The sequence below is a fragment of the Tachypleus tridentatus genome, chromosome 10, assembly GCF_004210375.1.
Source record: "Tachypleus tridentatus isolate NWPU-2018 chromosome 10, ASM421037v1, whole genome shotgun sequence".
NCBI classification, from domain to species: domain Eukaryota; kingdom Metazoa; phylum Arthropoda; class Merostomata; order Xiphosura; family Limulidae; genus Tachypleus; species Tachypleus tridentatus.
The window spans coordinates 154,208,667-154,352,845 of NC_134834.1; the positions used below are offsets into that span (position 1 = coordinate 154,208,667).

General features: G+C 32.7%; 1 protein-coding gene across 10 annotated transcripts; it reads left to right on the forward strand.

The window, feature by feature from the left end:
• The first annotated feature begins 13,403 nt into the window (after window positions 1-13,403).
• Window positions 13,404-102,144, forward strand: LOC143230676 (uncharacterized). 10 transcript variants are annotated; one of them, XM_076464632.1, is made up of 23 exons: window positions 13,424-13,511; window positions 13,642-13,715; window positions 18,319-18,443; window positions 29,402-31,498; window positions 32,994-33,169; window positions 36,446-36,581; window positions 40,477-40,538; window positions 41,513-42,344; window positions 52,819-52,915; window positions 58,489-58,630; window positions 61,851-61,938; window positions 71,006-71,067; window positions 80,144-80,223; window positions 81,638-81,767; window positions 84,843-84,915; window positions 85,380-85,453; window positions 86,474-86,533; window positions 94,300-94,420; window positions 97,345-97,437; window positions 98,416-98,467; window positions 100,005-100,154; window positions 100,416-100,503; window positions 101,256-102,144. In XM_076464632.1, exons 4-23 carry the CDS (start codon window positions 29,545-29,547, stop codon window positions 101,316-101,318), a joined length of 4,533 nt encoding a protein of 1,510 aa, XP_076320747.1. In that variant the 5' UTR covers window positions 13,424-13,511; window positions 13,642-13,715; window positions 18,319-18,443; window positions 29,402-29,544; the 3' UTR covers window positions 101,319-102,144. The 10 variants fall into 10 exon arrangements, 8 of the variants coding, with proteins under 8 accessions (XP_076320745.1, XP_076320748.1, XP_076320749.1 ...); XM_076464631.1 differs by lacking the exon at window positions 18,319-18,443; XM_076464630.1 differs by lacking the exon at window positions 18,319-18,443 and having other exon boundaries at window positions 13,404-13,715.
• Window positions 102,145-144,179: the final 42,035 nt, after the last annotated feature.

A 144,179-nucleotide genomic window follows, 5' to 3' on the forward strand; every position in this document is an offset into this window, starting at 1 on the left:
TGAAAACGTCGAAATGATGATCATGAAACCATAGATAGATTTTCTCTGGGCATGAAGAATCTTTACATATTATACAATTAAATTTTTCTGATGAAACCGCATCTGATCATTTAAATGACGTTCAGTGTGTGTGTGTTTTCTTATAGCAAAGCCACATTGGGCTATCTGCTGAGTCCACCGAGGGGAATCGAATCCCTGATTTTAGCGTTGTAAATCCGTAGACTTACCGCTGTACCAGCGAGGGACACATGACGTTCAAATTTACTAATATATTCTATGCCGCATGGTCCTTCTGGAACATTAGCCGAAGAATTGCAGGTTTTTAGCCATGTATATCAGCAGTAGTCGTTGTTAATTTTTAATATAATTGTAATTTAGATATTTTATAAATTACGTTAAGGCTAATATTATTGCTTTAGCACAACAAAGTTTGTCGTTATTGTTATTTATAGCAATAACCGAATTTTTCGTAATTCGGTCAATACTGATATTCGATCACTTGCGTATAGCGCTACCTGTTGGTAATTATAATATTGTAATTTTAATATTAAATGAGACAACTACTAATATACTACTAGTATATTATTTTTACTTTTATTTACTTTTCCTACTGTAGTTAAAATCGTTTGAGGTATGAAAAGTTTTTGTAAACTTATCAGTTTATCAAGATGGTTTGAATAGACACATACTCTTACTTTATCTCTGCTGTTTAGGTGTTTAGTTGTATCGTTCAGCATATTTGTGAATGTTAGGATTGCAAGTGCCCAAAATATTTGTCAGACCGTGTATTTTAGAAAGAAAAGAAGTACTGTAAGTAGTAGAAACTGCGTAATACTTTATAACTCTTCTACTTGCAGACTTTTAAACAATAATAATATAAATTGTGTCTTCCTTGTGAGATTTTAGCAGATACCTATAAAAGACAGATAATGTTACCAAATATAATTTGAAAAGGAAAATAATTTCGGATACGTGAATTTTATATAAGTTTGAAACTTATCTCGCCTTCCATACTAGACGATCTCTTGACATCTCGGGAAGTTTGTGTGTCTGTAAAATAAAGAAATAAGTGATATATATTTGTGGGATAGAAACTCGTGTTTGGTTAATATAAATGAAATGAAATTAACTTACAGTACTCGGAGCTTTAGCCTCTTCAACGGATAGAGGGCGCAGAAGGAAATAGATTCCACCTAATTTTTGAAACGCATTTTTCTCCGAGATTTTCAATGCTAATCGATAGTGGAACCATTTTCTACATAAATATAAGTGTTTTGTGACAGTATTTAGTTAATTTAACAACATACGTTTTATTTAGTTCAAAATATATTAAAAATAGATTTACAACAGTATTAGTTTTAAAATATATTAAAAATCGTACTATAATTAATTGGGTTATTCACGGTTTGTTTGTTTTGAAATTCGCGTAAAGGTACTCGAGGGCTATCTGCGCTAGCCGTCCCTAAGTTAGCAGTGTAAGACTAGAGGGAAGGCAGCTACTCATCACCACCCACCGCCTACTCTTGGGCTACTCTTTTACCAATCAATAGTGGGATTGATCGTCACGTTATAATGCCACCACGGCTGAAAGGACGAGGATGTTTGGTGCGACCGAGATTTAAACCCGCGACCTTCGGATTACGAGTCGAACGTCTTAACCAACTTGGCCATATTTGGATGTTGAATTCAAAGTGACTGTAGACTGACTGATTGAGAGATGTTTGTAAATGGTTAACAGGTTTGGCTGGGTATTGCAAAATAGACGTTTTCAACTTAGAAATGACCTTTATGATCATGCCAATGCTCTGTTTTATGACTGCGTTTAAAAACACTGCATTGGCTATAATAATTATTGTCAAACATACTGAATACAACTTTAATTTTGTTCTAATTCGACAGTATGTCGAGCACGATATGCTATAATTGATGTTTTATCATTAATAATTACGTTTTAGAAAATCTACAGTTTAATTAAACATAAACATTGTATTTAACTGATATGCATTATAAAGTACATATTTACAATGAACCACAATTTCAAGCCCGGCATGGCCAGGTGAGTTAAGGCGTTCAACTCGTAATCAGAGGGTCACGGGCTCGAATCCCCGTTGCACCAAACTTGCTCGCCCTTTCAGCTGTGGGGGCGTTATAATGTGACGAAAATCCCACTATTCGTTGGTTATATAGTAGCCCAAGTGTTGGCGGTGAGTGGTGATGACTAGCTACCTTCCCTCTACTCTTACACTGCTAAATTAGGGAGGGCTAGTGCAGATATCCCTCGTGTAGAGTGATTATTGGTTGTATATTATTTGTGAAACAATGCCCTACACAACATTGTTTTAAAAAGGCTATGAATTGTTTGTTTTGGAATTTCGCACAAAGCTACTCGAGGGCTATCTGTGCTAGCCGTCCCTAATTTAGCAGTGTCAGTCTAGCGGGAAGGCAGCTAGTCATCACCCCTCACCGCCAACTTTGAGCTGCTCTTTTACCAACGAATATTGGGATTGACCATTACATTATAACGTCCCCACGGCTGGGAGGGCGAGCATGTTTGGCGTGACTCGGATGTGAACCCGCGACCCTCAGATTACCAGTCGAACGCCTTAACACGCTTGGCCATGCCGGGCCAAAGAAGCTATAAACAGTTTAAAAATGTATTTCATACTTTCATTAGTTTTGTGTATGATTACCAGTGTTCAATGGCTATATAGAAATGAACGAATAAACTATGTCAATCGTCTTTCATTTTAATACAGTTAATGAATTTTAGTGTAATGAAATCAAGACAATTGTTAAAATCCTACAATAATAATAGCGATTAACTACATGAGAATGTCCACCTTTGTAAAACATGTATAAATTATTTTGTCACAAGCTAGTAAAAGCAAAACTTTTATATTGCATAATACGCGTTTTAATGACAACATAAACTGTTGTTTCAAGTACATGCATTAATTATTGTATGATATTGTTATATCTAGGGCGATTTAAACCTACAGACATGTACTGTGTGCATGACAAATGTATGTAATTGTATTACGTCAAATATTGTTTTTTAATATTTTATTGCTCTACCCATTGTCACAGCAGAATGTCTGCAAATTCACACTGCTAGAAACCGAGTTTCGATACCCATGGTGGACAGAGCACATGTAGTCTGTTGTGTAGGTTTTTACTTAATTCCAAAAACAAAGAGACATTTTATTTTTTTTACTGAAAATCTTTAATTATTTCATTAAGATATCGTTCTTTTAGGACAGAAAATTTAATTACGTTAAGCATCATTTTAAAAACAAATTACTTATGAATGGACTAGTGTTCACTGTCCTATTCAGAACAATTTAGTTATAAAAGATTTAATTAACCAGTTACTAATTGAATTAATGATTAATTGTATTCTTGTTGAGACATGTATTGTGGGTGTCATGCAACCCAAGAAACATGCTCTCTACCTGGTGGTAGAATGATTTAATTATTAATTAACTAATGAATTAGCGTTCACTGTCCTTTTTAGGATTTGTTTATTAATCAGTGTTATTTTAGGGTGATTTAGTTATAAATAACTTAATTAACTAATTATAAATTAGTTACTGCTAAGTGTCCTTTTCAGGATGAATTAATTATAACTGAATTTGTATTAACTGGTTTTAAGAACAATTAAATTATTGACACGATGAAACATGTATTGTATCAGTCATGATCGTCCGTTATGGCGCCTAAAAATACGTTCTCTATTTTGTGATGTCATCATCCATCATGGCCGCATGACCTAGTGATCTAGCAACACGTTTCTAACAACACGCGCCCTGATGACAACTTTTGATATCATGGCTGCCTGTCATGGGCACCTAGCAACGCATTCTTAACAACACACCCAATGATGACATATTGTTGAACTATGGCATAATGGCCGCCTGTGCATTGCAACTATGCCCTCGTAATCTTCGATAACATCTCTTCCCCTGCCATGAGGCAGCTAATCAGGGAGAGATGGCATCTTTAGGGTGCGATGGTGTTTCTTTCTTAATACTCACACTTACATTAGCACTGAAAGTATCTTACTGTCATTCCTATAGACGAATATTTGCTTTTAGCTCCAAGTACAGGCTCTGGATGAATTCCAAATCTCTACTGCCTATGTCAGATTTGGTTAACACATCTATTTTCCTTTGATGATACACCCTAGCAAAAGCTAAAAAAATAAAATGCTGCAACAACCAGAGTCAAACAAAGACGAGTTGTTAAACTGTCAGACAAGTAAAATGGAATTTTTATTACTTACAACAAAAACAATTAATCAACACACACCTGTTTAGAATTAGATACAAATGTTAATATACAATGCAACACAAATCTCAATACTGTTATTTAAAAAAATCACGATTATTTAACACACAATTCGAAACATAAGACAGTTTCTAGTCTCAAAAGTACAATAAAATACCAATAACTTGGATTTAAATCAGTACAAAACCCGATGAGGCTTGAAAACAGTCTAACATCTTTAAATGTTTTGACGTATATTAGTGAGTCATCGTCAGGAAGTTTTTGTTTGTTTGTTTTGGAATTTTGCACAAAGCTACTCGAGGGCTATCTGTGCTAGCCGTCCCTAATTTAGTAGTGTAAGACTAGAAGGAAGGCAGCTAGTCATCACCACCCACCGCCAACTCTTGGGCTACTCTTTTACCAACGAATAGTGGGATTGGCCGTAACATTATAACGCCCCCACGGCTGGGAGGACGAGCATGTTTGGCGCGACTCCCGTCAGGAAGTAAAATATTTTGCAAAATTTAAATATTATTCATATAATTATCAGAAGACCAGTTTGCATATTACAGATTTTCATGCCATCTACTAACAATATTTCCTCCAGGTTCATCATCCTTATTTAATAATTTAAATTTATTTTTTAACTACGTCATTAGATTTACTTATATTCATACTAATTAAATTTCCAGGTTTTGTCCATTGAATTTGTATGCGTAATTTCACTGATGTATTCTTCTAAAGGTGAAATAATAACATTATTCTTTTTAACATTTTTTGAGCTTATTGTAACGGATTTACTAATGTAGATTTATTCTAATATTATGTTCATTTTAGATATATATAAATTTTGTTTGTTTAAAATTAAGCACAAAACTACACAATGGTCCATTTGTGTTCTGCCCACCACGGATATCTAAAACCCGGTTTTTAGCGATTTGAGTCCTCAAATATATCGCTGTGCCACTGGGGGAAAATATACATTTAGAAATGCGTGTAGCTTATACTGTTAAATATGTATTGCGAAATTTTCACCTACTCTATAAATTTGTAGAAGATTATCGAACATACGATGTATGATGTGTATATGTAAAATACCAGTATTTTGTTAACTGAAATTTCGAGAATTTCGCCTTAAAGTTTATAAATCGTAACACGTGGAGAAACACTTTGATGTTGTTGGTTTGCTACAGTTGGTATACTATAAGTCTCGGAAGCTATAATCGTGATTAAGGCTTATTAATCGAGAAAATGCAGATGCTTGACCAGGAACGTTTATAGATTTCGAACATTACAAACTTGTTTTACTTCAGGAAAATAGCTTTGGACGTTAATATTTCAACGAGGCTATTACGTATCTTTGTCTGTGAAAAATGCACATGTGAGCACAGAGAGATAGCTTACCCGTTAAATTAACTGTACTGATATCAACATAGAATTAATTTGTTTGTCGTGAACCGTCGATAAAATATTCAGTTCCAGATCAGTTAGAAGACTGAGTATTGTTTATAAGTTTGTAAAACTTTTGTATGTATATCATTATTTGTAATAACCATTATTATAAATTTTATTGTTTTCTGTATATTAAAATATATTTGTGTTAATAAAGAAAATTGTGTATCAGTCTTGTTGACAAATATAAATTTGATACATATCAACATCAACTAACTTCTAAATTAATATCAAAAGGTCCAGCTATTTGAAATCGTAATAAATCATAATCGTTAATTCTGAATTTTAAATTTATTCCAGTTTGCTCCACGTAAGCTGTTTTGCATTCACGTAATATTATATATATATATATACCAAAGTTTTTTATTAAATCAATTTTATTTTTAACTCTATTATCAGTTTTTATATCGGAAAAGATATTCATTTGTTTTTCAAGTTTTTTTTATTATTTGACAGGATAAGTCTGGTGTAAATGATAGTACCAAACATTCTTTTTAACTTTTTCAACAAATGGTTTTAACTTAATATTGTTATTTCTATTTCTTTGTTTATAACTGCTCTGTCAACAACAGCATGACCAAAGGCTCTTTCTACAGCTATGTATGTAATGAACAATAACACATTGTTAATATCATCCTGTTTACAACATAATTGTAATATCCTATCGACATAAGAGTAAAAACCAAATAGTTTTGAGACTTAGAGTGACAAGATTTTTAACAGTACAGTATTTATTATTATTTCTTGAAAACTGTAAACCAATTTGAAAACAAAAAAAAATTACATTTGTTAGACACTACTTTACTTTATTATACTGAACTGTACCCAGTACTTGACATTAAACGTAAAAGACATATGCATAGATAAAACAATTTACTGTAAAAGTACTATATTTTTATATTGCTAAAACTAGCCGGAAAATCTGAAAAGGGATTGTCGGATCTGGGAGGCTCAACTGCATTCCAGAACTACGTTTATAAACTTTCTACATCTAATATCGTTGTCATGTTAACAAACCTCTAGCAAACAACTTATTTAAGACATTTAAAATACAGCTTATAACACTGCCCTTTCCTAAATGGTAAAATTTCTTGAACAATACTAACACACTAATGATACACTACATTAATTTGTTCATTTAACAAGTATTTTGTTGTTGTTTTTATTCCGAAGCCAATGCTATGCAGATGATATCACCTTTTGTCCCTTATTGTCATTGATTGTTTTGTCACAGCAGGGTTTACTTTCGTAGTTGAATGAGTGATACTAATGGCAGCTTCATCTTTGATGATTTTCAGGAAGTAGGCTCGACAAGTACCATGGGCTCTATAGTAGTATGACTTTTCATTCGTAAGTTCTCCTTTGGAGTTACTCAGTTGGTTGTTCTTTCACCGATATACTTCCAAAGATGTCACGGTAGATTATCAGCTGTCTATGTGAATTGCGCCAAACATGCTTGCCCTTTCAGCCGTGGGGGCGTTATAATGTGATGGTCAATCCCACTATTCGTTGGTAAAAGAGTAGCCCAAGAGTTGGCGGTGGGTGGTGATGACTAGCTGCCTTCCCTCTAGTCTTACACTGCTAAATTAAGGACGGATAGAACAGATAGCCCTCGATTAGCTTTGTGCGAAATTCAAAAAACAAACAAACAATCTATGTGAATTACTTTTAGTACAAAGTATATTCCTTCTCAACATCTGCTTAACTTTGGAGTTTGGTTTTTTCCTTGCAACGGAAACAGCTTATTCATACTATGTCACCATGATGAATTCTGGTTTTATCAGCCTTAATATCATAGGGGATTTTCATTTTATCACAAACAGATTTAAGTCCTTCCCAGGTAAAGTCATGTATGCCACCTTTATTCTTCAGTTTCACAAGAGTTCTTCCCACCATCAATCCCTCAGGGGATGGCGAAGTATTTGGATCCACTTCATCTCATTCACTAGATGTAAGTTTATTGCTATTGAATAGTGGTATGAATATTGTTCTTCATGGTGGTGCAATGAAATGGCAGTGGACAAGGATTTCATGGTCATATATCGTGCAATTATTTGAATTTAGCCCAATTTTGCAACCAAGTCTTCACATAAAGCTAGTTTCCAATATGCACACTTCCCCTTTGTTAATTACTCACACATCATAGTAATGGTTTCTCAAGGAAAAGGTCGTTTGTAACTTTTCTCTTAGCGGAACTTTATGTCAACTTGCTATTTGTAACATTCTCTTTTATTCCTACATCTCTGGAGGCAATTTCTCATCATTAATTACTAAATCAGGTCAAACTAGTTTAACTGTAGAACCAGTTTCAATCAACTTACTGCATACTTTTTCGATCAAAAAGACCTTGGACTCATGAACGGTTTCCAAAAAAAGTAAACTTTTTATATCATTTGAGATACCTAGAGTGTTCACGAGTGAATTTTTACCACATAAATCCAATTAATTCCCTTTTTATTTGTATGTGATAGATCTTTGTTGCTCCTTTGGTATTGTTGGACTTTGTAACCGTAGCTAAATAACAACGGTTTATGTGTTGCAGTCATATTTCCCACAGTTATAAAAGTTTCCTGTATCTAGAGTTCTTTCTGAGAAGCTCTCAATCCCGACAGGTTTTAATCTAAATTTCTTTGAAATATGTCTTTTTATATTACATTCGAATCATTTGTTTTTCTGTAGTCTACTTCCTATATTCTATGCAACTAACTGTCCAATTATTTCTTCCAGTTTCTTAAAACCATTTAGGAACTTGATGTTTCAGTATTACAAGATCAAGTGATTCCATAACTTTAGTAGCTTATTTGCATCTTTTATGGGCTCAAGTTCCATCGCCAACAGTGGGAAATTACTTAAATATGTATATCTACTTTATTTCAGCGTAATTTTCATACCTCGACTGCTATGGAATTTTTAAATTGGCCATGTGTTAACAAACCCATCATTTCACGTGAGGCATCTGGGTGAGAAAATTAGGTAATGGTTCCCAAGTCCTCTGCAATTTTGGCTAAAGCTTTGTCTTTCTTTCTGATTTTAACCTAGAACTATGTTCTTAGTACTTTATTTTCTGGCCCGGCATCGCCAAGCGCGTTAAGGCATGCGGCTCGTAATCTGAGGGTCGCGGGTTCGTATCCGCGTCGCACCAAACATGCTCGCCCTCTCAGCCGTGGGGGCATTTTAATGTGACGGTCAATCCCACTATTCGTTGGTAAAAGAGTAGCCCAAGAGTTGACGGTGGGTGGTTATGACTAGCTGTCTTCCCTCTAGTCTTACACTGCTAAATTAGGGACGGCTAGTACAGATAGCCCTCGAGTAGCTTTGTGCGAAATTCCAAAACAAACAATACTTTATTTTCTAATTTGTCTTTCTTGAATAAGACAGCTACTAGTATTCAACAGTGATTGCAACTCTCATTTGGAATGTTATTTAATGGTGTTAAAACTGCCTCTGATAAATGGGCAGCGAAATAAATAGCTTGTTGTTCATTTAGGAAAACATTTCAAGTTTAGCCCAATCGGACCTTCCCTTTATAGTATGTTGGTTTCGCTATGAGCAGTGGTGCTGAATCAGTCAACTAAAATCTTGAATTGAATGTGGAAGTGACGTAGCTGGAGTATTCTTGGAAAGTAATAAAACTAGAGATATTGGAGGAATAATAGTAATAGGTGTATACGAAATAAATGATCTTATTCCATACTCCGTAGAAGATGGTGTCTTACGTTAGAATTCATGGGCAGATGCAGAAATAGGCTTAATGTTAGAATTCGCTATTTTTTTCTGGTATTTTATTGGTGTCGTAGATATTCTTTTCTATTCCAGTGATCTCTTTTTTTTTGTTCTTCTTCAGGATTTGCCATTACCACTTTTATTATTTAACTGAGGTCTTTCTGTAGTTCTTTAGTCTCCTTGTTGTAATTCTTCTGTACTCAATCTTCATGAATCAAATTTAGTTTTGTTCTCATTTTTTTCTGTAAATGTCTCATCTCTCTTTAACTCTTTTTTTGAAATTGTGTCTCATTCTTTTAATTTGTTATTTCTTTTTTCCCGATCTTCTTATAATCACCTATCTCATCCTTTTAATATTGGTCTCTTTCTTCTTGGTCTTCTTTCTATTTTCGATCTCTCTTTTAAATGTTTTATCATTTCTAATAAAACTTCAATCTCACTTTTGGATATGATTGCCATGCTGAAATTGAGCCAAAGATCTATTTTAATTTCTATTTTTACCAGCTTTGTAATCTATTCTTTCATTGCATGTGTTGTTTTAAATTATTTGGTGAAAATAATGCGATGGTGACAATTGTAACAAATTAGTTTATTTCTTCTTTAACATTTGCAGTAGGCTACTGTCACTTATACTCAGTTATAGACTTAAGTTTGCAAATAATACTTTCACTTTCAAGAGAAAGTTACTCGCAAGTGGTATTAGTTAGTGCCATACAAATAAATTAATGTGTTCAATTTCATGATTAATCGATAAATTACATTGTTTTGAATACTTCACTTATTTCTCAAACATTGAATGAACTGAAACTGAAAAGTGACTCAATACTTTATTTATGTTTGTATTTATAATTTATAGATTTTTGCAGTTTCTCGATCATTAATATTTATGATCATTCTAGACATCCTAGGACAACTTTTATAAATTTTCTAAATATATAGTTATCTTAATGTTATCAGCTCTCTCTAGCAAATTAGGTAAATGTGCAATTTGACTAAATGTTTGACTAGCAAATTGCATACCTTGTTTTGTCCTGTATAAAACTCTACAAGTAAAAGTAAACGTTCAGTTCATAACAGACTTTTTTGAAACTCTTGTAATGCACTTTAAATGCCTTACCTTAAAAGTATTACAGGTAATTTCCAGGAAACTGCATTTCTTTGTCTTTTTTCTGTTGAAAACATACAGAACCTGCACAAAATTGCTAAAAATGAGCAAAAGCTCTGCAAGGGTTTTCAGTAGTGTTCATTCTCCAAGAAAACTGTTGTAAGATAGAGAAAATTGATTGAAAGTGAAGAATTGTAGCAGCCGAGTTTATAAACTTGAGAGATATAGCAAAGCATTTTTAAAGCAGAGAGTTTCACAGTAAAGTTGTGGTCAAAATTTTTACTGTCTGAATTTGGTTCATTTAACGGATGAAATTTATTAATAACTTTGAATTTTACTTTTATTTAAATTATATTATACATTAAGAAGTAAGAACTACCTTAAAACATTTCTAATTATGAAATACTTCTGTAATTTAGGTTTAAGCACTTAGTATAAGCTGGAAATTAAATGATGTGAATCAGGAAAGGGCGGGAACTTAAAAAGCAGCAATATATTTTACTCTGCTTTTTAATAGTATATTATATTACTGTATATTTTGATTATTATTATTAAGCCAAAATGCTGAACATTTAGGTTACTCTTTTTGATTTATAGAATTTTGTTGAGGTGTAAGTTAGTTCAAACTCAGTTATTTACAAACTGCAGTAACGATATAGAGGTTATTCTGTAACGCATTCGTATTTTTCAATATATGGGAAAGTTTAATATGAATTTAGTTTGCCTTTGGACTTCTAAGTTAGAATGCCAAGTTTGGCTTCAATTAATCAACACGTTTAGGAAGAGATGCATCCACAGAATCTCTTACTTCATACTTAATACTTATGACATCCGATATGATTAATATAAGTAACACATATGTGAAAAATGCCTTTTGACTGGTCTGACATAGCCAGGTGGCTAGGGCGCTCGATTTGCAATCTGAGAGTCGCGGGTTTAAATCCGCATTACACCAACCATGCTCAATTTTTCAACTGTGGGACTGTTATAATATGAGGGTTAATCCCGCTATTTGTTGGTAAAAAAATAGCCCAAGAGTTGGCGATAGATGGTGACAACTAGCTGCCTTCTCTTTAGTCTTAACCTGCCAAATTAGTAACAGCTAGCGCAGATAGCTCTTATGTAACTCTGCACGAAATTCAAAAACAAAAAAACAAGCATTTACCCCAAATGCTAAATCGAAATACTGAAAATATAGTTTACAACAGTTGTTTCTATTTTGATTAAAGAATTCATTACCTACAATTAAAACTGTTACCTTCTTTGTGAACTTGTCAATTTTGTAAATAACACGTGACTGTCTGCATTATATTTTATTAAAAACATTTCTTGCCTAGCTAAACATAAATTGAAGGGGGAGTAAGATGCGAACATATAATAATCGTGAAAGCTGACTGGATAAGCTTTTCCATTTAGTCAGCTAAGTATTTAAGTTAATTTTAAAATTGAATGTTATGAATATCATTGTGTACTACATGAGAATACTATACGTTTTATAACCTTTAGTTAGTAGATAAAGTTTTCAAAATTTCAGCATAATTTGGATTATGTTCTTCATATAGAAAGTCACTCAAAAGAACAACTGAGGTTTATTCTCTCCCTCTCTAGTTATTTACAGAAGTGAATGAATCACGAAAGATATTACAACTGTTTCCCATTAGATAGGATAGCTATAGATAGTGGACAGTATTTTTTCTATTGGCAAGTTAGGTTATGGCTTGAGGATATAACACGCCCTTTTTGACAACGAAAGTAGCTTCAGTCATGTGGATATGGAGATGAAAAATATAAGTACACAATACCATGTTTTCTCAGTTGGAGAAATAATTGGTAGGACTGATATATTTTGTTATAGACAGAATTGCCAAAGAGATAGATTTTCACCAGCTTTAGAAATGATATGAAATTGTGTAAGAACTGAGAAATAATTTTATTACAGATTTTCATAAAATATATATTGTTCAGATCTAAATACAGCTAAAACACTTTAATTTTACTTACACTTAGGCTCTAGCTTCTACATTTAGAAATTTGAAATATAGTTCAGAGAACACAAATTAGCTTGTTTATCTCTCTCTCCAGATGAGGATGCAGCATGAAAGTACCTGCTAAAGTGTTAACAGTTGATTATGTTTTGTGAGGATAAAGCTTGATATTGTGTGCATAATTGTGTCCAGTCTCCTTTCTGAAAGTTCAGCGCATTCAAAGTAAGAGAAATTCAGGTACTGATTTGTTATACAGTTTCCGTCAAATCTCGTATTATTTAATGGTTCCTACTCGTGATGCTGTGAGTTAACGCAAGAAAATCTGAGAATACCATAGTTTGAATTTAAATGTCCTATATATAATTCTAGGATTATTTGTACAAGCGATAAATAGCTTCATACTTTTATTTAAGTCCAAAGGTTCACAATGGGGTATTTTATAAGAGAGAGAGAGAAGAAAAAATTAAGTATACATGTGCTCTCTGTGAACTTGACGTAACATCTTGAATAGATTCTTTTGATTAACAGATTGAAACAACAATTTAATAACACGATTTTATAATTATCCATTATTACGAATATGATTAGAATTCTTCTGAATTACTCACTTGATATCAGACTCGCTGAGAAATATTTAAAACGCTTTCTTTTATTTTCCGAATTAACATTGGAATACTAACAATTGAAAATAATTCAAAGTTTCAGATTTATTTATTTTTTATTCTATGGGCAAACTTCTTTTTTAACCTCTGTTTTTATTAGGTAACGCCATGAGTGTTTCTATTTCTTTTCTTTTTTGAATTGTGTTGGTCATTGAAAAATGTACTTTTTTATTGTTGTTCAAAAGCAATATTACCGATAGATGGCACGTCCGAGAAGGGTAGCTATCAAACTTGGTTACAAAGTTTTAAGAGTTCGACAAACTTTTTAAAAGTTATTTAAACTGTTTTTCATGTTTTGAAATTTAACAGTAACGTTTCGTACGTATATTTTAACATTAAACTTACTGTAATTTTGATTTTTTTGCCCTTCTTTTAATTTTAAACAACTGCAAATTATTATTTCACACAATCCAGTTTCTAATTCCAACTAAGTCCTTCTACACTACAGGTACAAGGCGATAATGACAAGTCTCTGAATGCAACTGTTGACTGTTTAACATGGTGTTACTGTTAAAGACCCAGGTAACTAGTAATATAATTTATTAGCAATATCTAAGTTAACTGTTTTTTCAAGTCAGTACACACTGTATTGCGTATTAAGTTTTATGGTATAGCCTGTTTATTAGACTCGGTTATTCACACAATTATTTATTACTATTTTATTAAATTATATGTACAGATATTAGCAACGGTAAGAGTGAAACCTAGAGAAGTAGTTATACGAAATGTAAGATAAGTTGCTTAAATTGTAGTTATATTTTTTAAAGTTGTTGAAAATCAATCTTATTAACTTGTATGGCCTTATTTTATGATAATTTGTAACAGTTGAAAGTCGTACTACTCGCTTCTCCTAGTGCTACAATTTCGAATGAACATGTGAAATATCAATATTACTACTAATAGTACTACAGATTTGAGTTAACGAGTGAAACAGGTATACTAATACTACAGCTTTGACTCAGCAGATGAATTAGTAATAATATGACGGATCTGGCTCAACAGGTGAAGCTTTAGAACTAGCAAATATAATGGATTTGATGCAACAGGTGACGACTACTACTGCAGATTTAATGCAGCAGATGAAAGATTAATACAAATTTGACTTTTGATAACAAGTTGCTAGCATTGTTAAAATAGTATAAGAGTAACATATTGCAATAAATGCAAAGTAATAAAAATAATAGGTTGCTTAATTACTTTACAATCATGCAGTTATTAATGTATATTTTATGATCAGTAAGAATAATTATAAACTTCTCATCAAACCTAGATTAAATGTGTGTATGTGTGTATATATATAAACTGAAAAGTAACTTGTAATTTAATGAAGTTAACTTTGAAAACAAAATAGTAAGCAGAAAAACTTAGTATTGTTAATCTTTATTTAAGAAACCTAAGCATTTGTAGTGAGTAGAATCTGTTGAATCATCAGCTTGTTGTTACTTCTGTGAACAATAGTTTTGCTGTAATTTTAATAATATCCAATGATTTTTGGTCAGTGTAGGAGGCTTATGTTAGTCCTGAATCTATATAATATACTAGTAATATAAAATTATCTTAAAAGTGTAAAAAGTAATTAAAGGCCGTATAACATTAAACATAAGATTTATAACTAATGCTGTTAATGAAAGCACCTAGTTAAATTTTTTTTTTCTTTTTCATACATATTTAAACATTAAGAGAGTGTACAGTCAATAAAGATTTTACAAACTAGATTACAAAATTTTGTTTTTTTTAACTTAAACTAGTTATTGTGTGAAGTACATTTATCAATGAGAAAGCAGTTAACTAATTTTTTGTCTTTGTGTGGACCAATAAGCAGTCATAGCCTTCACGTTATCACACTTAAGAGATTGTGAGAAAATAAGGTTGAAAATGTGTATATTATCACTGCACAGAAATTTTTGGTTTCAATTAATTTTTAAACATTTAACAACAACTCAGAAGGTTAATTTTCATAATGTCAGAAGGAATTATTGTATATTTTCAGTTATTTACAAAATAAGACACTTGTCATTGTTATAAAAAACAATCACCATTATACAAAGTTTAATTAACTAATTCTAAAATTTTCATTTTTCTGGCTTAAAATTTTGACTTAAGGCTTTCAAGGTCTTGAACATGTTTTAAATCTTTGATATTTACATATGGATGCTTCCTGTAAATATTTGAAATATTTATTCTTTTTTATATCTTTATAAGAGTTCTAATCCATAAAATAAAATTTTATATGAACAAATCCACTTGAATAATTAAAATATGATAAATATAATAAGATTCAAATACCAAGCTAATTTTTTTGTGTGTGTGAGTATTTAATAGCATTGCTGCTTAATTTTGTTGATTGAATTAATAAGAGACATAACCAGTGGTGGTTTATTAACATACACAATACACAAAAATCTTAAATCTTTCTGATAGAATAATTTATTTTCTACTGACTTAAATTTTCAGGATTGGTAATTTAATATTAAGTGAAAGTAAATTTTATCAGAAATAATATTTGTTTTATATTTTTCTGGTAGCATATGAGTATTTCTTGAAAATACGAACTGAAACCTGGTTTATGTATTATGTGATGGTATTTTTTCAAGTTTCATGTTCATTGGTTTTTACACTTCCTCATTGTTCAAATGTGTTTTAATGATGGACACCTGTGATTGAATATCAGAAGTTACAGATTTGTTCTTGTAGCTCAAAAAGTATTTTCCACAAGAAATTTAAGAGAGTGGTTATCCAATTCATTGCATTTGTTTTCTATTGTGATGATAGGTTATGTTGACAAGTGTAATTAAATATGATTGGGATTTGGTAATATGAGCATATTTACTTATCACATGACTTTAATCAAAAACATATCTAGACCATTTTTAAGAGTTAAGTATTCTGGTTGAGAATTATAATGGAGTTGAAGTATTTAGGCTCTAACTTCCAAAGAAGTTGGATATCTAAGTTCTGCTTTTTGTAAGAAACATCAGGTATAAAGATTCTAATTTGTAATGGAGTTGGAGTATTGTAATTTTTAAGGAATTTGGATATTCAGATTCTAGTTTGTAAGGGAGTTGCTCTGATCTACTATTTATCCTTCATATTCTGTAACAACAAAGTGATAAGTGAAGAGACTCTTGATATTTATCTCTCAAGTATTTGTGTTACTAATTCCAAACAAATTGCACTCAAATGTGGTATATGACCTATAGAATGCAGGTGGTTTTTCCAACATACTGTTACAATGTGAGAGTATAACAGCATCATGTTAAATGAGTGTTCCATATATTAAACAACTAAGCTGACAGTCACTTTTTCGATATATTTTTCTGGGTGCTAAGATGTATCTACTTTTCTGTAACATTGTTAAAGTTGTGAGGTAAATTTAGCAGAAGCTCAGATTTCTAGCCAAATGTATGTGTGTGTGTATAAACATACACACAAAGATATATAGGTAAATTTATAAACAGCATTGAACGTCTTAGATGGAACTATTGATGCTTTGGCCAGCACCTAGAGACAGGCTTTATGTGGAGTTATTGCTTTAGTAGCCAAACCTCAATAAAGTGATTCAATTAACTTCTTGAAATCACTGTAATTAGCACATTGCTGCTAACACTGTGAAAGTAAATAACAAAATAAAAACAGATATTAGAAGTTATTAAATGTTTTGTAAGTAAAAAAAGGTTATAAGGTATGTGATAAATGTTATTTACATATGGAAATTACTGCTTCAATGTTTGCAAAACTTTTGACACTTGTTTATTAAAAAAGAATACATTATCGTTTACTATGAAATATATTTAAATCTTTCACTTGCTGAATCTGAACCTTAAGGCTGCCAATGTTATTTTTTAAAAAAAAATTAAAGAATTTAATTTTTAATTTAAGTTTTAAGAATAGTTTTGAAGCATTTTTAATAATTAATGTACAAGTAGTTGGCAGAGATGCCAACTATTTCAAATGACTGAGCGTAATGATTGTAGACAGAGCCTGTACAGATATCGTACAACCACTGGATACAGTTTTGAGTCATCCATGTCTGTGGATCCATCTGTGGCTAAACTGTGAACACTGTTAGTAAGTATGCTTGAAATAATTTTGTTATCTTCACAACCCAACATTTGTACAATGGCTGTAGTTTTGGTTCTAGCACAGCCATATGTTTTTGCTATATCAGAGTCTGGGAACATTTTTCTGAATAGATGTCCTGCATGATCAGCTACAGCTAGGAGTAAATTATGACGAATTGCGTGAACATCACTTCTGCATTTATGGATTCATATTCTGAATTCTTACTCATCAATGTCGTTATCTGCATCGTTTTTGTCTTTGCCTCAGCCTTTTGTTGGTGAGATGCTGATTTTGTATGTCTGGAACAATCATTTATCCCGCCATGCGCCACAGAAAAATCGATATGACAAACTGTACAAAACGCATGACTGTCACTGACTTTTGATGCAATGACCGGATATTTTGCATTATACTCTTTCCTAAATGTTTGATTCACAGATTTAGTCCTTTTAGATTTGCCAAAAACAAGACAATCTGGTGAACGTGGCCTCTTTTTTTTTTCCATCTTGTGAACGATCGCATTGGTGTTTCTATGCCGCCTAGAAAACGAGAAATACCCATCTACGCGAGCGCTGATTGGCTGAAAAGCACTGATGACGTAACTATGGATTCCCCCACGTACCCGGTATGGAGAAGCACCGCACTCAAACTATTGGTAGACGTTGGAGATACAAATATTTTATATTATTTCAAGCACAAACATGATCATCGCAAGTAACCATTTGGACTGTCTTTTATTTATTATCAAAATTTATTTATGTCTCACTAGAAATTTTTTTTCACCCCTTTCAAGCCCTGGGGGAACAATTTATCACTTTATTATTATATAGGCCTATATAATATATAATTTGGGAGTTGCAACAAGTCGTAATATTTGTCTGTACGAACGTATAGTCATAATGTATACACCAAAATCGTAATGATTATGGTCAACTCGTAATGGTTGGCATCTCTGGTAGATGGCACTCCCCATTCATTGACAAGTACTATACATTTTACTTCGCATTTTATTAACGAATACAAAAGCATATTCTTTCTTTCTTTGTTTTTTGATATATTATAGTTTCGATAATTTGAGCGTGGTCTAAGTAGTATCATATTGGGGATGTGAATCTTAGAACTTAGGATTTGTATGATGTCATAAAAACACCACTGCACTTCAGGGACATGGGAGCACTATTCGGTCAGGTAAGAATAGCTAAAGAGTTTGCTGTGGATACTGTTGACTGGTTGTTTTCCTTCTAGTAATATCCAACAACATGTTAACAACTACATAATACAAATCAATCTTCTTTCAGACCACAATTCCCTGGTAACACTCTAAACAGTCATTCCAGTCTAATTAACAGAAAATCACCACCATTGAATTCAAAATTAACATTAAAAACTTGAAACCAAATATTCTTAAAAAAAGCTCCAATCTTCTATTACAACATCTTCCAAACATCGTGAATGTCTCACTAACAACAGGTTATTACCCCGACACCTGGGAAAAAGCTATTATCACCACGTTTTCCAAAGAAACAAACAGGAGTGATCCTGACAACTTCCGTCCCATCAGTCTTTTAAGTTGTCTTGGCAAACTAATGGAGAAAATAATATCAAATATCAAATCGCCTTCTTCATTGTTGCGAAATAAATAACATCCTTCCCGAATCTCAAAACGCTTCCAGGAAAAATAGACAAACAATAGATCACCTCACATGACAATCAGTTTACAAAGTATTCGATAACAAGGATCCTTTACGTTATTTTCGTAGTGTCCCAAGGATCCGTCGTCTCGTCACTCCTTTACATTATTTTCGTTAGTGATAACCTTTTCCTAGTGTAACTTACAATTCATAATATACAGACAACATTGCTTTCTTGGGTATTTCTAGAAACCCGCTAATGGCCATGTCTCGCGTTGATGAAACACAAAATATTGTCGTGGGCTGGAGTAACAAGTGGAGAGTGGTTTTAAACCCTATAAAAACGCAAGCAATCATTTTTATAGGAAATTAAAAAAGGCACAGAAAAACTCTATAAAAAGTAAACCTCTCACTCGGCAACACGCCTATTGACATGAGCAAGCACATCACATTCCTTGGCATCACTTTCGACTACAGATTAACATGGAAAAAAAAACATGTTAACAACATATTTATCCATCAAAACCGCATATCACGTTTGCTGACCGTAACTAGCAAACGCTCAAACTGCTCGCCAGAAACCGTAATTCAAATATACAAGGCTTACATCCGTCCATTAATAGAGTATGGATGTCAAGTCACATAAAATATCTAACACACTACAAAAGATCCAAATACAACAAAATAAAATATTAAGAACAGCAAACTGACTACCAGCATGCACACCTGTCAGTTATATACACAAAATCAGTAACCTACCTACCCTCGGAAACAGGCTCACAGAAATATCATACAAACATTACTTAAAAGCAGAACATGGAAAAAAAACTGCGTCATATGTAAATTAGCCAGCGCTCCTACAAAATACATCTCGCCATATAACATATTTCAATAATGACAAACCACTCAACAAAATACATAATGATAAATAAGGTGAGAATATACGTTTATGTTTACATGTATTTCTTTTCAGATCCGGGTACAGACAGGTGAAACATTCGGCGACTGTCCTGTGAGAGTGGGTTTTCTTGGGGCACTCCCGTTCTCCACCCCCCACATCTAAATATCAGGCATTGGATCTTTAGATCCCAGCCAAGGCAATATTCGTGCCCGGCCCCGAATCGTGCCGTTTGAGTTGATGTCTTGTCGGCTTTTCGGACTGCGGGCTCCGGCCTGGTTTACTTCCCTTGTGCTGCCTTTGTCTCGCTCTCCTTTATCACCCGTCATTATTATACTGCCCCACTTCACTCATCACCTTAAACAAGTCAAATAAAATTACAAGAAAACTTCCATGTAAAAGTAAATAATCGTCCATGAGCGGGGACGAAGAGAAACCCCAACGTTCCTGACCACCCCTGTTGGGGAGAGAATTCCACATGACTTTCTTCTCGGCCCGGCATGGCCTAGCGCGTAAGGCGTGCGACTCGTAATCCGAGGGTCGCGGGTTCGCGCCCGCGTCGCGCTAAACATGCTCGCCCTCCCAGCCGTGGGGGCGTTATAATGTTACAGTCAATTCGTTGGTAAAAGAGTAGCCCAAGAGTTGGCGGTGGGTGGTGATGACTAGCTGCCTTCCCTCTAGTCTTACACTGCTAAATTAGGGATGGCTAGCACAGATAGCCCTCGAGTAGCTTTGTGCGAAATTCCAAAACAAACCAACAAACAAAACAGACTTTCTTCTCTCTAAACTAAACCCCTGCCAAGTTCGTTTCGTTTAGTTTCTAGTCGTATCAGTTCAGTATTGGAGACGGCTACATGTAACTAACTTCTATGTAGCTTTGCGCGAAACTTTTAAAACAAATACATAATGACGGAAACTGTAGATATGTAGCTGATAATGACGGAAACTGTAGATATGTAGCTGATAATGACGGAAACTGTAGATATGTAGCTGATAATGACGGAAACTGTAGATATGTAGCTGATAATGACGGAAACTGTAGATATGTAGCTGATAATGACGGAAACTGTAGATATGTAGCTGCATTTTGTTAAATTATTTTATATTCGTATGAAGTATTACCAGTGATCGTTACTTTAAAACATGTTCCTGCTTACGAAACATTAACTGTGACGTTGTTGTTAATTAGAAAGAGAATTGTAAAGTAAGAGTTTCATTTAAACATGAACCCAGTCTACAAGATCACCAGTTTCATTTAGTGTTATACTAAGTTGCATGTGTTTAAAAACATTTGAAACGCAATCATCCAAAAGTCATCCGAAGGTCGTGCTTGGTTATTGCATTAAATCATGCTTATATGATTATATTTTACAGATTGAGCTAATGGTGCAAATTAGTTGAGAATATTGATACGAAATTTACTTTTGGGAGGAAGACATTTTGATTTTCACTAAAAGTGTTGCGACTCGCTATAGCGGTGCCATGCCTCTATAAGTGATTTAAACGCACGAGCATGTTTAATAACATTTGGCTTCTTCTGCAACGACTCGTGTATAATCATCACCTTCGTAACTTTTCAAACCGAGCATTTAATGGAGGATATCCAGTATATCCAAAATAACCATCTGCACCGAGTGGAATGTTTGTGAATTTAGTGTTGAAACTAGTTAGATCTCGTACTTATAAATTAGCTAAATTTTTCGTTCCTATTCTAAATTCACTCACTTCCAATGAGTTTACAGTTAAAGAATAATTTTTCTTTGCACAAGAACTTTGTAAAATTAATAATGCTGGTCAATATTTATTTATTACTTTTGACATTGAATCTTTATTCACAAACATCTACCCTTCTCTGGGGTCACTTCTACAGTGATTTAACTGATTCTTAAAAGGTGGGGCATGAAATGGTTGTACTTTTAATAGTATTTTGTAACGTGTATATTCTCAAGACTGTCCATCATATTATTATTACTTTTCTGTTAAACAACTGAGATCAAACCGTCCTTCCATGATTGATTGTAGGCATAAAATAGTGTATCATTTCACTTGAATTTGACCGTTAATTTAATAATTGCTTTTTGTATAGAAAAGTGTTGGAAGTGAAGTTGCTTAAAGCAAGTAAACTGTAGAAGCTCATGTCGTTAGCATAACTCAGTATTGTTTAGTGAACATTTCCTGAGTACACATGGCTACTGAACTTGTTTTACAACAACAAGTTGCCATCAGTGCCATTACGTCTTATAACTTGTTCTGCAGTAAAATTCAGGTCGTCAGCATTGCAGCGATTTGCTTATAGAATACACTCTTAACATAGATTTCTGTAGTTCTTTTTTTACATTAGAAGTTCTGGTCTTCAGTGTGACAATATATTCCTTGGTTAATATCACAGTAATAGACATCAGTAGAGTTCGTTTTACAGTAGAAGTTTCAGTCAACATGATAACGTTCTGTTTAGAGAACAGCGTCATAAATAGACTTTTACACAGCTCGTATCATAATAATGTTGAAATTATAAACGTGGTGACACTTTTAATAAAGAACGCCATTTTTAGAATAGGCGACTACATAACCCCTTTCACAGTTTTAAAGTTTAGCTCGTCAGCTTAAACTGCTTGTTTAATTATATATATATAAAGACTTTGTTATCGAAGAGAAGTACAAATCGTTGGCTTGACGTAGTTTGTTTTACAATAAAAATTCAGGTCATCAGCATTAATGAACATCATCCTAATAAAATCATCTGTTAGTTCGTCACCATAAAGTCGTCTTATTATGTGAACATCACTTATTACACAGGTGTCGACTTGTCGATAGTAAAATGCCATACTTTATTGACCAGGGCAAGTGTTAGTAGTATGTCATATTTATATAATGGCGTAGAGAATAGAACGGTTTGTCCTGTATGGTTATTCACGGTATAACGTGGGTAAGCGTTACTAGTGGTATATTGTGATAGAGAGGTTAGGTTGCAGTAGGAAATTGGGAATTTTAAAAGCTACAAATAGGGGTGTAAAAAAAAAAGTAAAGAAACAAGGCTGGAGATACTGTACACATTATTTACTCAAGTAAAGAAACAAGGCTGGAGATACTGTACACATTATTAACTCAAGTAAAGAAACAAGGCTGGAGATACTGTACACATTATTTACTCAAGTAAAGAAACAAGGCTGGAGATACTGTACACATTATTTACTCAAGTAAAGAAACAAGGCTGGAGATACTGTACACATTATTTACTCATACTACAAACTTGTATTTCGACTCCATAATGTGACCTAGAATTACACTTGAAGTCAAAATAGGGATTTGTAAATAATGTCTACAGTATGTCGAGTCTTTTCTTCCTTTTTCGACCCTGTTTGCAGGTTTTTAAATTCCCAATTTTTTATTTATTTCGATTAATGGCTTTTGTATGCTCAGTTACGGGCATAGGATTACTTGATATGGTAGCTAACTTTATATATTGTAATGGTGCTAAACATAGCTAGTTGCTAGCTGATTCGATTTATGATGATGTACTGTAGTTGTTGGTGTTTTGATCGCATTAGTTCGAAATCTAAAGTGTTAAGCTACAGCTAGGGATTGCCATAGAAACTTGTGTGAATATATAATGAGCATTTATAGTTTGTGTAATTAAATTCTATATATACAATGCATAGTATATATTCTAGATATACGCCTAGAATAAAACATAACCCCCACTCAGTGCGTATACAATATTACCGGTGGGAAAGCAGCCTTTCCCAACAAAACATGTGCGTCAAGAACATTCTTAAACATCTATTTAAATAAACCTGTGTGTCTTTTAAAGTAATTGGTCTACGAACACGTGTAACAAATTTAATATTGTGTAATTATATTTTTTACTCCTTCAAATAATATGTAATATATAGGTTTGCTCATTAACTCCATCAATTATATAGTGTATAAAGCGTCTAGTGTCTATATGTTAGTCATCTAATGTTTATCTCTTATTGGCTAGTAATTCATGTTTCGCCTTCTACTTAAGAGAGCTTTAAAGGAACATCAGATATTTCTAAGAAAACTGATTTCGAGGGTAAAAATAACATTGTTACACTAAAATTAAGATGTTTTTTAGATCATATAAAATACAGAAGAAACCAATCGACTTTTCAATACCCCTATTATCTTCACAGTATCTTATTTAATATTTTACAAATGGTTTGGGTGCAACATACAAAGCTGTTTTTGTTGCAAGCTGACAAGAGAATAATAATAATTACAGACGAGCCGTTTTGAGGAGAATTTCTTTTTATCGTGACTTTAACATGATGTGTACTTATTTGTACATTTTTATCTGTGTAGGATAAGGCTGTAGCCTTAGGTTTTAGTGTTGTTTGAACTCGGTCTTTACTGTTTAAAGTGCTTTTTGCCCAAACGTTTTGTTGCGGTCATTTGAAGCTCGTTGCTGGTGTTGTTTGGTATCTGGCTGGATTTTCTTTACAAATCGTCACACAATGGTGTAACGTGACATTTTTCAAAAGAACAATTGAATTTGGTTACAAAATAGTGTGATGTGACAGACTATTTATAATATTTCTTTATACTTTTAGCTGAGCGCATGCAAGACTGTGGATCCAAGCTTCTTTGGTTCCGTCCTGTTACTACAAAGAATATAAATAAATCGTGCTGTGAGAGCATTATATAAGTGACAGTCAAATTCGAGTAGTGTATTCCAGAAGCTGGCACTTGGTGGTATTGAGTAGCTGCTTTCCTCCTAGCTTATAAGTTGTGAATTAAAAATGGTATAAACAGTTCTTGAGTAGCTTTGTGCGAAATTAAATAAAAACAACTATATATTCTGTGTAACTGTTGCTGTATTCTGAATAGGTATTTCTATATTTTATAGAAACATTTCCTTACATTCTATATAGATAATTCAATATTATATTTAAATATAATTTAATAGGTAATTTTATAATCCATAGATATATTGTTTATATTATCCTAAAATTCAAGTTGGAAGAGGTAACCTCATTCTAGAATTGGATATGTGCTTTACCTATATAATACACAGTTATGAAATAATTTCTATTGTTTATCTTCGTTGCTACAGTCTTATTAGACGAGGCGTTCAGAATGAGAAAATTAGAATAAATCGAATGCGACTATAAAGTTCATGTAAAATCGCTTAAAGGGATACTAAAAAATTTAGAATAGGTGTTCAACATTTAGCAAATATTGAACGTTTGCTGTGGTTACTAGGTTTAGCTGTTACATTGTAACGGGTTATTAATTTTGCTTTAAATGAAGGAAATACGTTTTATTGATGCTTTTACACAATAGAAGTTAGTTGTAGATGTGATTTCAGTAGGGCCGTAACGAAGGGTAGAATTTGACCTTCAAAGATTCGAACCATCTGTTGTATCAATTTGCATAATATGCTGATGACGTCACTGTAACTACTGGCTTATATTTGATTGAAATACCTTTTATTTCATGTGTAATCCATATGAACGAAATAAAATTCTCATGTGATTTAAGTAGTATATAGAGTAGTAATCATGTTCAAAATTTTGAAGAACTTCATGTAATTTAACACTACAGATCTTTATTTCCTACTCACTATTCCAAGCAGCTTAACGATTAATCTTTTTTAACATAACATCCATAATAAATTGAACATACTAACTATACATATTAAACATATAACAGCTAAACAGAGCTGAGTAACATTAACAGTTCGAATAGAAAGTAAATACGAATCTTCAACTATAATAAAAAGTTACAAGAGAGGTGTTATTATCAGCCACTTTAGTAACATTATTCTGCCTTCAGGAGGAGATAGTGTGTAGAGTTATCGGCGCCCCTTTTTCAACGTTAATCTGTATTTTATCTTTATTCCTATTTTCCATAAGATTTCTTTCACATCATGAGCGTTAGGCATTCAATACATACTATCTAAGAAGCAATGCAGCTGCTAAACGTACTCTTTGTGCCTCATTTAAATGATCTGTTTCAATTCATTGAAGGAGCTGTTTCGGATAACTTGTTTTTAATACAACTTTTGTATAAGTAATGGCCATTATATGAATAAAGAAGCTGGAATTTTGTATATGAATGACATTTAACGTGTGGTTAATATTCAAACATTGTCAAACTGTTTCTGTTAACAATAATAATTAAAATCTCGCATCGCTTGAATAATGCCTAATGGACTTTGAATGCTTAGAATTATCATTCAGTTATTTTCTTAAAGTGTCAGGCTACTTATCGGCTGATTTTGGATTCGAGATGTGATGTTGCTAAGTACGGCTCGTACTTTCATTTCATAGAGTTGTAAAAGTGACCATCAATTCCGATATTTGGTTAAAAGAACCAAAGAAGCCCTTTATGATAGCTCGCTGTTATTCTTTAAGCAATAATCTAAATTAGAGACGGCTATATCTGAATCATAAGGGATTTCTGGCCTGCTAATTTACCCAAAATGGGCATTCAGCTTAAAAATTACATGACCAAGAATTATACAGAATTTTATACAAATGTTATAGGATGTTACGAATCAAATAATTTGTAAAACCAACCTTTAAACCTTCTTACACTGTTAGCAATTAAAAAACGTTACTTTCGTCCTCCATTTTATATTTTTGTTTACTAAAGATAAGACTCTGGGGCACACGAAAACAGTGGTTCGCGCTTAAAAACATTTTCTACTGATACTGTTCCTGTCAAGTTTTATTTAGAAGATAAAAGCACGTGTAAACCTGAAAATGAGTGACATAAGCGAAAATTAACTATTTCTATAAATATATTTAGAATGATAATATACTTAATAAGTACATCTAACTTTGTTCGAAACTTGCAGCATTAGCTGCTTATTGGTATATACGTTGAGTTTTTATTGCTTTGCTCAGTGAAGATTGACTCAATATAAATGTAAAAATATCAAAATTTCATAGGCATAACAGCAATAATAAAAGTAGTAAAGTTGGATAAATACATTAAACTGGTAGAGTATTTTATATATGTAAAAACGGCTCGTTTGGGTTGAGAAATTTTTTTTACGTAGAGCCGTTTTTACATATGTATTTTTCTCTACAAGTGGGTTTTCTCAACATCACTGGTAGAGTATTTTACTATCAAACTGGTATGGGCCTCAGTGACACCACACCACAGAGGATAACGAGAAGCACGCGACAAGACAAATTAAACTGGTGTACTAGTTAAAATTTTGAAATTTAAAGCCAGTGTTCTTGTAATGAAACGGAAGTTATTGTATAGGTTGTTTTTGTCCGCAGCATTACATATTGCACAACCGGAATATTTTTCAAGACATTGTTACCAAGGTCATTACAGGTTCCTGCACCTTTCTCTTTTGGATTTCCGAACCATGAAATGAAAAAAACCAACTAACTTCGAAATAACACACAAAAATAAAACCTTAACATAAACTGTCCTAACATCCCGTCACTAAAACCAACTTTTAGACCACAAATGTGTGTTTTTAAACAAAGACTCTCGCACGCAGTAGTCCCAACCAAGTTTGTTTCGTGGTTTTTGACACATGTTAACAGGAAAGTAATTGATTGAACTTGCCTGTTTTTAATACAGTTGTCTTTTGACATGTTCAGGCACGTGAGGATATCGTGGAGGAGTTTTACTTATCGGAGATGAATCAGGAAATAATTCTCTAACAGACGATGGCGATGTGTTTATGTAGGATATCCAGATTTTTACCCCAAGGCATAATAATATATCATAAACCACAATATTTTACTTTCTTTCTTTTTTCTTTATTATTATTCAATATTGTTCACCCAGAATGGCTGTGAGTATTGTAATAAAGTCTGGGTAGTATTATTAAATACATCATTGCACATTGTGTAGGGTAGTTTTAAGTGTATTTGACTGCCTAGCAAATAACAGCGGCTGTACACATACTGCCAAAGTACAATATTTCATTATTACAAGCAAAGAAATAGCAGGCAACAGGCAAATTACACACGTTAAAATATTTTATCCAAATAGTGTGTAAATGAAGGTAAGTGTATTTATTTGTTTTCGAGAAGTGTTTATAGAAACGAACTTTACAGTAGAATCAAGAGAAACGATTCAGTACTTAAAAGGCTGGTAGTCCCCGCTAGTATAGCAGTATGTCTCCGGTTTCACAACGCTAAAATCAGGGGTTCGATTCCCCTCGGTGGGCTCAGCAGATAGCCCGATGTGGCTTTGTTATAAGAAAATACAAACACTGGACTAGTTTGTTATACTATGTTATATACAGATAAAAATAAAAGTGTATTTAGTTTATTTAGTTCTCGTAAAGGGACACGATGAATTAATTATAAATAATCTCAAAAAATTAAAAGTAATGTTGTGAGTATGTGGCTATGTCTGTTTTTTCGTAATAAGTGGTGAGAGGAAGGATGATTACAGTAACAAATGTGTTCATACTTTATTTATAAACAATTTTTTTTTAACGAAAATGTAAGGGTTTTGTGTTAAATAGCAATAGGAATCTCCTGTATGTTTGTATTTTCACCTAATGCAATACTAAAAATGCAAACACAAAAGCTTGCTTGGATGAGAAAAGAGAAATAGGTGATTTTATGGAATTACTCGTACTTAGTTATTATAGCTAGAAAATTTAATCCTTACAAAGCATTGTTTTAATAACTTGAAATAAATTCGCATTTCAATACTACATTTTAATATTTGAAGCTAAAATAAAAACGTATAAATATATATGTGCAGAGATAAAGAATTTCATATACAACTTCAAAATTTAATCATTTAAGTTTTTCTTTAATTATAAGAAACTACAAACGTATGTAACTATACTAAGACAACCAAATACAGGAATTGAATTATTCGTCTTTAGTATGTCTGATTAACTTAGCTAACGTATATTTAACGTAGATATTTAAAATTGGTTCCACATATTTGGCGGCCTGGCGTGGCCAGGTGGTTAAAGCACTCGACTTGTAATCTGAGGGTCGCCGGTTCGAATCCCCCTCACACCAAACGTGCTCGCCCTCCCAGCCGTGAAGTCGTTATAATGTTACGGTTAATCCCACTATTTGTTGGTAAGAGTAGCCCAAGTGTTGGCGATGGGTGGTGATGACTAGTTGCCTTCCCTCTAGTCTTACACTGCTAAATTAGGGACGGCTAGCGCAGATAACCCTCGAGTAGGTTTGCGCGAAATTAAAAAACAAACAAAAACAAATAAACAAAACAATCCACATATTTGAACATCAAGTGGAGTACTCTGTTGGGTATGATTTCCGTTCTGGATGCAATAGTTAGCATAATTCCCAGACTAAAAAGTTCTAAGTATGCAACAAGGACTTTCATATTTGGGGAGTGGTGTTGAGATCTGGCTTAACTTGTTTGTACCAATGTTGTGTTCTAGATCTGACCTTATTTCAACGTAATGCAACTTTATGTGAAATCAAGATTTTAGATGTGGATGATGGTGTTCCAGTTTTGTCTTGTTGATCAAACTCAGATCTGGAATTTGCACTTGGGTGTTTTTACGTTACTAGTTTTCAGAACCGAAGTAACAGTTAATTGTCTTTCTTTGTGCGGAAGGTAATCACCAATAGTTACTTTAATTGTGTTATATTTTATGTTGTGGTTTCAATGTTTCATTTTAGACTCTGCTGGAATTGTTCATGAAGCTATCCTGGATTTAGCCTGCTAGGGACCAGAGAAGACTCATGTTTATACTACTAGTTGGATCGTAACAGTAATAATCGAGATTACGTACAAAATCTGTGCTCTGTTGTCCGTCAGAGATATGGAATCTTTCGACTCCTCCGACCTCTCTCCTGAGTTCAGTGAGTGGCTGTACTGGCGTGTTAATCCACCAGTTTTAACTGGAGAAATTGAAGCTTTCAGCGAGACAATGAAAAGTAATTATTGCAAACTTACTGGTGATACAGTAAATACCGGTAGCAATGAAGTTTGCTTCAAAGATAACGAGTGTAGTGATGCGTGCGAGTTTCCCGCGATTCGGCCCGCATCTATTTTTGATGACGTCGAAATTCCTGATGACGTAATTCAACACCGTAAATGCTTTAAAAACTTGTCACGGTTGCATTTCGATGAGGAAAAAGATGGAAAACTCGAACAAATTGCCCTTAATTTTTCTCGGGCTGATAAAGTTAAAAGCGGCGGTATTATTTCTGACAAAAGGCAACACGAACAAGGCTGCAAGTGTATGTCATGTATGTCGCCCACATTTGGGAGTGAAACGTTTTTGGCGCACTCACCCATGATCGTCGACTGTGGCCACATTGATTATATTTATCCACCCACGAAGTATATTTCGTCACAGCTTCACAGCTCTGCAGATGTCATTCCATGTTGCTCAGTAGGAGCATGCGCTGACAATAATAATGAAGTTTTCGGAGCTACGAATTGTGATTTGTGTGAGAGTGTTAATGAAGATTACGTAGAATATAAATCAGCAACTTATCCCCATACTTTCTCTTCAAAAAAGTGTCATTGTGAGGCCACGCCCACCGGCAGCTTTCCCGAGCTAACATGTATGAGATGCAGGCGAGCCAACTGTGCGTTCTTTCACAGGTGTAACGTTGATAGGGCGTGTGCAGACGATCAGTACGTATGGACAATGGGAAATCTGAGTAGTCAGCAAGCTGAAAAGAAAGGGAAAGGATCACCAGCTAATCTTCAAGTAGGGCAAGTTGAAGTGAAAGCCAGTCCTTCTAGGTTCAGACGAGGCAAAGATCTTACAGGCAAGAAGTCAGCGGAAAGTAGTGCTGCTGTAATCAAACAAGAAGTTAGTAAAACAAAGAAACTGCCAGATGATGAAGTTAAACCTCAAGTTCATGTGCCTTTTCAGACCAGTGCCACTACAGTTGCACAGTATCTCTCTGCAGAGCCGTGGAAAGCTTCAAAAGCACTGGTCACGGTATCGAATTTTCATACTACTGCAGACACGACTCCTAGCACAGAAAGCTCAATATCAAGCTCCCAGTATGTAGATACGGTGAGTCACCTCACGACACCTGACGAACATGCTACTGAGGACAATACTGTGTCAGAGGTGGAATCCTTGTTAGACGTCCCTATGCCTGAAGATGCTTCTGTTGTGTTAGATACTTTGAACAACGAAACTGACCTTAATGGGGAATCCAAGCTGGAAGCAGTATCTGAGAGTACAACTCCTGTAGCAGTCCAGTCATATCCTGGAACCCCAGATGACCAACTAGAGGTTTACCATGGGTTATCTGAAGCACAGCAGTCTCGTTACCACTCTATGAATAATGTGGAATATATCAAAACATGTATTCCTTATGGATATGGGAGCCTTGGAAGAAGAGAAACAGTTATTTATAGTACACCAAAGGATGGGTATACCAGTAATACTAGATCATCTAAGGAGGTCAGCACTGGATCTCTTACAAGTGCTTTCACTGTTACTCAACACAAGAAGGTTATTCTGCCTCCACATAAATTCAGCACCCCACCTGCAGCAGGTGGTGCTAAACGGGATTTCTCAAACTCTGAGGAGGTCTTAAGGCCAGCCTCACTTTTTACAAATAGTGAAAGTCGGCTGTCGACCAGTCGTCGCTTCTCTTCCCAAGGTGATGTCCCTCCTTTAGATGGAAATGTCTTGAGAAAGGTAGCCTCATTGACTCTAGATAAAACCACCTTAGAGTCTAAAGTGAAGAGGCCAAAGTTTGTTCCAGAAAAGCTAGACTTCAGTCTGTATGAGAAATTTGAAGGTAAGTTACAATAGTGTTTTATGTTTTTGGAAGATTATGGAGAAAGAATTTTGTAAGGATTAAAAAACTGAAGCTGCAGTAGTATCCATATGATAGTTAATTATATGAGATCTATATTAATTTTATACTTGTAGCTTCAATAAGTACTCAAATGTTCTGGTTTTCATATGTACAATGAAAGTTTGGTTTCATGAGTTTACCTTATAACATTTCTATAAACTTGTTAGCATCCATACCTTTTAAACACTGAATCTATATACTTAAATGCATTCAATTAATGTAGATAAAACATGATGTTATCTTGCAAAAACAAACTGTTCAAATCATATCTTGTTAGAACTGCTAAATTTGTCTGGCATTTACAAGGTACAATGTTTTCAAATACCTGACATTGGTGCAAGAGATTTAAATTGTAGAAGTAAGTATAACTTATTCTATGAAAAATAAAAATTTCAATACAGATGTAAAAATATAAACTTGTGATACAACTTTCATCCTTAAATTTGCCATGTTTACCTTTATATAGCTAACTGCTCACATTGATAAGAGATACTTCGTAATAACATTCAAGAGTAACATTAGGTAAGAACTGGCATGTTCTTATTGAATTAGTATTATCATTATTATTTTAGGAACTATGGCTGTATGCTAAATTTTGATAAATTATTATAAATCCTTATTTTTAGTTCTGTGCTTTTATTCTTATGAAATAAATAAGTTATATTCTACAGTACAGTTGAACCTCATTGTGAAGAAACATGGAACTATATTGTGTATATAATTATTGAAGATATCAATACATTTGAACCTCATCAGGGAGAAAAATGGGAGTATGTTGTATACTTATTATAGGTGTCAATAAATTTAAACTTCGTGCAGAAGAAACATGGGAATATGTTCTACATTTAAGGTAGGGGTCAGGACATTTAAACCTCATGTAGGAGAAAGGTGGGTGTGAGTTATATTTATTGTAAGTGTCAAAGTATTTAAACATCATCTGAGAAAAGCATAAAATGCATTATATCCTTACTGTAGATATTAAGGCATGTAAACCACCAGGAAGGAGATCTGTGTTTTTTTGTTAAAACTTAATTATTGTTATATAGTGAGAAACCTTTGATTGTTTATCTTCTCTGTAGTGTGTATTTAGTGAGAATTTTTCATCAGTTTTAAAAGTATTTTTTTCTTTTGTGCTCTTAACATGCAAGAACTTTTAAATATAAAGTGAATGTTATTCAGTTGAAATGTGTATAAAAGTGTTTTTGGTTCATCATATCTCTTGAATATTTATCTTTGTTTTGGTTGATTTATGAATTATCTTCCTGAAAATGTATTATAATTTTATACATTGTTTTTCTAGAAGTGGACAATGATATTTTCAGACAGTCCTCTTAGATGTAGAACATATTTCTGTGATTATAGTTAGGCACTCAAGTGTTGAAATAAAATGGTGATTAGTTAAATTTTATTCATTTTCTTGACTTACTCCATTTAGGTCAAATGCTGATCAACTGGTTTTGTTCTGCTTTTCCTGATGGTCATTACCTTCATAGTAAGCTGAACAAACAAGACCTTAAAATCCTTGGAGCACAGTTTTGTACTCATTTGTTAGCTGCTGGAGTGTTGTGTCAGATTGAAGATGAAAATGTTCCTTTAGAAGTCCTTTTTAGAGTGAGTTGATTATAGATTTACTTTAAGGCAATTGTCAGGTATGTACACACACACACACACGCTCAGAATTCTTTATATTAGGTACCTGTGATTTGTTGGTGATAAATTTCAGCAATAAACAAACATCATAGTCTACCTGTTTTAAAATAATACATTAAAACAAGTCAAACATATAGATACAAGTATTCGTTACACAATTTATTAACCAAGTCGTATCCAGTGCTTTAAATAACTCTCTTTTTGTCAAATTTATCTGGTCATTCCTTAAGTAATGTCCAATTTTAGGTTCAGAAAAAAGAAAAAGAATTTCAAATGCTTTTAATGTTAGTTAATCAGTAATGTGTGTTCCATTATTTTTAATAACTTCCTGTCAACGATTCACAAGCTTCTGAATGCCACTTCTATAAAGTACTTGAAGTTTGGAGGAAAAAAATGTAGAGAGGGTAGTTTTTACATCTTCATGTGTTCTAAGCTCTTTTCCATTGAGATAGTTCTGCAAACTTCGGAATAGATGATAATCAGATGGGGCAAGGTCTGGAGAATAAGGAGGATGTGGAAGTTTTTCTCAGTCTAGCTCTTCATCTTTGCAGATGTGATCCTTGCTGTATGGGGCCGTGCATTATCCTGGTGTAACACAACACTTATGATTAATCAAAGCAGGTCTCTTCTCTTTCAGTGCAACATTCAAGCACTCTAAAAATGACTGTTGACAATAGAAGTCTGATGTAATCATTACATTGAGTAGCAGCAACTCAAATTGGATCACACCAACAATAACCCTTGGGTGGAGGTCCATTTTGGCTGTGCTTTAGCCAGTTTACCTGCACTGAGCCATTGTCTGCGGCTCTTAACATTTTTATAGCATATCCATATTTCATCTCCAGTCACTAACCTGTCCAAAAAAGGTGAGTTACATTCACAAGAGTGCAGAGAAGTGCAAATGTCTATTCTTGCTCTGAGTTTGACTTCTGTCAAGTCAAGGGGACCTATTTTTGAAGTTTTGCCACCTTCTGAAGCTGTTGCAGATAACGGTGAACTGTTGAATTGGTTGAATTAAGCTTCTATGCTAGTTCTTCAAATGTTACAATACAATTTTTATCAAGTTTAGCCAGCAGCAAGTCATCATTATACTCAACAGGACATCTGAATGTGGTGCATCACTTAAGTTGTAATCACCTGATCTGAACTTCTGAAACCACCTTTGAAATGGTTTTTCATTGAGAGACTTCGCACCATAAACACCTTGAATGTTTCATGTAGTTTCTGCTACACTATTACCTTTTTTAAACTCATAAAGCATTACATGCCTAATGTGCTCCTCAGACACATCCATTTTTATAAGGGTTTATTTGATTAATGATCTGAAGAAGTGGAGTAGGGCTAGAATTTTTTATTTGTCTGAACATTTTTATACACATCCTACTACATATTTTAATCATTAAAGCCTTTTACAAAGATAGAAATGATCATGCACTTTCTGTATTAAATTTTTGGATATTACTTGTGGGATGACCTGATACATACAAATTTGTTCAGTTACTTTAGAATGCAATTGACGAGACAAATTATTTTTTTCTACTCTGTTGTTACAATATTGTCTGTGATAATTTCTCTCTTAAAAAAGTACTGTATACTATCCATCTAACTAGCTGACAGTCTATCTTTATCTTGCTTGAATTACATGTTATATGGATATTTATAGACTTGCAGAGGTCAAGAACATTCTACACAATAATATGATGCAATAATACTCAGTTCAAACATCAAGAAAAACTTAGAAGTTTCTAGTAGAATGATCCAATAATAGAACAAGTACCAATTCACAACTGTGGAATTACACAAAGAATGATTTGTACTCAGTTACATAAACAAATGTACAATAAACTATTGCTTCTAAAAATAACCAATTTTAACATTTGTGATATACTTAAAAACATTCATGTATATCTAACAGCAATGTTGTACAAAAAACGTTTTTCATTCCTTTACTGTACATAATCAGAGTATGTGTTGTGATATAACTACAACTGATCTGTCTGTATCATGAATAGTATGTAATAAAACCACAGGGTGAATGGTTTTATTAAGAGATTAATATAAACCAAAGATGAAATATTACAATGTTTTAATATATGTTTCTGTTGATTAAAATAAACCACATTAAAAATGTTTTAAATGCAATTCTTATTATAAGATGTTTCTTTCTTTGTAAAAGCCCAAGGATAATGTTAATATACAGCTCTTACCCCCAAAAACCATTTTATTCATCCATGTAAAAATATAGGTTACATTTTGAAAAATTAATCTCATCATATTTGCAAGATTACGATGTGGCTAAATAAGTAATGAGTACTTGTTGTGGGGTCCACACTTCTTAGCCTTATTCAACTTCATATTGTAATATATCAAAACAAACAACTCTTTTCCAATTACATCCTAAAATAGATATTAATATAAATCATTTGAACACTAGTGGGCATTTATGTGTACATTGTGCAACTCCAGAATTGCATTTTTAGATATTTGGGTTGATTTTTTTATGCTAATTAACTAGTTATTTTATTAACTAATGTCATTTGTATTTGGTTTTAACCCAAGTGCATATGTAACTATTGAACTATTGTTAGTCTAGCTTCTCCAGGTTAAGAAAACTTTACTCTAACCTATCTTTAAACATTCTTAGGTATCTTTGCAGATGGATATTAGCTTATATGTTGATATTTTGTGTACTTTTTGAGATTGAGTATAAACTACTGGTGTAGAGTAGTTTATAATGTTTGATATTTTGTGTACTTGCTGAGTGTGGATGTGAACTACTGGTGTAGAGTAGTTTAGAATGTTTGATATTTTGTGTACTTGCTGAGTGTGGATGTGAACTACTGGTGTAGAGTAGTTTAGAATGTTTGATATTTTGTGTACTTGCTGAGTATGGATGTGAACTACTGGTGTAGAGTAGTTTAGAATGTTTGATATTTTGTGTACTTTCTGAGTGTGGCTATGAACTACTGGTGTAGAGTAGTTTAGAATGTTTGATATTTTGTGTACTTGCTGAGTGTGGATGTGAACTACTGGTGTAGAGTAGTTTAGAATGTTTGATATTTTGTGTACTTTCTGAGTGTGGCTATGAACTACTAGTGTAGAGTAGTTTAGAATGTTTGATATTTTGTGTACTTGCTGAGTGTGGATATGAACTACTGGTGTAGAATAGTTTAGGATGTTTGGTAATTATTCATATTTTTTTTAATATGGTGGATGTTTCCTCTCTCCTGGATGTAGCCTGATTTAATGTATTATTGGACGTACCTTGAGGCCCAGACAGCTAATTCTCCTTCTCCAGGACGGCTCTCGTCCAATTTGTGGCCACCTCTTCCTGCAGAAACTACAGAACAAAGACCAAAGATATCATCCATTGGTAAGATTATATGTTTAACCAGAACTTCTATTATTAAATATAAAAAATTAATTTACACTAGAAAAACTATGTTTATAGGAAAATAAAACAGAAGGAAGTTATAGAAATGTCATATTGCCCAATTTTATTTTTTACTGTGTATGTCTATATGTAATGTGTCAAATTTTTAGTACAATATACAAGTCTGGTGTGCATAGAAAATCAGATTTATTACAAAAGTAGTTGCATTCATGATATGTTTGTGCATTGATAAGTGAGTGCAAGGTGATGTTTATGTGAAGAATGTTACACAGTTTTCATATGGTATTTGCATATGGAATTTACTCTTACTTGCTAGTTATTCAGCAACTTAGGATAAAAGGAATAGTTGATAACTGACATAAGATAGATGATACCAAGCTGGAAGATACTCTGTAAAACTCCTAACATGCACTTTTTGACCACTATTCATGCATATAAGGTTAACAGTATTTTTTTCTCCTTGTAATCATATTCAGACAACTGGTGACTCAGCAAGCTGTTTTGAAGAAGTTACAAATGAGTAAAAATGTAAACTTGGAACCTAAAAGTACTTTGTTTATGTTTGAGTTACTATGAGAAACTATTTTTGCAGATTTATTTTTTGCTTTAGATGTAGGACCATTTGATGCAACACTATTTTTAAGGAACATTTTATATTTAAATCATAATTTGAACATATTCTCTAACATAATAAGTATTCACTTTGTAACTTTCAGTATTGTCAAATTTCTTTAAAGCATGCTAGCTTTTTTTAAAAAAATTTTACTGATATCATATACATTTTAAGTGTTGTATGTTGCATAATTCTAATTATGTTCTAAAAATAAAATGTGTGAATAACGTTTAAAACTGGACAAGAACTTTGAGAAAAATAACATAGTTAAATTTTTTGTAATATTTCTAATAAAGATTTGTTATTTAATTTAGGCTTTGAATAGTTCACCTAAAAGGTGTTTTTTTGAGTATAAAAATGCTATTTATTATATTACAGTTTTCTCTTTTAACTTGCATAATCTCTGGAATCTCCTAAATGAGTATCAAAAGCTTAAGATAAATGCTTAAGGTAAATTATTTCATTATTGTTTTCAATTTTTTTTTTCAAGTAAAGGAACAAAAAGAAGGAAAATATAAAACTTTGAATTATAATGTATATGTTAATAATAATTTCATTAGGATACATTGATAGTAAAGTAGTTTAATTAAATTTGAATGTAAGTCAGTAACATGTGCAGAAAAGAATTTAAAAATGGTGGTGGTGGTGTCATAGTTAAAGGGGAGATATCAACTCAGGTGATACCAGAATACAATTAGTAGATTATACAATATTTTAAGTCTTTTCCAGTCTGTAATTTCTGTCAAATGTATTGAGACCTGAAACCTGGAAACTGTTTTGGACTTTTTTTTATAAATTAGAAGGTTCAAAGTTTATAATTGAATTTAATAATGTCTTAATTGTATTGAAAATTAATATTCAACTCTTGCATTTACCTGCATTACTACCCTCCAGCCCTTTCCCAAAGACTAAATCTCAGTGTTTAAGTTGATACATTCTGAGACTTAACATTTTCCTCACACATACATTAATGGGATGTGATTTTTTGTTTTTAGAAAATAACTTGTGGTTCATACCAATTTTCCATCCTAAAAATAATTAAAACATTTTTGTGTCAGGATCTTGTTTATTACAAAGCTGTGATGTTCATTATGCTCTAGAATCACAAAACTAAAGCTAACTTTACAACTAGAAAACACAAAGATTTAATAGACCCCTCACAAGCCAATTTATTTTTGTTGATAAAACTACTTAATCTGGTTTTTCTTAATTTAAACTGAAATTCTTTGGACATTTTTATCAGCTAAAAAATAAAGCTTTTCCTGCACTATTTTATTGTTCAGTCTGTGAAAAATGATTTGAAGTGGTAAGGTTACCAAAATCTGTCAGTGGATAACAAGCTTAACAGCCAAACTCAAGAAACATGAAAAATGATGTAGAGGTATTCAGGATTTATTTAGAACTACCTTGGTAGATATTATGCAGGAAGCTGAATACAATATCATGCTTGTAGCTACTTTCAAGGTGTTCCTGTTAACTATTGTGATGCTTCAACCTTTCCTACTAAATCATAAGTGGAATTGTTTGTACCTCAGTTGAAAGCTAAACATAAAGAAATGATATCAGAAGCATAAAGATTGGCAATTCTTTAATTTATGACACTGAGAATGTGGCTTTATCTATATATATATTGAATTCACAACTAGTAGGCAGATCCTAGTACTAGTGCTATGAAGATTTGGGAATACTGTATTTCACTTATATATATTTATCAATTAACAAACAAAAACTTGTACTGAAAAAATTTGTCCAAAACCACCTTTGGGAGTTTCAGTATTGAACTTTTAATATTCAACAAACTGTAGTGTACAGACACCCCTTTGCTTTTGAAGGCCGTATTAAATGCTATGATTTTTAACTCCAGAAAATTAAACTAAGTTTTATGATCTAGAATTTCATTGGCTAGAGAACAATAAAGTTTTGGATAAAATGTTTGTTTTCTTATATTGTTAATATTTATTTGATGTTTTTAAGGATGATAATATTTTATACTGCATATTAATTATGTAATATCATTGTCATTCTATTAATATAGTGTTATTGATATTTAAGTATCTTTTACACTCTGTACTGTAGTCTGAAGTTATAATGTATATCTTACATATTATTGATATTTAAATGTTTTTGATACACTATATAAACCCTGCAATTATTGTTTATAATATACGTCTTTGTTATTAAAATCTAAATAATTTTTACATTATACTGTACTCTGCAGTTATTGTGTATTATATGTTATTTATTTTTAAATACTTGTGTTATGCCTTCATAGAAGAGATAAATGAAGGTAAGTTTTTCAGTTTAATATGACAAAACATGGTTTGGAGCAAAATTGATTTACACAGTGATCAGAAACAAGTTAACTTTCAAATTATTGGTTTGTTTTTTGTTTTATATATATATATACAGTGTTTGCTAATGGTGAATTGTACATATTGCTTTATATTCAGTAACTTTTTACCTGTTACAAGAATCGGTGCAATAACAGATCAAAAATAGTGAAATCATTTATTTCTGTGTAAAATAATCTCAGACCTCTAATAATTAGATGAATTAATTATATTTATGGCATTTTTGTTTACACTGTTTTTGTGATTCATATATTATTAGGAATCTTGTAACAGTCAATACATGAAACCACAAGCAACTTGATGAATAAATAGATTAGATAGGAAAGTATGTTTAAAAAAGTCAAAGTTATGCTAATGCTTCTCTGTTATATTTCTTGTATATCTAAATAACTTTCACAGTGCTTTTTTGCAGTTTTAAACAATACAACAACACAAATTTGTCACATAGCAATGTCACATAAAAATAACTTGTTCTCATATCTGTTTCTGTGTTCAGTATTGCATTGTGTATTCTGTTTAAATTATAATGTGTGTAAATAAATTATAGTTTCTACCTCTGTGTTCGGTATTATCATTGTTTCTAGTCTGCTTTAAGTTTGTAATTCATAACATGGATGAACTAGTGATAAAAGAAAATAATTTTACCTTGGTATTTATTGAGTAAGCTTTAAAATCTCCTCTTCCAGCTGAGGAATTGAAAGCTTGCTTAATGAATAGTGAATGTGGAAATAAAATTCTGAGTGTGTTTTTAGATTCATTGCATATAAATATAAGTACTATTAAGAAAAAAGTGAAAACTTCTATTAAAGTGACAACTAAAACAAGTAAGGATCAGCTCATAAATGTATATTTTTTATTGTTTGCATTAAAGAAAAATGTAAATTAAAGTATGGTAGTAATCTTTTTGCAGATTTTCAACATATAAGCATGGGTTTAAAGTCAGGAAATAAAGATGAATTGCCAAAGTTACAGGTAAGGTTTTAAGAAAATTATATTATTATTCAACTGATGAAAGAACGTAATGTATTAAGTGGAAATTTAAAGTGATTCCAGAAAAAGAAACAATTTTTACATTTCTTTACTAGGGTAGGTGGTGCCTTGCAAATAATTTCAAGAAGTATAGCACTTTTGTACTCTTTGTAGAGTGCATCACAAAGTCTTGTTTAAGAAATAAGAACTACTTAGTGTTCTTTGTGTTGTATGCTAGCAATTTATATGTACTTCAGATATTTAGTGCTCTTCAACCATTACTTCTAAAAGTTCCAATATATATCAATATACCTAAAGTTATTAAGTGTGTGCTTTAACCATATAACACATTAAAACTATCCTTATAGTTTCTAAACATCTGACTTTTAACCTTGTGCCAATTATTATTAAAAACTAGTTCTGTTATTTCCAGAAATGTGGCTCTAGCCATATAACAAATATTATTAAAGCTGTTTCTTTAATTTCTGAACATATGGCTTCTAACTGTGAATCAAATATTATTAAAACTAATCTTATAGTTTTTAAACATATTTCATTCTCACCATCTACCAAATATTTTAAAATTGATCTTGTAGTTTTCAAACATGTCATATAACCATGTACCAATTATATTTCAGAAATTGGTTATGTGGTTTCTAAACATGTCATCTAACTATCTATTAAATGTTATGATAATTGACCTTGTATATTCTAAAGATATGTACCAAATTATATTAAAACTGATCATGTAATTTTCAAATGTGTGGCCTCTTAACTGTGTATAAGTACATTTACATAAGCCTCGTACTGAATACAAATAATAGTATGTGCATGATAGCTTTTTTCAGTTTTATGGTGCTGTAATATTACACTTTCATTAGTAATGAATAATACATACCCTCTTACTTTCTGGTTGTCAAAATTATATTTGTAAACTCTTACTGTTATGCTTGATAAAATTGGTTATTTGTTATCAGAAAGAAGAAAATTGTGGATTGCAAGAAAACATAGTTATTGACTATGAGTTCAAAATGGCAAAACTTCAACAAGAAGTGGAGAAATATCAGACTCTTGTTGGCATTCAAGAGCTGACCTGCCAAGCAAGAGATCTCAATGGAGAAGGATTAACTTTTACATCTTCATTAGTTCAGACTGATATGCCATCACTGAATACTTTTTCCACTCAGACAGAAAAGCAGACACGTATTCTTGAATCAGTATCAATACAGACAAATGCTGAAAAATCAGAATTAGTTACAACTGAAACACAAACTGAAAGATTAATGGAAGATATTTCTGTTGAAGTTCAGACAGACTTTGAGCCAATTTCTGTTGGAATTTCCTTACCTACAATTGTTGCTACTACTATCTCATCTTCCAGTAAAATCACTAGTTCTTCACCTGAAATTTCTTCACCACCACCAGTCTCTGGAATCCCTCCTCCTCCTCCACCACCACCACCAGTCTCTGGAATCCCTCCTCCACCACCACCACCACCAGTCTCTGGAATCCCTCCTCCTCCACCACCACCACCACCAGTCTCTGGAATCCCTCCTCCTCCACCACCACCACCACCAGTCTCTGGAATCCCTCCTCCACCACCACCACCACCAGTCTCTGGAATCCCTCTTCCTCCTCCACCACCACCATCAGTCTCTGGAATCCCTCCTCCACCACCACTATGCTTTGGAGTTCAACCAAGACTTCCAGGAATGGGTTCTAGTGTACCCCCACCTCTTTTGCCAGGATCAAGCCCAGCACCATTTCCAGCACCACCCACAGGAGGTTGGTATGGAGCATATTGTGTAGGTAAGTTAAGTCTTAGGGTTTCATCTGAGTAGATAGAGAACTGTATTTTCCCCATAGACTGGGAAACTACAAATGTATCTAGTCCTGTCTGGGACATTGTCTTCTCCAAAATATTTAGGAAACAAGAAGTTTCAGGTGTTTGTCGAGCATATTAAGCTGTTAGATTAAATTATTGAGTTTCACCTTTGCTGTCACTTCAACAGATCAAAAGTTTGAACTTGCTTATGGTTTTCATTCCCAGATCCTGTTTCAGAAATGCTAGTCATCTCTCTACAGAACTAACAGCTATTACATTACATCACTTTTAAAAATGTGTTGTGAGTTTGCCAAGTCTTGAATAAAATACTCACCTTTACAAGTATCAATACATACTATGCCAGTATATGATGTAGTTAGAATTAGACTGTTGTTTGCATCAGAAGGAAAGCAAAACATCCCTCATGTGCAATAAATCCCATGAGAGCATCACATCCTAACAAATTCTTTTTTTTTTCTCAATACTAAGATGCTTTTTCTTGGAAGTAGAATTCTTGCATTGCATTTTGCACTTTAACTTTGAATTTAAATACTGTTTGACTTATTTTTTCTTTCTTAAACTCAAGTATAACATATTATTTCCTATAAACTATGTGATATAAAAATCAAACATAAAAACAACAGGTGAACAGTTATGCAGATCATCTAAATTAGAAATTTACATATCCACGTTTCTGACACCTTCTGAGGTCCTGATGCTCCTTAACAAGAGCCATTTATTATTGTAATGGTAACTGTAGGTACTCTGACATTCAGTGATATTACTGTCATTGTGCATCAGGTAGTTGGTTTTATTCTACATTATTCATCTCAGAATCAGAATTTTGAACCACCTGCTTTTCTTGCTGGAGCTGAGCCTGTCCCATCTTTATTTGATTCTGATCAACTGTTTTAACCACCTGCTTTTTACTTCTGATTCCTCTTTTCTTGACAATGATCAAGCAATCCCACCTTTATATTTTGCTGTATTTGGTTACACATGTATGTGATGTTCTTCCTTTGTTCCCTTTTCTTTGGGCTAACATTTTTGAAAATATTTTCTCTTCTTCTTTCCTCAGTTATTTGTGTTCATGCTGATTCCTTTTATCTTACCTTTTTATTGACCTTCAGATCCAGCATAATCTTAAGATGCTTTTTCCATGGCTTAAGGTCAAGAACTTTATTTTTTCCTTAAATCTTGCTTATTTGAGTCTCTTCTTCCAGCTTAGCATTTTGTCTTTCTTATTTCATATTTCTTTCTTCTCTAAAGTTTGCTTGTCTTCATCTTTTGCTTGCTCAACTTCTTTGCAAAATGTCCACACTTCACTAACTTTCAGAAGCTCCACATCACAACTCTTTCAACTTTACTGCTTTACTGGAGAAACTTAAACCTACTTGTTCTCCAATGTGACTTTGATTTATTATTCCATTTTATCTCAGTTGACTTGATGATGTGTTTCTAAGATTACTTAGTTGAGATGTCTTACTTTTTGGAGTTAACCTCCTTTAGTCTTATCTCAGTGACTTCCATACCTGAAGTGGTTTTTGAAAGAGTTCCTTATACTTTGGAATCTTGACCTGAGATAGCTCTTCAGGAATACTCTGGTTATTTGATTTTTTGCATTTGTTTATTTCATCAGGTTTATTTTCAAGCATAACATATCTTGCTCGTTGTCTTCTTGCTACCATTCAATATCCCCCAATCTCTGAGGATTGGTCATCACTGATCTTGGCTCCAGTCCAATGGAAGCTTGACTTTTCTACATTATACACTTGCAAACTCCCTTCCATCTTTTGGAAGCTATATTTGCTTTCACAGGGTCTTTTCCAGACCTTCCAGTCTCAACCTCCTTTTTCACCTTTGCCTATTTTTTTGTCCCCTCGTCTCAGCTCCTTAGCATTTATGGTGCTTGGAGGATTCTATATCCTCTCTACATACTATCAAAGCTGTGGAACAGGTCCTCAACACTACTCTGAGGTTCTGCTGTTTTTGTAATTTTCAAGAAGACAATAGATTGGTGACCTGCCATAGATCTATTACATTTAAAGCAATTATTGGTCACTCTTTGTTCGAGATGGAGGTGTAATTTTTTCAGGATTTAGATGAGAAAGACTGTCTTGGATGCTTTTATCTGTCCATTACTTCCTTTGGATCATGTAAAACACAAATATTTCAGTTTAAAGCTCTTCCCTTTGGGTTGACTACAGCCCCATATGTTTTCAATTATTCTTGAGGGTTTTTGTAAGGAGGGATATATTCCTTAGGCTTACAGGTCATTACTCTATGGATTCACATCAGTCTATTCAATGAGTAATCACTATTGCAACCTCCCCTTTCCTTCTAGAGTAGCACTGTTTGGTTCTGTTGGTCAAGTCCTTCAAATCAGTATTGACTCCCACTCAGTATCTATCTCATGTGAGAATCTTTCTCAGTTTTGAGTGCAAGGTGGGATTAACCTTCTTCTCTACCACTTTAGAATGTGTAACATCTGGCTACCAAGCTCTTTTGTCTCATTTCCTTTCCTTTTAAAATGTTCTGCCCATTTGGGGGACTCTTTCTTTTCTCAAGTCCCTTGTTCCTTTTGGTTGCACCCATATTCATCCCTTTCACTGAATCCTGGATGATCAATGGAGATTCATTGAATTCTGTTATGTCTCTTCTTTCTTCTCTTCAGCTTTTACTGATGTTGTGGCTCATTTAATCCAATGTGATATGGGCATCCATCTTTTCTAAACTTGCATCTGTTCAATGATGGTTCTTTGTCTGGATCGGGTGGGAGTCTGGACACATGTACCATTTTTTGAATATTCATTTTCAAAGTATAATTCTCTACAAACCTGCATCTCTAAGATGTTGATACTCTTACCTCATCAGTCTGTTCATCTTGTCATGATCCATTCAGACAACTCAATTGTTGTTTCTTACGCCAATGACACTCTTTCCATCAGGACCTCTGTTTCCTTGTTCTAGACATTCTCTTTTGGTTTTATAACCATCACATTTGGTTGTCAGTCTATTATGACCTAGGATCTTTGAACATGGTGATGGAACATTTTTTACATTCTCGTCTTTCAGTAGATTTTTTTCTTATCTTAGTAGCCTTCTCATCCAAACCTTTGTGACTCCCTTTATCACCAAGGTACTACTTTTTTGGTTTCTAGCCCCATTCTCTGTAGCTTTGGTAGTGGGTAATATGAATCAAGATTGACATAATCTCTCTGTATATCTATTCTCTCCTCTTCCAATTCTTAAAGTTCAATCTCTTATTTGAAACATCCTTTGCATAGTTTCTTTCATTGTTCTTCTTTGGTCTGTTAAATTGTTTTTTATTCACTCTTTTGCTTCATGAAATCTCAGGAACTTCTTTCATATTGCAAGTCCTTTTTATTTCAGCTTCAGGCATACGTGTTTCACCATGTCTTCATTTTTACCTATGGCTTTTGTTCAGTCTCTTGCAAAGTGGTTCAGAAGTTTCTCGCAGAGTGACTGATTTTCTTGCTTCATCTTGTTGGTTGTCCACTCTGCACTTTTATCAATGCAAATGATATGTTTACCATTGATGGTCCCATTGATGTGGATTTCTGTATGTGGTGAGGGGACCTCCCAGAGAAGGTTCTGTTCTTTTAGCTTACATTTTCTGGGATCTAAACATCCACCCACGTGTTTGTTGTGCATGGCGACCCATGAAAGGGGAAGGAGAGGATCCTGGTGGTTGAGGGCTCCAATGCTAACACACCACTTTGGCTTTGAATTCTTGTACTTGGGTGGCCTTGGGGTGGCCCCCTTAGGGTCAGTCTGCTGATCCACTTGGGCTAGGGTCAACCAAGTACCAGTGTTGGATGTTCTCGACAGGTGTTGTACACATTGTATCTGATGCTGTTGTTTGGGTATAGTGCTTACGAAACCCCGGTGTTGCTGCAGTGGCCTTGTTTGACACTAATTTGTCCCTTCGTAGGGCTCCATGGTTGGTGGGGTCAGTGGGCACTGAAATATAGTTTCTTTATTATGGATACCCCTCTTTCTAAGAAAATAAATAAAAATGAAAGAATTGAAAAAAAAAACAGAATACTGGAAAACGACCATGCATGGATGACTCTGTTGTACAGTCTATTACAGCCAGATTCTACACCTCGATTTCTGATTCTCCATTCCTTATCTGAGAAATCCTTTTAGCAGCTGTCTCCATTTTTCATTCAGAGGGGATTAGTGGGACTTGCTGACTCCCCAAAGTCAGTAAAGTCACTTGATACAACCTTAGAGGCTGTAGCCATCCATGTTTACTTGGGTCGTACCATCACTGTTTGTTCTCTCTACCTGCCTTCTGAAGAGATCTATAATCAGTCAGGCCGTGATGCCCTCACTGATCAGTTACCATCTCTCTTGTTACCACTGGGGGAGTTGCTTTGTCCCATAAAATGCCAAAACCACTCACCCACCCAATTATACTTGTTTTCATGCACTTAGTAAGTCTTTTACTACTATAGATCTTTCTTTCTGTTCCCCCTACACTTTTCACTTACTGTTCTTACTTTCGACAGTAATCCATGTGGTAGTGATCATTTTCCTATCATTTGGAGAGACACTAGCCCTGGTTGATGCCATCCAACCAGCATGCCTTGATGGAAATTGAATCAGGCCAATTGGCCTTCTTTCACCGCTCTCTCAGAACTTGATCCTGCCATCGTGTATAAGCCATTGATAGATGACTGTATTGTCCAGGCAGATGCTCAGTGTATTCCTAAAGCCTCGACATGCTTCCCACAGTATCCTCTTTCTTGGTGGAATTCTGTCTTCCCATTACAAGCAAAGCAGATTTTTAAACTGCATTGTACTTCAGCAGGCCTGTGCACATGCTAGGCAGGGCAGACAGCAAAGCCAGAAGGAATCTTTGATTAAACACTCCTCTAGTATCTCTTCTACCACCAGTTCCAAAGTCAGATGGGACAAGATTCAAAAGGTTAGTGGCCAGTATATTTCTGCTCCCCCCCCCCCCAATCTTGTTCTGTAATGGCCATGACGTTGCTGATGTTCAGAGCATTGCCAATACTTTTGGCAAAAGCTTTTTTTATGTATTTAGCACTTCTGCTTAATCCCCATCTCTTTAGCCATCAAAATATGGGCAGAACGATTGCTTCTTTCCTTTTGAGCTGATTGTCTCTGTGATTATAATCGTCCCTTTACACCGTTGGAACTCAAACTGGCAGTACATTGGTTAGACCTGATGATGTACTCTACGAAATGCTGTGCCATCTATCTCCTGCTTCTCTTGCTATTCTTTTGATTGTTTTTAACTGGATCTGGCAGGAGAATGTTTTTCCCGACGCCTGGCACTAGGCTATTCTCCTACCTTTCTCTAAGCCTGGGAAGGATACCAAGATTCCTTCAAACTACAGTCCAGTTGCTTTGATGAGCTGTCTTTATAAGACCTTAGAGAGGATGGTTAATGCTCATCTTGTTTGGTTCCTCAAATCAAACAACCTTCTCTCGCCCACCCAGTGTAGGTTTTGACGACAGCACTCCACCATGGACCACCTGATTTGACTTGAAATGTTAATCAGAGAAGCCTTTCTCAAACGATAGCATTGTGTATCAATATTCTTTGACATTGAGAAGGCTTATGATACAGCATAGAAGTATGGCATTTTGCAAGACCTCCATTTACATGGGTTACATGGCCATTTGTCCATTTTTATTACACATTTTTTAATGGACAGGAGATTCCAAGTTCTTGTGGGTTTGATACTTTCCCATTCTTTTCTACAGGAACTTGGAGTCCCTCAAGGCTGTGTTTTGAATGTCACACTTTTCAGTGTAAAGATTAATGCCATTACTGAACAACTCACTCTTACTGTTGCAAACCTGCTCTATGTCAACGACTTTCACATCTCATGCCAGTTGTTGAACATGAGATGTATTGAGTGGCTGCTACGGACTGCCCTCAATTGTTTACTAAAATGGACCACAGCAAACTGTTTTAATTTCTTTCTCTCTAAAACCATTTGCATGCACTTTTGCCCACAATGGGGTATTCACCCAGATCCTGAACTTGTATCGGTGAAGTTGTGCTACCCATGGTCCTTGAAACAAAGTTCTTGGGGCTTATTTTTGACTATAAGCTGATCTTTATACCACACATGAAGCATCTATGGGTCAAATGTACGAGAGTACCAAACATCTTCCATGTCCTCTCTTCCACTACTTGTGGAGAAGATCAATGTTTTATGCTAAAGATATATCATGCTTTTATTTGATTGAAATTAGGATATGGATCACTGTTCTATGGCTCTGCCAGGATCTCGGCTTTAGAGATGCTGGACCCCATTCATCATCAGGGACTTCAGCTCTGCATTGCGACTCTCTGCAGTTCAAAGCTTATACATAGAGTCTCGTGAATCACAAATTTATTTGTGAGACTGTTTAATGGAGGTTAAGACTTATAGATGGTGTATCCCCACTGCAATGTGGGTCCTACTTCCTTAGTCACCTCTAAAACCTAGGGCGCATTCTATATCCCACAGTATAGCCTGCAACCTGGGTTCTTTTCAATTGATGCAGCATTTTTTTAATCTTTGTTTCAGCTTGTTTTTGGTTGTAGCAAACTAACATCAGTCAGGGGTTTAGATTTGCTGTTTTTAATGCAGTCCTTCCTTTTGATTTTGTTTTATTTTACTTAACTCTTAGTGTTAGTATTCTTTTATATTTTATAGAGACAAACTCACCAAGTGGCTTGTGTTGTGTGACAGAGGATACTTCACTTTCCATGAGGGTTTTCTACAAGACTGGTTCAACATTGGGGTTTTACTGAGAATGGATGTGTTGCTCTCTTGTTGGCAGAGAACTGTAATCTGATGTTGATTGAATTGCAGAATGGTGCAGTATGTTAATATATATTTGTAAGAGTGGGAGTTTTGTTCATTACCTTTCAAGCCGCACTTCAGGGTTAAAAAAAATTTACAACATCAGATGTGATTTTGTCTTTATACCTCGCTAGTTCCTGCTAACCATATTTGTGCCAACAGGCTATATTCTAATAGTGTGGAACTATATGCAGGTTATATTATTCCTATTAGTCTAAGCACTTCACTAGTATTGTTGCCTATGCAATTTCCTCTTTCTTGTTTTCTTTCCCAGCACCCTCTTTGTGTCAGTGTAATGTCATTGGTAGGAAACTGAGTGGTTGCATTCCTTGATTGTAAGCTGGGTTGTGATGTTTACCTAGAAGATCACCTTATGACATGAAACATTCATGATGATTATGTCATCTGTATTGGTCTTGCATTCTGGATGGGATGCATGTCTTGGATAGTTCCTCTCTTCATCTACTTATCCTGGTAAGTATTTCATACAAGTGCATCTCTTGCAGTGTAAGGCCCGACTTATTACCCTTGTTGCACTTCACATTTTATTCTCTCCCAGCCTCCTTAGAGGCTGAGATATACTGGCTGAGCATTCTTTACATTCCACCTACCTGTGTGATACTTTAGTATCATGCAGGAGGTTCTTTTGACACTACCTTTTGCTCTAGCACTTTAATTGGGTGAATAAATGCATGAAATGGATTCAGTCTACCACCAATTGATGCTCCACTAGATAGATACCCTTTCTTTTACTAGTAGGTAATACATACCCGAAGTTTTCCTTTTTGGATACTATATTTTTTGGAAAGGAGCTAGCCTTTTTAATTTCTTTATCTATACCAGCTTCTCGTCTCATATTCATAAGATATCTAGCTGTAACTTTTATAGGGAGATGAGTAGCATTTCTTAAGTTAATATTTTTCTTATCTAAAAATGTATTTCAGATTGATACTCACCTTTCACCCTGTTTTTCCTCTTCAGGTGTATTTTTTTTTGTCTTTGTTAAGGTAAGAGTGCTCATTGGGTATACTGAGTTTGTGATGCCCTCCTGTTGGCAGAGGACTGTAGTCTGATGTTGAGTGAATCAGAAAGTGCAATATGCTGAAATATATATATGTAAGAGTGGGTGTTTTGTTCAAGGTTTTGGTGCATGCATACTCGTTTTTTTGCATTGATGTGAGGTTATTAGCTATTAGCTCTGTGGAGAAGTGAATATTTATTTGAAATGCACTTTTAAGTAAGAAAAATGTTAAATTTACCCTTAAACATCAAACTTTAGTGTAATAAACTTGAAGCTACTGTAAGAAACTACACTGTTGTAGTGAAATTTCTATTTGACCATCAGTATCTTACAACCATTATGTATGAATTGTATACCACAACCTTGTATTTTGTTCTCTGTAGAATGAGTCTAGCTTGTAGTATATCTCACTCAGAAAATTATCTAGATATATGCCAAACAATGTCTTGAATGGGACATGTTAACTATTTTAAGCAGGCTTATTGTTCTAGGCATCACATTTGTGTTTTCAATATTTGTGCAAGATGCCAGAGTGATATTTTCATATCATTTAGGTTCTATTTTAGGATTTGGATTTTTAAGAAACATAAATACCAGCTTTTATGAGATGATGAATATTTGCAGATGAAACCCTAAGACAAAATGCTTTGAATATACCACTATGAATTGTGAAACATGATTCAAATTGACTACTTACTGGAATTCATTTATCATGATGATTTAATTTACTCTGAAGGTTCGGCATGGCCAGGTGGTTAAGGCACTCAACTCGTAATTCGAGGGTTGCAGGTCCAAATCCCTGTCACACCAAAACATGCTCACCTTTTCTGCCATGGGGGCATTATAATGTTACAGTTAGTCCAACTATTTGTTGGTAAAAGAGTAGTCCAAGGCTTGGAGGTGGGTGGTGATGACTAGCTGCCTTCCCTCTGGTCTTACACTGCTAAATTAGGGACGGCTAGTGCAGATATCCCTTGTGTAGCTTTGTGCAAAATTCAAAAACAAACAAACAATAGTCTGATGAATAAATAATTTTATAATTTCAGAATGCATTGATTGTTATTTAGTGTAAATTATCAATATATGACAAAAAGACATCATACTGTCTCTAAGCTTCTTATGGCTATTGTTTTTTAAGAATGATCTGAGATGCTACTAGGGATAGAAACTTGTAATACATGGTATTCAGGAATGCATTTGCCGTACCTTAAATATTACATCAGCTAAACCATGAGAAGGCATAATGCCTATGTACAAGAATACAGCAACAGGTGAGAAGTGTCTAAAGAAATATGCAACAAATTTGTCAAATTGTCTTGTATATAAATTATGAACTGACTTTATTTCCTAGTTAATAATTCAGGAAACAAAACACTTGATGTTAAGTTTGGAAGTTCATATGTCACTATTTAAATGAAGTGAGTGTACACAGTTTGTGATGTACTGTTAAATTTAACAACATAATACAAGTTAGACATTAGTCTGTGATCTACATGTTGTTTCATTATGTAATACAAAGTAGAAACCATTCTATTAGGTACCCAGCATGACTCTGAAGATGGGGAGCTGGGGAATTTTGTGCTGGACTCTCAGTTTAAAAAAATCTTAGTATGAATTATTCTTCAGTACATGTTATGACTGTAGATGATTAACCAGGAACAGAAATGCATTAAATGATTATGTATTTATCTAAATGTTTATGTATATAAAATTCATTCATTATGAGGAGAGTGTGAAATACAATTACTCATTACTGGCACAAAGTATTAAAATAGGATCACATATTAATAACAAAAAGTATCAAGTAAAATAATTCTTTTAAAACATAGATTATCAATTACAGTCCTGCAATATTAGCAAAGAGTATCAAATATAATAATAAAATACTGACAGAGAGTATTAAATGTGGATACTCATAACTATCTGAGAGAAGTATGGATGTTCATTCTTAGCAGAAAATCAAATATAGATATTCAGTATTAACAGAAAGTATTAAATAGAATCACTCATTTCTGGCACATAGTATAAAATATGGACATTCATTACTGATGGAGTATCAAATATGGACACTCATTACTGATAGAGAGTTATCAAAATTTTGTTTTTTTGGATAATTGAAATAATCAAAATAATAATAATAACTGGAAACCCTAATTCCAATTGATTGATTAATTGTGACCCTAATGGATTAAACTAGACAAACTGAGATTAAGAGAAAACAGTAATAAAAATCATAAAGGCAGTATTTCAATTACCAGATAGTTGGAGCAATTGAAAACAGTAAGAACTTGAAACAGTTTTGATTAATTTGTTATTTTTGTGACATTAGTAGAATGTAGGTGATCAAGTTAATCATCCAGCCCTAAATGTAAAAACCTATTACTAGCAGAGAGTATTAAAATATGATTGCTCATGCTTTTCATAGAGTACCAGGTTACAATCATACACAAGAGATAATTTTACAGTCTTCATTATATGTCATGTTTTATTTCCAGATCAGTTAATCATAGAGTTACCTGAACTTATATTTTATTATTTCCTGTTGACTTACTTTATGTCTTTTTATTTTGCTCCTAACAGGTAGGAAGCCACCAGTGACTCCTGCTGCTCCAATGAAGCCCCTATACTGGACTAGAATTCAGGTTTCCATCCAAGATCCAGAACTTGCTGATTCAAGGTTTGTGAAACGATATTTTTATTGAGATAAGAAATTATTGGTAAATGCCAAATATATTGCTTATATTTGATGTTAAAATTTGACTCATCAGAGACAAATTACAAAATACTAACTGAAATATTGTTGTTTCTCTGCTACTAATGCTGCAGACAATATTTAAACTTTCAGTAATGTTTGTAGTCAATACATTTTAGATGTAATTTTTTGGAATGTGGTATTACAGAAAAATTCCACATGATTTACAGTTTTTTTAAAAGTTATATATTTATTGAAATATTTGTACCTTCAGAGTGTAAGTATACATTAGACCCAAGAATATTTCAGGTATAGACACACTAATGCCAAATTTGCGGTAATCAGATTTACTTTTAAAACAAATCTAAACAATTTACTGCAAAATAACAATGCAAATAAGCTTGCATTATTATTTTTCTTTCTTTGCTTTCTGTATTAGTTGTGACTGTCTATGCAAGTTAAACAGGAAGTGCATTATCACCTGGGTTACAAATGGACTACATTCACTTCCATGATAATCAGTGAGGTAGACTTTATCACCAGCACTTGTAAATCTAGTTGTTTGTTTAGAACTAAAATATGTTGGCTCCAGATTGATGAAAATACCTTAATTGAGTCACTGGACACATTTGAAAATATACACAATATTCTCCATTGTGCATGTTTAATAACTGGAGTTGAAATTTTCAACAGTTCAAACAATTCAACATATAAATTTTTAGATTAATTTGAGGGGAACATAAAAATAAAACATTTAATTCAAAGAGAGATGGATACAGTTATTCAAGGGAATTTTTTTATTAGTTTCAGTTTTATGTGGAAAAAGTAACATTCATGAATGCAAATTGATTATTATGGCTTTTCTTAACTCTTTCACTCTGGCCAGGATGTATATTTCTCACTGCACTAGGAAATATACGTTCAAGTTGCAATGAATGGGTTAAGATTTATATAAGGTGATTGTGTGTGGGGTTATCCTGATAAGTTATTCATTTAAATTGGTATTGTGTTAAGGCTTCTAGAAATCTCATTCAGAGAAACAAAATTTAAAGAAAGTATGCTTGAGCATTCCCTTCATAATGTAATGAATATATTGAAACAAGTATCATAAAGGACTACCGTATTTTCTGGTTAATAAGCCGAATCGCCGAATAAGCCGAGGCCAATTTTCAGCTCTGAAAATGAGGGTTTTTGCTTATTACTGCCCAATAAGCCGAAGCCATTTTTAAGAAGTGACAAGTTTCTTCAAAATGATTTCTTAGTCTCGTTTCAGCGTCAGCATGCATGTTGTGTGTGATCATTGGCGTTCTGTAGTAAAGCAGAACATGTCGTATTGAGACAGAGATGGAATCAATATGTCATTCGTTATTGGCTCCACTCACTGTAATTAGGTAACCAATGAGATTCCAGAAACAACGTTTCACTGTAGTCTTAACGTGCTTTGCTGATGGGACAAAATTACCGCCTATGGTAATTTTCAAAAGAAAAACATTTCCTAAGAAGAAGAAATTTCCAAAAGGAGTGATCGGCCAATAAGCCGACCCCCAAAAATCAGGTCCAAAATTTAGGGTCAGAAATTTGGCTTATTAGGCAGAAAATACGGTATTAATTATGTTGTGAAATAGTAAGCCTGTTTTAGGAATTTATTGCAAGCTACAGAAAATTTGAAATTGGGTTCTGTTCCTCCCTCTAAAAAAACAACAAAAAACAAAACACCTTTATCATTCATGCTGTCCATTGAATTCTGTCAAAGGGCTGCCACTTCCTGTATCAGCATTAAAGGCTGAATTCACCCCTGTATTTTTATGGCATGAGGTTGGGAGAGTTAACTATTGTAAGTTTTTCAGCTTCAAGGATAAACTGTAGTTTAGTTTGTAAATGTTATATATTTTGTTAGTGTAATAAGATGCTTATTTCATCTCACCACATGCCCTCTAGTCTGCAGACTTACAATGCTATAATCTGGATTTCGATGCCTGTGGTGAGCAGAGCACAAATAGCTCATTGTGTAACTTTGTGCTTAATTACAAACTAACAAACACCTCAGTATGACATAGAATTTAACTTCTTTTTTTTTAATTGCTTTTGCATTAGAAAAATTTTGGTGATTTAATGCTGTGAAAGTGTGGCTTCATATATATGTTTTCTAGTTTCTAAGAAAGACACCTCAATCTCTGTTAGAATACTCCAGCATAACATTAAAAGCTGCACAGTAGTCAGTCATTACTATGGAGTAAGGTGGTTCTGAATTTTATAGTTTTGATTATAACACTCTCATCATCCTGCATTTTATTCCAATATACAAAGAAATCACTCAAAATTTTATCCATATTGCATAACATTTGGGGGTTGTTTAAAGTAGTTGAAATTTTATCTTGTAGCTTACATTTCATTTGAAAACTCTGAATGTTTTAAACTTTGGGAGGTTCTAGATTATTCTGAAATGTTCTGGTATATTAAGTTTTCTCTTATATTCTAGAATATTGTAGCATGTCCTGGAATATTCCAGAGTATTCCACATTGTTCCAAATGTTCAAGAACATTTAATATATATATATATATATATGATCTGTGCTGTCACTTTTTGTATCTGGAATATTCTGTATTGCATCACAGTAGTTTCCAGAATTTCTACAAGAAAACTTCATTCCAAGTAATCTAGAGATGATTATCAAGAGCTTTTTGAATAGCCATAACCTTTTTTGGTGGCTTCTTTCATCATGGAGTGTGATTTGTAGCATCTGAAGCACTGCATCATGCATGATAACTAGTCAAAGCATTATATGTCCTCAAGGTCTGGATATTTATGAGGCAGTTTAAGCTCACTTTGCTGTGAGGAAAGAGGACTTCGTGACATCTGCTTCTTGCAATGATCTTAACTTCCCACAATACTTTAAGTATAAGAAGGTAAATTCTGCTGTCTTAAAATTTGCATGGCAAATATTTGGTGAATTCATGCTGTTCATGAACTCATTGGTTTGGCATTCTTTGCTTCAGTTGTATTCACAGAAACAAAATGAGCAATGGTAAAGGCAGTAAATGAGAAAGAAGGCACAGATGAACTTCTAAAGTACATTGAGATGATTATCAGGAAATCTGAGGGCATGTTTTTTGAAGATTTCATCACAAAAACACAATACACTTTAGGGAGGCACTACAAACAGAACACTTGAATATAGTAAATGACAATGTTGAAAGGGGTGTGGTTCTTATTGAGGACTATAATGCCATCTTAACAATAAAAAATGAAAAAAACATTTCCTCCTTCAAGTTATGCAAATTATAGAAATTATTTTCTCAACAATAAGAAGGAAACAGTAACAATGTTAGTGACTAACTACACCAAATTCACATTGTTCTATAATTATACTGTTGTACATGCAGTTAAGTAATGATATAGTTTAATGTGTATTGTTAGATACACCTAGTCAGAGATGATTTTAAGGCATGCCACAACATTACATGACCCATCTGGATGATAAAATGAGCTGTCTCATACAAACAATAACCCAGACCAAGAGCCTGAATAGTACACACAAAGTAGGTGGGGTCCAGTGCTTCAGAGGATTTCCTTGCCTTTAGATCTACTGTCATAGTTAGTCTATATTACATTCTTTCAGTGTTCAGTGTTCCAATCTTAATTCATGACACCACAGATTTAGCAGTTATTTTCAGTCACAAGTGATTTATAGATTGCCACTCTACTTTGAATGCACATATTTTTCAGCTCCTTGCACATGGTTTTCATAAACACATCTGTAGCTATCAATGTTGAAGTCTGCATTGATCTTTTCTATATATGATTGCCTGTTTCTTCTCATAAAATGCAAAATGTATCATCTGTTCTATTACTTCAGCATCTTCCTGCAACCTGATTTACACTTTCTGATGATGATTTATATATTCACCAACTACTGTCTGTAAATGCTTGAGACTGCAAGAATTCACTCATTAGCCAGGTCTGCTGTTGTCCCAGTGACGCACTGAGGAAAATGCACCCATACTTCATATTGTTTATGAAGTTGTATCTTTACCATACCATATCCTTACAATGAAATACCTTGTCTGTTACTGCTTTAAATTTCTCAGGAATCAAGAACCATACCATCTGCTGGCCAATTCACACCATTTTGAACAGGATGGGTCATTTCTGTAGAACATACCATTCTCTACTGTTATGAGGGGAATACACATATGATTGTTTACCAGACTTCAAGCTATTTTATTGTTCATATTAAGACTTAAGACCTTTGATCAACTTGCTAAAAGATTGATATATAGCATAAGATCTTTGTCTTATATCATAACTTTGGACCTGTGATAAAATTTAGTAACACTAATAACCTATAAAGAGTTGTAAGAATTTGTAAGCAAGGTAAAGAAGAATGGATTAATGTGGAACCATAGTATATCTGTTATATCTAGTGCCAACGAGGTCTTTCACTTGATATCAGGACTCTTAAGGGTAGCTTGGAAATGACAGATGTAGTAATGGTCTAGATGATAATTATATACTCAGTTACTTGAACAAAAACTGTTTTGATGTGAACTAGTTTTAAGTTGGTGAACTGGTATCTTTTATCATTTATACTTAAAACAATAGTCATTTGATATTATGGCTCTGAACATGTGATAACACTGTCATGAGGTTGTTTTAGGACACTGCACATAAATTTGAACTGTTGTAAGGCTGCATTAAATCATGTAATATTGTGTGTAGCAATTAGCAAAAAATCAAAATGGATAACCTATCAGAAGACTAAATTAGTGACACAATTTTTTGACACATTTTTGCATTTCTTTCAGTCTCACATTGTTTTCTGGCAAGAAAACTAGTAAACAGTTGGTCAGAAAGCATAATCTTTCTTGTAAAAAATATTACATTGGTTAAACTGAAAGAACTTTTTAAAAAACATCCCATATGAGAGATTCTGACAATCAAATTGATTGGAACTCATCGAGAATTTTATACAAAATGAATAACTAAATAAAAATAATAACTGTCAAATGTTGCATAATTTTAACACCTCCTAAGGTCACTTCAAGTTAAACAGCATTCTGTCTGCATGTGCCTTTAACAGAATTTAAGTTTTAGAGTCGTATAGTTTGTTGATCGGCTTTTGTACCAGAAGGCGACATGAGACTGAAGAGGATTCACAAATGTATCAAAACTAGTTTCTTTAATTTCTAATTTTCCAGTAGTTTGTTCCTTTTATTGGGTTTTCCATCAGGTTTAATAATTGAAAAGATTTGCTTACAATAAGTAAACTAATTTCATTTGTTCCTCAGAATTATGTCTTTCATATAAGTAAAATTTCCATAGATTGGTAATTTGATCTATAACTTCAAATGTTGATATTTATTGAGTCTCTTTAATATTACTGGAAAAATTTTCTTTAATCAACATAATTGCTCTCTTGCTCTTTACACATTGTACTAGGATTTTTATGTAATCTCCATATTTGTATTAACTCTTTCTACATTATAGTTTTGTGTATTCTAGCTTGGACAAGAACATTGTTTGGAATTGTAAAATATTTATGGCTTTTTTTTTTAAGGAACCAGAAATCTTGTTTTTGGGAAATTTTGGAAGAGATTGGTCTTGAGAACTGGGATGAGTTTACAGCCCTTTTTTCTCGACAAGTTAGGGAAAAGAAAACTTCAACAAAAACTAAAAATTTAAAAACCAAGTCCAAGCAGGTTAGTTATGTATTTTCAAAGAATTATTGATATTTGAAATATGATGCTAAAGTAAGATTGCAGCTCATGACATTGTACATACTGCACTAATATTAGGACATTGTACATATTGCTCTAATATTAGGAGAATTATTTGAATACAGTGATGTTACTACACTGTAGTGTTATGTAATTACTGAATTATTGTAATACTATTAGTTATATAAATTAATATACACAATTTTTATGTGCATATTAATTTAATTATCAAAATGTTAAGTTCATAAAGATGTAAGGAAAACCAAAGCCTTTAAGGGTCAGAATTGACTAAGTGTTTGTGGTGTATTTTAACTGAGTGAAGTCACTTTAACCCTATCCCTACAATGTATTTTTTACTGTCATGACACAAAGTATTAGCATCTTACATTCAAAATTTATTGAACTACTTTCTTTTATGACATTTCAATTATAGTAGTATAAACTCTATGCTAATAGTGCATATTTTAATATTATACGAGTTTTAAGCCCTTAGTTCTACAAGGCAATATTTTTCCTAGTGTGACACACGTCACATTTTCTCTTAACATGTCATCATCCTTATTTTATCCACTATTCATTGAAAAAAGTATAAAACCAAATGTAAATTACCCTTTGTAAATTCATTATTGTTCAGATAAACCATCTTTATTATAGTCTTCAACTTTGTTTGGTTATGGAGCTATCGAATATAAAATCATATCCCTCCTGCCACACCCATCTGTCACATTCTTTTCATAATTTGTTTATAGTTCACTCTTACGTTTGGTTATAGATAATATATATAATTAATAGAAACTCAAGGTTTTTTATCTATCAAATGGCATGTTGTATAATATTATGTTCCAAATGGTTAAATGTCAGTTTCTCTCAGTCTACGAACATTGTTCCCATTAGAAAGTTAACGACTAACTTGGATGAATTTGTATTAACTATTACCTACTTTGCAGGTTACTATTCTATATTGTTTTGAGCATTATTCAATTAAATACAAATTAGTAATTGCAATACTATGAGTGGTATAAATGATTAGGGTTAACTCTCTTTGTTAATCGAGAGCAAGAAAAAAGATTTGATAAGTATTTTATTTCTTGTTTTTCACGTTTATCCTTTCTGTATAAAAGCAACTAAAATGTAAAAATAGATATTTTTAGATTAGTTAATAGTAACATTAATAATAATATAAAAAATGTTTCATGAGACATTCACACAAGGTGCATGTACTAGTTGTGGCAGTTTGTGAGTAATGTAATTTGCTAGTTTAATGTGAGCTGCACATACCCCAAGTGATTTACAACTTACAAGCTTGCAAACACTAGTTAAGTCATAGTTCAAAGGGCAATAAAACAATACAATTTAATTATAAATAGTTGTATTTTGTTACAAACTTGCAGATAATTAGGTTAAATGCATGTGGTTTTATGTTACAGTATGAATTTATAATAGAATAAAAGGATAGTTTAGATTTGTTTTGATTTTTTTGGTGGTTCCAAGGACAGTCAGGTTTACCATTTCTGTTTTGAGATAGGTTATGGAAAACGTAAATTATCAAATTTTACTGAAAAAGAGGTGTGAAGTGTATTTAAGAGGTCTTAGAGATTACACAGAAGAAGTTTAAGGTTTTTGAGATCAGGAAAAGTATTTAATTTTAACATGAAAATTACTTTGTAGATGGATTATTCAAAATAAATACTCAATATTTTTATAGACAAATTTTTATATTAATAGAAATACTTCACTAAAAATTTGAATTTTTGTATGTTAAAGACTTGTAATATTAAGTGAAATATTGCCAAATTTTGTAAAGATGTAAACATTATATTGAAAGTTAGAAGAATTAAATCAAAAAGACTAAGCAAATATAAAGAGGCTATGTGGTCAGTCATATAGACCTGGTCAAAGAGTTAACTGGATCTAGTGACAAAGTATATTGTCACTGAATGAAAGTGACATAACATGACCTAATGATAGTGGTATAATTTGATTGAGGGAAATCACCTTAACTTGGCCTAGCTGTGATGATGCATCTTGACAGAGTAAATTCACCTTAACTAGTTGTGATGGTTTGATGTACACTAACTGAGTGAATTTAATTAACTTGTCATCTTGGTGTTGTCAGTTTTGCTGAGCAAGGTCATCTTTCTATATTTACTTGAACAAACATTTCAAAGGTGAAGCAGATTTTGACTCTACTTGTTTTCATGTGTGTACTTTGTGATGTTTCAGTTACAGCAGTGATAACCTAACTAGTAAGATAAGTATTTAAATTCTGTAGTGCATACTAATGTATAAAGGACATATTAATACTAGAAATAAATGACCTTATAATACTAAAATGTTATATATTTCTAATGACAGTAAGATAAGGCAGCTGTTCAAGTTGCATGTGTTCTGCTGTTATTGTCAAGACTTCTGCCTAATTTGTAAAGTTACCTTGTTTTCTGAAGTTCGTGTGGTGTTTATGTAAGTGATATCATTCTAATCGTAATAGGATTCTTTTGCTCTGAAGTTGTTTTTTTATGAAACTTATTTCCTTCAAATCTATGCATTCAATTGATTTTTCTAACATGAACAGTTAACTGCCATATTTTTATGAAACTGATCACTTTTCAATCTGCAGAGTTAACTGAAACACTGAAGGTGTGATTTTTTCATGAATCGGTTACCTTTCTTGCTTAAACAGTTCGCTGGTATACTTTGGACGCTGTTTTCATGTAATAGCTATCTCTCTAACTTTAAATAACTTACTGATGTTTTTATAGTATAGTTTGAGTAACAGATTTCTTTATAGTTTAAAATATTAATTGAAAATATAAAATATCTAATTTTTATTCAGTAGAAAAATGGATTTCGTGACAGTATATGTATTTTATTTCAAATTAAACATGAAATTAGAAAAAACATTATTTGTTTTATTTTAACTTCCATATTTTATAAACTGATATACAGTTATATTTATGTTGAAGTCGTCCTCCTCTCTTGATATTGTTTAAAAACATTATTTTTTACATTTTTAAGGCCCTTAGTTTTGATAATGTTTAGAAAAACCTTTTCTTTTTGTATTTTGAAGTTCCTATCTCTTCATATTATTTAGAAAACACATTTTTTGTATTTTGAAGCTCACCTGTTTTAATATTATTTGTAAAAATGCATTACGTTTTTGTATTTTGAAGTCCATCAGTCTTGATTTTATTTTGCATTACAGGTAGCAAAATTATTAGATCAGAAGAGATCTCAGAATGTTGGAATACTAATTTCCAGTCTTCACTTGGAAATTTCTGATGTAGAAAATGGTATGTCAGGAACATAGTTTTTTTCATATCATCAGTTTTCTTATAAAGTAACATTAAAGATTTAACACATATTAGCTACACAGTTGAAAACTGCTATTTTGGAAATAAATTTGCCATCACACAGTTACTTCAGAATATTCATTTAGATAAGTATGACCATGTAATTTGAGGTTTATGCAGGTTATTGAGATAAATTTGGTTACTATAATAATGTTGTGTTGAGATGGATATTAGTATCATGATTTTGTGTATTAACAGTCTGTAGGAATGTGTTAAGAAAATATGGTATACATTTAGAAAAACTTGCTTTGTTACATTTTGATGAAATATTAATTCTGTGATTGACAGTGGGATTAAATACAAGGACCATGAGTGGAAATCTATAGCTGATTGAATCCCTTGAGGTGGATTCCTGTACTTGGTGAGGGGACCTCACAGAGGACCTAAACTGAAAGTACAGAATTCACCCATGTTTTGCAAATGCTTGGCAACCTGAGAAGGGGAGGAGATGATATTAGTGGTTGAGGAGTCCAATCCTAACACACCACTTTGGCTTTGAATTCCTGTCGAAGAACAGCCTTGGGGCGGCCTCTTTATGTTCATTCGGCTGGTCAACTTGGGCTGGGGTCAACCAAGTACCATTGTTTGTATATAGTGCTCATGAAATCCTGTTGTTGCTGGAATGTCCTTGTTTGGCATTGTAGTGCGGCCCTTTCTACAGCTCTGGTGGGTGGGAACAGTAGGCATTGAAATCTTCCTAATATATTATGGATACCCTCATTAATGAAAAATAGAATTTAAGAAAAAAAACAATAATCAGTAAACAGTTATAAATGGATTAAAAAATCCCCATCTGTACCTAGATTTCTCATTTTGCATTCATTATACGAGAAATCCTAAGGGCAGGTGTCTCAGTTTTTTTTCGAAAGGGATTAGAGGGGTTTACTGTCAGAAAAAAAGTTGTTCTCTGGAGACATTTTGGTGAAAAACATCCTTACCACAACACACTAAACTCCTTCTGAATTCAAAGCATATTTGGAATATACCCGTCATGGTTACACCCCATATTACCCTAATTCCTCAAGCAGAGTTATTGTGGAGAGGGACTTGAAGAATATTCCTGATTTGGATATCCTCACTGGTTTCTCCAGCCAAGGCATTTATGTGGTGCACCAAATGTCCACTTGCAAAGATGGAAATATGTTGCCTACTAATGTTTTGATTGTGATGCTTCCATTGCCATGCTCACCTGCCACAGTCAATGTAGGTTAAAAGAGTTGACAAATCTACATCTACTCTCTTCTTTGTCCCCACCACTTCTTCTGGTGGCTCCCTGGGTCCAATTACTTTGGCTTCAGGTTCAGGCATTTCCATGAGTCCCAGATATATAACAATTTTTTGTTTATGCTCTCAGTTGCTGGAATCTTCATCCACAGACAGAGACCTACCTAATCAACCCATGCAGGATGCATGAAGGTTGATAGACCTCCTTCTATTAAACAAAAAAACATGGTTGAAAACAGGAGGGCTCTCCACCCAGTTCTCCTTCACATGAATAAAAATGGCCACTATGATACAGAGGAACTGTTGGGATTTTCATTTGAATGAGATGACATTAAGGATTTGATTGATTCTTATCATCCTGTGTGTGTGTCTGTGTACAGGAAACATTTCTAAAACCTGCCAATGCTGTCACCTTTTGGCAGTTTTTTTTGTACAGAAATGATAGGTTGTGTGATGGAGGGATGGCACTGCTGGTCAATCAGCATGTGCCTGCCCTGTCTTTGCCACTTGATACACCCTTGCAGGTCCTAGCTATCTATGTTTCCTTAGGCCATACCATCATTATTTGTTCTCTCTATCTTTCTCCTGGATAGACCTATAATCATTCAGACCTTGATGCCCTTATTGAACAGTTACTGTCTCTCTTTTCAATCCTTGGGGATTTTGATGGACATAATCCCCTATAGAATGATGCTGAGATTGATGGGAGGAGTTGTTTCATAGAGTTATTCTTGTAGATCACAACCTTTCTCTCTTCAGTACTGGTTCTTTTACTTATTTTCATGCACTTAGTCAGTCTTTTTCTGCTGTTGATCTTTCTCTGCTCCCCTTCACTTTTCTCTCACCTTTCTTGGAGGGTTGACAGTGACCCATGGGGCAGTGGTCATTTTGAGAGAGACCGCCACCTGACCTGTGTGTTTCGATGAAAGCTGTACTAGGCATACTCACCCTCTTTTGCTGCTCTCTTGGCACTTAATCCTGTTATTGAGAGACAACAATATGGTAGCAGTAACTGACTATATTGTCCAAGCAGCTACTCAATGTGTTTCTAAACCCTTGACATGTTTTTCATGGTATTTTTATCCATGGTGGAATCCTGCATGCCAACATAGCACAGAAGGATCAAAAACTGGGTCTGGGATACCTTTTGTAGATATCCCACACTTTTAACCTGCAACACTTTTCAGTGGGCCTGTGCACATGCTTGATAGGTAAGAGGTCAAAGCCAGAAGGAATCTTGCATTAAATATACAACTAGCATCTCTTTTACCGTCATTTCCAAAGCCATATGAGACAAGATTTGGAATGTCAGTCGGCAGTATACTTCCACCCCCTTCGATCTTGCTCTATGATGGTCAGGGAGTTGCTGATACTCTTGGTGAAAGCTCTTCTTATACATTTAGCACTTCTGCTTCATCTCTCACCTTTTAAGCCATCAAGACTTAAGCAAAGTGATCACCTCTTTCATCTTGGTTTGATCAGTTCTATGACCTTTACACTGGTGGAACTCAAGCTTGCTCTTCATTGGTCTATGAGTACATCAGTCAGACGTGATGATACTCACTATGAGATGATGTGCTATCTCTCTCCTGTCTTTCTTGTTATTCTTCTGATTCTTTTTAGCTAGATATAGCAGGAGAATGCTTTTCCTGATGCTTGGTGCCAAGCTATTGTCCTCCTTTTTCTAATCCCAGGAAGGACCCCAAGATTCCTTCAAACTATCATCCAATTGTTTTGATGAGCCATCTTTGTTAGATCTTAGAGAGGATCATTAATACTTGTTTTGTTTGGTTCCTCAAATAAAAAAAAATCTCCTCTCACCCACCCAGTGTGGGTTTCGATGACAGAGCTCCACTGTGGACCACCTTCACATTAAATCTTACCCTATTCTAATCAATATTGAAAACTGACTGGCCCAATTCTCTTTATCATGTACTTCTATTCAGTTTCTCTGGATACTAGGTCATGTCAGTATTCACTGAAATGAGCTTTCTGACACCTCAGCTAAGTCTGTCTGCTCTGTTGCTATCACTTCCATGCCTGTTATATGCTGTATTCAAGGTTTGTCTCTGTGCCACTTGTGAGTTATGTGATAACAACCTTTACCAGATGAAACCTTCTGTTGGGCTTTGGCTGTCTTGTATTCATAAGGATCAGAAGGAGGAAGTTGTCACAACTAACTATGCATTGGACACAGTTTTTTAACTCGTCATTTCTTTTATCTGGGACTGATTTTTTAAACTTTGTTCTGTGTGACACCTAAGTTACAGTAGTTCAGATTTTACTGTAATGCTCATGCTGTCCCTAGGACCACGAGCGATGGCATCATTTTAGACATGTTTTTACCATGGGTTTTCCCTTGATGTTGGATAGTGTCATTCATGATGGTGACACTGTCCACCTTATGCACGTTTTTAGTTTTTTAAAGGGCCTTTGACCTTTTCAATTCTATTTACATTTTTATCTGACATTGGACCACTGTTTTTGTTTTAACTTAATTTCCTTTTACACTTTGTAATATTTTACTGTTGTTTTTTTTTTACTGGTTGTTTGCAGATAGCCTAGTTGCTTTGCACCATAAAATGCTAAACAACAACAACAGCTGATTGGATACTAATACCATAAGTGATATGACAATCCTTTCATTTACTGGATACAAAAACCATGATTTGTGTGCTAGCTCTTTAATCCTTTTACAATGGGTCAGGGTTCAAAAGCCATGCCATTGCATTTGTTGATTTGCATTCAAAATTTTATTTAACTACAATTTTATGAATTTAGGTCAATAAGTTTGATTGAAATTTTAGATTATAATTCAAACTTTAATATTTAATATTATATATGAGTTAATTTCTTAAATTAAAAGTAAATATTAAAAGAACACACCTAAGTATAGATTTTAGTGGATTATTTGTTATATTAATTACAGCACTGTTTAAAATTAGATGTTTGTGATGTAAAAATACTAAGTGTAGTTTTATACAAATTAGGAACTCTTATCTTTTTATTTTCCTGAGATATGACATATGTACTAAATCATACACAGTGGCCCTATTCAACTCATTCCATTTTTTGAAAAGGTCCATTATATACTCCAGTATATAGCATTTGAATAACCAATCAACAGCTTAGAATGTCCCAACTGTTTTTTTCCCATCATTTTAATCTTTAAAAATACTACAATACTCTTTCAATCCAAGATTTCATTGAGGTAAGTGTTATCTTTAGTCTTCTCAAAGATTCATATTTTTTAAATCTAGATAAATTTTAGTTTCTAAGTTTCATAAATTATAGTGGAATTCTATGGTATCAGTGTAGTTTATGGTTTTTAGTTATTCAACTGTATATATAAATAAAACATAAAAAATTTGTTTGATATTCTCCATGTGTGAAATTTTAAAAGGCTTAGCAACCTATGTCCAGCAGCAAACTAGTACAAAGGTCATAGCAAGATGAGATATTTGATTTACTTTTCTATATTTTAAGAAAAATAAGTTCAATTGAGTTCTAAATAGTAATAATCTACACGCACAGTGTGAGAAATGAAATGTGATTGTATATTACAAAATACTAGTCCACTAAAACATAGCCAAGAGAGGGAAGACTGATGGTCAGTTTTGTAACACTGGATATGTGAACTGAGTGCATATGCACCGTGTCAATGCAAGCTTTGTAATGTTAGGTAGGTGGTAGGCATGACTGGAAGCTCAGTATAATAGAAAGTAATAAATATATATGTTTATATATAGTGCTGTGAGATTTAAGCTACATAGACTAATCATTTGTATTTTTGTATTATAATTCTAGCATAAAAAAGCATAATATTTACTTCCCAGTTTTTTATGGTAGATACAAGGTTGATTAAGACCCCACATATTTAGAGTAAAAATAACAAAAAATATAAATTTTCCTGAAAATTCACATTTGAAATGTATTTAGGAAGTTTTCGAGTTTACAAAAATAATATTTGAGATTTTTGGGACAAAAATAGGTTTTTTTTTAATCATAATATGAAATAACTCTGCACTCAGACTAGTAAGGAAACAGGCTATATTGTCACAAACAAATCTTTAACAAAAATATTTCATTAAAAATCTGACTTTTTTGTTTACAAAATATTTGTAATCTTTACTAAAAGTCTTCCAAATTTTGTAAAAGTATATATGCTGTATCAAAAGTTATAATGCAAACACTCAACATGTGTTTCAACACTTTATTTTGAATGGTCCATGTGCAAAATGATTTTCAAGTTAAGATTAAAAATTTTTTTTTCATTTCAAAAATCTGTTATTTTATTTGTATAATCTTTAAAACCTTCGAAATACATCTGAAATGTTATATTTTATCTGTTATTTTCTCTTCCTTAACTATATACAAGGATTTGACCAACCTCATAACTAAAAAAGAATAAAAATCTAAGTTAACCTTTTTTTTTCTTTCTAGAATGGATTCATATTATAATGTTAAACTACATGTGTTTATCTTAAGTAGCTTTAAACTCATAATAATATGTCTACTTATAATTTAATTTTATTGAGCTTTGAACTGTGCCTAACTAATGTTCACGCATTATGTATAAGTTGTAAATCACTTGGGAAAAGTGCAGCTTATGCTATGCCATCGAATTATGTTACCCATGAGCTGCTTGCATGTGTGCCTCATGAAACATTTTTATTATATTACTCATTTTACTTAACTCTAACATTATGGGTTGGGTGGGATCCACTAAGCTTGTACCCACAAATGTATCCATGAGAGTAATTATACTATGATTTCTTGTAATGTATGCATATCATTACAAAATTTTGCTAATTATTAGAAAATATTAAAAAGATTTTGTATGCAAAATATCAGAGTTGTTTTACAATGTTTAATCATGCTTTTGTTGTTTTTTTTACAATGGTAACACATACAAAGTAATTTTGATTTTAAAAGTAAAGATACTTTTGTTGAAGAAAATTTACGAATTTTACGTGCAAAATTTTCATAATTGTCAAATTAAAAAAAAAAACTTCATATTTTACCTGTTATTTTTAGTACTGTATCTGTGTATAGGTTAGGTCAATTTGACTGGCCTTGTAACCATCTTAAAAATTTGAAAAGTAAATATTTTTGTATCTGTTCTAGAATGACCATGAATTAACTCAAAAACAGAAGTGTTTACTCTAAGTAACTTAAATGTCATAACATTATATATATATATATATATATTTGTTGTTATACTAATCTTTCATCTGTGCTTTGCTTTAGTAGACTAGTATTTTGTACAGTAACATTTTAGTTATAATACATTGTATATGTATATACATTATTACTAATTAGAAATAAGTTCTTAAACCTAATTTTTGTAAAGCATTGAATAGTTATAAAGAAGTACGGCAAACAGTTATTTCTTCTAGTTATGAACATGCACTTGTTTGCTGCTTGCCATAGGTTGCTAAGCCTTATCAAATTTTGCATGTGGAGGATGTGAAAGGAAATAATTTTGTTTTAGGTATTATGGATACATTTTAATACTAACAAAAAAATTTTAATTCCTGTATAAATACCATAGAATTCCACTATAATTTATCAAGCTTAGTAACTTAGCTTTATTTGGGTCTAAATTTAGGAACTGTAAAATTTTGAGGTGACTGAAGTCCTACCTTATCACTTAAAATCTGAAAATAAAAGGGTTTTTTCTATGTAAATACTTTGCAAAGGCTCAGAGAACCATGTAGGGTACATTCTGAACTTTCGATTAGTTATTCACATGGCATAGGCAGAAATAGGTAAAAACATTTCAAAAAATGAAAAAAGGTTGGGTGGAGCCACTATGTTTGATTCAGTAAATGTAGAAATATCTCAGTAATTAGAAAAAATAGGAGGTTCTTAATTTATATTCTAGCTTGTAATTGTCAGTAATTTGAGTTCCTAATTTGTTAGAAACTGTAGATTTTGTATTTGGACATCATAAGCATCTAATGTGAATCAACATTGCATTCAACATATCACATGATGCACACAAATAAATTTTTTAGGTTTTTTTTATTATTTACTTCTGAATTAAGAAATTAACTAATGGATCATATTAAACTTATTGACTGTAGATTTTGTATTTGGACATAATAAGCATCTAATATGAATCAATGCTGCATTCATCATATCACATGACACACACAAATAATTTTTTAGGCTTTTTTTAGTATTTACTTTGAATTAAGAAATTAACTAATGGATCATACTAAACTTATTGACTGTACAATCATAAATCTGTAATTTAATAACATTTTGAATGTGAGCCAACAAACATGAAATGACATGGCTTTTGACCTATGACATGGCAATAAGTTTAATCTTACATTAAGGTAAATGTTTATACTTTATTTTCCATTTTTTTCTACCATATCACTAACTTTAGCTATTATCAACATACAATGCACTGAAATATTTAAAATTAAGAAATGGAAATATGTGCTTAAATTTTATCTCTTTGTTAAATAAGTTTAAAATATCTTATTTGGGTCATTTTTTTTTCTTTACCTTTTCACAAATGTTATACTTTTCCTTTCTGACCCCTTTATCTCTTATTATTTATGTCTACAGCTTTCCACTGATCCCTACATGAGATATAATGTTATGATCAGTAGAGAGTCCACTTTTCTCTTGCCTCTTTTTAAGATGCATGACCAGGAAAGGGATGACGAGAAAAATTTAAATAATTATTAATCCTTTCAAATATAAATTTTAAAACATGAGTAGTACATAATAAACTAAATTATAAAAGTAAAACCAAAATGCAATTTAAGTGTCTATTAAACTAATGTGTATAAGATAAAAAAATAGCCAACTTCTAAGGACAGGGGTTTCAACAACAGATGTAGAGCAGAATTTGTTTGTTATTTGAAAAATAATTTATTACTTGCTTTCTAGCCAGGAGAGACTAATTGAGAAATCTGCTCCTTCTCTTGATTATAAGCATCTCATTTAAGGCTACAAAAGAATGTTGCTTTAGTAGCAGGTTACTATAGAATGTGATCTAAGAGAGTAGAAGCTATTCTAGACTGTTGAAGAGGTACTGTGAGTAAGCTGTAAAGAAAAGTAGCAATCAAATTTAAAATATTTCAACTGTATGTATATCACACAAAACTGAAGACGTAATTGTTTTTCAAAGATTTCTTTTGAAATAAAGTAGTAATAACTTAGATGATATAAAACTTTGAATTATAACATGTGATAATGCTAATTTCATTGAAATTTGGTAATTGAATAGTAAATTGGTTTAATTAAATTCTGAACATAAGTTTTCACACTTTGTAACATGCATAGAAAGGTATTTAAAAAGGGTACGAGATGTTAAAAGTATAACTGATCAGACACAAAAGCGTATTCACCTTATAGATGATCGGATACAAACACTTTAGCTTACTGCAAAGGTGATGAATGGAGTATTAACATTTTAGACATTTGAATACCATGATCTGGAGTTGTGTGGTAACCTTTTGCTAGATGGATACAAATATCATGGGTGTGATAACCCTTTATGTGGGTGAATATAAAGACAATAATTTTGTAATTGGGTGGAAATCTTGTAGACAACAAGTACAAACATCATTATTGTGTGATTATTCTTGTGGGCAGAAAATATAAAAACCGTGAATGTGTGGTAACCATTTGGACAAAAAATAAAGAACATTATTGTGTAGTAACCTTGTGGACAAAGCAATATAAAAAAAGACGTTATGATTTTTGGTTTTAAGTGTAAGCAGTTGACATAATAAAATAGGAATGTCTTATGTTACAGCTGTCTATAACTTTGATACCTCAGTTGTGGATGTAGACACGCTGCAAGCAGTTTATGAAGTGGTACGTATGACCGTTCTAATCTATGACACTAGAACATAAACCTTGAAATATTTTACAAAATACTAAGTATAAATAACTATGTAATCCTTATTTGTAATCTTTATATGTCAGACTGTGTTTTGATGTTACTGGTAATTCTTCAAACAAAAAACAACAATGACCCAAAAAGATTTTTGATGATCTTCTGCTATTAAAAAATGTGTCCCTGTCTTCTGACCTTTAGAAAAATATTCTCAAGAGAATAAGCATTGGCTATTCTCCTAAGTGTTTCAGATGCTCAGCTTGTATTATTTATTTGTGATTTAAATTTCCTTTGGTTTAGACAAGTAAACCTGTTACAGTCTTATCTGTCCATATTTCTCTAACATCTTGAATTATCAAATATCATCTCCAGTCATTTACTCTTTTCCTATTACAATAAAGCATTAGACTCTCATGTTTTCATGTTGTTTTTTTTCTTTGTAGAAAGAGCTACCAATATTCCTCACAAAATTTTGATCATGTCCTTACTTATTTCAAGATTGTAGCTTGAAATTATATTAAATATGTAAATTTTGGTTCTAGTTAATGCAACAAATTTTTTAATTTTATAGTTAAAAGAGATAACAGAAGATGCAACCTGAACAGGGGTCAGCAATTTTAAGCATTATTAAGTATCTTCAGCTTAGCAATGAGATAAGAATGTGCTTCCTGCCCATTCCATCTTCCAGTGTTATACTTTACTCCGTTAAGAAGTATTATGAATTAGATCAAGCCGATAAAAACTGCCAGAAATTAATAATACAGATTGTTCACGTAGTTAAATTGAAGCTATTAATTTTGCTGAGGAATATTAAAAGCAACTTAAAGATAGTTGATTTTAGACACTGAATCTTATTAAAGCAGGTCAAAAGTATGCAAGTAAAAGTATTACTTAAAAGGAACTTAAAATTTATTTAGATGCTGAATCTTATTAAAGTAGGTCAAAAGTACGTAAGTAAAAGTGTTACATGAGCTTAACTCATTTTACAACTTCACAAACTGCCATTTTTGGACATATGCTGTTGAATGCATGATAAGTGTGTGAATCTTGTGTGAATCATAATCATAAATAAGATGTTTTCATATTATAGGCTAAGACTTAATGCACTGGAGAAATGGGAAAAGTGTGTCTTTAACAATGCATGGTTCTCTAATGAACAGTATTGTTAGGTGTGTTCAGTGCTGTAAATGTATTAAGCACAAGGCAATTTTCAAAGTTTCTAGGAAAACATTAGACATAAATGGGATGGGTGAAAGTGCACAGAAAAAACACATCAGATGTTGAAATTTGCAGTTATTAAAGAAATTAAAAAGTGAAATAACTGTTATATTGAGAGTTCTTTGATAGGCCTTGACCTAATCCTGATCAGAGGCAATGAAGAATTGTAGGCTATAAACATAGTCCTGGGTACCTGTATGAATCCTGGACTGAATAACCTTATTGTTAATAAAAAAAAGAACTTAAAGGTATATCTGTAAATGCAGAAATGAAGTAGACATATAGTATATGCAGTCATCATTCCTACAAGTTGCAAGAAAAGATGTCTACCATACTTTCCTCTATGTTTCCAAGCAGCAAGGTAGCCAGAGCTTTTAAATATGAAGGAAAATAAATCAAGGTACTTTAAAACATTTGGTTCAGCATCAAGCTTCCTTGAATTTTTGAAAGAGAAAACAAAAGAGAAACATAATTATTGAGACTTTTATTTATGCTTATTTTCATAAAGTTAATTAAATGTGGATAGATCTCACATTCTAGCTGTCTCCTGAATATATTAGACCATTTATTAGTAGGCATACATCTTGACATGATCTAACCTCTTCTCTTCTTGGACTTGCATTCTTTGACAACATTGAGTATGAGAGATAAATGTACCTGGTTTAAAAAATTTTAAATGCCTTGTAAATTCCATGCATCTGGATCACTTTAATAAATGTATGTATAAATCTTTTCCCTTGCAACTGATGAGTTTGTCTTGCTTTCTAATGAAAGCTGGAACAAAAAAATCTCGAGACAAATGATTATATTTACTTATGACTGTGGGATCAGATGTGTTTTGTAATGCAGTTTGATGTTGGTTCTGTGTTATAAAATATATATATACAGCTCTTGATGGGTAAACCAGCACAAATTAAATTTAAACTGTACAGGAACAAATGTAAAAAGGCTTCAAGTGCAAGTTCAAGACAGAGTCTTATGGATTACATATTGTGTATTGGATGCTGATGACTGGACCAGTGACTATGAAGTAGGATGTCTTGGATGTTTTGCTCTTTTTAAACATACCTCAGCTAGATGGGAGGACTTTACAACATTTACCAAATCAGCAATTTTTGATAAGGTACTTATACATACTTTTTTTTATTTTTCCATACTTACAAAGTTCTCCCAGTAAGGGGGATTGTTTTGTAAACTTTTACATTTGCAGCATTTTATAATTTTCCTGTACTGGAAATATATTTCCAATTGGTAATTCCCTTTCCTCACAAGATTAACTATTTTTTTCATTGCTGCCCCATTATATGCAAACTTTTTTATTTATGCATATCACAAGCCTTCTGCTTCTCCCTACTGGAATCAAGTTATTCCATCATGTCTCTCATGTAAATCATCATGCACTATCTTTCCAACAATAGGAGCATAGTACACTTGGGTGATGCATACAATTCCCTCTATGTGCCTCTTCCAAATTATCACCTTGTTTGACAGTGCTTGTACTTGGACATTTTTTTTTCTGTCAGTCTTTACTGTTTCATCTTCATATTTAGTATGTTGACAAAGTGGTCTGTATTTATTATAACTTTCAGTTTTTCTGAAGTTTGAGATTTTTCTCCACTTATCCCAGTGTATTCCAGTCACATTCCAAAGCTATTGATATTATTTCAAGGGTTGTGCCCATGATTAGAGCTATCTCACAGGCTATCTTTGCAAGAACCCAGCATGGGTCTATATCAGTGGTTATCCTCTAGGAGATTGAATGTTAAAATGGTTGGCTTCTTTCTTTGCTTATTGCCCAGTTTGAGATTTTTCTCCACTTATCCAAGTGTATTCCAGTCACATTCCAAAGCTATTGATATTATTTCAAGGGTTGTGCCCATGATTAGAGCTATCTCACAGGCTATCTTTGCAAGAACCCAGCATGGGTCTATATCAGTGGTTATCCTCTAGGAGATTGAATGTTAAAATGGTTGGCTTCTTTCTTTGCTTATTGCCCACAATTGTTCCTATAGACTATAACCCTGTTCAGGTAGACAAAAACCTTGATAGCCTTCTTCCATTTCAGTATTTTAAGTGTTTGATTCTTTGTTCCATTATGTAGTCTCTATTTCCAGAATGGAGATCCCATGTTCTTTTGCTCGTTTATAAGGGCTTTCATTCATGTTCCTCCACAGACAGTTTCTATATTATTTCATAAGAAGTTTGATTGTCTACTGTCTGGACTTTTATTGGATCTCACCTCATGTTTTATAGTCCATCTTTTACCATACAGTCCACCAAATTATCTTCATAATAAGATAAGATGTTTTTGTTAGTGTTATTATCTGTAATTATTTGGATTCCATAACATACTAAATTACATTACAGTTCATAATTATTCTTTGTAGTTTTCCTTATATACCAGTTGATTAAGCTTCCCTGGTATACATGTCCCTGATCTTCCCTATTTTTATTGTGATGTCTGCTAGATCTCCTTTATATATTTTCAGAAATGTTTTGCAGATATCTTTAAATCTTCTGTGCTGATCTTTTTGTCTCTTTTTGCTTTTGAGTACTTTCAAGTCTTACCTTCTACAGGCTTTCGATTTTACCTTAGTTTAATTTCAGGCAGAATTCTTTTGACATATTTCTGTTGTTGTTTTTTTTTGTCATTTGTTGTTCCTACCTTTCAATATTTCATGTTTCCTTTTGTTTGATGTTTTGTTTGCATTATGGGTTTGTCAAGGGATATTTTTCTTTCATTCCTCCCAGTTGGGGTTTTTGGTATTTTATATTCATTCTCTCCTTCCATGACTGACTTTGCCTTTTGGATTATTATCAAGTGTGACACTGCTCTTTTATTTCTTTTCATTATTAGTAGTGTTTTAAACTCTACTCCTTTTCTTCTCTTGTCCCTTTGTTGGGGCAGATTGCTCCAGTGGGTGGTACCTGTTTGTGCTTCTTCTTTTTTTACATATTAGATCTGCTCCTTTGGATCTCCTTGTACATTATTCATATCCTTTCATGTTTCAGATACTCTTGCTTGGACTGCAGTTTTTCTTATTTTGACACATTCTATCCATTGGATTGGTCTCTCAGTTCCTGTTTTCCAGTGGCTTTCTCTTCCAGGGGGATTCTTCTCGCATAGATCTCTTTACTACATCACTTAGCATCCAGTTACCTCTATTTGGTATCATGTGCCTTCTTTTCCAGCTAGGATTGTTGTTGATGCCTTTGACTGGGATTGGTCCCACAGTTTCCTGTATGTTCCTCCTCCCATCCTCTTATTTTCATGGGTGATTTCCCTCATCTCTACCATTCTGTATTATGTCCTTCTGATTGGACAGCTCAACCATGGTTTCCATGACTTCTCCAGCTCCAACTTTTACCTTCACTACCTTTACCTTTGCCTCGTACCCTTCTTTTTCCACTTTGTTTTCTGGTATGCTGTCCAGACATTCACATCGTTCATCTTCACACTTGGCCCTTATTCAGTCCTTGGCAGGGAGATTAAGTTTATACTTCAGGTAGCTTTCTTTTAACTTGTTCCATTTGCTCTTCTTAAGTGAGTGTTTATTGATGTAAATAGAAAATGTTCTGCAGTTAATCTATGTGTCAGAGATTTTGCAGATGGAACTCTTGTATCTTAGGTGACAGAGTTTCTTCCTTAATTGTTTGACCATGGGTCTTTGTTCTCATCGATCATTGGCTGTTTGGATTAACTTTTATGTATGGCCTATGCTCTTTGTTGTTCTGTTGCCCATATGGCTTCATACTGTGTTGCCCACTCCACCTGTTTATGCTTAGCCAGTTTTCCTCAATCCAAGATCTTTCTCCTTTTGCCCTCACCAATTGTGTTAAGCTTTTGATCTCCTTGGCTTACCTTCTTTTATTGTCTTCTTCCTGGATTTTGTTCTAGATGCCTTCTCATCAGATTCAACATCCTTACTTTTTCCCTGGTATCTTTGTCAACCAATTTCTATATTTGGGCATAAGGACTACACCTAATGTGTGTGTTCTTTTATCTATGCCACATCACAGTTTCTTTCTGATTGGGTTTTCATTTACCACCTGTGACCATTTTTCATACTTTGATGCAATTCTGACTGGGTAAGTTGCTATTTATATTTTTTTTTCAGGAAACCTTGCTTCATTATACAGTATTTAGATTCCATTTTGTGAGGAGTGGTGCCTGACCAGGTATTCTACAATTAAAATCTACACTGTGCAGCCATGTTGATTTGTGCTGTCTTCAGTGCTTTCGCAATGCTCACCAGTGAGATGAGGTGTTCTACAAGATCACTTGTAGGTGAATAACCTTGCAATGTTCTTTTTTTTTATAAATATGCCTGTTCTGGACCCATACCCTCACTGGACTGCATGAATAAAGCAGAAGGGGATAGCTGCCCATCCTCACCATGCCTTGATTGAATAAATTGGTTTGATCTGCTTTTCAAAATAGTGGTCATCCATTGTGCTGTCTCCAGTGATGATGTCCTTTTAGATTCTTCACTACATAATTCCTCCTGCTTTCTTCAATTGGACTGTGGGAGTCCTTACCCTACTCTTCAGTTCTAAGTAACTAGGGTGGCTGACCATGAAGGCACCCTCTTGAATGGGTTCTGCTAAAAGATTGCTATAACCATTCAATTGAGAGTAGTGCAGTTTTGTTCTGCTGATGTAGATGAAACATGGGCTCCAGAGAAGTTGAACCATTATAATGCTGCATGATGTGGCATCCTGATATTAGTTACACTGGAGTTTAGCCATCAAAAATGCAACTGACTCCTTTGATTGGGAGCTTTCATCCTACCACTGTATGGCTGTTGGAATACTGTGGCCTGGTGTTGTATTTATATTGAACCAATCAGCAATGTCCTTATACAGGTTTTGGGTTGCTATCTTCCTTCCATGATTTTTTCCATCAGTGTTACATAAGATTGTTCCAGTTCTATTGTTGATTATCCCTTGTTTTCTCTCCTTTTGGGAATGTTATGGCTATTTGGTAGGTTCCAGTGTGTTTCATGTTTGGGGTAGTTGATTGCATATGAGACGTTCTTTTGATACTGGATGTCAAATTCCCTGACCGCTAGGTCAGAGCTAATTCTTCTGAATCCTGAGAATTAGAGTTGTTCTCAATTCCTTGATTTTTGGGTTTGAGGTGAAAATGGTACAATCCTTATCCTACCCTTGTGCAGATGTTGGTATCCTGTGAGGGGAGGGGGGATTGGATGTAGGCAACTTAAGAAGTATGATCTGCCATACCTTAGTCATTTTACACGTGGGAGTGCATTCCTGCTTTACTTACTTTTCTCGTTGTGGGATTTAGTTACAATATCTTTCTCTGATTATGATCAAATTCTTACCATATTCCCTTTCACTTTGATGTGCTCCCCTCATTATGCACCCTGATACCTTGCACATACCAGCATGGGTGAATAGTATACTTGGCTTAGAAGTGGTGCAGTCCCTCTCCTGAGATCTGACTCTCATCTATGGAGATATCCTTTGGACACTTTGTGGGGATATGTCTTTTCTTTCCATTTATTGGGGGGAAGTACTGTTGTGGAAATTATAATTTTCTTATACTGAAAAGGTATTTTTGATAGGTACTTCCCTTCTCTCATGCTTCCTCCCCACACACTTCTGGTGCTTCCACTTTCTTCTGAACTATAAAGTGATAATTTGGTAGAGGCACATAGAGGGAGTCATTTGCATCACATGAGTTTACTGTGTTCCTATTGGTGAAAAGATGATGCATGATGATTTACATGAGACAAGGAATCACTTGATTCTAAAGGGGGGATCAGAAGGCTTGTGGTATGTGTAAATATAAATGAACAAAAAAAGCTACTCTTGTGAGAGGAGACAAGTACAGTTTAAATATAAGAAAATTATAACTTTTTTACACAGCTTCTGCAAATGTAGGTGGTTGTAAAATTATCCCCCTCATTGAAAGAGTTTTGCAAATATGGGAAAATAAGCAATTGTATGTAAATGGTATAAAAATAAAAAAAAACCTTTTGAATGTAAGCACAACATCTTAAAACTGTAAGACTTGCAATTCAGGATCCATTGATGAAAATGGAAACTATAGTTCTTTCTATTGGTTGAAAAACAAGTGGCACCATTTCTTACAAAATATGAAGTTGATTAACCAGTGGTTCCATGTCTAGGAATTGATCTAAATCTTGTATTAAATATTCTTGTTGAGCATATCATGAAGAAGAAATGCACAAAAGCAGTGACAGTGTCACTTACAAACTTTGATTTAGATGACAAAACATTATTGAAAGAGTACAGTAAATGGATTCAGTCTTACATCTGATAAATTATTAAGAGGCCTTAGAATGAAGAAGATTATTAGAGACAAAGGTATACAGTTTTGACTGGAAGTACAAGGATGTTGGTGAAAACAATATTGAAACTACAAGAGAAGTGTTTCTGCTGAGGTACAGAAATACAAGTAATCTTGAATGTTTTCTGTGTCAATTCATGTCAAGTAAGTCAAATAATGCTGTTAGTCATTTGAAGAAAGATATAAAAATACTGATAGAAGCTAGTATAAAAAAGACACCGAGTGTAACCAAATCATCTGGTATTTTATAAGCTGTATTTGGAATGTATGAAATTTACAGAGATCTTCACACATGGTTTTTACAGTTTAGCCTTTTGATTATTATTTTATCCAAGTCAATATGACAGACCAGCATATTTATTCTTACAAAAATTAAAGCAACAGTTTATAATTGATTAATTTAAAATTAATTGAAAGACTTTTAAAATTAAAGATGTACTATAATAGACATTTCATTGCTTATGAAAATTTACTTCATTATTCTGTTTAAGTTTGGATATTTGTTAGCTTCATACCAAATTAAATGTTTAACACGTTAAAGTTATTTGTAATGAACTAAGAAACATCATCTGATTAAAAGTTTTTAACATACATTTATATATATTTGTTATTAAACTGTTCATTAGTCCTTTCAATTCTCTGAAGGGAGCTGCAAAGTGCTTGAAAGTGATTTTATGAAACCAATGGGAACCCTACATTATTTTAAAACCTGAATGCATTTTTTTCAGACTTTATCTCTAAACATATCTTGTATACTGTATGAACTCAAACATTCTATGTATTATTCAAGGTATATTGGATCAATGTCCAAATGGTTCCAAACAAGTATAAAAGTAACAAACTTAATGAATGATAACAGATAAAGTATACATTATCATGCTGTTAATGAAGGAATGCAGAAATCATTATAAATTTTTTTAGATGCTTGCAATTGAAGATTGAAAATGATTGTGTGTAAGAAACATTTCATTAATAGATTAAAGCTTCTATTTAGTGCAATAAGGCTGGCAGTTGATCTCGTATTTTAGAGATGCATGTCATATTGAAATGACATTCTTTAATAATTGATAATGTTTTCCTATTATATAAAACTTTCTTAGTTTATGTTTAAGTTGTTTAATCTTGGCATTTTTAAAGCAAGTCCACATTACTCAACTTATCTTATTGAGTTGTCTCAGTCTGTTGATAAGCATACTCACTCTCTTTTTTAAAAAGAATCTGAGGCCAAAACACAGTAAAAGTGAATTTGGCAATTACACTAAAATTGATCACAGTAAAGTTGTCAAGTTTTTGTTAATTCCCTGTCTCACTAAAGATGGTACTCAATTTTACTTTGCAACGAGAAGCATCGTGTTTACTATTATTTCCATACCCTTTACAGTTGTGAGGAGAAATGACATGGAATAGATTTGAATTAGAAAGTTTATAATTTTTTTAACTCCAATTTTATTATGAAAGTATTTTTCTTTCTTAACTCAGTAACTGGTTTCTCTCTACAGAGACCATCTGCAGAGGAAATAGAACTAATCAAAAATCATGTCACAACCAAGCCAGATATTCCTCTTGATAAACCTGAACAGTAAGTACTTTGATTGATTAGATAAGCCAAGCCCTCTGGTGAATCATTTGAAACAAAGGCAGACAGCTCTCTTGATAGTCTTTAACAGCTGTTGAGTTAAGATAATTCAAACTTCCAGGTGGCTTAGTCACAGCCAAACCAGTTATTTTGTTTGATAAACCTGAAAAGAGGAAATAACTTGTGTGTTTAAAGATAATTCAAACTTCCTGGTGGCTGAGTAACAACAAAACTAAACATTTTTGTCTTTAAACCTGAACTGTAAGTAACTTGTGTATTTAAATAATCCAAGCCCTCTTGTGGTTAATTCACAATCAAACTAGAAACTTCTATGGTTACAAATGAACAGTAAGTAACTTGTTTATTTAGATAACTCCAGCTTCATGATTGCTCAGTAATAAACGTGATAGCTTATAACACTCAAATTCACGGTTTGATATTTTTCATTATCCACAGTAGAGGTATTCCATGTACAGGTGTGTACTTGACCAAACAAAGATAATATGTCTATAAGAGCATTGGTTCACTGCATAGTTAATGTACAAGTATGTACATGTAGGATCTCATTGTGATGTTAGTTAAATTTTAAATGTTTAGTATCAAACATCAACAAGAATTATGTATCTACGTTCAACCAATCACAACTTGTCCTATACGTTAAATCTTGATGTACTGTCTAATTTTCAAGTTATAGTATAAATCTTATTATATAATGTATTAAGTTCAACATACTGAAAGTAATGCATTGGATGATATAGTGAATATTTTTTTTGAGTTTTTCCTCTTTTGTGTAATAATGTGGGTAAGTAGCACATAATCTTTTTATTATTTTGTATAAATGATTTAATAGTATAAATTTCACTAACTCTTTCTTTTTTTAACCTATGTCAACTCTAATATCAGAATATTGTTTTTGTAAAAGCTGTATGAATCTTAACACATGAACAAATATTTTTCTTTCTAAACTCTTATTTGTGTTTCAGATACTGCAAAAAGTAAAACTTATGGTTACATAACTTAAAAGTTGTTAATGTTTTGTTAGTAATCATTCTTTTAAGTGATTAAAAGATTCTAATGTTAATTCACTTTTAAAACCACGTTGAGAAGATTGAGGTGTAAGCAGTTTTTCTGAAGTAATTAAAAGATTTTAACATTGATCTGTTTTTACAAGCTGTGCAAAGAGAGTTGAGGTGTTCATGTGTTTTCAGATTTTATCTTTGATTAAAATTTAAATTAACACTGTACATACAGTTACATTTTGAATACCATACTAATGTGAAATATAATTTCTGAAGTAGAAAAATTACATTGAAAAAAGGAGCCAAGTTTCTACTGAACTTACATGTAAACACTTGTATAATAAGTAGTTTCTTACCTTACAAGTACAGTAAAAAATGTCATATTTCCTTATTTTCAGATTCCTTTATGAGTTAGCTCAAATTCCTGTATATGCTGATAGGGTGGCTTGCATTATGTTTCAGGCTACATTTGCAGAATCCATTGGATCAATTGAAAATAAGCTGAACAACCTGAAGATGACATGCACTGTGAGTGTGAATCTCTCTCTTTTTGTTGTTTTTAACACTTGACCAACCTTTTCATGGATTATGATATCACTGTGAATACTAATCTTTGTCTTGAAACTTTATTTACCTTCTGGATTATGTTATTCCCTGTAAATGTGAATTTTGTTTTAACACTTGATGTACCTTTTCCTGCAATTGTGAATCTTAGTCCTACCACTTGACTCACCTTCTTCATGATGATGATATACCCTTTGAGAGTGAATCTTGTCTTAACAACTGACTTACCTTTCCCTGTATGTATGTCCTGTTCTTGTAAGTATGAATGTCAAGTACTTAGAATATATTATGTAAGTTTATATATAGGTGTGTTGGGCTAAGGCCTCTTAGGCCTAAAAATTCAGTTGACAAGCTCAAATATTTTTTTTCTGTTTCTGTCACCACACTGTCCATGTAATTAAGTTACCATACTTGTACTTCAAAAATCATCTGCTCCTTTTTTTATTTCTAGGAATCATCTGCCTTCTGTTAAAGTCCACTTAGGCTAGTTCAATTACTTTAAAAAAACCTTAGATGAAACTATTTATCTTCTTTTTTCTTACAGAATTGTTGATCTCACTCTAATATATCAGCTGGTCTTTCACTCCCACAACAATTAACTTGGCATTTAACCAAATTTCTCCTTCCTGTCACTTTACTCTCTTTTGCTATTTTTTTTATCTGCTTGCTGCTATATATATCACTTAAGCCTTCTAGAAATCTCTGTATCCTTGACATTAATAAATTGTGTGTGATATGCAATAACCTTGTCATCAGTGAATTATAAACATGCACACATGTGATTCTTACTGAGTAATACAACCAAACTTTTTATGACTATTGCCTTTAAAATAATTGTTTTTAATTCCTTTATCATAAAAAATAAAGTAATGAAATATTCACTCACAAAATAAACAAGTTAAAAATACCTACACTAAACAGTCTTTTATATCTGTCCAACTTTCTTCAAGATGATATATTGTGTCATCTTGTTTTAACACTTAACTTGCACTTTCCCATGTGAGGATATGTTCATTGAAGGTGAATATATGTCACAACTCTTGACTTGCTTTTTTTCTGGATGATAACATGCCTGTAGGTGTAAGTTTTTGTCTTAACAACTGACAAAATTTCTACAAGATGATGTACTTTGCTAGTGTAAACCTGTCTTAACACTTAACCCAACTTCATGCAGATTGTAATTTCTTCAATATTTACCCCTACTTTATACTAAATGATGTACATTTTCAAGTTCAAACCAAATGTTAATTCTTATTTCTTTTCCTCTATGTAGTGTGCATTAAGCTAAAAAATTGTTGATTTAAGATGTCTTCTGAACATATTATTGGGTTGAGGAATAATTCGTGAGCGTTTTTTCAAGTTAAAAAAATATATTCATAAATGAAACGCTTTCGCAAAATATTTCATGTCATTTGGTAGATAATTTTTTGCTCTAATAGATGGTGTGTTTGATTTTCATATGTCTTTAATTTTTGCTTTCATTTTCAGCTCATTAAATGGAATGTCAAGTGGACAAAATCGAGCATTTTCGACACCATCTGCTTTTCGCATTTAATTTCTTGCAATTTCGTTTACAACAATGCATACTATATACCTAGGTATTACATGAAATAAAGTATCATAATAAATGTTTTGGGTGTAATGTGTTCATGCATTGAAGTATTGTATAGTCTTGCATGTAATGCTTGAATGAAGTTATTTAAAAACGCTCACGAATTATTCCTCAACCTAATAATTATATGAACTATTAGTAAACTTCTTTTAATGACCTCGATTTCATAACACAGCTAAAGTTTGATATTCTCTTGAAATAGTCAACATTTTTCATATCTAGCAATTTAATGATTATATGATTATAGCTTAAATTTTATTTTTCTGTTAAACTACATTTACAAATTGATTGGCTAAAAGCTGAGGTAACTTTACTCAGTGGTGAAATTTTCAAAAAAAGTAGGGGTACTCAACTGGGTGAAGTGGACCCATTTTTGAAAAAGACAAAACAAATCTACGTGTAAACATAAAAAATGACAAAGCAGCTCAAATAAGTACCAGTACTGCCTTGAAAAATAAGTTTCAGCACTCAATATTGGTGAGTGCTGGCAGAATTTCTCCCATGACTTTACTTAAGTCTTAAACTTAGATGATGAAGTAAGACCAAATGTATAATTTTCTTTTTTTTTAATAACTTTTGCAATTTTTTTTGTAGAAGTCATTTTTCAGGAGTGTTGTCATTTTTGTATTATACAACAGAAGCAGCTGAATCAGTCACAAATTTCTGGGAAGGAACAGTTTGAGGCTATTCTATTGTAAACCAAACCACTGAATCCTCATCCAGACATTGTGTTCATTTTTAATGTATAAAGTTGCACCAGATAAGAAATTGGAACAGAATTTATTACTGGAGAAATGGTAATGAAGCTCAGAGCTGAAGCTGGTGTAACTTTATTTGGAGTGAAATTCTTTAAAAAAAAAGAAGGAAAAAGTAAAGAATGAAATAAACCTCTTTTTGAGAACAAAAACAAATGTAAAGTGTCATGTAGCTGTCAACCTGATGAAAAAAACCTTGTTCAGGACACTGCTTTATGCTATATAAATAATTCTAGGTGGTAATTATGCAACAAAGGAAGAGGTGCTAAAAACATGAAATTGCATTTAATAATAAATGGTGTTAAATAGGGATGACAAGCACAGTATGAAAAGTTTTTATTTCCACTCTGAATTATATCATCAGTTGGGTACCCTTGCTGTTAGTGGTGTTTTCTGCTCTGAAACAAAGAACATACCAGGTTGAGACCACTTAGTAAAATTACTAAGATTTGAAACAAAACTGTGACATGTAAAACTCCATTAGTTATGCCTGTCACATTTGGCCAGTGTGATTTTCTGTTATTTAGAAGATTTAGTATTCTGTATTAAATATTTCTAATGCTATAAATAATTAAAATACATATTGAAATATTTAAATTCAATACTTTAAGTTACTTTACAGAAGTACATATAAGCTTCTATTTTATAAAGCATCTTTCTTCCTCTTTCCAGTTGCTGATCACTAGTCCTCGAATTAAACAAGTTTTTTCCATAATACTTACCTTGGGGAATTACATGAATGGAGGTGAGTTTTTAAAGTGAAAAATACAAGAATATTTAAAAATGCAATTTTATTTGTCTAATACTTCCTTGAAAGAAATGTTTAACAATTCAGTTTAGATTATACTGTGAAATAAAAATATTAATTCAAAGCATATACTATTAAAGCAAAGTTACAACAGTTATAACATTATTTAACACAATAACTTAGTTACCCTCTTTTAGTTCCTTAGTTGTGTTCATACTATGTGGAAAATAATTGTTTCATTGTTGTCAGGTTGCTGGCAGAAAATTAAAATACAAGTAACAATGCCAGCCAGTTGAAAACAAATTTAATTTTTATTAACAAGCTGTTACTAATACCTTTCCATAAAAGTGATGAAACTATTTTTGTTGATATAAATAACATATATTAAAACAGTGGTATCATGTTTTGTAAAAGAGGTGCATTAAAATAATTTATATATATTTTCTGTATTATTCATATAGGAAACAGAGCACGTGGCCAAGCAGATGGATTTGGGATGGAAATACTTTCAAAATTAAGAGATGTTAAAAGTAAGGTATGAAATTTAAAATTTAAATGTTATTTTTTGAAAAAAGTAGTTGTTTACTATGATTCAACATAGTAAACACATCGAACCAAAATTAAAATGAATTATACCTAATTAAAATGATAGAATAGCCATATTAAACATACTTATTGTGTATTACATTAATAAATAGTCTAAGAACTATTATTTAACAACATTTGATGAATTTTGCCTGAAGTTGAGAAAATTATTCTCATGCGTTATTAAAGATAACAGATCATTCAAACAAAATGGAGCTTAATATTAATAACCTTAACAGCATTATTATTTTATAGTACTGCATAGTTTTCATTGTAAAAGACTCCATTGTAAGTCTTTCATGTCTGAAGCACATTGCTCCTCCATGTTGTTTTCAATTATCTGGCTATTATACGAGGAGAATGGTTTTTCATGAACTTTTTCAACAGTCCAATTGCACAGAAATCTATAGTTTCTGGCAACTTGACCTGTATATTCTCATGGAATAGACAGAATGCCCATTTCATACTTCAGATGCTTGAGATATGCAGCAGCTGATCAGATATATTGTGAAAGCAACTAGTGTACACATTACTTGTGTAACTTTTCCAGATGTAGATCCTTTTCATTATTTTGTGTACTGTGGTAGGGGTCACCTAAATGGCTTTTGCTTCTGATTTTAACAGCTTATCACAGCTGAGGTACATCTTAGTTCAGGGATCTTCTGGATTGGTATGAGATTGGTATGGTATATTTATAATTAAATATAAGGGAAATTCTCATTCTGGAAATTCTAATTCCCATATCTGAACATGTTCTTATGAATATTTGCGGTGCCTTCACACTACCTTTTAAATGCAAAAAAGTATTTTTGAGACTTGTTATTCTACTGTGACTTTATATTGGCTGTAGTTTTCTCATAACTTACAATTTTGAATATTTAAAAATAATTTTAATGTAATATACTCAACCTTTTAGATGCAAAATGAATAAGAAATACCCAAGTAGTTGATACTATGTCCTTCTCTCTAGGACAACTCCATGACCCTTCTCCATTATATAGTCCGTGTATATGTCCACAAATATCAAAAGGTAATGTAATATATATATATATTGTTGAATATAGTAACATTGCATAATGTTATATATTATGTGTCTTGTGTGATAGTTTTAGAACTGATAACCTTAATAGAAATATTGAAAACAATTGGTTTTCTGTAATATTGTATTTCCTGAATGTCTATTGCACAGAAAACACACTAGAACAACAGGATTAAGCACTTTGAAAATATGAGAGTTATGTAGTTGTTAGTGATGTATTGCCTTCACTTAACAAAAAACATTTTATGGTTTTTTCTGTGCTGTATGTGAGGTCTGTCAACTGACTGACCTCTTAACCATCATAAAAAAGTAGGAACTAAATATAAGTTATGTTTTTTCATGCTAGAATGACTACATATTACAACATAAAAATACAAATGTTTAGTCTACGTAGCTTAAGTCTCATACCATTTATACATTCGTTATTTTTTATGATATTGACTTTCTACTTGTATCTAGTAAACATTACATAACTTGCACTGACATAATTCACATGCACTCATGTTACTATTTCCAACAACTTAAAACTAACCCAGTCTTGGCTGTGTTTTAGTGGACTAGGATTTTGTATTGTACAGCAACATTTAAATTATTTTACATTATATATGTATATAAATTATTACTATTTATAAATAAGTTATGAAACTTATTTTTCTTAAAATATAGAATAATAAATAAAAAAATAAAGCAAACAGTTATTTCTTCAAGTTACAATTTTTGCTAAACCTTTTAAAATTTCACACATGGAGGACATCAAACAATTTTTTTAAGGTTTTATATATACAACTAAATAATAAAAATCATAAATAATTATACTGATAACACAGAATTCGACTAATTTATTAAGCTTAGTAACTAAGCTGTATTTAGGTTTAAAAAAAGTATGAAATTTCAAGCAGAGTAGAGCCACAACCTACTTTCTTGAAATCTTTTTTTTGAAAGAATTCTGTTAGCTTTTTCACAGATTACAATGTCTGAGGAAACCATTAGAGGGACATTCTAAACTGTGATCCATTATTTTCATGTCATATACTGTAGGAAGGGTATATAAGGGACCATTTCTAAAATTGGAAAGAGGTGAAGAGGGCCACTGTGTTTGATTCAGTACATAAGCCATATCTCAGCAAAATAAAAAGATACAAGGTTCTTATTTTATATTCTAGCTTGTCAACATTGATGAGTTCCTAATTCCTACAAAACTCTGGATTTAGTAATTTGACAACATAAATATCTAATTTTAACCAGTGCTGCATTCAGTGTACCCTATGACTCATTGAAATCTACATTTAGGTGTGTTCCTTTGATATTTACTTTTAAATTAAGAAATTAATTCATATATAATATTAAAGTTTAAATTATAATATAGAATGTGATTCCAAACTTATAAACATAAATTCATAAAATTTTGAATGTAAATGAACAAACATGATGACATGAACTTCAAACCCATTCTGAAAGGGCTAATTCTAAAGAAGATATTTTAAAAAATGCTTATTATTCTAAAAAGGATAAAACAGTACTACTATTATTTTGAATTTGCTTTATGGTAGTTACAAGTTCAGCTAAGGTGAATGAATAGATACAGTTGAGAGAAGTGAAAATAACAGATGAAATATGAAGTTTTAGTAAAAAACAAAAGAATGCTTGATATTTATTTGAGAGACTTTATTATTATGCTAATGAAATTTAATAATTTTCAGATGAAGAAAAGTATAAAATTTTAATTATGTGAAAGTCACTTTTCACTCAGAGCAATTAACACTTTGATTCCATGTATTCATGGACAAAATTTTTGTTTTTTTTGTCCACCAAAGACTTGTATTTTTTACTAAAAGCTTAAACATTCATGAATATATACAAAACATTTTATAAGTTATAGTATAGAATCTATGATCACTTTGGAGTTATATGATTGGTGTAATGCACTGAGGCAATAGCTAAAGGATTAAATAAATAAAAAAGCATTTATTGTACTAGTTCTGTTAGTATACAAATTAGGCTTAAATAGCATTAACAACCAGGAGCTAAGAAAATGAGGTCACTGGTATGCAATATATTTGTTTTTCATGTATATACTGTACTTATTAAAATATACAAAAATTAGAAACTTATTGGGTTAAATAAGATTGAATTAGGTAAGATAATGAAAAAATATTTCATGAGGTATGGTCACAAGCCACTTCTGTAATGTCTTATAATACTATAATGTGAGACGTGCTTTTGCAAGGTGACTTACAACTTGGCAGGATTATTAGTTAGGCATGGTTCATAGGGCAATAAAACAATAAGTATAAACAGATGTATACTTTCATAAGCATTAAGTTATACAGGATAAACAAGGTTAAACAGCTGATGTTTCATAATACAATTTGCACTCATTTGAGAAAGAAAAAGTAATTTACATTTATTTATTTTTTATAGTAGTTACAAGATCAATCAAATAAATGTTTTGAGTAAGGGTAGAAAAAATAATGGGTAAAGTATAGAGTGTTACTGGAAAAATACATTTGATATTTATTTATTTATGAGATTTTAGAGATTATACAAGTGAAATTTGACAGTTTTTAGATGAAGAAAAGAATTCTAAATCTTAACAAGAAAATCAATTTGAACTCAGAGCAGTCAACACTCTTGATTTCAAATGTTCATGGACAAATTTTTAGCAAGAATATTTAATTAAACCATCACATCTTTTGTTTAAAAAGACTTGTAATGTTTATTGAAAATTGCGAAATTTAGTAAAGATATTTTAAACATTAAAAGTTATAGTGCAGAAATTATGATTGTTACTTTAGGGTTACAAGGTTGGTCATATTGTCTGAGCCTGTAGCATGAAGGTTAACAGAATGTTTAGAGTGTAAACTTTTTTTTACTTGTTTTTAATGTGGAAACATAATTTTATCTTTAACTTATGAAATATAACCTCAAAATAATACTCTTTCATCTAGATACCTGTATAAAATTGTCATAACTTCTGCCTGTAATAGGCATGCCATATAGTTGTGACACATAACCCTAACAAATTAATCTTTAGATATCAAGGTAGGCTGTTATCGCCTCTACTTTTCGTTGTTGTTGTCACTGGATTTATTCATAAATATGTTAAGTATAACCTTCAGAGTTTAATGTTTAAATTAGACACCAGATTCCATTGTCATAGCCTCTACTTGTATTTCACATAGTATTTTCTAAACTTGTGAAATGTAGCCCTGGAAGTATTATCTTTGGAGCATTTACCTGTGGAAATTATCATAACCTTCAGTTTTACTTGGTATTAGAACAACATTTACCATAAATGTGCAAAATATAGCCTCAACAGAATATAGCGTAGATCAGATACCAACCCAGATTCTCGAGTTCTCCAAGCATATTTGTTGTGGGAACAAGATTTTATCATAAACTTCTGAAACATAGCCCTAATACAGTAATTGTTTGAGCAAATACCACCCTAGATTGTCACTAGTATTTGCTTTTACTTAATCTGAGAACAGGATTTCACCTTAAACTTCTGTTGTTTGTTTTGTTTTTTGGAATTTCTCAAAGCTACTCGAGGGCTATCTGTGCTAGCCATCCCTAATTTTGCAGTGTAAGACTAGAGGGAAGGCAGCTAGTCATCACCACCCACTGCCACTAAACTTCTGAAATATAGTTCTCAGAGTGTAATCTCTGGAGTATACACAAAGTCATACTGTATAATATATACTTTTTACTTGTTGAAATAGGATTTCATCACAAACTTTTGAAACATAGCCTTAACAGGGTAATCTGTAGAGCAGGTAATATCCAAACTTGTCATAACCTTTGCTTGTTTTATGTATGTAAACAGGATTTCATCATAGATGTAAAAAATAAACCTATCTGTACAACAAACACTAGTTCCACATCGTTGTAGCCTGTATTTATACTTACTGTAGAAAAATAATTTTATTACAAACATGTCAAACATATCCCTAACACACTAATTTTTGGAGCAAATACAATTCCTGATTGTCGTAATTTCTATTTGCACTTGGCGACAGAAAAGGATTTTGTCATAAACTTATAGGAGTGTAGTCTTTAAAATAGTAATCAGGCCAGAAAATAAAATCATAAAATCTTTTTGTTATTTGCATGGAAACTGTATTTCATCATAAACTTGTAAAAGATAAATGTAAGAATGTAATTGTTAGAACTGATAACTACCCATGTATCTCAGAAAGGCTAATATGGGTATTAACACTTTTACTGGTAAGCAGAGGACAACGTTTTGACCTACATTTTTATTTCAAGTGGATTCCCCATCATCAAGAAGTGATAACTACCCAGATTGTCATAGCTTCTACTTAAACTTGTTGGAACAACATTTCATGACAAACTGTGAAACATAGCCGTAATGTAATATGTTGAGTATATACTGTCACAGATTGTCATAACTTCAGTTTATTCTTCATGTGCAATCAGAATTTCATTATAAACATGAAAAATGCTTGGAGTCTTATATGAGAAGATAACAGGCTACATTGTCACAGCCACTTGGTGTGGAAAAAGAATTTTATTATAAGTTTGTAAAAAGTATTCCCAACAACATAATCTTTAGAGCATATACCATCCCAAATTTTCATAATATCTACATCTACTAAATGTGGGAACAGGATTTCATCATAAACTTGTAGGAGTATAATTATGATAGTTAGCGACCAGCCTCAGTTGCCATTCCCCTTGTACTTGGTCTGGAAATAGGATTTCAACTTAAACTTGTGAAAACAATTCTAAGAGTGTAATATTTAGATCAGTTATCAGCTTAAATTGTCATATCCTTTATTCATAGATGTTTTGAGAATGGGATTTCATTATAGGCTTCTGAAATGGCCATAACAGTGTACCTTTTACTGAAGATACTAACCTAGATGATTGTAATGCTTACTTAGGATTGTTTTACATGGTGTTCCAACACTCTCTTAGTGAGAGACAAATCTTTGCAGTTTAAAATCACAGGTGGGTCATGAATTCCAAAAAATTATTATGGTTGTGATTAACTAAGGTATTGATAATTGCCTATTTTTCTTTTGGGACTTGGAGATTTCAGTTAAGAGTTTGAAGCAAAATAAAAATTATTAATAAGCTGTCCATACTTTATTTGATAGATTGTTTAAGCAGAGTATTTGTGATGAAACTTACTTGAATGGATGGCAACTGCCTGTTGTAGAAACACAAGTATAGAAGATGATGTTTCAAAAATCTTCCATCTTTTGTCTTCAGGTCAGTGGGTGTAAGGTGTCTTCAGTTTTTGTAGTATTCTGGTAGGTTGTGGAGAGAATGTTAAGATTAATTGGTTTATCCTTGTTTTTTACTGGTATAGAGACTTCCTGTAGAGTCAACCAATAGTAGCCAAAGGCTACTTACCTCTAATCTGGAAACTGTGAAGTGAAAGGTTTGTTGTGTTGAAGTAAAAGGATTCTTTTTTTTTGTCTTCTAAAATTTGTTTGTGTGATAATTCTAGTTGTTTCCCAGTGTATGCTGTATTCACTTGGCATTATGTATTCTGTAATAGCTGAATTTTGATTTGTTTTATAGGTTTGTACTGTTTATTATGCTTTTCATAAGCCTTTTGGCATTGATAAGCAGAAAACAACGTTTTGACCTACATTTTTATTTCAATGGGTTCCTCATCATTAAGAAGTGATTTCAATAAATGTCATATTGCAAATGTTTTCTGCTCTCTTGTTTAGGCATTGGATTATATCCCAAAAGGCAGATGATTTTTGAAACTTTGTTCTCTATACTTGTGTTTATACAATAGGCATTTACCACCTATTCAACTAAATGTTATCTGTACTTTCTTTACTTTTCCTGCTCCCAGATGGAATCACCAGAGGCCTGTCTGCTCTAAATCAAATCAATGTATACTTACATTGTATGTGTGGCTGTGCAAGTATGTCAACATGCACTTACTTTATGCATATAGTTGTGCAAGTCTGACTATATGTACTTTATGTATTAGTTTTTGCAAATCTGTCAGCATGCATCCTTATGTTGTATTTGTGAAAATCTGACAGTGTGTTTTTGTACATTGTGTGTAGCAGTGTTAGTCTGACAACAAACATATTTTATGTGTAAGTAGTTTTGAAACCTAAAAGTACATGTGTAGTCTTGAAATACTTCAACAAATCTGTCAGTTTGCTGTTTCTGAACATGATAAAGAAATGGGAATTAATTTGGAGGTGTAGAAAGTATTATTCTTGCAGTTTTATTAATCTGGAGACAGATTGATTATTTAAAACTTTGATAAATCACTCTTCATTTTATGTGATAATTAAAGTATAAGAATGACAGACTGCTACCTATTTATCAGGCTATACTTTAATTAATAAATATTTAATAGAAACTTTGTAGTATTTGAAAATTATATACTCTTCAAAAAAAGAAATGCAAAAGGGATATTTTTGTTATTTTAAAGAGAAATATATGTAATAACGTTACAAGCTCAGTGTATGTGATGTTACACGTGTTAAGGCACTGATTGTCAGACAAAAATGACAATAAAAGTTGTGCACTTTGAAAACGGGGGAAAACATCGGATTTTTCGCCAAAACACATTCATGTCCAATAAATTTGTTTGAGAGATCTGCATGTTCTGCAAGTGCAACATGTGCAAAATCCCTATAAAAGTTAGGGGTTTCCATAGCTCAGTGTTAAGCCACTGACATGCAATACAGTTACGCCAAGACTGACTGAAGCACAACGCAACAACTCCATTGGTTACTTGGAAGCAGGCGAATCTCGATCAGATGTTGCCAGAGCTGTGATTGTCCACCCAAGCACCATCACAAGGCTATGGAATCGTCACCAACAACATGGATCAACTTGTGACCGTCCATGATCTGGCAGACCTCGTGTGACCACGCCCGCACAAGATCACTACATCCAGTTACGTCACCTTCGGGATAAGACCTCCACTGCGACGTCTACTGCCTCAACCATACCAGGGCTGTGTAGGATTTCCAATCAGACCGTACACAACCGTCGACGAGATTCTTAGGCCCCATGTGCAAACCATCATGGTGAACGTCAACAACGTTTTTCAACATGACAATGCCTGTCCTCACATAGCTCGACTCACCACTGTCTTCTTGAGACACCACAACATCAACATTCTTCTCTGGCCCTCCAGATCACCAGATTTAAACCCCATCGAACATCTTTGAGACAAGTTGGACCGACATCTGTGACGGCGACAACCTCAACCACAGACTCTACCTCAGCTTTTAGCAACTTTGCAGGCTGAGTGGACAGCCATTCCACAGGATGTGATTTGTCATCTCATCGCTTCCATGGGCAGGAGATGCCAAGCAGTTATTGATGCTCATGGGGGACATACTCGTTATTGATGTTGAGTGACATTAAACTTCAACTAGTGAACGTGGACTTCGCCTTTGCAGACTTTGGATGTTCAGCAGTGAATGTGTAAAGTTTCACACATGTCATACAGAACTACCTGGAATAAACTTGTTAACAATATGTCTCAAATTTTGCCTTTTGTGTTTCTTTTTTTGAAGAGTATATTTTTCATCTTCCATAAGAATTATGTGATCATTTCAGGGCCTCAGTAATTTTTTAAAACTTTTCTCTAAATAAAATAATTGCTTAAGTATTCCTTTGGTTAAATTCAAAAATTTTATTCTCTAGATTTATAAATTGTATTTTTATAATTTGGGACTTTTGTTTGATAACACATTTAATATTACAGTTAATATTTTCTAATAATTTTGTGTGTTTAGGATGTAGGAGCTGACAAAGCCACATTTCCTCTTCCTGAACCCAGTGATGTTGAAAGGGCTGGAAATGTCAACTTTGAGGACTTGTCATCAGATATTCAGAAATTGAAAACCCAGATATCAAGTTGGTTATAATAATATTTGGATTAATTGTAATAAACCAGTTAAAATTCATGCCTTTTAGCCAAATTGTATAGTCAACATTACAGCTGAATTCTTGACTTGATTGCTTTTAAATTTTGCTACTGTAAAATTGTTCAGTAATATATGCATAAAGCAGAAGTTAGCTGCTAGTAAGTGTTTAAAGTTATATGAAAAAGAAGAATTGGCTGGTCATTTTCCAAATGCTTTTGTGACTAGAATTGTTTGCTTGAACCCAAAAATACAAGCTCAATGAATTTATTCAGGACTTCAGTGCTTACAGAACCTTTTCATTGTTGAAAATATCTGAGGTGTTTTTTTTGTGTTGATTTTCTTTTCCCAAGGATTTATGGTTTATGACTTTATAAAAATTATTTGATGACACAATAATTAGTAATGCATTTCCCAAGAAAATCTATATACACAGTAACAAAAATCAGAATGCCAGTAATGAACTTGTTTATTTAAAGTAAATTAAGTAATAGGTTGAACAAGTACTAAGTCTCTTTCATTGTTATTTAAAGAAGGATGACATTTTGAGCAAATACTCTTTGTCAGATCTGATGAAGAGTGCTAACTCAAAACATCATCCTTTTTTAAATAAAAATATAAAAAAGACTTAGTGATATTTCAACCAATTATTTAGTTTTCATCACCTACATGGTTTTAACTATATTTGTCTATTTACAGTATCTAGCTGAACTTATTGAGAATCAGTCTATAAACAACAAGAACACAGACTGTCTTTATCTTTTTGATGATTACTTGAAGTTCATAGAACCTACATAAAAGAAGATTTATTGTTATAAGGCCATGTTGTTTTGTTGTTATATGCTATCACATTTAACAATTTATAACTATTAATTACTATTACATAAGGTCATGTTATTGTGTTGTTCTTATCTCCTTCATTATCATTGTTAATCTTTTTCCAACACGTTCAGTATAATATAGATGAGTTAGTTTACATATTTGCCCACATTAAGTATTTGTGCTATAATTTTTGATACAACATGTGCATCTTCACAAAATTTGATATTTGTTGTACACAAAAAATCAAATTTTTTTAATAAAATATATTTACTAAAGATTTGTTTATGAAAATATCAAGTCTGCTTTGTAACTAGTCTGAGTGCAAAATGATTTTATATTATAATTAAAAAAAAGTATTCTTCATCTCAAAATTCTCAAATATTATTTGCATAATCTCTAAAACCTCCTAAATACATTCCAGACAATTAGTTTCAATAAGGTATTATGTTATTTTCTGTACCCTAACTATGTGGGATCTGTCACTTGACCAACCTTGTAACCATTATAAAAATTAGGAAATATAAATTATGGTGTTTTCATGATAAAATAACTACATATTAAAACACGAAAATACAAATGTTTAGTCTGAGTAGCTTAAGTCCCATAACACTATATATTTATTTATGTATATATATTTTTTTTTATTATATTGATCTCCAAGTCATGCCTCGCTAACATTACATGACTTGAATTGACACGAGTTATGTAATGATATGTATCCAATAATATAAAACTGACCTTTAGTCTTCTCTGTCTTGGCTGTGTCTTAGTGGACTAGTATTTTGTAATATAGTCATTTTTCAATTACTATACATTATATATGTGTATAGATTTACTGTTGAGAAATAAATTATTAAATTTATTTTTCTTAAAATATAAAACAATACATCAAGAAGTAAAGCAAACAATTATCTCTTCTTGCTATGACCATTGAAATTGGTTGCTAATGATCATAGGCTACTAAGCCTTTTAAAATTTCATACATGGAGAATATCAAACAATTATTTGTTTAGGTTTTATATGTACAGTTAAATAATTTAAAAATCATAAATAACTATATTAATAACACAGAATTCCACTATAATTTATTAAGCTTAGTAACTAAGCTGTATTTAGGTTTGAAAAAAGTATGAAATTTCAAGCAGGCTAAAGACACAACCTTCTTTCTTGAAAAGAACATATTAACTAGATTAAAATGACTAAGAAAACCATTAGAGGGACATTTTAAACTGTCGATCAGTTATTTTTTGTGTCATATAATGTTGGAAGAGTATATAAGGGGCCATTTCCAAAACTAGAAAGAGGTGTGTTTGATTCAGTTCATAAGCCATATCTCAGCAAAATAAAAAGATGTGAGGTTCTTATTTTACATTTTAGCTTGCCAATTTTGCTAATTTGAGTTTCTAGTTTATAGTATTTTGATGTCACAATTATCTAATTTTAACAGTGCTGCATTCAACATTACATGACTCATTAAAATCTACATTTAGGCATTTTCTTTTAATATTTACTTTTAAATTAAGAAATTAACTCATATATAATATAAAGGTTTGAATTAAAATATAGAATTTGATTCCAAACTTATTGACATAAATTCTTAAAATAATGCTTCAATAAAATTTTGTACGTCAACAAACATGACCTGTGGCCTGTAGCAAAAAGGTTAAGTACTATTAAATAAAATTGATAATTATGACTATTTATTTTGTATTATAGTTCCAACCATATCAATTATAATCATTAAACTGTTAATATAAATAGCATCTCAGTCACAACTGTGACTGTTGTGTCTCAGTCTGGTAATCTCAAATATTGGGTAAAAGGGCTTGTCGGCACTGGATATGACAAAGGTTGTGTATTTCACATATTATGTATTCTTACTTGGTTTTACTCATGCATTCTTAGAATTGTTATCACCCTCATTACCATTGTTACTATTAGATACATTTTGTAAGTAAAAAAAGTTTCCTTAAGAACTAGATTAAAACTGCTGATATAAAGAAAAAAACAGGTTTACATGTATGTGTTTGTTTTTAAAAAAGTTTCAGATGCATGCAAACTTCCTTTTGTAAGCACTTTTCATATAAAAACTAGGCTGTGAACAAAAGATGCAGAAGGTTTTAGACTCTTCTAGTGAAGAACAACAACAACCTTTCAAAGTCCGCATGAGTGAATTTTTGAAAAAAGGTAAAAGTTATGTTGGATATTTGACTCCTTAATCTTAAACAGGTAATTTGTTCATTTTTTGTCAGATTAACTCTGCAGGTTTATTTTTTCTGCATATGCACATTATTGTCTGAACATAAAGATTTGGTCTTGTGTTGTAAAAACTGTTATTATGGTTATGAGCTAGAGGAGACTGTTTTCATGAGGCCAGGGCACAGGCTGTCCTCCGTCCAATTATGGAGTCCTTTTAGAGCATGTTTCTTGGTGCACTGTCCAAATTGCATGGCACCATCCCTAATTTTGAATCAATGACTACAAGGTGGCAACCAGTCAACATCTACTACAATTTTTAATGTTGTTTACTTATTAATGTTTAGTTTATTTCTTTACTTATTATGATTAAGTATTCAATTTTTGACACTAAGTTTCCAGTGTAATAAAGAGAAGGTTACACCTTTGATGTATAAAAGTGGTCATTAAGCCTGCTAATCATAGCTTGACACTGTCATAACAAAATAAATAAATTAAATACAAACTAAACCCATCATCAACAACTGATATATATATATATATATATTTGTAAAAACTAAGCAAATTAGTCTAAATTAACTGTTCTGTCTCTAAACAACACAATTAATTAAAATGTTTAAAAGACGATAAGAGGAATATTAATATTTTTATTTTCAGTCACTGAGAACAAAAATAAAAAGTCTTAAGTAAGGTTGATGCTTTTTATCTTTTTCATTGAATTAATATAATTTTATACATTAATATGTATATTTAAATACAGTGAAGTTAGATGTTTTATTAACTGAAGTGCAGGTAAATTAATTTTTTGTATTTTTCTATTTTAAGATACTTCTTACTTTAACTTTTTAATTTTTATTTTAATTTGTTTCACAGCTTTATTTAAATTATATTCTAATAATGACAATGAAGTGCATTCATATTTATGGAGCAAATATGAGTTCTTACAAACATTTTGGTATTTTATGTTAGCATATAAAGATCACCAAGAGCAAGAGGAGAACCTAGAAGATTGTAAAACAAAGTAGGTGATTAATGTAGATACGTACAGCAATATTTAGTGTAGTTATTAAGGTTGCACACTACAATGATTATTGTAATACTGCACATTACATTTTGTCACTTTATGATTGTGGTACTACAGTATTTCAAATTATCAAGGCTCTGCAGCATTTAAACTGTTAAGATACTGTGTTGTTTAACATGATTATTTTAATATGTCACATCTTTAATTGAAAATAAAATTTGCTAATGTTATCTGTTGATGAGGAGATATTCATTGTCTTCTATAGCTGGTTACAAACTTCAGAATTTACAGTTTTATTATTTAAATATTATGTATAAACTTTGTTTATAAATATACATTTATCATTTAATCTCAAGTGCAAGATGTATGTCAATGAAGTCAAATTATAATTTAATGGATATTCTAATATCAAACAATTGGGCATATTAACACTGTAGTAACAAAATAAATAAATGCAAACCAAGACTGTCATCAATAACAAATATATTGAGGAAGCCACAAAGGCAAACCTTTGGTTAAAATAAAACATATTCTTTTTTTTACATATCTGGAGTGTGAAGGTCATTTTCTTGTAAACCTTTTTTTTCAAAATGTGTGTAAATCACTTTAGTATGCACTACAAGTTTTGAAAGACAACAAAAATTTTCCTTCAATGGTTATTGAGATGATATCTAGAGGTGTTATGGTCCTACCTGTGTTGTAATGACAATGACCAGTCAGGTTGGTTGCACTGTTTATCATGGGTAAATTCAATGTTTTCAACATGATAAGGAATGTTACATATGGTGAGTGTAATCTAGAATATTGTTTGAGTAAGTCTAATCTGGAACTAAACCAGAAAAGGTATCCATATACAGCTACAGATTACTAAATCAAATATACACACAGTCGTTGTATTTAATGTCTTAAAGTTGTGCATATCATATTAAACCTTCTGTCCTGTCTTGTTACTTCATTTTACATCAATTCAATTAGTAAGAGATTTGGTATTACCCCTTAATCAATATCTTCAGCAAATCTCTTGTTATTTGGTGTATCTCTCTGATACAGCTCAAAAGTTAGTTCAGTTATGTGAACATTAAAATTTATCTGCATAACTTTGTTTTAGTATAATTATTTCAACATTCAGGTTTTGAAAGACCAAATAACTTGTGTGTATAAATTCTTTGAGTGTTGAGCTAGACCTGGCCTTTTCATTAGTGGAGTGAGGGATCCAGGGTTCAAGTCTTAATGCAGTTAAATATGCCTTCTAATTTCAGCTGTGGGTAGAATATAAAAGTGATAATCAATAACAGTATTCACTTTAAAAGAGCTATACGAAGTCCTTGTGGCACTTAGTTTTAGTGGCTGGATACCCTCTGTTTAGTTAATAGTTCAAAATTATGGATGCCTATCCCTGAACTCTGTAATTATTTTCTTTTTTTTTCCTGCATGTTTAACTATGTGCATTAAGTACAGTTGAGGCTATAAATTGAGTTACTTATTTTTATTATAATACTTTGTAATTTGATGATGTATTTTGATTTCTCTGAAGATTCACAGAGTTGAAGAACTTCTTTAAATGGCAACCAAAATCAAAAAATTCTGCAGAATGGCCAAAAGAATTCTTTCAGCCATGGGTTCCATTCACTGGAGACTTTAAAGACATCTGGAAGAAAGAAATGCAGCATAAAGCGAAACTAGAGTGAGTGAATTTTCATGTTCACAAGAGCAAGTGATCCCATGTACCTTTCAGCAGATAGTTGCAGACAAATGTATATTATTCAAATTTTTGTCTTTGCTTTTTCTGGTAATTATTAGATTATGTTATTCAATGTAAAGAAGCTTAACATAAAACAGAATAGCATCTGTATTTGAAATATGATTACTTCAGTTCTATTTTGAAAACTTGCAGTAATAATCAAATTGAGTAGACAAAAGATTTAACCTTCTTTCTTTTCACCAGACTGAAACAGGCAAGACAAAAAGTAAAAGAAATGAAAGAAGAAAGAAAAGCTAAAGTAAACAAAATGAAACATTCTCCAACTGGTTTGGTTAGTAGTGTTTAAAACATATTTTTTCTTTGTATCTTAAATTGTGAACACTAGAATTTCCAAGTTCATTGCATAGCTTGTGTTTAAAACACATACATCTTTAATTAACCAACACTATGATTTTTCAAGTTCACTGGGTAACATCTTTAAAAGATCTACATTCTCTGTCTTGATTGATGAATACCATAGGATTCAACAAGTTAACTACATGCATTATTTTGAAATGTTATCTACTTTCTGCATTAATCAATCAATTCTGTAAGTTTCTCATGTTCACTAGCTAGCTTCTGTATCTTCTATTTAAATTGATCAAGAGTGGAACTTCTGAAACTCGCTAAGCTGGCTTGTGCATTTTGTATGTTACTTGATCAATACTATTTGTGAAATTCACAATGTGAATTATTTATTTTGCATTTTAAATGATCAACATTAGGATTTGTTACATTTATTAGGTTTCTTATTTATTATGTATCTTAATTAATCAACATTATGATTTGTCAAGTTTTCTAGGTGGTTTGCATATTTTGTACCTTTACTGAACACTGTAATTTGTCAAATTCACTATGTAGCTCATGTACTTTGTATCTTAACTGATTAAGTTATAAAATATTGATGTTCAATGCAAAAACATTTTTTATTATATGAAAAGTCATGTACTACCTGTGTTTGAATTTTGTGAAGTATGAACATTTCAACAACAAAAAAATGTTATTAAGAAAGTAAAAATTTGTCATCTTTTTTCTTTCTTCTAGAAAGCCAAACTTGCTAAGAAAGGAATGATTCTGAAAGAAACAAGTTCTGATACTCAAAATTAAACTCCTGTGGTATATAAGATATCTTGGAAAAAGTGTGAGAGTTTTTCTGCAGATGTTCAGAATCCTACTCTAAATTATTAGTCTTTGTGAAATGTTATACGTTATTAGTGTTTAATAGATTGAGCCATTCCAACATCCATATTTATTTTGAATTTAAAATTTATCAAAGATCTCTTGATCTTTATTGGCAGCTTTTCCATTCCATTTGTTATGTATTTTCTGAAAATCTGGAAGAGAATTTAATGCTGTTTTTAAATATGTGTTATTATTATAGTCTCTTTAAACTGATAATTTGAATCATTTTATTGCCAATGAACTTCACTAAATGAAATAATAAACAAATGTACTACCTGAATTGGTCTCATACTGCCAGTTTTACCTTGAAGAGCAGTAAACTTGAAGATTATAAGCTTTATAACATTGCTGCATTAATATGGAAGACAAACCAACAATAACCATGTTGGTTTTCTAAAGGAAATTTAATTTTCCATATTAATGCTTTATCAAAACATTGAATTGATTTTCACTCATTTTAAACGTTTTTAGTGGCTTATATGGTTGTATAACAATAAGGTAAACAAATTCATTTTTGTCATGCTTTTTATGGAATGTTAGTTTGGGTTTATTTTAATTTAGCCAAGTACCAATTTAAAACTCTTCTCTGTATTTCTCTTCTAATGAGTTGTGTTCATTTGTTTTAGCAGAAATTCTTGTGTGACTTATTGAAAAGCTATAATTAAAAGTCTGGTATAATAGTAATAAAATATTTATCAACAGTGTTGTTATGAAGTATAACTTGTGATGGAAATTAAAGTTCTTGACCTTTCATATTTGTTTTCATTGGAGTTTTTTGCAAAGAATATTTTAAATTAAAGTATCTTAACTAGTTTAACTTTATGTGGAATATACTAACTTGCAGTGATAACTAGTAAGCAATATTTGAAAAGTTTGATACTTTTCAGTATGACAGAGGTCCAGCTTATCTCTTTCTATTGTTAACTTGTGTTCAGAGTTACTGATCATGAGTGGAATTCTTCAAAACTGGTATAACCCAGTAATGCATCTTGATCAAAGTGCAGATTGAACTGGGTCTCCTTTGAAGTTGACTCAAAATTAAACAGGTTTCAGAATATTTATTTATTATAGCTGATAAATCATACTGAAAATGTTCCTGGACACCTCTTAGAATTTTTACTTATGTATTTTATCTTTCTATATATCTAATGTACGAAATTCTGTTGCCTTCTCATGCAATTGCAAAAGAGACATGTTATAAAGAAGATAAAACAAGTTATGGGTCCTCACAAATATCTAATTTTTCTTATGTATAAACAGGGTTTACAGTACATGTATTGGAGGCAGTACAGAAACCTTTAGTCACTGTATAATAAGCATAAGTATGCTTGGTAAGTTTAGTCCACCTGGCTAATTATGTATAGGATAGAAGGAATAACTGAAGTAGGCATGGGCTGGCAGTTGGATGCACTTCCTGTGAGGTTGTACAGAGTAAATATTATTACACCATACCCATTCCTTCATTGTTTCCTCATTTTTTAGTGAGCCCATTCCTATTATTTTGTTTTTTAAAAACATTCTTCTACCCGTTTAAATTACCATAAGTCTGTTTATGTCATCAATACTTGTTTATCAAACTATTTAAATTGTTAATTATTGCCAATACTTGGCCATCAAACTGTGCAAGATGTTAACCCCTGCAACTAAACCATTTAAATTGTTAAATTTTGTCAATACTTAACTCACTCTGTTAATATTTTCTGTCAGTCTGTTATAACTGCAAATTCTTGTCAATACCCTTCTGTTGATCTGTTCTAATATTGTTTTTTTAATGGGCTAGTTTTTTCAAATTATTTGGTAAAAATAAGGCCAAGTTCAGTCCAGATAATGATAACAAAGTACTGTATTTGCTCCCTAACTTATGGGATTGTACCCAGTTTTATTTGTTTTAATGAAAATAACACACTAATGGTACTATGACTAATGTACAGATAAACTACTTGTATATTTGATCGAGTAACTGAACATATGTGATAACTATGTTCAGTTTGTTTACTTCACTGAATGATTGGCACATTACCAACTGAAAACAGAACAACTCACTACTAACTGTTTATATATATTTATGATTATATAGACCTTGGTTGAATTTAGTAGATCTTAACTTTGTATGCCTTATAGCTAATAACTAAAAATATAGCTAACAGCATTGTTTCCCCTTCTGGATTATGAAGTACCTAAAGAATTTTAATATTATGATAAAATAGCATACTAAACTGTTCATTCACCCAATCTTTGTCTTAATTTTACCTGTTCAGGGCTATGGCATACAGATTGGATGGTCTCTTGTCATCAATTAGCAGTCCTCTACTGGAGGAGTTCTTCCCAGATAGGTTGTAAAATTAAACCATTGGCAGCTCTATTCTCATTAATCTTCTAAAAATGGTCTTGGCAGTAACCCTGGACTCCTTAGCAGATTCAGTTTCCACTGACAAATTCCTTTCTAGGTTACTCAGCTGGCCAGTCTCTAACCAGTGTACTTTAAGAGACGTTCACCATTGATTACCTTTATCTTGGATTGCCTATTTTTTATTGACAATGTAAACTACATAATTCTCTTCATTACAACGTGTGGCCCATAGAAGCACCTGCTTAACTTTGGAGTTTGTCATTTCTTACAGTGGAGATTGTACAATCAGACCATATCATCTCAGTGGAATTCAGTCTTATAAGGGTTAATATCATAGCAATTTTCCATTTTATTACCAGCTGATTTAAGTTTTTCATGGTTAAAATCATGGATAACATTAATAGTTTTCTTAAGCACTCTACATATTATGTGTAACACGTTTGAGAGGCTGTTCTCTGGATGAGAGTACTTAAGTTCCAATGGCACTTTTCTAAATATCAATGATGACGGATTGTTGCCTTAGCTTAATTTACTGTTCTATGATAACTTATCACTAATAGTGAAAGATCAAGATCCCACATTTTCTTATTTTCATCCACATGTGCATTTGTCTCTCTACTGCACCATCAGATGATAAATGAAACACAGATGTCTTGGTCTTTTTTTTATCCCAATGATGTTACACAGTTCCATAAACAAGTCTAATTCAAAGTTCCATCCCTGATCTAAGTGAACTTTCAAGGGCATACCAAATCTTGAAACAAGTTCATTAACAAGTTTTTTCATGACTTCTGCTTCATTATTATGAACAGTATATGATTTTTTCTTCCACTTTATGAAACAGTTCATCCCAAACATAATGTATTCTTTCCTAGAGTTATTCTGCGGCAGAGGGCTAAACACGTAACAGTATTCAGATATTATTATCAGTTTTATATTCAATTATACTTTAGGTTGGTAATCATTAATATCTTGTGCTTCCTTTTCACAGTTTCCATTTTTCATTAAAATTTGGTTCTTGAAGTAATATTTTGGAATTTTCATACATCCATGCAGGGTGATGTATAGTGATAAAGTTGAACTCCTGGGATTTTGGAACCATCTAGCTATATGGCTTTCTGACCTTCAATACTTGTAAACTTTTATCCACACAGATAATAATGGAAATCATTTAAGGTTTTAACAATGCTCAGTAATGTTTTTGGAATTTACATTGTATCCTATCAGCAGCAGTCATTGCCTTGCTGTAGCAAATAATCACAAATTCTTTAATGTGTTGTACTTCTTATAACAGTGCTTCTGCTGAAAAATCATTAATATCTGTATCTTCAAGAGTTCATTATGCTAATTCAGGAGTAGTGGTCAATTCTTTCTTCAGTATGTTGAATGCTTGTTTGTAATAAGCAGTTCAGTTTATTTGGTTTTTCAACTAATGTAGAAGATGAATGATATATACCTCATTCAGGTTTTTTGGCATTAGCTAATTCTGGATCATGGTGGTTCCTTGGATGCATTCTATCTGCTGAGTATATTTCCCAGGAAACCCATCTGTTAATGGAAAATTTGCACCTCTTAAGATTCAACTTAAAAGTTCTTTTTCTTTAACTTGTTCATAATGATGTTCCAGGATAATTCAGATAGAGTACATTCCATTAAACTTTGAAATGTTACAGATGCATTACATAATCCAAGTAATAGCAAAAATTGCCATAATCCATTTCCTGCAGTAAAGACTTTTTTTTTCTGCTCATTTGGTTGACTTATGCTTGCAGTCTTAAGGTTGTAATGGATGTAATGTCATATATTTATTTTAATATCTATGTTTGTTTAATATATATATTTTGAAATGCATGCAACTTATATTGTTAAATGTATATTGTGAAAGTCCTGTCTTTCCTGTAGATTTGTAGAAGATACACAAGTCTATGAATCAATAGTATTGTTTCTTTAGCTGAAATTTCTGGAAAATCTTCTCTTAAGCTTATAAAAGGTAACCACTGTAATGCAGGGAGACAGTTTCATAATATTGTTAGTATGCTACAGTCAGTATACTATAAACCTTGGAAGCTATTAATAAATGCTTATTAATCAGAAAATGACAGATAAATGACCAGGAATGGTTCTAGATTGTGAACAGTACAAACCGTTTAACTTTGGACGTTAGTATTTCTATGAGGACATTAGATATTTTCATCAGTGAAAAACTAGTATGTGCTTATTAAAGCAGCCAGCTAGTTATCCTCTCAAGTGAATTGTACCTGTGTATCAATATAGGATTAATTTGCTCTTCATGAACCATTGATAAAACATTCAGTTCCAGACCAGATAGAAGACTTCAGTGTTTATAAATGTGTAAAACTTCTGTATATAAATCATTATTTGTAATAAACATTTTAAATTGAATTGTTGTTTCTACATTAAAAGATATTTGTGATAAAAAAGAAAATTGTGTGTATCAATCTTGTTGGCTAATATAAGTTTAATATATATCGACATTCAGTTAACTTCTAAATTAAAATTAAAATTTGCAGCTTTCTGCAATTGTAATATGTTAACATACGTATCGTAATAAATTGGAAAGTCGTCTGAGATAAAATATATGAAATAAGATTCAATGTTGAATGCCATTTTGAACCAAATTGATCATGCAAAGCAGAGTGAACATTTGATATTGGATAGTAATTCTTCTATGTCGCTTCTTTCTCTTTATGGTAGCCCTTTCGAAACGTTGGCCCTCCTTTCTTCATAAGTACAATAGGTGATACCCATGAAATATTACTCAGCTCTATCACTTCTTGTTCATTCATGGCTTTTACTCTTTGAAGGCCTTAGTATGTTTTGCAAATGAAAGCCATTTGGCTACCTTGCTTATTGGGGCTGGGTTTTCAGTACGTTTTATATTTTATTTGTTCATCCTAATTCTTGAGATCCAGTGCAGAAAGTGTTTTAATATTCCATGAAAAAGTCATGTTATGTCTGGCATTGATCAGTTGTGTGACTTCTATAGTTCCAGTTGTAAATGAGGTAGTAATTTGCATTTACATGAGGATTTTATGTCAATACCTCCTACATCTTTCTTCAAATGTGACTATTTCTGATATGTTTAGTGTATTAAAGTACTACCTGCAATATTCTATCCATATTTGATTTGAATGTTATGGCCCTAAAAATGGCATCTTATTCTTCAGATACACGAGAGTTCCACCCATCAGGAACAATGAAGTATTCAGTTCTATTATAGTCTAGCGACTATCTGTAAATTTATATTTAACAAGTCGTGGCATGAGTATTTCACTTTGTGGTGGAACAATGACTTCTCTCTCTATTGTCATGAGAATTTTCTAGTCATAGACTATGTAGCTGTTCGAAGCTATTGTCACCTTGCATCAATATTTCCACATGAAGTCAGTTTCTAATATGTATTCTTCCTCGATACTAATTACCAACACGTCATGAGATATAGAAACGTTTCATGTAGTAAGGGTTGAGTTATAACTCTCTTCTTGCTGGCACTTTATATCTACTTGACGTTTGCTTCACTTATTCTTTCTTTATTTCTGGAATTAATTTCCCACTTTTCATTATTAAATCAGCTGTATAACCAATGTCGATCAACATATTGCAAAGACTTCTCATCAGTAAACCTGTGGATTGATTTCTATAAATAATAAACTTATTATCTTATTGGAGCAATGAAGTATTATCATCTGCACTTTGCTCCATATGTCCAACAAATTTGTTTACTGATGTCTGGTTGCCCCTTGGTTATAATCTTGTGTGTACATTAAGCTGGTTTTCTCAAACGATAGAATGAAAAACCAAGTGAAGTTCATTTAAAAGATAAATCACAATATTTCTTCCTTAAATTTCAAGCTACTGTCGTTTTATACATACAGTTGTAAACCTAAGTTTTCAAATGTTTCACCAGAAATAGCTTGCTTGTAATAGTACTACAACTAAAGTATTGTAACAGATTTATTAATATGTATTTATTTTAGTAAAATATATAGTTTGAAATTTATGTAACATATTGTTAAATACGTATTACGAAAGTTACTTCTCTTTTCTAAGTTTGTAGAAAATTCACGAGCGTAATAATCAACCTTGTGTGTGCGCACGCGCAAAAATGCCAGTACTGTTGAGCCATCTGAACGTTCGAGAATCTTGCCTGAAGTTTATAAACTGACTCGAAGAGACAGTTTAATAATATTGTGTATCTGCTACAATCAGTATACTATAAATCTCGGAAACTATAATTGTGATAAACGCTTATTAATCGGAAACCTACAGATATCTGACTAGACACGTTTATAGATTAAGAACAATTTAAATCATTCAACTTCAGAGAATTAACTTCGGATGTTAGTATTACTATAAGGACATTAAGTATCTTCTTCGGTAAAAAGTTAACTTGTAAATCGCATGAGGCCAACCAAAAATAGATCTAGCTAGCTTTCCCATGAGGAGAAGGAAGTGTACGTGTGTACATTTAATTAATTTCTGAATTGAAATTTCCGGCTATTCCATATCGTAATACTAACGTACGTTACATAATAAATCGGAGACTTGTCCAGGGTAAATTATAATACGTAACGGTACAAATACACTATTAAAGTTTCACGGCTAATCGATCGAATAACTGAATTCGTGATAATTTACACCATTCAATTACTTCACTGAAAGACTGACACTCTATCCTCTGATATACGACCTAAGGTTTATGATAAAAATTCTTATGAGATTTAAATCTAAAACTGAATTTCAAATACCATAAAAAATAACTAATGGTAATTCATTTGGGAGAAAGAAAAAGATGCTCAAAAGTAACATAAAAACTGAAAAATTTAAGAAAACGGAATAAAAAATATAATTTATGATCACTAACGTCTAATTTAGTTTCAAGAAATCGCTAAACAATTCGAAATGTCGACGTGAAGCTATAATTGTGTATAACTATAATAACAGTAAATAAACAAAAATGTCAAACGATCCAATAAAGTATAATCCAAGCCAATAATCGTGAACATACGAAATATTATATCCATATTTAAAACAGTAGTATGATATTATTTTGTTACTGAGAGAGACAGACAAATGGAGCGTTACGACAAGGCGCTTGAGAGGTTTTATTACACTGTGCCCATTTCTACCGCGTTTTCTCAGTTTTTGGTGCATCTATTCCTACATTATCAGTTTTGTAATCATTTTCACTTCTTCATATAATTTTCTGTACAAGGCGACACGATCTTATGCATCACTTACGTTGATAACCTACATGTTTATCATTAATGTGCACCATAACATTACGATATATGCAAATAATGGTGTGTGCGTTATATTAACATCGCGAGTGTGTTGTGCACATATTGGCGCACACCATTGTGTAAAATGTAATATGGATGATGTGTGAATATACTTTACGCTAGCACTTGACTCCTGTAGTATTATTTTATTTGGTATGCTTATCATTTTCGTGAGTCTGTTTGTCACACAGCTAGGAGCATTCAACACAGTCAGTCAGAGAAACTGAGAAATGTATGGTTTTGTAAATTTTCAGTTTCTGATCTACTAACTTTCTTAAGCGGTTCTATGACTTTTAATTTTGTACGTTTGTTGTTTATAATCTGAGGGTATCTCTCAAATACTTTCGAAGATTTATTATTTGATTATTAGAGTGTATATGAGTAAATAGTTTGTACTGTATTACAGGTTGGGGTTCTGTGAATTAAAAAACGGAGGATCCCGTCTTTCCTTCAATCAGATTTATTCAAAAGATTTTCCTTTGATCATAAAAGAAAAACAATCAAACACACACTGAGACCATAAAAACAATTTTCAAGCACACTTTGAAATCGCCCGGTAGGTTAAAGCTTTCAACTCGTAATCCCCGTCGCACCAAATATGCTCGCCCTTTCAGTAGTGAGGGCGTTATAATGTTACGGTTAATCCCACTATTCGTTGGTAAAAGAGTAGCCCAAGAGTTGGCGGAGGGTGGTGATGACTAGTATTACAATGCTAAATTAGGGACGGCTAGCGCAGATAAGCCTCGTGTGGCTTTGCGCTAAATTAAAAATATATATATATAGGTTTTTAAGCATACATCACTATAGATGCGCAAACGCTGTGCGAATTAACATCTTTATCAATAAAATACTAATACCTTGTAATATATTGTATTCTACTAAAATTTGCTTAGTACTAAATAACTTATGAAATAAGAAAACCTTTTTAGTGAAATATATTCATGTGAATGTGAGTCCAGAAACTAATGTGTATATACAAAAATATATCGTATAACTTAAAGATGAAATAAAGTTTTTACAGTAAAACATGTATTTCATGTTTATTATTTTTTGGCCCTCTAAGATTAACTTTTAAGGAAAATTTTATTTGACCCATAGTTTTTCGTAGTACCTAGGCCAATGGTTCTTAACCTGGGTTCAATCGAACCCCAGGGATTCGGTTAGTCAGTCTCAGGGGTTCGACGGAGGTCAAGATACACACACACATCTTTCAATCCCTTCATACTAATTATGTCGAGCAATCATCTCAATAAACAGATGCAGGGCGGTGGAGTCAACATCACTGAAGTAGAAGAAAACCTGAAGGCCTTTCACAAAAAGCTACCGTTATGGAAACGACGAACAGAAAATGATTTATTCGCGAACTTTCCCCTGCTGGACGACTGTGTAAGTAAGATTGAAGATGTGTCTGAAATCGGAGACATTTCTGTACCCGGGGAACTGAAGCAAGCAATTGCCATGCACTTAGATGAGCTCGCAAAATATCTCAACGGACATTTCCCGACTAGAGAGTCATATCCAGCATGGGTAAGACAGCCATTCACGTTTAGTGTTGCGACAGCTGATGTCAATGATGAATACCTCGACGAAATCATTGAACTTCAGCAGAGCCAGGATCAACAGCAACTTTACAGAACAACAACGTTCTCAACGTTTTGGTGTCACCAAATCGTAGCATACCCTCTTATTGCTAAGAAAGCCCTTGAAATACTCGTACGTATCTTTGCGAGCAATCCTTTTCGAGGATGGTAGATAAAAAAACGAAGAAAAGGAACAGACTTTGTTGCGAAAATGATATGAGAGTGGCACTTTCCAAGGTGAAGCCGCGCATTTCTGAACTTGTCTCTGAAAAGCAACAGCAAAAGTCACATTGATTTGCAGTAAACATTTATTGACTTATGTTTTTGTGTGAAATTCATGTTTTGTTGGTTTTGTTCTTTGAACACAGTGATATTGCATGCAACTGATTCATGATTCATTTTGTGCATTAATAAAATATATACTTATGTTTTGAATTTGAAAAAAAATCATATTTTATTTTTCCATTTATGAAGAGTTCAGTGAATGCAAGTACGAAACTTCCGGAGTTCAGTACCTCCAACAAGGTTAAGAACCACTAACCTTGGCACTGCGCCTAATAAATAATTCGACCCTACCAACAATATACCTTACAACTCGTCATATCATCTTTATTATGCACCATGTACATACGAGTCTATAGTGTGTATAAAGGCTATCTAAAGAACTGTGATTTGGACAGTAAGAGTGGAGAAGCTTTATATTAATATTGGTATTAATTTTTAAAATACTTTTTTCTGACAGGATACATTACATTTTATATCTGAAAGACTTAGTGATCGTACTTATATTTTTTTCGAACGTTTTTTGTTTACTTGAATGTTGGATTTTTCCACTTGTTAAGCACAAAGCTACATGTAGAACTATTTATGCTCAGCCCATCGCTAGTTTCGAAACCTGGATTTTAACGTTAGAAGTCTTGCAGCTTACTGCTAAACCGTCGGGGCGTTACGAAACACTGTCTTTTATTTTTCAGTAATAATAATATTTATTGTTGTACGATAAATAAATACAGGTCTTTATCTGTATTATGTGGTACAAGTTTCACTTCAGGTCTTATTGGTTGCAGTAGTTTCTAATTAACGTAAATACTAAATGAAACCTTTAAGGATGACTAAATATTAATACATATAAATCACATTCTATGTAAAAGAAGAGGCGTCCTATATGCTTAACATTTAAAAAATACAAATAGCTGGAGTAATCATCTACTCAAAGTTAGTAATTCTATGACTAAATTCAAGGTGCCTCTAAGTTGAACACTTAGCCTAACGTATCACATATGACACTTTTCAAGCTGTGAACATGAGAATCGTTAGATTAGGCTTAGCATTTTAAATGTTATAATACATTTATAGCTCTATGTATTTGTGTTTTAAAGTTTATGTCACCGTAAGTATGAAAGTAAACCTAACTGGAAAAAAGGTGTTTTTGAATTATCTTTTTAAATATCTGAAAAATGTCAGACTTCCATGTTTTCTATGGTGACTTTTATACAGTTAACAAAAAGTGTTAGTTACAAGCAACTATTTCAGTTCCCTTAATTAAAGAAAATAAATAAATAATTTTATTTCTCTAAAATCCTGCTAATCATTTACAAGTCCATTCTACCAAAAAATAAATAAATTTGTGAGTACAGTATATAACAATAAAAAGCAAAAAAAAACGGCTCGTTTGGGTTGAAAAATATTTTACGTAGAGGAGCGAACAATATTTTAACTTCTTCGGTCATCATTAAAGTCACAAAGAAAGAAAGATGTAACTGACCGAAAGCTGACCACATGTTTGAAAGGGGTTATGTAACTAAATTTCGGAATATAGAGAGCGATGTTAGATGATTGAATATATAATTTTATATTATTCATTTTATTATTTTTAATATCGGTATAAAGGTGTTCCTTTGTATTGGTTTATTTTGGGTTCAAGTTGTTGTATAAGTAAGGCTTCTTTAATTTTGCGTTTCTTTATGATTGTTTCTTTATTTAGAATTTGAGTGTTTTCTATGGTTATGTTATGTGTATTTGACTTGCAGTGAGGCCTGGCATGGCCTAGCGCGTTAAGGCGTGCGCTTCGTAATCTGAGGGTCGCGGGTTCGCGCCCGAGTCGCGCCAAACATGCTCGCCCTCCCAGCCGTGGGGGCGTTATAATGTTACGGTCAATCCCACTTTTCGTTGGTAAAAGAGTAGCCCAAGATATGGCAGTGGGTGGTGATGACTAGCTGCCTTCCCTCTAGTCTTGCACTGCTAAATTAGGGACGGCTAGCACAGATAGACCTCGAGTAGTTTTGTGCGAAATTCCAAACAAACAAACAAAGACTTGCAGTGTTCGAAAACGTGTGAAGGTGACTTTTTTAAAATTTTTAACAGATCCGATCGACAATTAAACACAGACGAGATACATCTACTTAACAAAGGACTCAACTTCGCAATAGCACCTAGGAACATTGCAACCTAAGAAATCAAAATATGTTGGCCTGGCATGGCCGAGCGCGTTAAGGCATGCGCTCGTAATCTGAGAGTCGCGGGTTCGCCTCCGAGTCGTGCTAAACATGCTCGCCCTCCCAGCCGTGGGGGCGTTATAATGTACGGTCAATCACACTTTTCGTTGGTAAAAGAGTAGCCCAAGAGTTGGCGGTGGGTGGTGATGACTAGCTGCCTTCCCTCTAGTCTTACACTACTAAATTAGGGACGGCTAGCACAGATAGCCCTCGAGTAGCTTTGTGCGAATTTCAAAACAAACAAACAAAACAAAATATGTTTAGAAGATCTAGCCAGAAAACAAAAATAAGAAAACAGCCAACAGAAAGATGACAACTTAAGACAATATTATTGACAGCCAAACCTCCCAGGAAAAATTAAAAATCTATATTTTCCAGAAACACCTAAAACAACATCTTAAACGATGTTTTCAAAGAATTTTCTCGCGAAACTATCAACATAATTTCACAAAACAGAAAGCTGAAAAACAATCTTACAAAAGAGATAATAATTCCATTAAAAACCTAAAACAAGACAAAAACATAAAAATTCTAAAAGCAGATAAAGGCAACGCTATAGTCATTATGAACACGAATGAATACATCTAAAAAATAAAGAACATCCTATGAGACACGAACAAATTTAAAACAAAACTCACAAATCTAACAAAGACACACGAAACGCACCTAAACAAAATACTACTAAAAACGAAAAAGGCCAACACAATTCCACAAACACTTTATTCCTACTTACGTAAAACCGACTCGCGCACACCACAAATATACGGCATCCCCAAACCTCATAAACCAGAATGTCCATTACGACCAATAATGTCCACATATGAATCGTTTAATTACAATCTTGGTAAATACATAGCATGCGCATTCTCCAAATATGTAACATCAGCCAGCTCATTCATCAAATACTCTTTTAATTTCAAGTCTAATCTAAATCAACTTAATCATAAAGCCTTAATGGTAAGTCTCGATGTTATATCCCTCTTTACAGAAGTTTTAACCACTGAAGCCTGCAAGACAGCCTTAGAATTCTATATCCGAGACCCTAACCCATCTATAGACTTTCCCAGCAACCCTCATAGAATTCACCACGATGAAGACAAACTTCATGTTCAACAACCACAACTAACCAGACACAAAACTGAGGCCTATGCTATGTAAAAACTACACTAACAAAACCACACCAACATTATTTGTAAAATACAATGTGATAACTGCCACGACTTCTATATTGGAGAAATAAGTAGAAAAATGGAAACCAGATTCAAAGAACATAAAAAGTCACCTTCACACCTTTTCGAACACTGCAAGTCAAATAAACACAACATAACCATAGAAAACACTCAAATACTAAATAAAGAAATAATCATAAACAAACGCAAAATTAAAGAAGCCTTACTTATACAACAACTTAAACCCAAAATAAACCAATACAAAGGAACACCTTTATACCTATATTAAAAATAATAAAATAAATAATATAAAATTACGTATTCAAACATCTAACACCGCCCCTATATTCCGACACTCAGTTACACAACCCCTTTCAAACATGTGGTCAACTACCGGTCAGTTACCTCTTTTTTTCTTCGTGAATCTGTGGATGATTGAAGAAGGTCGAAACGTTGTTCGCTCCTCTACGTAAAATATTTTCTCAACCCAAACGAGCCATTTTTACATATATATTTCTCTACAAGTGGATTTTTTTTTACATCACTGGGGAATACTTTGTTTGGATAAAAAAAAGTGTTTTCTTGTGGCCTGACATAGAAGCAGCTGCTGAAAAAATTAATGAAACGCTTGGAAATGCTGCAATTAATGTTGATGATCAGCTTGATGAAGTTGTTCCTGGTAAATTATTTTGATGATCAAAATGTGACGAGTGGAAAGCAAAAAAAAAAAAAAAGGTTGTGAAGAAAAATGGGAAGAACTTTTCAACTTCACTTCAAGGATCAAAGCATTTCTATACCTTATCTCAGGCAAGTTATGGAATACATGTTTTGTTTATCAGGCATTTCTGCCCCTGTTGAAAGAGCATTTTCAAAGATGAATAGCATTTGGTCTCAAGAAATAGGTCTAATGAATGAATGAACAGTAAAAGAACTGTTGCATTGTAAGCTCAATTTTGACTTGAGTTGCGGTGACTTCTTTGAAAAATAGAAACTAATAAAAAAATTTTAAAGAAAGTTGATTCAAGTGAAAAATGTGAATGGTCACAAGAAGTGTTTAGTGAAAAATTAATGAAATTTTGATGTTCCTTGTCTTGCTGAATTTAAATAAATGTTAGAGATATAAACTACCATTATTCCTTGCTTTTTGTGGCAGTATTAAAGCTTAAGGGGAGTAAGATTATGAAAGCACTTCTTTTTTATACCAGTGCCGGTACCTATCATAAAAAATGAAAACTGTTTAGGTTTGAGGCTTAGAAATTATGGTAAGCCTAGCTATAAATAAACTGGCAGAATATGTTAGAATTATGCAATGTGATGTTTCCAATATCAACAGTTCTGTTAATATTTCAACATTTGCAGCGCGTACTGGAGGAATCTTTACTAATTTTTGGATCGCGGTATCACACCTCAATTAGCTTATTTTTCGTAGTACAGTCTTTTTCCAGAAGTCTTTCTTTACAAATCGCCCAAAGATTTTCAATAGGATTTAAGTCCAGAGAGTTTCCAGGCCAGTCCAGTAGCTTTATTCGCGTTGTAGTCATAAAATTCTTCACAAGTTTCGATGTGTGGCACGGAGCCAGGTCTTGCTGAAAAATGCCAGATCCTTCTGAAATTCTCTTTTTTAATTCTGGGACGACTCTTCTCTGCAAAACTTTGATGTACTGTGGTCCTCGCATCATACTTTCTACGATATGCAAGCCTCCGATGTGATAGTTGCTGAAAAAACCCCAAAACATCTTCACGGGATGCTTTACGAACTCATTGATGTGAGATTCTCGAAGTTTCTCACTTGGAGATCTGTGAACATGCAGATTTCTTTGACCCTGTACGAAGAAATGAGTCTCGTCACTGAATAACACTTTCCTCCGTTATTCTTGCATCCAGTTCTTGTATTTCAGACCCAATTAATACCGTTTTTTTCTTCATTGAGTTGGTAAAATGTTGTTTTTTGACTGGTCTCCTTGCCCTTCTAACGCAATTTCGAATGACGTAATATTCCTCAAAATTTCGTAATATTTCCCAAAAATAGATCGACCGTACTGCAAAACACAGCTGATGGCGCCATCTGTGTGAAAAAATGATTATTAAAGGAAATCAGCGGGTCCAGCGAGCCTGCACTGGCCGCCATGCTGAAAATATTGTAAAATGACCATTTGTTTCAATTAATTTGCACAAGGGTGTAATTAGAGTTTGACAATCAATCCCACTATTCGTTGGTAAGAGCCCAAGAGTTGGTGGTGAGTGGTGATGACTAGCTGCCTTCCCTTTAGTTTTACACTGCTAAAATAGGGAGGGGAAGCTCTTGTGTAACTTTGCGCGAAATTTTAAAACAAACAAATTGTACTGGAAAAAGGTACTTATTTGTATGTCTGTAACGATTCTTTTCAGATTTCATAACTTTTTCGAGAAATTAGAAAAAAAAACATAAAATGGATAAATGTATTTTACATTTCGTTGATAATTCAATTCACGTTGAAGTCAACAAAATGCTTCGTAGACATTTTAAATTGAAAGAAATACCGTTGTGTGGGTACTTTCACTCAAGTGAATCAGGAACTCAATTGTAGCTCGTCCTTCTTCACTTAAAATGTATATCTATATCACAGTTTGTGTACTTAAAACAGTAATAACACAGCTACCAAACTGATTGTAAAGACTATATTTCCACAGTTACTACACCCCTTTCATATGTCATGATGCTCTACGTCACGTGTATCCTGATTTATTGCTTTATCTGTGATGAAATATGTTGAGGGCCGCTATTGGATAATGAATAGTTGGCTGATTTATACCTATACGCAGGGTAAAAGGCAATCATATGCTCTTTCAGTTTAATAAACTGTCACCTTTAAATACAAAATAAAAAGTGTTCATTGGTATGAGATGTGTTTTTAATAATCGAATACTTAAAGGTGAATTTTACAGAAAAAAGAAAACTTTGCAGTCAAAAGAACTACTCATGCTGATTAATTTTGCAGGTTCACATTTTTTTTATAAAAATATGTGCTAATAAATGAAACATAGAATGTGGTGCAGAGAAAACCCTTTTCGAGCGGCAATTCGAAAACTAATTTCACGTTTGCTGCTAGGAAAAGTATTGTGACGTAATAGTTGCCAAACAAACCGCCAACGCCAGTGCATACGGAGAAAGAGAGGCGGAGTTTGTTTTGACTTTGTGTTCTGAACAGTGTCGAGTAGCGCCATAGCTATTCGAACCTAGAACAGTTACTTTTGACACAAATATGACAAGTTTTAGTGATGAGGACAGTTCCACGAGCGAGAGTAGCGGAACTGTGAGTAATACTGATAGCGCCCAGGCCGGTTGAAAGTCGGTCATACCTCCAGTGGAAGAATGGTAAACCTAAGTCATGACAACAAATATGGTCTGTGTTATTTCACATGCAATTTTAAGCATCTCGAAACCTATCTGGTGTTTATAAATTATTGATATTACAGACTGGGTTTTATTTGTTTAATTGTACCATTGTACTGGGTATTTATGACTCGTAATAAAATGAATTTCAATTATAAGTCATAATTTTGTCTATAAAATTAAACTAGATGTAGCAGTCTGAATAGTTAATTTAATATTTACTATAAATGTATAATTTATATGACATATCCCGTATGTTTGTGCAAGGTGTAGGTGTGGCTTATGCGAGCAAACGCCAACCAGGAGAAAGCGCGTTTGTTGTCGCTCATACAACAAGGTGTCAAACCGATTAAAAGATGAAGAGTGCATTACCCAGACTCGAGTTTTTGATGAAAGTTGCCTGAATATCAATGTCTTGGAAGCATCATACAAGAGTCTGAACAAACACACTCTGAAATGAGTCAGCTCTAGAGTCTTGGCAGTCATCATCAGAGGTAGGCTGAATCACAACTTCCTCTACAAAAGTAGGCACTGTGTTATCAGCAGCACTTTCCTATAAAAGCTGAAGAAATGAGATTATGTATTAAAATAACATGCTTTATGAGGTTTATGAGATTTACATTTAATATGACAATGTCAAAGTACTGTGTTAGAATTAATTTTATTATGATGAGTTATGGAAATTTTTATGGAGTTTATGTTTGATTTTTTACAAGTCTACAATTTTTTTTAAATACATAACATGTACTTGATTACTTCAACATGCTTAAGACATAATCTTATTTCAATTTATCTTGAAATGTTAAATTTGAAAAATGGAATTCTTCAGACTTTTCCATATTTAAAAATGATACAACAAATCTACAGAATGATCTACCTGCTTTTAAACTTGGAATATACTCTATTTGGGATAGATTTTTCCACTGTCTAGACTATTAAATCAAGGTTTCACTGACTTTCAGGTGCCACAAATGCAAAACACGCTCATAAATGTGAAATGTGTATGTCTAGTTACATTCTTCAAAAACTTGTACTTTTTAAATTATTATATTATACTAGTTATTGTTTATCGCTTTATACTACACACATACCTTTACGTTTGTTCTTTTCGTGATGGCATGGGATGGCTTCAGAGAGGTGGAACCTGTACACTGCAGGCTGAGATCAGTCCTCAGCTCTTCACGAGGATAGATGGTGGGGACGATCCTGTCTACTGCCGATGATTTTTCAGTCTCAACCTGCCTGGCTTGAAACCCACGGAATCCAAAACAGTGGGATTCGACACAAAACATGAGCGTTCAAAGTGATCTTGACAAAGCTTTGCATGGTGTGAAGGAGTCCAGTTCTTCCTATTGACCATCCGCACTCACTGTCGCCACCTTACCGGTTCCTTTTCCTTGCACGGAAACGAGAAGAAGCTTTTGCCCGATGCCGAACCGTTTTTACAACCATAAGCAACGCAGTAAACCATGTTATCATGAAACAAACATAAAGTAGCAATATCAAGACAAAAAATAGTCTCACAAAGTACGTAATCCGAAAAAAAGTGCCGATATATTTACATAAAATACCAGCACTGAAAGAAACACAATAATCGGCGCGCAACGAAGCATGTTTGGCAACTATTACGTCATAGTTGTAAAACGTCACGGAAACAGCCGAACGACCGAGAGGAACTTAAGTTCGAGGATCCGCATATTTTGTTTCATTTTTTACTCAAAAACTAAAGTGTTTAAAAATATGGCAACCACATAGGAATTATACCTAACCAAAGTTCAGTTTCTAAAGCATTATTAAATTTGTTGAAAATTCACCTTTAACAAGAAAGACTAGCCTTCAAACCTTAATAAATAATACAAACAATCGCATTAAAGTTTAATCGCAAGCCAGCATTATGAAAAGTGTAAAGCTTCTTTCTGCCAGTCAATAATAATCATAAACAGGATCTTACAAAGTTCTGTAAAAATTCAAAACAATTTCCAATAACAAATATACTTAAATATATACAACAATAAAATATAACGACACTACAGACAAAGACCAAGCCAAACTTTCCATATATTATTATTCTACAGTCTTTACAACTCCTAACACAAAAAAATTAAATAAGGATCACTACACCAAGGATAATAATTATGTACAGAAAAATGAAGGCATGTTTACCCCAAATTTTTCAGTTAGCATCAACCCTCATAACACACACATAGACAACAACATTACAGAACATTTTACCAGAGCGAAGATTAAAATTCACATTAAGAAATTAAAATACACTGTCCTTTGCGAGAACGGCATTAAAAATATAATTTTAAAAAAGCACTTCCGATGTACTTATCACCCATATCGCAAAGATGTTTAATCTATCTCTAAAATCAGGATATTACCCAGCAACATGGAAATCGACAGCCATTAGCATCATCTCCCAAAACAGTGACGACCCTGGTAATCCAACTGGTTACAGAACCAATAAGCCTGTTAAACATTACAGACAAACTCATGGTAAAAATCATAGCAAGACTGCTTTCCAACTTATAATTCAATAAGTTCCTTTCCGATGCACAAAACGCAACACGCAAACAACGACATTTAGCCAGATTAACAGTCAATACACAAAGGGTTTAATCGCAACCACCGGAGTTTTACTGGACATCCAAAAGATTTTCGACTACATTTAGCACAACAGTCTTAGATATAAACTATGTAACTATAAAATACCTACTCCAGTCATGGATCTCAAGTTTTCTAACTAACATAGGTCATGATCAATAGAAATATGTCACCCTTATTCCCATTTAATGCTGGTGATTTGGTAACGACATAAATCTCCAACAAGTTCCCGAAACGAAAGGTTCACAAAATACAAGATACTCTACACCACATTGTCAAGTGGTGCAACACATGGCGCGAGCTACTTAAACTAAACAAAACTCAAGTCATTGTCTTCTGCTGCCAGCTTAAGTAAAACAATGATAAGATTAGAAATGTCAAACTCAGACACACAAATCAAAATCATAAACCAATAAAAATTTCTCAGTTTAACCTTCCGTAGAAAGTTAACCTGGAATACAAGTTTCTCAGAAATAACAATCAAGGCACAACAACGAATAAAATGTCTTTAAAACAAAACAATAATAAGCAGCTTTGTCAAAGGCTGCATCCCCAAGACGATAATGATAATATAAAACACCTATATAAGACCTATTGTGAAATTCGGATATCCAGTAACATGTAACATGCCTCAGCATCTCTGTAAAACTTGAGTTGAGATTGTTGTTTGTTATCACGCACAAAGCGCTATCTGTGTTCTGCCCACTACAGTTTCCACCGTTGTCAGTACGCAGACACTTCACTGTGCCAATGGAAGTGGATAGGGCTAAAACTTGAATATATCCAGTCAAAAGCAGTACGAATAGCCTACCGACTCCACGTTTATACAATCGGCTCTTACTTACAGAAAACAAGCATCTCAGTGTTGTCATAACGAACACGCTTCTTATCCTTAGCTAACAAATACTAAAATGAGACCAAAACTAGAAATAACCTATTCAGTATCGCACAAACACCCGCCTCATGGACCAAAATAATATCTCCCTTAAATCACATCAGTTACAAAACAAACAACACTCACTTCAACAACCAACTTGACAGTTCTAGCTTGTGGCTTTACCTTCCCTCTTTTTTCAGGTTAACGACTATAAGGAACGATGGACCAAATAATAATCATATGTATTATGTTTATATCATTCAGTGTGTTCTTATGTTCTCTATTTTACCAGTATATTCAATGTTTAGTAATTTTATAGCTTATGTTTTATACCTATGAACTATATAAACAAAATACATTGTAAATTCTGTTAAGTATAAAGTTAATTAACATGCATATAATTGTATGTGATATTGTAATATGTAACTGTCCTTTGTGATGCAATAAACTCTCGTTCTGGCTTTGCGTCTTCTCCTGGACAACATGGGACAGATCTGCTGCTCGTAATTAGTTTATCAATTACAGACTATAAGCTTCAAAACACCCCTTGTCAAATCACCACTAACAAGACAACTGCTCTCCTTCATTGTTTTTCTTCACACATGAACTACAAAAAATCAAGTGTTCAGAGAAACAATTATTAATCCATCAAAATTACAATAGCCAGAAAAGAGAAGCGAATTGGAAATCATTCATTTATGAGCACCTCCAGATTTGTTGATAAACCTAAAATAACTATCAAGTCTTTTAGCTTAGCTTAAAAGAATAAAATCAAAATTTGAAGCCAAACTGTAACCTACACTTACAGTATTGATAAGAATTTTATAGTAAATATTCACTGATTAACTAACTAACCCACGCATGGTGTGTTGTTGTTGTTTTATCCATTATCATGCTCTAAATTGAAAAACAAAAGAAAACAAAACTGGTTAACAAATAAATGAATATTTGCTGTAAAATTCTTATCAACACTTCAAGTGCAGCTAACAGTTTAGTTGGCAATTCTTATTTCACTTTCTCACACCCAAGGTGTTTTTGATTAGAAACTAATACAAAGAAAAGATCAAAATCTTTGAAGTAAAATTCATATAAACCATAAGAATTCTTGGACAACCCTACACCCTCCTTTCTTAGAAATAATACCAATCTCTACAACAAAACTATTTTAATTGTATCAGTCTCTTAAGTAACTAGGATCAAGTAACAATCAGTTAATGATAGTTTACTTTAAAAAATACTTTAGTGTTAATTTCAAATATTAACAATATTTTATATCATTATCAATCTATCATGAATTTCTTTTCTAAACTCTTCAAACCAAAGATAGAGTAATTGTCATTTTGTATTGTTGTATTTCACCACGTGCTCCACAGTGATTGCGAGTATTTCACAATTCAGTGATTAAAATAAATGACGGTTATCACCCTGATAACTGTGATAACAATAATCATTATACTGGTTATTTTTTTCTCTTTCAGTGTAATCTTCATTACAAATATTTTTCATACCAGTTCTGATAATTTTATCCTTTTTAGATATCATATCATAGTTTTTTTAACTCAACTAAAAATCACTGTAAACACAAGCTTAACCATTCACCCAACATCCTCCATGCATCGGAGTTAATTGACTATTCTTTAAATAATATCTACTTAAGCACAAAAAGTTCCTTCAGATTTTTTTCTCCCCTTCAAATAAGCTGTAAATATCTTGCTACAAATAAAAGAAATAAACGCAAAAAAGTACTTTTATTGTCATAATTACTTTAAAAACACTCTGGCTTTGAACACATAACAAAATTATTTATATTTTTTGAAATGCATAGCTGTTATTTAACGTTTTGTTACAAATTAACTTGTACTCACTCACTTTTTATTTCTTTATTCATTAAGCAGCATAAACAAACATTTCTGCACAACTATCAATTACATAATTTGACAATTAGCCGTAACAATGGTGCCACACCTTATCGTCTAATAAATACTGATTAAATTAATTTATCTTGGTGTTTCTTAAGTTTATACAACGTTTAACATCATTCAGATAAGACAGGAATAGTTTGTTTATTTTGGAAGATTTTAGTTCATGAGCTCTTGAGATTTCATTTCCATGTTGTTCTATAACGTATGTGATACTTTTTATTTCTACTAAACACTCAAGTTGTCTGTCGTATGTCACTTTTATATACTAGTCAACTTGACTGATTACATTACAACAGTTTTGGCAATTATCAAACAATTTCTCTTCCATATATATGATAATTTAACAATTTTATATTTCTCACTCGATATAGAATAACTTGTTCCTTGAGAATCATCATGACTGTGTAAATAAAAACTTAAAACCATCACGAATACGCTAAGTTACTTGAGACAGTTATCATGTTTCTTCAATTCAAAATCGGAGTATAGTCATTATTATTATTTTAATCAGGTTCTGTAAGATGGTCATCATCATGTTTTTAGTTACGTACCGCACGATATCCGCCATTACCACTTTAGTCATTATTTGAATGTTTTAGTGTAACTGTCATGATTAAGATAATTAAATAAATTACGAGAAGCACTACAATTATGTTAATTAGGTATCTTGCGATATCCATCATGGATACGATAAGTAATTGCTTTAGGGCAACTATCACAACTACTTTAATCAGATGTATCAAGGCATCCATAAAGATTTCTTTAGTCACATATTTTAAAGCGTCTTTCATAACTTCCGTAGTTACACATTTACTGACAATCGTCATTACTTCTACAATTAAATGGCATATAGAAACCATTATTGATACTGCAATTAAAAACCTAAAGACAGCTAGGATGACTATATTAATCCAACAGTATATTACAGGCATCATAAATACATAAGTTACACACCCCGGAAAACATTGTTATTATGTCAGTTAAGTTCTTCCAGACAGCCATAGTAAATACTTTTAGTAATATTAATGTTGTGAAATATATGTCGCGGTCTGGAAAAACCTAACTGACAATATGCATCGTCAGAAGTAACTTACAATATCGTTGGAACGGGCATGAAGGCAAATGAAATAATATTTGTTATTTATCACTATTTCTAAATAGTAGTTTCTCTTAACAGTTAAATTTATGTGAGTTTCAGATGTTCTTTCGTACATTCCATTGCATTTGTTATTTAAATTTGGTCATTCTAAACTTCCGATTGAACAAAAATTCTCTCGATGCTCATGTTTGCTTTTTGTCGTTAGCCAGACGTGGCCAGGTGACTAAGACCCTCGACTTGTAAACTGAGGATCACGGGTTCGAATCTCCGTCACACCAAACATCCTCGCCCCTTCAGCCGTGGGAGAATTATAATGTACAGTCAATCCCAGTATTCATTCGTAAAAGAGTAGTCCAAAAGTTTGCGGTGGGTGGTGATGACTAGCTAGCTGCCTACCCTCTAGTGACTAGTCTTACACTGCAAAATTAGGTACAGCTAGCGCAGATAGTCCTTGTGTAGCTTTGCGCGAAATTCAAACAAAAACGATTTTTTCGTTCAAATGCTGTCAAATAACAATTTTTTTAGATGTCAACGCTGATGATCGAATCTGTAAGTTTTGAAATGTAGGAGTAGAGTGGTCGTTCTTATGAATTTGTGGGAGTTATTTAATCTTAATATTAAAATTTGAAGTCATTTGAGTTAAATAACATCTAGATATACTACGATTGGTTGATAAAAGAAGGCTACAGTTTTAACTTAAAATTTAAGAGGTGTCGATTTTACTACAGAGTTTAAATAGACTTAAAACTGTGACAGTAGTTTAGGCTTCGTTAGAGATGAGTTTCTGATATTTTATTAAGTAAATATAATCTAAAATATAGTTCATTAAAACTGTTTTTCTCTACGTTTTTTATTATTATAGCAAAAATTACTGAATTTAAGTAATTGTACTAAAAGTTTTATTGTCTTTTGGTGTTTTAAGAATTAACTTGTTCACTTGATGTAAGATCGATTAGTTTAGATCAATAGGATTTTGGGTTGTATGTACAGAAATACTGAATGTAAGTCGAAAGAAATTACAATTTCATTGTACATGTCACTAGTTAGGCTACATTTGGAATATTTTGTCCATATAATATTCTTTATGTTACGAAAGACATCAAATTTAGGAAATGTTTCAAAGAAGGATGGACGGATTATCATGTGAGGAGGGGCTGAAATCTCTCAAATTCTTTTCTATTGACAAAAAAGAAAAGTTAGATGGGATCTGCCTGAGGTATTTGAGATTGAGGAAAGTGATATTGTTAATGTATCAACTATTTTCCTAGTTAATAGTGAGAATAGTAAGATTAGGAGTACAAATATAAAACTTGGTTGTTTGTAAATAATCACTAAACTATACATCATGCTGTCTGTGCTATAACAAAACTTTGTACAGTTTGCCTTTCTTTTCCAGGATCACCTCCAGTTATAAAATATGTAGACTGACCCTGTGGAAGTAATCTTGATTTTTAGAGTCAGCAACTACATTAAAATCTATATTATATCACAAAAGAAACCTCATACTTTGCACTGTAAATGTGTAATAAAATTATGGTCAAACCATAAGTTTGGTAACAAGGTTCTGCTGACTAACTGATTTCTCCCTGTTCACTAGTATAAAGTAAGGGATGACCACAGATAACTTTGTAATTCTATCTAGTAAAATACAATGTCAGTCTAATTTTCTTTTTAATTGAGAAATGGCTTTTATCTTCTTTGCTCTGCCCACCACAAGAATTGAATCCCAGCTTCTATCATTGCAAGTGTGCCAATATATTACTTGGCCACCAGAGAGGTAAGTTTGAAATATCTAATTATAATTCTGTCTCCTAAAACTTTGTTACACTCTTCATATCTTTTTATCACTGAGCCATGTCCTGCTGTAATTCTGTACAGTGAACTTTTCTACAGTTTTTCTTTTTTCACTGTGTCACATCCAGTTCTAATTCTTTATGGTAACATCTCCAAACAAGATAATTTCCTTTTTCCTTGTAAAAGTTTTCACATTGTTCTTTATCACAGAGCTAATTTTATTTACAATGTTCTCTAGTAACACTGTTTTATGGGCTACTTTTCTCTTTTTGTCAGTCATCACTTTTGCTTTTGTTAGCTATAATTCATTATATTAAGCAAGTCAAATAATGTGCCATGTTTGGATCTAAATAGTAGTCTCTCCCTGGGCTGAAAGTAAATGATATTTCAGCAGTTCAAGTTCTCCAGAATCAAAGAAAAGTCTTCTCATTAGATTTTCTTCAAGCTCAAAATACTGAAGTTGTTCAACTTATACCAAGGCCAGAACACTTCCTCAACTTTGATGTAAGTTAAGTTGATATTGCTCTCAATTAACTAATATAGTTAAGGAATTATAATGAATTGCATAAAATAAACTAGTAATTATAATATGTCGTAGTATTATTTATATAGTATGTTGATCAAGTATGCACCGAGAATAATAGAAAACTTAATGAGTACTGTGGAATAATTATTAAAAGAAATAGTAAAACATATGAGATGTTGTATTTTTATAAATAAATAAAATTGACATGTTTCTCTGGAATCTCAGTCTTGGAGTCATTATTTAGTGCAACTGTAAATTTCCTTGAGTTAGTGACTTGTGTGTTCTACTCTTAACTGCATACTATCATCTAATATAAGGTTCGTATGGCTTTTGTACTGTTAGCCAGACATGGCTGGAAGGTCAGTATGATAAAAATAATTATATACAAATAATTAACGTTATGAGATTTAAGCCACTTACAGTAAACATTTTTGTTTTCATGTTATAACCTGCAGTCATTCACAAGGATGTAGATCCTGGGGGAGATGGGTGGGATACATTCCCCCTTCATTTTAGATGGGGGGTATGGTGCATACAATCATCCTCCCTACAGTTTGGTCTGTTGAATTGTTTTATTGTTTGTTCTTGTGATTCTCATGTATTTACCAATCGAATTACATAATTAGGCCTAGTTGTAGGGTTTTTCAGTAGCCAAAATGTACATCTTTGATATAGACGTGTTTCTAAGCTTTTCGATCTAAGCAATAGTATGTAAGTAACAGCCAGTAGGCCTAAGTATACATGCAAGGCTTGCAAGCACTATCACAGAATCTACCTACGTCTTGTACGTAGTGTAAGATTAAATAAAATTTTCATCACAACAGATTGAACAGAGCATGAAATTCGAAAATATTGCTTCCAAGCATAAACTCCTGTGATCTAGATCTGGTAGGCCATTTGTAACTTGTAGCTGCATCAATCTTATGTGTATATTGTGTGGTTTTCCTATGCCATTTGTTCTTATGTCTAACCGGTTTCATTGTTGAACGCCTTACTCTCCTTAGCTGCGAAGCCACTGACCATAGTGTACATTTAGTGTACAGTTAATGACAGGTTCGGGCTGCTCAGATCAAGATGTGCCCTACATCACCCCCCTCTGCTCCCTTTAGTCTGAGCTTCAATTTTACAACAGGGCACATTAGACCTGTGTTTGTGGCCCTCATTAATCCATGAAATTTCAGATTATCACTGCCCTCTAATAAAGTGCTGGTGCTTTATGGTAAAAGAACAATATATTCTCTTGTCATAGATTGTAAAAATATTGTATTTTTTTGTATAATCAGAACACAAAAGGAACTATTTCAACAGCCTGAAGCCTCTACTTGAATTGTATTGCTAGTTTTTGTTTGGTGTTTTTATTTAATAGACTTGCTTATAGACATTATATCTCAACGTGTTTGCCTTTTGATGAGCTTTAACAGGAATATAATATATTTGTGATTGTTTAAGTATTTTTCGAGAAACTTGCAATTACTTGTGTTGTAACTAGCACACATTATTCTCCCAGCGATGCCCAAGTGGTCAGTCGGCCAGTTACTGGTAGTCACTGTGAGGTTAATCCAACAACCTGTAGCGTTTGACTTAAATACATTGTACAGTTCAGTCCTACTTCCATTCTGTTCTATCTTTGTTCGTTGTGTGTTAGAGTTTTTCAATAAAGACAGTATTTTAGCCTGTTGAGTTATCTGGGAAACAGATTCCAATTATGACAAGTTAGCATCTGAAACTTTCCAATATTAAACAGTTCTGCAAGCCAGTTACTGGTACTACAAGTGGCAATGCAGATGTAAATAATCCAACAACCTGAAGCAAAGGAATAGAAACTTGCCATACAGACGAAATACCATGAGCATCAAAGGATGAGTCTGAAAATGCTTGTACAACTATGAACATCATGAACCACCAGATAGTTGTGAAACAAGTTTGTGCAGTAATGAAAAATCTGACACTCCACAGATACAGTGTGGAAAGCCATATCATCCAGACACACAACTAATACCATGACAGAAAGCAAAATATCAACTTCCAGGGCAAGTGGTTTGATGAGTTCCTATGGCTGCACTTTGAAAATCAGACTCAAAAAGTCGTATGCTTTCATGGTGCCAAGGCAGAAAATACAGGCCTTTTTACACGGAAATTGGAGAGGCCAGTGGAGTACACCTACATATCCACTGGTTTTTGCAACTGGAAAAAGGCAAAACAGAAATTCAAGGAACCCCAATCAGCACAGATTTGCTATATCTCCAGAAGGTTCACTGGATGTAACTCCAGTGACTGTCCAGCTACATGAAGGAAAAAAGAAGCAGCAGGAAGAATGCAAAAGAAGTCTAGCCAAAATATTCAGAAGTTTACGTTTCTTACTGTATCAAGGTTTAACATTACGTGGACATACTGTATAAATGGAGGGGAACTTCCTGTAGTTAATGAAGCTCCTGGAAGAGGAAGATCTTGAGTTGATGACTTACTTGTCAAAGAAAACCACATTCACATCACCCCAGACTCAGAATGAAATAATGGAGATATTCAGCCATCAAATACTGAGGAACATAGCACATGAAGTGCAGCAAAGTAAAATCTTTGCATTAATGGTTGATGGCACTCAAGATGTTACAGGTGCCGAACAGGAAGCAATATGTGTATGATACATAGATGAGAACCTTGACGTCCATGAGACATTTCTTGGTTTGTACAGTGTTTCTAATACAACTGGTGAAGTAATATCCTCGACTGTACTTGATGTACTGACTACACTCAATTTACCACTGTCAGGATTAAGAGCACAAACTTATGATGGAGCTGCTAACATGAGTGGTGCGTACAGTGGATGCCAGGCAAAAATAAAAGAGAAGCAACCGTCAGCTTTGTTTTTTCACTATGGAGCACACAAGGGTAATTTAATAATGCAACATGCAGTTGAAGCTTGTGAATGTGTTCGAGATTCTATCCAGTGGGTACATGAACTTGGTGTCTTGCTTCAGAGGTCAGGCAAATACAAGACAATCTTTGAAAATATTGTATCGTCAGACAGCCACAATGGTCCAGTTAAATACATCCACCCACTGTGTCCAACACGCTGATTGTGCCACCTGTCTGCAATTACATGTGCTAATGATCACTACAGTGACATTGTTGATTCTTTATCTGAATTAGCAAATGAAAAATCAGATGTAGCAGTGAAAGCATGAGGTCTGCTGGACAGATCTGACAAAGGAAAGACAGTTTTAGTATTGTTGATGGCTCAGCATCCATTAGTTGCATTACAGAAACTAAACCATGCATCTGCAATGAGAGTTGAGCAGTTGCAGGTATTGCAAACAGGAAAATTACAAGATATTTGATGAAGCTGAGAAAAAGGTAACTTCCCTTGATCTGGTGCCTATTGAACTACTACCCATTTGCAGACCCCTCAGAAGGATCACAGGTGATGGCTCAGCACACCATTCTGCAACAACTAGAGATTACAGAAGCCAATATTTTGAATTCGTGGACACAGTCATAGAACATCTGACCACTAGATTCAATGCAGACAACAATGACTTGAGGCAATATCTAGCACTTGAGAACATGATCACATCTGGCAAGATTGATAACTCAGTCTATCCAGAAATCTCTGCATAACGGCTCGAGTTTCAGTTGCTTGTGTTCAAAGGAACAACAAAAGCAGTATCTCTGAAAGGTGCAAAGGATGCTTACTGTAAAATACATGAAACAAGCCAGCAGATGTTTAGTGAAGTGTTTCTTCTCATGAAAATTTTGCTTGTATGTCCAGTATCCAACTGTGAATGTGAATGCAGCTTTTCTGCAATAAGACGGTTGAAGACGTTAAGGTCAACTATGTCTCAGTGCCGCCTCAACCATGTGGCAGTTTGTCACACTCACAAATATGAGGTCGACAAGATAAATATAGAAGAATTCATAAACAGATCATCACAAAGGAGATCTACATTTGGGAACATGTAGACTAGAGGACTAAATGAATCTTACTTCAATGAAAAGTATGAATAATTATGTGCTACATTGTATTGATGTGTAATTTTCAAGAGTTTGCAAAGACATTTTAATTATTTTTATCAAACAACATGAACAGTTTTTCAGTAGATATAAACTTATCAAGGGTAATTACTAATTTTATTAATATTTGAAAACGTAATTCATGTAATGAAAGTTATTAGTAACCTTGTCAAGTACAATGGCCATCTTTTATACTGTGCAGTGTGCAGGAATGAATTCATGTGGCAGTTAATTTGTGACACATTTGTCTTTATTCAATTAACATGTTGAAAACTGTTCACAACACCTCACTTATACAAACCTACATGGAAACCTTGAAGTATTGTGGAAACAAGATTACTCTGTGACTGCATGTTTACAGCTTTCAGGTTCATGTAATCACAGATTACCAATTTGCAAATTGAACAGTCCACATCAGTGGTTGCAAAAATCATCCCCCCATCGGGTGTAAAAAATCTATGCTCCTGGTCATTCAGGAACAAAAATAAGCATAATTTATATTTATTTCCTGATACCACACTTGTTATAGTAAAGATAAATGATATTCTGAAATTATATTATAATGCTCAACTTCATGGATATATTGTTTCTTCAGTTTTACCACTAATCTATATTTAGATCTAAATATTAGAATAATTTAATTTTACATTGTTTTTTATTTACAAACTACTTATTGTTGTATGATCTTGATTATAATAAATCTTTTTCATGCCATTGGTATTTTAAGGTCTCAGAATTCTCAGTGACAAAATAAAAGTTTTTATATACATACAACACCAAACTGATGGTGTTGTATTTTTATAAGTTAAATTGGACAGTAACCCTCAAAGGAATGTCAAGGATTGTTTTAAATCCCCTTAAATATTCTAGGCATGACATTTGTTTCATTTAAAAATACTTATGGAATTCAACTAAATACTAGAATCAGTAAAATGATGTGTGATTAACTTATCAAGTGATTTTAACCAGGCTTATTTTTTTCCATGAAATTTTAAGATATCATTTATTTGCAGACTATTTCTCAGTTTATGAAACTTATCTAAATTACAAATACACTACATGACCAAGGGTATGTAGACACCCCTTCTAATCAGAGGGTCTGGCTATTTCACCACATCCATTGCTGACAGGTGCATAAAATCAGTCATACTGCCATGCAATCTCTATAAACAAACATTGGCAGTAGAATGGGTTGTACTCCCAATGTTTGTTTATGGAGATTGTGACTTTCAACGTAACACTATTATAGGATGCCACCTTTCCAATAAGTCAGTTTGTGAAATTTCTGCCCTGGTTAACTGTAAATGTTGTTATTATGAAAAGGAAACATCTTGGAGCAACAAAAGCTCAGCCACGAAGCAATAGGCCACACAAGCTCACAGAATGAGTGCCGAAGCTCATATATATTGTCTGTTCACAGTTGCAACACTCACTGCTGAGTTCCAAACTGCTTTTGGAAGCAACGTCAGCACAAGAACTGTTCATTGGCAGCAGGAGTGGTGTAAAGCACACTGCCATTGGACTCTGAAGTGGTGGAAGTGCATTCTCTAGAGTGATGAATCATGCTTCACTATCTGGCAGTCTGATGGACAAATCTGGGTTCAGTGGATGCCAGGAGAATACTACCTGCCCAAATGCATAGTGCCAACTGTAAGGTTTTGTGGAGGAAAAATAATAGTCAGGAGCTATTTTTCATGGTCTTGGCTGGGTTCTTTAGTTCCAGTGAAAGGAAATCTTATGCTACAGCATACAATGAAATTCTAGAGAATTGTGTGCTTCCAACTTGTGGCAATTGTTTGGGGAAGGCCCTTTTTTGTTTCAGCATAAAAATGCCCCTGTACACAAAGCAAGGTCCATAAAGATATGGTTTGCAGATGTTGGTGTGGAAGAACTTGACTGGTCTGTACAGAGCCCTGACCTCAACCACATTGAACACCTATGGATGAATTAAAATGCCAACTGCGAGCCAGGCCTTCTCGCCTGACCTCTCTGATACTCTTGTGGCTAAATAGAAGCGAATACCCACAACCATGTTGTAAACTCTAGCAAAAAACCTTCCCAGAAGAGTGGAGGCTATTATAGCAGCAAAGGGGGTCCAACTCCATATTCATGCTCATGCTTTTGGAATGAGATGTTCAACAAGCACATATAGTTGCAATTGTTGGGTATCCACTTACTTTTGGCCATGTAGTGTATCTATCAGTTCTATAATTATTTCTTTGGTTGTTTTATTTTAACAATTTGTACTTTCAAATGACTATTCTTTGAAAAATTAGTTTTAAACTTTACTTAGACTTTATTTTTTTCAGTATTCAACTGCTAAAATTGTTCCTTTACATGCAGTGGCCTTCGTTACCTGTTTCTGAGAGAGAGAAGTATAATGCATCTTCAACCTTATGGTTCATTTCATTTTATTTTTTGATTCATACTAGTCTTTTCATGAATATTGTTTTGCTTCTAGTGTTTGTTGTTCTGATTCGAAAGCAATTCATATTTCAGAACTCCCCCTTATCAGGAATGGTTTTTTCATACTTGTCTCTTCATATACAAAACTTGTACAGCTAAGCAGAATGATACATTGCTTTTTTCTCTTTTATTCCCACCATCACTTTTGCTACAAAATAAACATTCTCTACTGAGTTAGGATTCTACACTATTATCTCATCAGAAATGAGTCACTCTATATTGACAACACAGTTGTCCCTTCAGACACAGGAAGGGTGGTATCCTCATATCAGATAAATATGGCACTTGCTACTGTTATTATATTGTGGAACAAAAAATTACAATTTGTGACAATTTTATGTTGAGTTATTGTGTTATACATAACTTGTATGTATCACTGAATGACAATGTTTAAGTTGGTATAAATATCTTTTTCATGTAGATCCATTTCATTTTACTTGTTCAGTGTTACTGTTTGTTTAATACCTGGATCTGTGATGATCTTACAGAACCTAAAGTTTTATATACAAACAAATTCGGTAACTGTATATGTGTTATTTAGTTTATGTATTATACATTATTCTGGTGTGAATAGATTCTTTGTTTTAGTATGTTATCCACTGAATTATTATAGTACCAAATTAATGAAGTCATTGGTATAGTTAGGGACATTCTCCTGTACATTATATTGTTATAGGGTAGTGACTATTTTTCAAGAGTGTCTAGGTCTGTTCTAAAACATACCACAGCTATCACATCTGGTTCCTTATTTTACTATTTCCAGCACTTTATTACCCCACAATTTTTTCAGGACAATTCTGAAGGCCAATGTTTCCTTTCTAAGTTAAAGAAGGATGCTCTTTCTTCATTTATTAAATATGAAAATCCTAGCCATCTGTTAATCTACTAAAGAGAAATTAATGTTTCTAATATAAAAAATTGAACTGAAATCAACACTCATCTCCAGATGAACACATTTATATTCTTCCTCTCATTGTATAGATAGCTCAGTCTGTATAAACACATTTATTTGGGAATAGGTTAATAATGGTGTTAACTGATGGAGGAAGTCTTTTGTGATTTATGGCATAAATAGTAATCTAGTAACATCACTAGTTTCTTCAGCTCTGTTATATTCTCATTACTATATGGTTTATTTATTGCATTTCTGCCTGTTATATTCTGTTATTTTGTACTTCAGAATGCCCTACAGTAGTTTATCATTAACCAACAAGTTTGTTTCTGACTTGAAAGAAGAGCAGTTTCTCAAAACATTACTAAAGAAAGTTAAACTTAAGTTCCTTTAAAGTATCTTTTCTCCATCAGTCTAGTTTTATAATTTTCCTGCACAGAGAAAGTACTTCTAATAGATACTTACCAACTCTCGCATAAAAATTTTTCTCAATTATTATATCCTCTGTACACTTACATGTTTCACTCACCGCTAGTCTCAATACTTTCATCTACCCCCACATGCTTAATGTGGTTCAGCTGTACTGTAGCATATAAACAATCCTCTACCAATAGGAGTGTGACATATCCTCCTCATGCAACTACCTCTCCCTGATGTATAATCTAATCTCACTTGGAGATTAGATGTTAGAAACAAAAACACTAAGTGGGAAAGAAGGGTGGAAAGTGTGAAAAGAGGCAAGTACCAATCAGAAATACATTTTCTTGGTAAGAAAATTATAAGTTCCAATATGATACCTCACCTTTGCTGATATAAAAGCTGAAATCCCACATGACCTGGTGAAGGAAGTGGTTTAACATTGCTAATATTATTACTTTTCAAAATACATCTAAAAAGATACCATGGAGTTTATCAACATTTTTGTAAAGAGGAAACACACTAAAGGGAGACTGAACAACATCTGAATCAGTTCTATTCTTCACCCATGATGAAAAACAGCATCACTAAATGGACAAAAAATAGACACACATGATAAACAGCAAAAAGTGAAAGTGTTTGAGACTTTTAAAAGATAGGACAAGTTCACTCAAAGCTGTGTTAACATTTCCATTTTCAAACCACTGGAACTGTGAATGATATATCCAGTTCACAGAAGAAGAAAGTCACTGACCAACTGTGTCTAGACCTGCCATTGATATAGTGTGGTTGAGGCATGTCAGTCCATTACTGAAAGATCAATTATACCTTCAAACTGTCTAAACCATTGTTGATACTTTAGTCCTAAAAGAATGACATCCTCAACCAATGAGATTGAGAAACACACATAACATGATGATGGAGCTCCAGACTGCAATCAGAAAAATCAATTCAATCCTCAGAACCACTGGGATTGGGATTCAATTGTTTCATCCCTGGCAAGCCAGAGCTCCTCAACCAATGTGTGAAATTAACTCTACCTAATGCAAGTTGTACCACAAATGGTTCATTTGTCCTGCATTAGGAAGTTCTTCTACCATTCATTGTAAGTTCTATAATGCACAACATCAAGATGGGATGTTCTACAGGACTGCTTGTAAATTCAACTTTGTGAAGTATTGCATCATAATTACATTCATCCTCACTATACACTCATGGACTTATACGAATAAAGCAGAAAAGGATCATTGCACATTTTAACCAGTACTGCCTATATATTGCACAAACTTGTGCATTTAAAAACAATGCCACAACTGAAAAAATCTGTAATAAGTTGTCCCCCCCTTGAATCTAATTATTTCTAAATAAATACATCATTTAATTTGATTAGACATTACTGTAATAACTTTCATGCCTTGACTAACAATTTTCCTTCATTAATACTGCTTAGGATGCCTACAGCTTTTGTAATATTGTTACAGAATACACCTTACTTAGTTCTGAAGTTAAACGACTCGACACAGATGACTTCTATCATATTGATGTCCAAAATAAGCAAAAATACAAGTGCTACAACAGTTTAAGTGACAACATTAATACTTGAAAACAGGCATTTTGTTTATAAACATTAAATCATGAATTTAGGTTTACAGTTTATCATTGTTTTGTAAATATAATATTGTAAACTTTTATCTTTAACTGTTACTTTCATATGAATCACCTTACCAGAAATAAGGACAGAGTTTGAAACCACTTGATCGTAACTTCTGTGAGATACTCAAAGTGTTTTTTATAGGCTTTCTAATTAATTTTGTTACTAAATTTACTAGTGAATGTAGTTATAAGTAACTTAAATCATGAAAATAATAAAGATTTATCAATAGTGTTAGTATATGTCTAGTTGTAACCTTACAACATCTTTAATCTATCTCTGTTTTGAGTAACACTTTCTCAAAGTATGGATCTATAACTTTTAACATGATTCAAAATATTCACATCATTGAAAATGTTTAATGTAAGTATTCCAGTGATGTGTTTCCTGAGTGAGTAATGAACATAAAACATTCTAATGTAGCAGTGTATTCCCATAACAGTATGCATTAACCATTATGATATATCAAAAATATTTGTGTGTGTGGCTAGTAATTCCATATGCATACATGTTAATAATAGATTAGTTGCAATAATTGAAGAAAAACAATAAGTTGTTGGCACAGCTTTTAATGCTCAGTACAGACCTCATACTTTGATAAACTTATTCTAACACTGCACTTAAAATTATAAACTTATAAACTACACCATCAAATAAAGTGATGAAGTTCTGTGATGTTTAATTTGATCTTATAAAGGACTAAATTATTTCTAGCAAATATCTGTAGATATTACCTTAAATCCTATTTAACCTACCACTAACAACTGAGATGGTACCTGTAAAACTCCCTACATAGACAAGACTTCCCCTCACTTATTAATTACATATATTGGAACACATGAAAGTTTCTAGAACTGAAGTTAATATTCAAACTACATCTAACTTTCCTATATATTTTACAATGAAATGTCATCATCATACCCCATTCCTTGATAAGATTTCTCAGTTATAACTTGTGGATGTAATGATCACAAACTGATGATAAATGAAAGTTCAACTCTCATTAGATATTCAAACTCATTCCCCTTTCATTTCCTTCCTTGTAAATTAAAATGTTAACTTCCTAAATGTATATTATTAATAACACAACTGTACTTTAAACATCAAGTAGTAAGCACCTAATAAAACATTAAATTATTTTCATCATTGAAGATAAATATATATTATATAAGAACACCAGTAATTTAATCTTCAAGCAATGAGCATGTAATAAAACATTAAATTATTTCTATTACTCAAGATTGATGTGTATTATAAAACAGCAGTAATTTAAATATCAAGTAGTAAACACTTAATAAAAATGAAAATATTTACACAATTCATGATTAATATTTTAGTATAAAAGCACAACAGTTCTTTAACTATGATGTTGAAAGCACCTAATGAAAATTACATTATTTCCATGATTCAAGATCAATGTATAATAGACAACAAAACATCTCTAGTTTAACCATTAATGTATATTATATAATAACAATAATTTAACTATCAAGCACCGAATAAAAATTAAAATTATTGACATGATTTAAGTAGTAAGCACCTAATAAAATATTAAATTATTTCCTTCAATGAATATAAATATATATTACATATGAACACAACAGTAATTTAACTTTGAAAGAGTGAGCATCTAATAGAACATTAAATTACTTCCATGACTCCACATTAATGTATATTATATAAAAACAAAATAGTACTTTAATTATGAAGTAGTACGGACCTAATAAAAATTACAATATTTTTATGAGTCAAGATTAATGTATATTATATAACAATGCCACTTTACTTTAACCATAGTGTAATAAGCACTTCTAAACAATTACATTTCCTTGATTCAAGATTAAAGGATACTATGCAAGAACACAACAGTATTTTAACCATCAAGAAATAACATCCTATAAAGAAATTATATTATTTCCATTATTCAATATCAATGTATATTGTATAATAACACAACTGTGCTTTAAATATCAAGTAGTAAGCACCTAATAAAACATAAAATTATATCCATGATTCATGATTAATGTATATTACATAATGCCTCAACAGTAATTTAATGATCTAACAATAAACATCTGATAAAAATTACATTATTTTCATGAGTGAAGATTAACTAAACAGTAATTTAACTATCAAGTAGTAAACACCTAATAGAAATGAAATTATTTCCACGAATTAAGATTAATATTTTTGTTTAAGAACACAATAGTACTTTAAGTATCATGTAGAAAGTACTTAATAAAAATTACATTATATCCACGATTCAAGAGTAATGTGTATTAGATAACAGAACACTGCTTTAACAATCATGTAGAAAGTACCTTCTAAAAATTACATTTCTATGATACTGAAGATTAATGTATATTACATATGAATACAACTGTAATTTAACCTTCAAGCAGGTAGCATCGAATAAAGCTTTATATTATTTCCATGACTCAATATTAATTTATTATATAACAACACAACTCTAATTTAACTATCAAGTACTAAGCACCTACTAAAAATCACATTGTTTCTATCATTCAATATTAATATATATTATATAATAAGGAATTGGTACTTTAACAATCAAGTAGTGAGCATTTATTAAAAAATTACGTTTCTATGATTCAAGATTAATGTATTGTATAACAATATAACAGCACTTGAGTCATGAAGAAGTAAGCACCTACTAAAAATTACCTTTCCATGATTAAAGATTAATGTATGTTATATTATAACACAGTAGTAATTTAACCATGAAGTAGCAGGCACCAAATAAAAAATACAATTATTTACATGATTCAAGATTAATATTTTTATGTAACAACAAAATAGTACATTAACCATTAAGTAGTAACATCCTATTAAGAAATTATATTGTTTCCATGATTCAAGATCAATATATATTGTATAACAGCACAACTGTACTTTTATACATCAAGTAGTGAGCAACTAATAAAACATTAAATTACTTCCATCACTGAAGATTAATGTATACTGCATAAGAACACAACAGTAATTTAACCATCTAGGAGTAAACATCTGATAAAAAATTACATCATTTTCATGATTGAAGATCAATGTATATTGCATAAGAACACAACAGTAATTTAACCTTCAAGCAGTAAGCAAGTAATGAAACATTAAATTGTTCCATGATTCAATATAAATGTATATTATATGAGAACACAACAATAATTTTTCATTAAATAGTAAGCCTTTCATAAAAAAATTACTTTTCCATGACTCAAAATTAGAATATATTAGAAAACAACGCCACTTTAACCATAGAGTAATAAGAACTTTCTAAATTTGTAATTTTTTTGCATATTAAAATATATTTCTCTAAAGAAAGAAAATTATGTGGATAAATATCAAGTTACTACATATCGAAATTCAGTTAACTTTTGAATCCAAATTTTCGGCTATTGGAAAACATAATAAATAAAGCACATAACCTAATAAATCGGACACTCACACGAAACAAGTGAAATTACTTGAAATATTTCATGGGTTTGTATACACAATCATAAGGGTCCTTCTCATCACACCTGTTTCATGTCATTCTTATGAGATGCTATAACAAACTGTTATGCAATTATGCCCATAAATAAAGCTATAACATAATGTATCAAAACGAACTGTATATCTGAAATTTTTAGGCATAAAACATTTTAAGAATTTTTAGTTTATGACGTGTAAGCCTTCATTTTGTACATCTGAATGACAGTATGACTAAGCCTTTGCTAATCGTAGTTACACTTTTCTTCGTGTATATATCAATATAACACAAAAACCTAGTAATCGTAGTTCATGGCTTGAAAGATTGATTAGTTTGTTTGTTTTGGAATTTCGCACAAAGCTACTCGAGGGCTATCTGTGCTAGCCGTCCCTAATTTAGCAGTGTAAGACTAGAGGGAAGGCAGCTAGTCATCACCACCCACCGCCAACTCTTTTACCAACGAAAAGTGGGATTGACCGTCACGTTATAACGCCCCCACGGCTGGGAGGGCGAGCATGTTTGGCGCGAACCTGTAAGATTGAGTTTTCTATACCCTGATGTCACTGTAACGTTACACATTAGTGGCAGTACATTGCTTTCAAGCCTTGGTTTTTTTAAGTATATGTCACTGAAACCTTTTACTTGTACTTCATGGCTTTAAGTTACAATTTTCCATATGTAAATATCTTTATAAAGCGAAATCTATATTAATTGTAACTCACGAGTTGAAAGTTGTATTTTGCTTGTGCGTGATCGAAAGCTTTGCTAGTCGCAGCTCATAGCGGTAGCATGAGTTTTTCGCATTATATGTCATAAAAACCTAAACTTTTGTGAATTCACTATTTTTGATAAATGTGACAGTCAAACGAATCACTTTATTTTTATAACACAATTTTAACAAAATTATTTATTACAGAAACAGCATTACGTGTATTAAAATTTTTATTGAACAAGAAAGTTACGTTCCAAGTGAACATGTTATGAGATCAGGTATTGATAAATTTCGAGTTCTAGGTTTTTAACACAAAATGTTTTATTTAATAGAAGAGGTTGTTAAAAATATAGAATATTGCTCACGTTAAGTCTGTAACAAAGTTTAATCCACTATGAGAATTTACACTAATACAAATATCAGTGAGATGTAACAGATATTTAAGATATTGACTAATAATCCACATATAGTTAATTACGTATATAATTGTTTCAAGTTCGAACTGTGCGAGCATTCACTGTTCTTTAAACATGTGTTAATACTGACTAAAGGGTTCATTAGGAACCTCAATGGTTTAATATACAATGAAAGAGAAAATTGTGTTTTGATTATCGGGATATAAATAGGCACATATTTAAACATTTTCGATGAAATCGGAAAATTGAATAGCTGAAATGTAATGCACTGCTATGACAGAACATATAAAAGTATTCAAGGATACTGCTCAAGTAATAGTATATATAAACATTCACGTTAATGTCAATTGACAGGAGAAATTTTCATAAACTTGAAACAAAATATTATAGTTTTTAGATATTCTACATCACCAACATAATGAACATTTTATAATTTTGTAAAATAACTACCAGTACGGCTCATAACAGGTGTCATTCCTGTGAGTCTACAAACTCATTTCACTGTGCGTTCCACAGAATACTGTTCTTACATATATGTAATGAGCAGTAAATTTAAATATACAGTATGTAATCATACCCACAAATAAACATTACAACTGTCTAAAATCTTAAAAAAATTATTATATGTAGGGTGTATAATGAAGTAATTACTATTTTAAATTATAAATACATACTTTGTACAAAATATTAACCAAGAAAAAACAAAAGACTGGAGCACTCATCAACTGATTAAATATATCACTGTAACGGAAGTCGTAACTGCTATTAACAACACAAAAAACAAAGCCCCTGGAGAAGATGGTATTCAAGCTATCCTTCTAAAACACGGCACTCAGAGATTATATGAACACCTAACAGCTTTATTTAATCTATCATTATCAGCAGGATATATCCCCGTTTCTTGGAAGGAAGCAATAATATTAATGTCCCAGAAAGAAGGAAAGCCAGTGAATAAACCAAACAACTACCGCCCAATTAGCTTAACCAGTTGTATTGGCAAAGTATTAGAGAGGATAATTAGTAATCTTCTCTCAGTATACTTAGAAGAAAATTCAAAATTACCAGAAATTCAAAACGGATTTCGAAAATACCGCCAAACCTCGGACCACCTGATTCGACTTACAGAATCAATTACCGATAGCTTCAACAAAAACGAATGCACTGTAACTTGCTTCTCGATATTGAGAAAGCTTTTGACATAGTGTGGCATAATGGTTTGCGTCATAGGTTACATGAAATGGCCTTACCCCAGGAAACTATTCGCTGGCTGTCCAACTTCCTGGAAAACCATAAGTGCAAAGTAAATGTGAATGGGGCCCACTCAGGGTCCTTTTCACCCGAAGCAGGAGTCCCGCAGGGAGGGGTTGTTAGCCCTATATTATTTATCATGTACTTGAGTAATATGCCTCTGTCGGACCTAAATTTAGGTTATGCATCACAGTTTGCTGACGATGTAGCAGTCTGGAAAAGTGCCCCCACTCCTTCAATTGCAGCAACGAACCTACAACCAGTTCTAAATAACATCGAAGAATTCTGCCAGAAATACAGAATTAAAATCAATATTCCGAAAACCCAAGTGATATTATTCAGCAGACTCAATAAGCTGAAAAAAGATCCACCAAAGCTCTATATGAATGGATCACTTTGACTGACTGCTACTTCTGCTAAATTTCTAGGTCTAACCTATGATTCAAAATTAACGTGGTTACCGCATATTAAAAATATACTGAAACGAATCTGGAAAAGAGCAAACCATGCAAAAAGTCTTTCAGGTAAAAACCAAGGAACATCACCAGACAATATACTTAAAATCTACAAAACGTACATTAGACCCATAATAGAATATGCATCACCTGCCTGGATTAACATAGCACCCACACATTTACAGAAACTTCAAAGGCCCGGCATGGCCAAGCGCGTTAGGCGTGCGACTCGTAATCCGAGGGTCGCGGGTTCGCGCACGCGTCGCGCTAAACATGCTCGCCCTCCCAGCCGTGGGGGCGTATAATGTGACGGTCAATTCCACTATTCGTTGGTAAAAGAGTAGCCCAAGAGTTGGCGGTGGGTGGTGATGACTAGCTGCCTTCCCTCTAGTCTTACACTGCTAAATTAGGGACGGCTAGCACAGATAGCCCTCGAGTAGCTTTGTGCGAAATTCCAAAACAAACAAACAGAAACTTCAACGAATACAAAATTCAGTACTAACTTCGTCATATAAAGTACCACGCAGCACTTCATCCACATTCATACACAAGTATGCAAAAATAGACACAATATCTGAAAGACTCTTGCATAATTCTCTAAAATATTTCAATAAAAATTGGCATAAGAATGACTTAATGTGTAATCTCGACAGATACCACGTACATGATGTAAATCGTCCTAAATACCTCTCCCCTTTTAACATGTATTTAAGGAATGTTGCACAGGCTGACCACCTTGCACTAGACACTTAATCCTTGTTTTTCTTTTAATGATCCTTTTTTTTTTTTCATTATTATTATTATTATTTATTCTTTATTTTATTTTATTTTTTTAATTATTTTATTGTTACTACTACTAGTAGTAGCATTTTCTCCATGGAGAAAAGCAACAAAAGAAGAAAAAGGAGAAAAATACAAAAATATATATATATATATTAAATGAAAATAAAAAAAAGAAATATATATATATATGTGAAAAATACAAAAAAAATCAAAATAAAAATCAAAAAGAAGAAAAAATACAGAAAATGTATCAAAATGAAAAAAAAAGAAAGAAATAATTAAAGGAAAAAAAACTTTTCTTGTGCGTCCATGTGTGGACTGTGCCCTGAAATGGGCCTGAGTATGGTGTTATACTTTTACTCTGGCCCAAAGCTATTATAAAACAAATCCCTGAAAGACAGACGCTATCAACATTCGGGAGGGAGGAAGAGGTCTAATGTACCTGACTCTCCTGGGTATTTAACATCAATACCCAAATACCTACTTAGCGAGACTCGAATAAAATATTAGTATAAAGAGTAAGAAACTCTCTTTGTTGCCGTTAGGTGTCCTCCTAACTCATACACGGTAAAAATAAGAGGACATGAAAATGTCGGAAGTAGTTTCTTTTTCATTGTACGTATATTTTGTCTCAAAATGTTTTTTCTCTTTAATTTAACTAATGCATGCAGCACTGTGTATTTTACACTAATTCCCCTTTTCTCAGGGCTGTTAACACTGAATACACAATTATAAATCCAAGACGAAACATTTAATTTAGTAATATTTCTACTTGCCAGCCTCAGCGAATTGATACAAAGTAACACCATACGAGAACAAGCTGCTTTTTACAGTAAGTAGAAGTGGTTTTCCTAGCGTAAAAAATCCCCATGCACTTAAACTGATATCAATTCCCAACATTTCTAGGATTAAAGCTTTGACTTGCAGCTGGTTTTTTTAACCTAACTTATCATTCTGTTTTACAAACAAGAATCTTAACCTTTTTAGATACTTCTTGTGACGTTCTGTGAAGCTGATACCAACATATGAGAAAAAGATTAACACAACTGGGATAGCGAGAGCTATTAACGAAATAACAGCAGACAAAACCCACGAAACACCTTTTAGATCAGTAAACATTCGGAAAATTATTTCTGAAAGAGCAAGAAGTACA

Excerpts from the sequence above, each read along its gene's own strand:
- LOC143230676 (XM_076464630.1), top strand. The coding sequence starts at position 29,545 with ATGGAATCTTTCGACTCCTCCGACCTCTCTCCTGAGTTCAGTGAGTGG. Across the intron at positions 40,539-41,512 it reads ATGAATTGCCAAAGTTACAG|AAAGAAGAAAATTGTGGATT; the intron begins GTAAGGTTTTAA and ends ATTTGTTATCAG. Across the intron at positions 94,421-97,344 it reads ATTGAAAACCCAGATATCAA|GCTGTGAACAAAAGATGCAG; the intron begins GTTGGTTATAAT and ends TATAAAAACTAG.